Source organism: Numenius arquata, chromosome 21 (genome assembly GCF_964106895.1).
Source record: "Numenius arquata chromosome 21, bNumArq3.hap1.1, whole genome shotgun sequence".
Classification (NCBI taxonomy): Eukaryota; Metazoa; Chordata; class Aves; order Charadriiformes; family Scolopacidae; genus Numenius; species Numenius arquata.
Window position 1 is genome coordinate 4,420,843 of NC_133596.1, and position 115,875 is coordinate 4,536,717.

Genomic DNA, 115,875 nt, shown 5'->3' on the forward strand with positions numbered 1-115,875 from the left:
AGAGCAGGGCTCTGGGGTGAGCTCCTTGCCCAGGGCCAGTGGGACACTGGGTGGCCCAGGGTGGCACCGGGTGCCGGCTCCAGCTGCAGGGGTGGGATGGGAAAGACAGACCCGGTGATTCTTTGGAAATCTGGCTCCGGGTGAGAGGCAGCCGTGATGCTGAGTCAGCAGCTCCTGCCTCCCCCCAGCGCTCCGGTGCTGCGTGGAGCTGGCGTCCCTGTCCCGGTGCCACCCCGGGGCCACGGGCACGACGGGACCAGGCACCGCCAGCCAGCGCTTGAGAAACCAACGCTGAAGCAAGCCCAGGGTGCAACCGGGTGCCAGGCGGCTCCGGCGGGACGGCAACGTCGCAAGACAGAGAGGGGCCGTGTCCCTGCCCAAACCACACCGCCCTGGCACTGCCACCCCTGGCAGGAGCTTCCCCAGGGTTGGGGGTCCCCGTGTGCCACACAGAGCCCCTGACTCGGGGCGCTGGGGGTCCCTCCAGCCTGACCCTGCTCTTGGCCATTTGCTCTTAGCCCCATCTTGTCCCCAGCACTTTTAAGCAGCTTTTTCCTCCCTGACGCCAAGTGAGCCCATCCCTCTTCCGCTGGTGGGTGCTGTGGCTCTGGGGATCCAGCTGTGGCTTTGCCCATGCAGATGTGGCTTTGCCCATGCAGATGTGTGGCCCCACCCAGGTTGGTCCCAGCCTGGAGCCGTGCTGGCCGTCCCAGACGAGGTCTCATCGCCTCCTGGAAAATGACACAAACTCTTCCTATCTGTACTGGAAAGACCTGCTGGGCTGGGGAGAGCCAGACGCGGAGGGCGCGTGGCGGGCTGGCAGAAGGGGCAGGCAGTTGCCTGCACCCAGCACTTCTCTGCCTGCCCCCAGCCTCCCCGAGCCCCCCTGAGGGGACTGGTAAAGCCCAACCTGCAGCCATTGGAGGGATGGATCCAGGTGATGCGGGATGAGGCCATCTCCTGAGGTGTCCCCTAGGGAAACCAGCCCTGGAGGCTCTGTAGGGAGTTGTCTCCATCCCTGGCCAGGAGACCCCAAGATCAACCTGCCCTTGGGCTGAGCCCAAAGCCCCGTCCCTGCCGTTGTCCCCGTAGCCGGGTGGTGACACAGAATAGCTTCTAATTGAGAGATGCCGAGATGCCGGTGTGTTCCCAGCTCCCTCCCCGGCACCTGCTGTGTCAGCTGCTTTCCAAACCCAGCAATAAAACCTTTCTGGGGCAGGGAGGCAGCACAGTGACGCCTCCGCTGGCATCCCCCCCACCCAGCCGAGGTGGCATAGGTGGCCCTGTCCCCTCCCCTGTGCCTCGGGGACCACAGTGATGCCCACTTTGCACCAGTGAACACCAGGGCGTGGGAACTGAGTGGTGGGCACCAGCCTGGACCAGGAGGCAAGTGCCGGGTGATTAGCACAGCTCGTTTTCTCCTGCCGACGGGGCTGCAGAGGTGGACCGAGCCATCCCACCTGTGACGAGCAGCAAGAGGGAAGGGTCAAGGGAAGATGCTGCTCAGGTCCCCATCTCCTCCTGCCAACCCCATGGCCACCCCAGCTCCGATCCTGGTCCTGGTCCTGGTCCTGGTCCTGGCCAGGCCCTTTTACCCCGTGGAGCAACTTCCCTGTTGCTTTTTGGGCTTGTTTGTTTGCTGCATTTGCTGACTCGGCGCAGCCCCGCCGCCTGCCTGACTCATCCCGTAGCTCGGGGCACGGCATGACTCGGGGCATGGCATGGCATGGCATGGCCGCATCCTGCACGCTCACCTGCGCCGTGCCGGCCAATGCCAGGCTCTGCCACAGCCCACCTTGGCGATGTGGTGGAGCTCCCCACCATCTGCTGGATGCAGAAGCATTGGGGTGGGCAGGAAGAGGGACCAACAGTGCCCTCCATGTTCCACATGTGCCAGGAGGGATGACATGAGCACCCCGAGAATTGCAGCGAGCCCCAAAGCCACCTCCTGTGCTCATAGGACCCCTCCAAAATGTCCTGCAGGATCAGAGGGAGGTTTAGTGGGTTTAAGGGTCTGGCTTGTCCCTGAAGGGTGGTTTCTGCTCAGCTCTCCCATGGTCTCCTTGTCTCCATGCAGCTCCACCAGCCCCACCGCAGCAGCCGCAGGGGCCGAACCTGGCAGCGCAGGGTGTTACGGGACCGTGGCAGCCCACTCCCCAGCCCCCCGGCATGGATTCGCCGTTCCGGCATGCCAAGGCCAGGGGCTTCGTCTCCAGCGCAGAGCTGAGCATGAAGCAAGCGGTGCCGAGCACGCCGGGTCCCGAGGGCAGGTCCCGCTTCCAGAAGGTCTCACTGGTGTCGCGGCGGCTGGAGAACACGGGGAGCGCGCGGGGCCGGGAGGGGAGTCCCTCCCGCGTCTCCCTCCTGCTGCAGGCCTGGGAGAGGGAGATCGTGGAGAAGACGGCGGCCGCCCCCACCACCCTGCCACAGCGGGAACGCTCGTCCTCCACCAACCTCCTCAAGGACTTCACCGCCCACGGCCCCATCTTCTCGCAGGTGTATTCCCCCGCGCAGAAGCCCCGGCGGCAGGACGAGAGGGGGAAGGCGGGGGCCGGCGGGGGCGGTGGTGGCATCCCCCCGCCGGTGGGTGCCCCCTGCGAGGTGCCTGTGCACAGGGAGAGCTACGTGCACGGCACCCTCCTTCCTCCCCTACCCACCGAGCGCCCCACGGTGGGTCCCGGTGAGGGTCCCGGTGCCCCATGCGGGGCTGAGCCCGGCTGCGTCTCTGCCCTGCCCCGGGCCAGGCACGTCACCGTGCTGCGGACGGGCAGGGATGCAGCCGGTCCCGAGCCGGGGCTGGCAGAGGGAAAGGAAGCCCAAAATGGGATGCACGATGCCACCGGTGCCACGACGACCCCACCGCAGCAGGAGAGCCATGGGCAGGATGGCAGCGGCTTGGCTGGGGACACAACAGGCAGCGAGAGCTCGCCGGGCACCGAGGAGGCCACCGGGCTCCCGGATGAGGGATCCCCTGGGGAGAAATGCTTGCCTCAAGCCGAAGCCACGCCGGCAAATGCAACCCCAAGAGACAGCAACAGTCCTGGGGACCCACAAACCAGTATAACCAGCTCCCCGCAGTGTCCCTTGGAGGATGCTGGCGGCCAGGCTGATCCGGCTGGTGCGGGAGAGGGAAGCGCAGCAGACGGAGATGGCACCATTTCAGCCACGCCACCGAGGACAGAGAGCCCCCCGGGAGCTGGTGGCACCCCCAAAAACCCCTCCTTGGAGGTGAGCAATAGTCCAGAGCCTTCATCCGAAGGACCAGCATCTCCAAAGGCTGAGGTTGAGTTGGAGGGGGACGAGAAAACAGGGGACCCCCAAAGCACAGCTCAAGAGCCCAAGAGCAGCCCAGAGCCCCCCGCCGAGCGCCCAGCCCATGACCCACCAGCTGAGAGCCCCCCAGACATGACTGAGGAGGACCCTGAGCTGCTGGTGGACATGGAGATCTTTGTGGACACTCTACGCAACATGGAGCCCTCGGAGATGCGGAAGGCGCCCAAGGCCCCGCGCCAGCCCCGGCCGTCGTCACTGGGCCGTTGTGCCGCTCTGCCCCCCATCCATGAGGACCATGTGGCTCCCCGTGCCCCCGTCTCCTTGCCTGATGCCCTGCGTGAGCTCCTGGCACGGGGCCCGGTGGGGCGGCAGGAGGAGACCCTGGAGGAGGAGGTGGAGATCGAGAACCCCTACCTGAGCCCCGCTGAGCGGGCGGCGATGCGGTCCCACCAGAAGGTCCCTGGTGACGTTGTGGTCAGCGATGGCCGGGTGGAGGGGAGCTCACTTCTGGGGATGCCAGGGCAGGTGGGAGTGGAGGAAAAGTCCAAACTGGTGGCTGGGGGCTTGGCTGAGCGGAGTGTGCTCTTCCGAGGGAATGTCCTCAAGGGCATGGCGCTGCTCTCCCACTTCTTGGAGCATCGAGCGGCTGTGGCTGATGAGGGGAAGCCCTACTCACGCCTGGACAACAGCGTGCTCTACAGCCGCTTCGTCTCCCCCAGCACCGCCCTGCTCGAGCTGCCTGGCAGGGACAGGGGGGGCACAGGCTCACCCACCCCTGTGGACAACAATGGACTGGGCCCTGGTGACCACCCTGGCCCCGAGATGGCCATGCTGGAAGCCCCAAGTGCTGGCCGTGTTCCTCCTCTCACTGGAGAGCTGGAGAGCACCGTGACCCTGTACCCCACTGATGTCCTGGTGAGTGAATCCCGCAACGTGGCACCTGAGGAGATGTTCTGCCCCTCCCTGGGCATGTGGGGAGGTGGTGGGGTCTGAACCCTGGAGCATCTTTCCCAGCACATGGCTTGGGCTTCCCATCAGAGAGGCCATGGGGTGAAAGCCCCTGGTGTGATGGGAGGGTACTGGGATGGGTGATGGGAGGGTACTGGGATGGGTGACAGGAGGGTACCAGGGCGGGTGATGGAGGGTATTGGTGATGGAAGGGAACCAGGATGGGTGATGGGAGGGTGCCATCCTGGGTGACAGGAGGGCACCAGGGGGAGGTGACGGGAGGGTACCAGGTCAAGCGATGGGAGGGTGTCACCACAGATGATGGGAGGGTCCCGGGGCAGGGAGGTTGATCCTCAGCAGTGCAGGAATGCTCGAGGTGTGGCTGCTCGGGGCGGTGGGAGGGATTGGCAGACACCAGACGTGAGGCTGTGCCTGTGCGTTCCTTGGGCTGCGAGGAGATGGCTGGTGCGACCGATGTCGCTTTATGCTCCAAACACTCCTGTCCCCTTGGATGTTCGCAGCAGGAGGACAAGGAGGGCTTCGAGAAGATCAACACAAGACCTGGCAAGGTACAGGGAGCGTGGTGGGGCCGGGCTGGGCTGTCCGGGTCATGGTGCGGTGTGGTGGCACCTCTCAGATGTGTCACCCCCCTCCCAGATCATCCTCTTCTCCGAGGCCGGCTTCGCGGGCCAGAAACGGGAGATCTGGGGTGACGTCCCCGACGCCACGTCCTGGGAGCTCTCGCACACCATCTCCATCCGGGTCATCCGAGGCGGGTAGGGGACGACGGCGGGGTGAGGACACGCGGTGAGGATGCGGAGGGAGGGCTCGGCCGGGGCCACCGCGCTCCCCACGCCAGGAATGGCGGCCGGGTCCCAGCCTGGGGTTCAGGAGTGACCGTCCCACCGGTGCTAATTACTGTGGCTACGATCCAGCACCGCGGCGGTGGCAGGATGTCCCCACCCCAGCCTGGGGCTCCCGATGGCTGTGGGGCTGTGGGTATAAGCAGGATTTCCCACCCACCCCCCTCTCTTTTTTCCCACCCCCCTCCCAGGTGGGTGATGTACGAGAAGCCCCGGTTTCACGGGCGCAAGTGCGTGCTGGCCGAGGGGGACGTGGAGATCGACAACCCCTGGACGGCGTACGGGCAGAGCGAGCAGCCCCGCGGCAACCGGCCCTTCCGCATCGGCTCCTTCAAGAGGGTGGTGCGGGTGAGCGCAAGAAACAACACCCCCCACTCAAGCCTCCTGCTGCCCCCCCACGTCCCTCAGCACCCACCAAGTTGTGGGGGTGCCGGACCCCCATAACGCTGCTCTGCCCCACGCCAGGACTACCGCATCCCGGAGATCAGCCTGTTTGCGGAGGAGAACGGCGAAGGTGCCCGGCTGACGTTCACCGACTCGGCCGAGGACACCCGCACGCAGGGCCAGGCGCTCGCCGCCGCCTCCATCATCGTCCACTCGGGCTTGTGAGTGGGACCGTGGGGCCGGGTGGGCGCCGGGTGGGCTCCAGCACGGGCTGGAGCGGGGCGTGATGCTCTCCCCTTCTTCCCCAGGTGGCTGGTTTACTCCAAGCCTTTCTTCGACGATGACCCCTACGTTTTGGAGCCGGGCGGGTACCCCAATTTAAAGGCTTGGGGAGCGAAGGACCCATCCATCTGCTCCATGCACCCCATCAGGCTGGTGAGTGCTGGTTGCTGGAGCACGGTTACTGGGGTGCCGGGGCTGTATCCAGCCCTGGACACGGCAGGCGAGAGCATCTTCCGGTGGTTCCTGGTTCACATCAGTGAGAGCTGGGTGTGGAAATGTGCCGAGCGTGGCTCTGGAACGTGCTCCTGTGGGTTAGTAGTGAAGGAAAGGAATGAAACAAAGTCCAAAAGAGCTTGTTCTTGAATTCAAATGTCCCAAAAACCAGCCCAGGCTTTAAACGGGGGGAACTGGATGTCCCTGTGCCATCCCTCCTGCCACTGTAGCCTCACTGGGGCTCCTTCTCCTTCCAGGGCTGTCCTGTTGTGGAGAGACCTGGTGAGCCACAGGTGAGTGCCAGCACCCACAGAGGCCATGGGGCCAGGATGGCCGTGGGACCACGCTCACCCCACTATGTCCCCAGGTGCTGATCTACGAGGCTGCGGGTTTCCAGGGCCGCAGCTTTGCCATCAGCCGAGACATCTACGACCTGAAGCGACTGCCTGGGCCAGCATTGTCCACCGTGGGCTCCCTGCACGTCCTGGGTGGCTGGTGAGCAGCGTAGGGTGGGCAATCCCGGCTGGAGCAGGCTGGGAAGGCGATGGTGACCCCTGGGAAAAGGCTTGGAGGAGCTGCCCGAGGCTGTGGGATGGCTGTGGGCAGCTTGGGGGAGAGGGTGGCAGTGGCGTGGCGTGGCGTGGATGGTGTCCCCATGTCTCGGCACATGGAAATCATCTGGAGACCTCACTTCCCGTGTCTGCCTGTGCCACAGCTGGGTCGGCTACGAGAAAGAGGGCTTCCGTGGCCACCAGTACCTGCTGGAGGAAGGGGAGTACCAGGACTGGAAGCAGTGGGGCGGCTACAGCCAGGAGCTGGTGTCCTTACGGCTGATACGGACGGTGAGGGCAGGGGTGGTGACATCGCTTGGGGATGGACCCAGTGTCGGCAGGGAGAGCCAGCCCCCCCCAAGTCCCATGCTCATCCCCCAAAGGGAGCCTTCCCTGCCTGCGTCAGGCAGCTGGGCATGGCCTGAGATCCCCCAAACTCATCACATGCAGAGGTCTGGGTGCCCAGAGCTGCTCCCACCCTCCCTGGGGTCCCTGGGGCTGTGTGTGTGGAGAGCACCTGGCACGCAGCCCCCTTCCCCCAAACAGACCATGGGGCTCTGGGGGGGTTGTGTCCTTCTCCCCACAGGACTTCTCCGATCCGGCGCTGGTCCTCTTCGAGGCCATGGACTTCGAGGAGGGCCCGAGCGTGGAGCTGAGCGAGGCGCTCCCCGACACGCAGCTGGCCGGCTACGGCACCGTCACCCAGTCCATCCACGTGCTGAGCGGAGTGTGAGTGCGGGGACGGGGGAGAGAGTGGGGCCGGGGGGTGGATGGGGGGGTGCTGAGCCAGCACCCACGTTTTGCTGGCAGATGGGTGGCCTACGAGGGCACTAACTTCTCGGGCGAGCAGTACATCCTGGAGAAGGGGGTGTACCGCAACTGCGAAGACTGGGGTGCCACGGATTGCCGCATCGCCTCGGCGCAGCCCATCCTGCAGGTGAGAGCACCGGGCACCCCCTCACCCCCCCCCCTTCACCACGGGACCCACCGGTGCCACCACGCACGGGGTTGGTGGGGGCCGAGCTGGGGCACGACACCAACCAGCCCCGCTCTGTGATCTTCCAGGTCGGAGAACGCAACCTCCACTTCGTCTCCAAGGTCAGGGGTGGCAGATGGGGAGGGGAACGTGCCCCCCTGGGGGACGTGGTCCCTTGCGGGGTGGTGGTGATGCTTTGCCCCCCTCACCGAGCCCCTCCGCTCCCCCTCCCCAGATCCTGCTCTTCTCAGAGCCTGACTTCTTGGGGGACCACATCGCCTTCGAGGAGGACCAGGACGCCCTGCCCGGTGCCTTCATCCCACACTCCTGCAGAGTCCGCGGGGGCAGGTAGGGTGTCCCAAGGCCTTACTGCCTCTGGCTGGGGACAGGAATGGGGACAGGAATGGGGACAGGAACAGGGACGTCAACCTGGCCAGCAGCCCTGCAGGCGCCCGTGGGGGCTCACCGGGAGGGTGGGTAGGACAGGGATGCTGCAAGAGGGATGGATGCCCACCATGATGGTCAGCCTGGGCACGCTCCTCTCCTCCAGCTGGATCCTGTTCGACGGGCAGGACTTTGCAGGGGACCAGCACGTGCTCTCCGAGGGCGAGTACCCCACACTCAGCGCCATGGGCTGCCTCTCCTCCACCACCATCCGCTCCTTGAAGAAGGTCCCAGTGGTGAGTCCTGCCAGCACTGAGGCAGAAACTCCCCAGGAACCTCCTTTCCCCCCCTGCAGTGCTGTGTCTCCAGCTTTGGACCCCTCCTGCATCCTTGGGTGCTCACTCCTCCTGCTTGTCCCCCTCATGCCTCTTCCCCAATCCCACAGTTTTTCTCGGAGCCCTCCATCTTCCTGCACGGGCTGGAGTGTTTTGAGGGGAAGGAGATCGAGCTGAACAACGAAGTGCGGAGCCTGCAGGCAGAGGGTTTCAACAACCATGTGCTGTCGGTGCGCGTCAAAGGCGGGATGTAAGTGAGCCCCAGCCCTGCTCGCCCCCAGCCAGTGGGTGCTGTCTGCCTGCCTGGGGGTGACCGTGCTCTGCCCACCGTGTCCCATCCCATCCCCTCCTGTCCCATCCCACCTAAGCCTGTCCCGTCCCATCCCATCCCCTCCTGTCCCATCCCACCTAAGCCTGTCCCGTCCCATCCCATCCCACTGCATCCCATCCCATCCCCTCCTGTCCCATCCCACCTAAGCCTGTCCCGTCCCATCCCATCCCACCCCATCCCATCTAAGCCTGTCCCATCCCATCCCACTGCATCCCATCCCCACCGTGTCCCATCTAAGCCTGTCCCATCCCATCCCACCCAATCTCATCTAAGCCTGTCCCATCCCACCGCATCCCATCCTGTCCCATCCCGTCCCGTCCCATCCCATCCCATCCCATCCCATCCCATCCCATCCCATCTAAGCCTGTCCCATTCCATCCTACCGCATCCCATCCAATCTCATCTAAGCCTGTCCCATCCCACCGCATCCCATCCTGTCCCGTCCCATCCCATCCCATCCCATCCCATCTAAGCCTGTCCCATTCCATCCTACCGCATCCCATCCCATCCCATCTAAGCCTGTCCCACCCCATCCTGTTCCCTGCAGCTGGGTGCTGTGTGAACATGGTGACTTCCGCGGGCGCCAGTGGCTGCTGGACTGCACCGAAATCACCAACTGGCTGACGTACAGCGGGCTCCAGCATGTGGGGTCTCTCTACCCCATCCGCCAGGTGAGTGCTGGGATGGGAGGGAGGGGAATGAACGCCAAAACCCCCAAACCCCGAGGCAGGCAGCTCACATGGAGCTGAAGTCCAAACGGCCAGGAGGAGGATGTGGTGGCAGCTCCGTGTGAGCTGGGGGTGAGCGGGGCATGGCCTGGAGCAGCAGAACGTTCTGACAGCTCTGGCCCATGAAAGGCACCACCAGCCCGACACCGGCCCCCCAGGTCCATGTCCCCCACGCTGGGAGTGGCTGTTTTGGTGGCGAAATGCTCCCCATGGGCAGGGACCTTGGAACACACCCCAGCATCCCAGCGGGAAGAGCCGTGCCCGTGCCAGCTTTGAAAGACAGGCCAGGGCCACAGCCGTCACCCTAGGGAGAGGCAGGGATGTCCTGGGGGGACGGGGAGGACCCTCAGGCAGCCACCTCAAGGGACCGGTGTCCTCCGTTCCCAAAGCTACACACCGGGTGAGGTCCCTCCTCGGCCAGCCACAGCGTGTGGGGCTGGAGGTGCAGGCAGCAGGGCTTTTTGGTGAAAAAAAAAAAAAAAAAAGGTTTCTCTCTTTCCAGAGACGGATCTATTTCCGCATCAGGAGCAGGGAGCTGGAGCTCTACCTCTCCGTCCCCGACGACGTGGAGGACATGAAAGCGGGGCGGGTGGTGGTCTCCAGCTTGAGCGAGCAGAGCAGCTCCATCTGGTACTACGAGGACGGGCTGATCAAAAACCAGGTCAGGGCTTGCGTGTGACAGCCAGCGCCGGGGAGGGGACAGGGGAGCCCCCCACAAGACTCCTGCTGGGGTACTCCCCACCCCAAAGCGATCTTCTAGGGCTTGTGACAGCCTTTCCCAGCATCTGACCTCAGCCTTGTCCCCAAAAATCAGTTGATTCTCTCCTCCCAGAGTCTCCCCTGGAGACGTGAAGGCATCTGTCTTCTCCGAGGAGTTTCTGTCACTCAAATTGTCCCCACCTCTCACTGAGGAGTTTTCCTGCTCATCCCACGTCCCACCCCCAGAACCAGCCACCTTTACAGGGAAACCCCTCTGAGCTCCAAGCCTTTGCGCTGTGTGGAGGCGATGGAGAGGAGCTGGCTGACCCAGCCACTGCCGCTCCTCGCAGGTGGCCCCCAACATGAGCCTGCAGGTCATCGGGCCGGCCGGGAAGGGCGCGAAGGCCGTGCTGTGGTCCGAGACCCGGATGCCACGTCAGACCTGGAGCATCGATTCTCAGGGACGGATCCACAGCCAGATGTTTGAGGACATGATCCTTGATATAAAGGGTGAGGTTTCAGCGCTGGCATGGGGGCTGCTTTCCCAGGGACCCCCCAAAACAGGGTGCTTGGCCGTGAGATGGGGCACCCACCCCTTCGCTGTCATCAGGAGGGTCTGTCCTCCTGAAACCCTCCACTTGCTCCACAGGTGGCCGATCCTATGACCGGGACCACGCCATTGTTTGGGACATGGCTGAAGAAAGACCCACGCAGATCTGGGACATTCAGGTGCTATGAGGGGGTAGCGTGTGGCCCTTGTGCCCAGAGGTGCCAATGGGCAGGATGGGGACACCCTGCCAGTGTCCTCACACCGGGGCAAGAGGCCTCCTACCCCAAACACCCCTTGCTCCGGCTGCTGGCGTGAAGGATGCCCACCATCCCCTCCATCACGAGGGGGAACCACCCCACCTCCCTCCCGGGGAGCCCTGTACGTGGCTCATGAAGGACCCCACAGACACAACTCGACGCGGGACCCTCTGGAGAGTGGAGGACACCCCTCTCCACCAGCGCACCCCCCCCCCCCCTCCGAACTGTATTTATGTATGTGTGTAAGATATGGCCCTCCTCATCTGTGCCAGCTCTGCCTGTGTGGTTGGTGTCCTTGTCCTTGTATTGGTCACAGCCTGACAGCCCCCATGCTGGGGAGCTGCCCCCCACCCCAGCACCTTGCCCCCCTTGCTCCAGGATGGGAGCCCGGTGCCCTCTAGTGTCCATGGGCCACAAGAAGCACGGGGGCCTCTGGGCTTTGAGAAGGGAGGAGCGGGCCAAGCTGTGCCCCTCCAGCCCCGGAGCATCGGGAGCTGCCGGATCCCACCAGCTCCAGCTCCTGCTGAGGATTCCGGGGTTTTCCAACCATATCGGTGAGCTCTGCTCCAGCAGCAGTTCGTGTCCAGGCTGCAGAGCTGCGTGGCAGCTCAGGTCACTTGTCTTCGAGGTCCCGGGGACAGAGGTCTTCTCCCCGAGACAGAGGTTGTCTCCACCCGGGTGAGGGCAGGAGCTCCCCGGGGACGTGACTCAGAGCCAGAAGGGACACAGGGTGAGAAACGCAGACATGGAGAACCTCAAGCGCTTCTGTCCTCGCCGCTGGGGAGAGGAGACGGCTGCCGGCAAGGGCCCGGTTTGCTGAGCAGGTTGAGCCCAGTTTGGGGAAGAGTCACTGAACTCGGGCAGCAATCACTTCTCAACCCCACAGCAAAAAACCGGGCTGTTCTGGTGGCGACAGACACCCCCAGCGCCTCCCCAGGAGGTTTCCTCGGCAGACTCGGGTGCACCAAGGTTCTTACATCAGGTTATCTCCAGCTGGTTGGCGACTGCTCTTGGGTTTTCAGCAACAGCCATCATCAAACATCCACCTTTATGCGGAAACTTGTCCCCAGCTGCCCCAAGACCTGTTCGGGCAGGAGGACGTTTAACCACAGGAGCGAGGAGCGTGCTGCACGGGGACGCCCAGCTCCGATGTGGTCTCCTGCCAGGCCAGCGGGCAAGCAGGCTCTGGCTGGCCAGAGCCCAAACCCCTGCCTGCAGGCAGCGGTGACAGGCAGGGCTCCTCAGAGAGGGCACTGCCAGGCCTGCAGAGCCGGCAAGGAGAGGGATATTGAGTGTCAGGGTAATTGCTTATGAGAACAACGCTGATGGGAAGGCAGAGGAGACCACCACAGGGCCCAGGAGACACACAAGAGAGGACGCTACCGACCCTGTACGACGGCTGAACCACCTGGAAGCCGCGGAGGGACGTCAAAACACACAAGCTCAGCCCACCCGGGCAGGTAGAGAGGCTGCCGAGGGGACAAAAAGCCTCTCAACGCGACCTCAACACCCAACTCCCCCTCCACACCTTAACACCTCCGAGCCAGCGACAGACAGGAAGCGCCTCATCCCCTCACCGGCCTTTATATAACCTCCGCCAGGCGGGGATTGGCTAACAGCAAGGCGTTTGGCAGCAGCGGATTGGTGGAGAGCACAAGCTCCTGCGATGGGATTGGCCAGCACTCAGCGTGCTGCGGGGGGCGCTGTTGCCATGGGGCCCCGGTCCCGGCCCCCGAGGCCCGTCCCCGGGCCTACGCCCGGGGCCGGGCCTCGGGGGCCGGGCCCGGTGCCTCCGGTGCCCCGAAGAGGCTCCAGCCAGGCCGGGAAGGGGAAGAACCAAGGCTCAGCCCCTTTACCCAACGTGAGACGAACCAGAAGGCCTTCCACACCAGCGCTTTATTTCTCAGAGCCTCGCAGCAGGGCCCCGGCTCTCCTCAACCGACCCCCGGGGGGCCTGGCTCGGAGCCGGGGGCAAGGGAGGCCGGAGGGAGAGGGAAGCAGGCCAGGGGAGCGATGGTGTTATGCTGGTCCTCCATGCTGCGAGGGTCCAAGGAGGCGGCGAGGCAGAGGGACGCCGTGGGGGGTGTCAGCGGAGGCGCAGGAAGAAGGCCACGGCCAGCCCCAGGGCGAGGGGCAGGAGGGCCGGGCTGCTGATGGGGGGGCTCAGGCTGCTTTGCGGGGGCTGGCTTGAGCGTGTCGGGGTGGTGGTCGTCTCCCCGGCCTGGCCGAGGGGCTGGAAAAGGAAATAGGAGAGTCAGGGTGGAAGTACTTCCTCCTCCCCGCCCCCCCCCCCCCCCCCGCATTCCAAAAGCCCTCCCCCAGCTGTCCTGGGGCAGAAAGGAGCCAGGGCCACCCCACTGCCCCTTCCCCCAGGGGACGTGTGGCCTCCGCTCTCGCCCCCAGGTTCCCCTTCACGCCACATGCAGAAGTCCCCCCTGTTGGCTTCGGGGCTTTCCCCAGGTTCTCCCTCGCATCGTTGTTCGTTTCTAGTCAGCAGCTTTTAGAAACAGGGGGAAGCCCCGGCAGAAGGGGCGAGTTGGGCTTGTAGGCTGTCACTGGGTCCTCATCACCTCAAGAAGGAAATTTTGGGCTGGATGGTCCCGGAAATGCCAGCCTGGGACCCACCATGGCAATGGGAGTTGAGGGTCAGACCAGTTTACGGTTGGACTTGGTGATCTCAGAGGTCCTTTCCAACCATTGAGATTCTGTGATTCTGTGAAGTAGGAGCCAGGGGTTGGTCTCTGCCCCTCAGATGGTGGCAAGAAAGTGGCTGGGGACGTGGTGGCCCACGGGGCCTGCAGATGCAGGAGTGAAGGTGTGAAACACCCATACTGGAAGTCAGAGGGAGGAGGAGGGACCCCCATTCCCCCAGGGCTGTCGCAAGCAGGGACGTGTCAGGCGGTGTGTGAAATGTAACAGAGCTGGGGTGGTGATATCAGGGCAGTTTCCTTCCATCTATAAAAATCGGCACCTTCCAAATTAAGGTGTTTGCGTGAATCCCTTGTGCCCTGGCTGTGCAGGACCCACTCTGCTCCCTCTGGATTATTGGTCCTTTCCCAGGACTTCTGGTGTACAGGGCTGTACGTTACGCCTGTGAATGGGAACCGCAGCTGGGCTGCTGGAAAAGGGACGCCATTTCCATCTGTGAACCAGCCCCCACGCAGGTTCTCACCGCTCCCCAGGTCCTTCTGGAGCCGGGATGGGGCCCCAACGCCCAGCTCTGCCCCCTCACAGGCACACTTACGCTGTGAGGGCTTTTGACTGGTTTGCCTGGCCCCTGAAAAGTAAATGCACCCCACGGAGCCGGCAGCAGGTTGCAGCCGTGAGGAGTTTGTGAGCAAAACAACCACAGACAAATCTGTCTACAACGCTGTAGAAAAAAAAATAGCGTTCCCAGAGCTGCCTCGAAAAGCATCACCACCCTGAAAGCGCCGCCACCTTCTTCCCTCCTACACAACGGTCCCCACCCAGGAGAGAGACAACATCCACCAGCACAGAGCTGGAGCTGAGCCCCCGTGGAGCCTCCCAGGGGGAAGCAAAATCACCTCCAGCAGGGAGAAGCAAGAGGAAACGAGACAGCTGTGTGCCCACCCGGCGTCCCCATGGCCCTGCAGCCATCCTCGCCGTCCCTACAGCCACCCTCAGTGTCCCCACACCAAGCATGGGCTGGGACCAGCGTGCAAAGGAGAGGCTGCAGGACGTGGTGGAAAGCTACGCGTGAAGGTTACAGATCTGCACGATGCTCTTACTCAAAAAAAAAAAAGAAAAAGCTTTAAAAAAGCAACGTGGGGAAGTATTTAGACCTTACAGACCACAGTGCAAAGCTCCTGGTAAGACAGCCAGGGCTGAAGTCAAAAGAAAGTCAAAAGCTGAAGTTCAGCAGAAATTCTCCCACCAGTCAAACCCCACAGCCCCCCAGCTGCCGTCACACCCACGGGACACAGCTGGCCAGACCACCCCCCCGGCCTCCGCGGGGCCCCACGCCGTGGGGTTTCTCTTACCATGCAGAGGACAAGCAGGGCGAGCAGGAGGAGCAGGTGGGAGCGCTGGAGGGGCTGCATGGTCAGGGCTGGGCGCAGGATGTGCTGTGACACTTCCTCATCTGCTCGCAGCGATTGCAGTCGGAGGCTTTAAGCGCAGCGGGGGCCCGGTCTCACCAATCACACCTTCCTTCCCTGTGCCAGCCCCTGCGCCACCCCAAAGAAACGTTTGAACCTTGGGGCGATTTGGGGAAGTCATATCTGCTGCGGATGCTGCGAGGGAGAAGTTGCAAGATACGGGGATCTCCAAACAGACACAACCCCAAACAGCCCTTTCAGCCTCAATTTTCTCTCTCCGGCCTCGATCTACGTCTCCCAGCGTAAAAGCAGCTCCTGCTCCCTGGCATGGCCACACAGCCAGCCCCAAGTGGGATGTCCTGGCCACCATCTCTAGCAAAGGCAGCAAGCCCCTCGCCCTGCCTTTTCCTACATCACAAAATACCACCTGCAGCATGAAACCCCCCCCAAGCTGAGCTCTGCTTCTCCCTGTCCCGTGCCCCACGCCCATGAAGAACCAGTCGTGGTTACGGGTTGAAACCCACCCTCGTTCACTGAGAGGGTTTGTAAATCACGGCCAACGTTTCAACAAGGGTTCTGCATCATGCCGTGTAAGAAACCTCCTTCCCTGCAACTCAGGGCAGAAGCTGGGTCCAAGCTGTCCCTTGGAATTTCCGTTACACGCCTGGGATCGTCTGATCCAGGTAATGGATCAGGGAAACGCTTCCTTCTAGCCTCCAGACATCCATCTCCTCACAGCAGATCTCTGAGCACCCTCACCCACTCAACTGCAGCAGCAGGGGGAAAAAAAAGGGATCTTGTGATTTAAAGATAGTTTAAAATCAGTAAAGCTACCGAAATGTGCCGAGCACATACACCTGCTGTCTGGTTCTGTGTTGGTGAAGCACATCGCAGTGCAGTGAGCCCGCTGCCAGCCTCCGCCCAGAGCTGAAGGCTCCTCTGCAGCAAAGCTTCACCAAATTTAGTTAATTTTTTTCACTTCACCGAAGTGTCAAAATGAAAGTCTCTTGGGGCCAGCCAACATCCCATAAAAGGTGCTAAAAATGGGCCTGTTCTGCCTCTCTCCAACTGTTGAGGCCGAGCTCTCCAGAGAGCGGAGCAGCACGGGTGACGCGCAGGGAAAAGGTCCCTGGATGGCGGCAAGGGCTGGGTGGAGTTCAGAGCATCAGCGAGGCAAAACAAGCTTGCGGTAGTGCCCGGGTGAGGGAAAGCCTTGCTAGAAAACAGAGAAGAGGCAGGTGAGGAAATCTGGAGGAGCTGTGATGCCTCAGGCCAGGCTGTGGCACGGCCCGTATCCACCAGCTGAAGTTGTGGGTGTGCAGAGGGTGGCTGAGGAAAGGCAGCATCGTGTCGTGCTCCGGCTGGGTCCCAGCACTGGCAAACCTTTGAAGCACTCTGAAACGAGGGAAGGTCAAAAAAGCACCGTTTTACGGGCCAGTGTGCAGGGCAGAAGACAGGCAGGGAGCCCTTCGGCCTCGCTGGCGGCCCGGGCCTCCCTCCTCAAGCGGCCCTCGGGATTCGGGGAGGCCGGGAAGGCCCCGCCGCGGCCCGGGAGGCCGGATTGCCCTCAGGCGCAGGCCCGGGTGGCCCCGGGGCATCCCGCCGAGCCGCACTGGTGTCTGGAGGCACCCGAGGTGACAGCAGGGACGGCGACAGGTCCTGTGGGGCCCCTCGCAGGACTCCGGGCCCGGGCCCGACGACCGTGTGACCGCGCCATAGCTGGGGTCCCCGGGCGGCGGCGGAGCGGTGCATGCTGGGATCTGTAGTCCTCAGGCTGCCTCGCCCTCCACGTGACCGGGGCTGAGCCAATGGGCAGCAGCGCTGCGTCGCCGTGGCAACCGCGTGTAAACAAGATGGCGGCGGCGCGCTGAGCTGGGGGTGAGTGTGGCGCCAGCGAGGGGAACCCCCCGCCGTTTGGGACACACCCCTCCCCGAGGTTTGGGGAACACACACACACACACACCGCGAGGGACCCCCAACACACACTGTGTTTCCCCCCAGCACAGGCCGGGCTGCCCCCAGCGCTGCCACCCACGTCGGGCCCCCCCAGGGCCCACAAGCACAGGCCGTACCCGGTTACCGCAGTTATTTTGAGCCCCTTTTTGCCAACAGCTGATCGCTGCCGGCCTTCTGGGGACCCACGGGGCTGCAGATGAGGGTGACAGGCTCTGCAACAACACCAGCTGGAATTAAACTCCCCAAATGTCTTACCTGCCTCCTCCTGGCCAGCATCAGTCCCCAGCAGGAGCCAGGGATGTGGGTCAGTCAGGTCTCACACGGGTTCGTATCACGTTTGTGTTTCCTCCGTTTCAAGGGGAGAAGAGTTGCTTTCTGCAGCTGCAACAGCATCACAAGTGTGGGCTCTTTCACCCGCTCCTGCCCGCGGGGACCGCTGTGCCTCACTCAGCCTGGGTTTTGCCTCCCTCTGCTCTCAGGCAGCTCCCACACGTTACAGCTCAAGGATTTTAACTACAAGTTATGGGTGCATGAACACCCACTCTGCCAAGAAAACAAGGGTGTATGGCTTGGGAAGATGGGCTGTTGAGAAAGGTATACAGTTTGGCCTTTTTTGGACAGCCCTTTCAATTACATTTTTAAAAATTTGCCCATCAAGCAAACCCTCCCAAAGTTAATGAACCCATGCTTTATTTTTACATATTATCCCTTCTTATTTTTACTATATAAAAAAAGGGCAAAGCAGCCCAAGTTCATTGCATCCACTGGTAAGGCTTTTGTTTCCATCCTACATGTTTTGCAATTATTGTAGCTCTTTCCCTCCTACATGTGTCCACAATCAGATAAGTAACTAAAGGTTTCCACATCCTCAGCAAACCCTACAGCACATTAGAGCCTCATCTACTTTTACAGTTCCATTTTAGGTCACATCCTTCCTCCTAGATCTTAAAGCAAAAAAACTCCCTTTCCACTCCCAGTGAAGTTTGCTGCTTCTCTAGGGTTAAGAGTGTTGTGCTTTTTGTTAAAATAGCTAAATATTACCACTTTTTGCCTCACTGTGCAGCGCAGGATGCTCTGTACTAGTGCCATGGTCTCTTTCTACAAGCTCCATTTCGTGTTCACTCTTCCCAGCTGCTGAGATTGTACTTTCCCTTGGGTCCTGGCTCATAACGAGCGCCCACACACACTCATTAATTAGTTGGAGTGCTTGTGGGAGCAAATGGACTGGGCCACCCTGCTTTCTCCGGCTCTCTCTTTCCCCTCAGCACAACCCCAGTATTTCTTTACCTGCTTTTGGAGACGTTGTATCCAAAATGTTGACCTATTTTCTTTCTTTCATGCTCTTCGTGCCTCTTCTCAGAAGACAACAGCCTGTCTCCTAGGACAAAGAGTCCAGCGCAAGGCAGTCTCCTCTCCTGCTCAAGGGGGACAATACTGAAAAAGAACATGCAGGGTAAAGTCCCACAATGATTAGGGGATTCTGGGCCATCACAGTTTCTCAGTGACAGCCTGGTGGACTCTACCCCAGGCCAGGGTTAATTCCTGTGGTCCCCTTCTCGCATACACAGGCGTGCTGTCAGTCACATAGCCGTGTCCCCACCACTCAGGAGCCAAGGGATTCCTGCCTAGTACCCCAAAAAGGTACCCCCTTGTCCTACCTGGAAAGGAATTCTTGTGTGGGGTCCCCTGTGGCACAGATGAGCCTCCAATACCCATCGTCATTTTAGAGAGGTAACACATTGGTTTTGTGCTTTCAGGCGCAGCTCGCGCTGACGTGGACCCTATGTCCTCCATGATGCAAAAAATCACCCTGTTGGAACAAGAAATAGAGAAACAAGCACAAGAAATCCAGCTGAAGGTAAAAATACTGCCCCTTACTGAACCTGCTCTGTGCCCTGCTTTGATGGTTGAAGCCACAGGAGCATTAGCTCAGACCTAGTTTGGGCTAAAACAAGTTAGTCTGTAGCCTGCTCTGTCAGTTACACAAACAAGCCTTTGCAAAACAGCAGAGCAATTGTATCAGTCCTTGGGGTGACTTCTTGAAGATTCTCAGCACCCCTTCACACATATCACTAGCTGTTTGGCTTCAGCCCTTTCTTTTCCTTTTGCTTTCCAAAACAACCGCTGCTTATACAGCGGAATCATCCTGGGGCAGACCTCTTTGCATTCCTACAGCTTAGAATAAATACCTTTTCTTTTCTTTTTTTATTTTTTTTTTTTTTTAAAGAGGTGGCTGCAGAGGTGCTGATTTCATTTCCAGATCAGCCACCTACGGCAGGTCAGAGCATGAGCTGTGCCTGAGGGGGAAGCGTAGGGGCACGAGCCTGGATGGCTCCATACAGCTCTTGTGCAGATGGAGAAGGTGGAGATAGGTCACCGTGTCCCTCTCTCCTATTCTTGGAGCCATATATTTATATCCCACCCCTAATTTGAGTCTAATTAAGGTATTTGTGAGGTGGTACAGCCTTTCTGACCCTTATTTTGCCTGTCTCCGAGTAGAGTGAGAGTACGTGTCCCACTGACTCACCCAGCCAGGACTAATTATGCAAACTGTGCCTCAAGGTTCTGAAGGCCAAGGAACTAATTAAGATCATTATTTGTCCCGGTCCTGAAGGACAGGAGGATTGCTGAACTGGAAGAGAAGATGAAGACTCTTCAGAAAGGAGAAGGTAAAAATCGTTCTACCCTTGGCACCTTGCTCCTACCTGTGGGAGAGCTACAGAGCTCCCGGTACTGCAACAGAGACCTTGTCTCTGAACCATCCTTGCCTTCAAAGCCCAAGGGCCTCTTCGGTGAGCGGTGCCAGTTACACACACGTGGTAGCGTTTACCAAAGCGGAGTACTTTATATTTGCGTCTGTTATGCAGCTTTTCTGGTGCAACTCAAAATGTTATTTCCCGACCTATTTTCTATGCATTACTAAGTTTCCACGCGCACAGACCAACCACACAGACACCTGAGGATGGTCAGAAAAAAAAAAAAAAAAGAACATTAAAAAAAAATACTGCAGAGTTCAAACAGGCTGGAAAAACAGAGCTACTCACAGCTACGCAAAACAAAAAAATCTACTTGGAGTCCCGAACAGTATTATAGGTCCAGGCTCACTTGTCCTGTAAGGCAGCCTTACTCTAAATTGAACCCAGCTTCGAGTGAGTCACTGAAGGTCTTTCCCCCCCATTCAGTTTCTTGGAATCCAGCAGCTCTCCTGCTGAGCCCCGACACGTTTCCTACAACGGCTAAAGTACCTTGGTTAGCACAAAGCTGTGGTGAGTTCTCCATTTCCTGAGCACAGAGCAAGAACATGTCCGTCAAACCACAAACACATGTTTTGTACCTCCTCATGCATTGTTCTAGCCACTCAGCCTTGGTTTCTGGATCCAGCTTTAGTGGACACCTGCTCATTTTTTTAATGGGTCCCTTAAGACTGAGTAAGCCAAGCAATTCTCATTGTATAATTGCAAACAGCACTGCTCACATCAGCTTCTCGCAGCATAAAACTTCACCAGTATCATTCACAATTATCTGTTAGTCTATTGACACCTATATCAAACTGCTGCAGGTTGAATTGGCAGGGACCAGAATGCAGAGCTCATACTCAGCTCGTGTGTCGTACAGGCTAAGAGTTCACTCAACGGTACAGGCAGGGACTGCTGGGGCATCTGCGCTGTGTGACATGGGTTATCTATAGCTCTTCTTTAAGGGTGTACATAGAAACAAGAAGTCTTCCCTTTCAGATGCTCCTGACTTATCCACAGCAGAGGAACTGGAAATTAGGTGCCTTCAGCTGCAGACCCAGGTCTGGGAGATGGAGGTGAGACACTCGCCTTAAGCCATCTGCTCCTTTGGTTTGAGATCGTTGCGGTCTCAGGCTCCTCGGTCTTTTTCAAGCTGCCACTTTGATCGCTACAATTCTTCACCTCACCCCTCTGAAAAGAAAGAACAGGTTGGATGTGAGCTACAGGGCAGCAAGAGCTTTATTTTAATACGCAAACATTTGTGCCTCCTGTAAGCCTCTTCATTTTGATTTCTAGGATGGTAGAAATATTTTTTACAGCTACTACAGTCTTGGGAGATTACTAGGTCGCTACAGATACTTTCATTCTCCCTTTTGCCTACTAATAGTAGAGCTGCTACTACTGCCCTGCCAGTGAGTTTGTCTGTCTGCCAGGGCCCAAAAGCCTCAAGACAAACCTTCTCTTCCACCTCCCCTTCTGCTTCTCACAGTCGCAACTGACCACACTCAGGCTTCTGTTTCTAGTTTTCCAAAGCTCTGGTCTACAACGCTGACTTTTACTTTCCTCTTAAAGCGGTTTCTAAATGACTATGGTCTGATTTGGGTTGGAGAGAGACATGAACAGCTGGAAGATTTAGAATCGCTCAAGGATGAAGAAGAGCTGCCAGCAAACAGCCTCTGGAAGCCAGGTAAAGCACCAGCACTATGTGCCGAAGCAGCTATTCTAGCTCCTGCTGCATGATTTGACAAGGTATGATACTTCCCAGAGTATATAAGCATCCAAGACCCAGAATTTGGGCCTTCAGAATTTGTGATCCTCTGCTGAGGTCTTCACACCAGTCCATCTCAGGGACAGAGACATGGGAGCTAAGCCAGGCAGAATGTTGATATTTTATATACCTAAATTTTGTAAGCCCTGTTCTATGGGAAGAGGAGAGAACCCGATGGCTCAGCCATTTGGAAGGATACCCTCACAGCAGCTGCTTCCTGAAGAGTTCCCATGCTCTAAATGTTTGAAGCTTGGTTGCTCTAATAACATTGACGTAAAATGGGTGGAAAACGGAATCAGATGCTTTGTGTATATAGTAGCATGTAGTAACTTAGCCATATTGTCTGGCTCCATCAGAGAGTATTGTTTGCCTTTCCTCCCAACTACCACGTGAGCGGTTTAATTGAGACCTGATTGTGCTGTATGGGGTCCAAGCATATTTGGCAATGGCTTCTTAGGAAGTGGTAATAGAGGAAAAAAAAAAAGAATAATATTTGGACTGTACAGCTAATGCTGCTTCCTAACCACCATGCAAATATTAGCTAACTAATCTTTCCCTCCCTTAGATGCAGGAGGGTAGAAAACGAGGGAAGCAGTGGGAATTATTTACGTTATTTTCAGTTCACCCTTCACCAAAGCTGCTTTTTTCACCCTTTATCAAATCATAAAAAAGCAGAACAGAAAATACCAAAGCCTTTACCTTTACCTACATCTCTTCTTTCATTTCCTCTTCTGATTTCATTCTTCTCCCCTATCACAATTTACTGCTTCACCCTACCACCCTCCTCAAGCACCCAGATAAACATCCGCAGCAAGAGCGAGCAATCTGCCGGTGGCAAGCGGCTGGCTGTGTTTACCCTGGCACTTCAACAGCGAGTCTGCCCTGATCCATTTATCCAATCTAGTTAATCCAACTAGTTAAGTTCCTCAGCCCGTGCGTTTCACAGTGCCACGTTAAGGGATGACACTTTTTGAAATTACAACCAAGGACAAGATGCTGAGTGTGGTCTCGAAAGAAGCTGGCTGCATCTGTAGCTGCTCTGGGGCGATGGTAGCTTGCAGCAAGAGGACTGTTTCCCTGCTGCCCTGCCCTTGTGGTTTGCACACACCCATGTAAACCTGCCAGCATCGCACCACAACAGCCGTGTTGCACCATGCTTTGCAAAAGTGCGAAAAGCAAAGCATGGAGAGGCAGCATTTCAGCCCCAAAACATTAGGACTCATATGCACCTCAAACACATCCACACAGAGGTGAAAGCTGCGTAGCTGGCACCCCTTCCCCCCTGTAACTCTGACCCCTCTGCCGCAGGTGAAGCAGTCGTTTCCAAACAGCAGATTGATTTTGATTTGATCTTGGAAAACGTGAAGGATTTGAACGTGCTGGCTGGAGAAGGCATTTCTCAGATAGAGCACACGCCTGGGGGTGCTCGGCTGAGACAGCCAAAACCCCTCCCTCTTACACTCTATCAAAACGGGATCGTCATGTTCAACGGACCCTTTCGGCCCTACGAGGACCCGTCCACACAGGTATGGAAAGGTCTGTAGAGGAATTAGACTTCGAGCTCTCCCTCTGTCATTCACTAAGCCTCAGGAAAGGGCACGTGTAGGAATAGGGCTTGGGAGCTCGTCCCAGTCCTAAAAAAGAGCAGGCATCGAGACCTCCAGCTTCTCACCTGCAATTCCCATGGTGCCTTTAAAGACTAGTATGTCTTTGTCTAGTAATTTTTAAAGATGAAGATTCTGGGTCTTTTCACTGAATTTTTTAGAGTTGGAAGGGACCATAAAGATCATCTAGTCCAACTCCCCTGCCGAAGCAGCCGAAGTCTTTTTTTGCAGACTTTTCTGCACAGCAATAACAACACAAATAGGAACAGCCCAGAAAGAATATATCAGTCATGAGATAAATAGGAAGTCTGCGGTGTGACCATGAGCTCTCATTTTGTTTCAGCAATGCCTGCAGGATATTATGGACGGCTATTTCCCTTCGGAGTTGCAGATGCGCTACCCAGACGGCATCCCTTTGGAGGTAAGATGTCCAAACCCTTGTTCATCAGCTTTTTGGAAGAAATTGCTCTTTTGCCTCCCAAGAAAATAGTTCAGGTTTCTTTCCCCAATCTGCTGGGTGCTCCCCACAGCAAATTAAGTTTGAGGTTTCTGAATAGAGCATACGTGCAGCTTAATTCTATGCATGTTTATCTCGGGGAAGGGGTGGCTGGGAACACACCTGCTAGAGCCGTTACAGGAAGTAAACGAGCATTTCGACATTGGGACCGAACGGTTTCTCTGCCTCAGTGAATCTTGGCTGGGAACAAGACTTCTAAGAGCACAGCAAGCTTTGTAGAAGAGAAATAGTATGTGCAGCCTCTCAAGAGCTGTGTAACAAAAAGGAGACAAAAGTTCTTAAATAGTTCCTCCGGAAAAGCTTTTTTAAAAACAGATCGAACAAATATCTCTCAAGGAGGATGTCGGGAGAGTTTCTTTTGCCACAATTTAAGTGGTTTTGGCCACCTGAGGTTCTTTTGGGCCCCACTTTTTGATTTCTCAGAACTGGCAAAAAGCCAAGGCCACATTTTCAGGCAGAAAGCAGGCACAGAACCTCAGGGGACTCTAATCTAGGTCTTTGAGTGCATCCGAAACGTAAGCAGGCACAACCAGAGGGGTGCACCTGCCCACTGCCATGAAGAAAGCAGGGCACAACTGCATGGGCAGCCAGAGTGGGCTGGTAGGTGCAGTAGTTAGAAAGTCAGGTGGAAGAGGAAGGAATGCGCAAGGCTTTTGTGGCTGTGGTTCCCTGTAATTTGTTCACAGCTGGCCACATCTAGAAGGCACAGGACAGTACAGTAACCTGGGGTAAATACAAACACAGAGCACATCCACCTGAGAGATGGCCAGCCAGGTGTAAGAGGAACAGAAGTGGAACCCAGACAGAAAGACAGCCCCTATTTATACAGCTTTCCCCACTGCTGGGGGCCTCAGGGTAGCACTCTGCCTTTCTTGGTTTTTTAGAGCCATCCAACAGTCCCCGCTGCAGCTTCTTACTGCCAAATCCCTCTCCACCCCAAAATTGCTGCTTTCACATCACTTTCCACCTGGAGAGCGTTTTCAAGCGTGGAAGCAGACACAGAGGAAAGGTCAAGTCCAAGCACAGTTTGGGCAGCTGGAGCAGCTTCCAAAGAAGCAGCTCTCTTGGTTTCATTTGGTGTTTACAACACTTGGTTGTCATTGCTGTGGTTTATTGTGCTCTGACATGGTGAGAACAAGCTTGTACAACAGTCAGACTTGCTTATGGCAGTCGGCCTTAATTCAACAGGTCACTGACAGAAGGGACATGGTATTTCAGGAGAGAGACCTTCCAGGGAGTTTTCCAGGCCACGGCCAAGTGGTTGGCCATTCAAAATCAAGTGAGGTGCAGAAAACCACCGAGATCCCAGGTAAATCCTTACGCCTGCCTCAAAACTGCAGTTAACTCCCAAAGAGGAGAATCAAAACCTTACCGGGGTGATCCAGCGGGTAGGAGGGGAACCCTGCAGATCTGGGCTGGGGTAGCTTGCAAACAACCTTTGGTTCTCCTACAAGCTCGTTCCATAGCAGCCACAGATTCCTCATTTTGCTTCTAGACTCTAGCAGACTGTATAAGAAATACCTGTCAGGGTTGAAGAGTCAAATGCAGTCAGTCATACAGACAGAAAATAGTGGGTTTGTGCACGCATAACTGAATAACCCAAACATGTGCACTGCCCATCAGCAACATCTTCCTATTTACATAAAACTGAACCACTCGCTCATTCATCTCAAGGCCGTTCACAAAGAGAAGCTGTGCTAAACGTTTCCTTTATCCAAGTAGTAAAGAAAATAATTGCCCAGTGCCACCACAGAGAAAGGAATGGACACCCACAAATACACCCTCACATGATGAAAAATTTTCCAAGCCTGTAAAAACTGTCCTATTTTCAGTTATTCCTGTTCACAGCAGGGCTGACCAGGTTTCCCCCTGTTGTGTGTCCCAGCTGTGTGCTGAAGAGGCAGCGCAGTGGCTCACTGTTGATGTTGACAATCAAACATTTAGTGGGCCAGGAAGTGGGACAAGCTTCGACAGGGCAGACGGGAGCCAGTCTCAGCCTAACTAAGGGAGGTTAGAGCTCTCCCTGTTGGCTCTTGTGCTCTCTCACCAAATCAGCCTGTTCTGGGGGAAAATGGTTTGTCAGAAAGGCCACACATGGACACATCTCCTCTCTGCTCTGGCAGGTCACAAAGACTCCTCAGAGAAGGTTCTCAACAAGTTTTCTAAGTCCTCAAAACACAGAGGAGAAGTGATTGGTGCCCGAAGCTCAGCTAGAACAGCACAGCAGGTACGAGTGGACCCCCCCAAACGCCCACAGGGTGAGGCTGGCAGCGATTCCCCGGGCTCAGCACCCTGCACAGCACCAGCACCCCCTCCTTGGGCCTCTTGGCTCTGTGTAACCTCCTCCTCCCAGAGAGGCTCCACCAGAGCATACGTGGCACTTTGGCACCTGCTCCTGGGCTTTCCTGGCACTGGTGACACTCACCTGGTTTGGTTTCAGGGTGCTGGTGGGTTGCGGAGCAGCAAAGAGATCCTGGTGGAGACACCCAGGCTGTCTGCCCTGGAGAGGTATAGACCCCTTCATCCCTGCCCTGTCAGGCTCTCATCTTCCTCCTATTTCATCGCTGAGGGTTTATTTCAGGGGTTTGGTTGAGGAAGTAAATGGACTCACCCCTTTAATACCTTAGAAATAATTAGAAAAAAAGGCCAAGTTTGGTCTTTTGGGAAGACCACCAAGTTATTCATGGTAAGCCTGCTATCTTGTACATCTCTAATGAAAGCTTCTGTTGTTCAAAATACTGTGAACTGCTGTGAAATACTTTTCCCGACAGCAAGCCAAGGCCTAGGAGTTTGAAACCATCTAAAAAGCTGTTTGTGGTCATGTTAAATGGGAGAATTCCTCCAGGAGACTGATACCCAAGTGGGAGGTCACACTAACAACACTTTTCCACTCAGTCTTCTGGCAAGACAAGACGCAAATAGCTAATGAAAAAACCCCAAGCAGATTATTTTTAATCAAAAAAAGTAGGGCAAAGTACTTATCAGTCAGCCCTGATCTAAAATGAAAAAGCTAAAAAAGGTCAACCACCCTCTTTCCGAGGCACCTCTAAGCAGTGAAAGCAAAGCACCAGTTTGGTCCAAGGGTCAGTCTGCTCGCCCACAACCAGACTGGGCCTCCTTTATCTCAAGGACATACCCAAACGTGGAACACCTCTTTCCTGTCCAGATCACCCTGGCAGCCCAGAGGCTCTGCTGCTGGCAGAGCCCTCACTCCTCAGCTGACAAGGTTTTCTAACCTCCAGGGTGAAGACGGCTGAAGAGGCTGAAGCTTCTGCCCCCGCTGTCTGCACCCTCCGCATCAAATCTGAGAGCGGGGAGCAGACGTACATCGTAAAGATGCTGTTCACGGAGACCATAGGGGACCTGCGCCAGCACCTCACCCACGCCAGGTAGGCCTAGGACTTGCTCCCCTCCTCGCTGTGTAGATCCCCAGGGAGGGGTTCTCCGCTGTGGGTGAAGGTCCTGAAGCTCTGCTTCAGACAGATCATCCTGAACTGAGCAGACTGAGGGTTACAGTCCTAGCCCCAGGAGCTGCTGGGCACCTAGGAGCTGCTTTAGCTCCTCCCAACACCAGAGGTGCTCTCTGGGAAGCACTGCCAGGGTCACACTTAGCTCAGAGCATTTAATCCCCACCTTTCCCGAAAAGCTGACGCAGCAGCAGAGATAAGCCTCTTTTGTCCTCTCAAAATTGCCACCTGACCCAGGTCCATCACTGCTTTTGCCTCCTTCCAGATGCTCGGCAGCACTTGCCTATTGCCACCATTCCCAAGGCGTTGGTGCAGCCTGGAAGCTCGGATGATGGACAAACACAATGGTTTGCTCAGCCACCTCTACATCCCAGGACACTCAATGCTGCCCATGGGCTTTGGGGACAGTTTTGGGACAGTTGAGGCTCACCCCTCTTGCAGGCCATAGCTCTGGCCTCAGCCTGAGCCCACGATGAGCTCACTGGTGTTGGGATGCAAGAGCCTCCTTCCTCACTGCAGCTGTGCAATCTGGAAAGGCCGCTTTGTGCCTGGCTGGCTACAGTTTGGGCAGGAAGCTCTATTTTTTCTGCTTGGCCTGTGCTTGTGAAACAGTCTCTCCCTCTGCTCTTATCCAACCGCAGCTGGATCAGCCAGAGCATCTCCGCAAAACCTTGGGGGATCCCGTATGTAGAAAAGATTGTGCTGTTCTTTCCTAGGGGTGGAGACTCCGACTCGTATGAGATCATCAGTACCTTTCCCCAGAGGGTGTATGCAGACAACTCCAGGAGCCTGCAGGAATGTGGCCTGGTCCCCAGTGCCTCCTTGCTGCTGCGGAGAAGAGACCCCTCCCAACAAGAGGGGACAGGGCTGCAAACAGCTTAACAGCTCCCAGCAAGAGCTGCTCGCCCCAAGCTCTGCAAGAGGAAGGAGCTGCCTTGCAGCGTTAGCTGTGTCATAACCTCCACTGGCTGGGAAGAAAGGAGAGGGTTGTCTTTCCAGATTTAGTTTCATTGTGCCGTTACCTGGGATGGAGAGAAGAGCCGGGAGGCGGGGGTTTGGCCTCTCCCTGCGACAGCGGGTGCCAGGCCCAGCCCTGCTGCCTCACGGGTGGATGCTCTTCCCCAAGATAGGTGAGCTCTTAGACGGGGAGCATTTCTGTCAGCTCAAACCCAAAGTCTGGTTTCTCACCTCTGCTGGAGGTTATACTTTACACTGCTACCGGGGAGTTGCTCAGCTGGGCTCAGGGATTCTCTATAGCAGGACAGACAAACAGCCAGGGTCTGTTTGCTTTCCAAATACAGCTGCTCCCCAGAGATTTCAACTGCTCTTAGACCACAGGAGAAACAGGCTCAGTTATACGGTCCCTGGTGAAGCTAAACCAAAAGCCCTTGAGCCATTGCAATGCTGGGACTGAGCCAGACCCATCTCAGCCAGGAGATCCTGCTACTGGGTTTCCTGTACGTGAACAACTCCTTCCCTTGGACAGCCCCCAGCTCCAGCAGGGCCCAGGCTTGCAGCCACAATGAACGTGCCTGGAACAGCCCCGAGCTGCCTCCCTCCCTCGGCAGCCGGGAGCTGGATGCTGCAACAGGACACCATGTCATTGGAGAAGAGCATTATCCCTTCGCTGCTTCTCTGCTGAGCCCCGAGGACAGCATCTTCCTCCCTCCCCCAGGGGCTGGGGCTTTGCAGGCCCCTTTCCCCAGCACATTCTTCCTGTTTGAGCTGTGACAAGCTCCCACTTGACTCCCAGCTGACAACACTCCCACTTGTGCGAGGCAGCGCCTTCTGGCAGGTTCCCTTTTAGCAGAGACCCAGCCCTCATTAAAGTCTCCCAATAAAACCATTTATTTAAGTTGCAGTTTCCACTTCCATTAAGACTGCGAAGGCGCAGTCGCTGTGGAGAGGGGCAGGATGCCCAGAACACTCCCCAGGCTCCTCTGACTAGAGCTGGACCCTGCACAACTCAAATACAGGAAACACCACTCGTGCAAACCAGCCATTTCCATGGGCTCTCCCTGACCAGTAACTCAATCCCCACTGCTCTAAGTTAGTTTCCTCCTTTTTCCACCTATAGCAGGTACAGGAGTGTACAGGGGACCTTCCTATAGGGCAGCATTTTCCACTGCCCCTCTACATCCTGGACTACAACCAACCAGGTAGTTTTTGTGCCAGGGGTTTGTTTTTCTCTCCCATGTCTGGCTGAAGCTGTCCCTCCCCCAGGCTGTCGTCCTTACCACGCAGAGGAGAGGAATTCTTGAGAGGTACCTGTCACTACCACGCTGTAGAATATTCAGATAAGTCCTTTGAACCTTTGATTAGGCGGCAGCAATCTAAGGTGTTAAGATCTTTGTGTCAGGCTGCAGCAGCAAGTACAACTGACTCGGGTTCTCTGAGCTGGAAATGACTCAAAACCTTTAGGTAGGGTGACGTTTAACCTGTAGTCAAAATAAAACCAAATTTAAAAGAAGCCCACGAGTACTGACGTGAAAGGTACAGTAACATTTAATAGCATCTCGGAAGACAACACTGGTTATAAACAACTCGCTTTTTGGCAGGAAAACAAAATGCACTTGGTCCAGGTTGCAAAAAAAAAAAAAAAAAAAAGCCAACTCAAAGAGGAAAGGTAAGACAGCTGGAGCATCAGCTGTTCTGGAGCAGCCCTGAGCCGTTACCGCTCACAAGGGAGCCCTGGCACCGCAGCGGGGCCGAGGGCAGACGGAGGAGCAGCGCGGGTCCCACTTTTAGGCCCATCCATTTCCCCCCCAGGCAGCTGCTGAGTGACACCAGCCTTGGCCCCCGGCCTCCGCCGCGGTGAGCATTCAGACCCCAGCTTTGTGCAGTATTTTTGCATTAAATTAAAACAAACAAAAAATCAACTTAGTTGCCATAATCTCTGCGGTTGAGATGAAGAAAAAAAAAAAAAAAAGGAAAAAGGAAGTGAGGCAGCAGGATTTACAATTTTAACAGCAACTGGGAGAAGTGGGAAGTAACATGCAACCCTAAGCCCTTCCCTCCTGAAGCAGAAGCTCTCCCTGCAGAGGAGAGGGCTGATGGACGGCTGCACTTCGCACAGCCCCAGAGGCTTTGCTGTTTACAGAGGCACTGGAAGCTGCGGTGTGAGCCAGGCCCAGCTTTGTTGAAAGGCCATGCCCAGCGAGCGTCAGACTTTCTTTGGATCCCTCTGAAATGATTATCAGGATTAGGCAGGAGGGAATTGTAGGCAGCTGCAATGAGTAGTTTTGGTCATGGGTTTCCCTATGCTGGGAGACAGGTCACGGTGCCAGGAGAGCGCTGACAACCTGGAAGTGAAGGTGGTCGGAGATGAGGGTGCTCAGGAATGCAGGTAGAGTCCAGGACAGGAGGGGAGCCTGGGGCTCAGGCCAGCTTCAGGAACTCCTGCAGGGTGTTTTGCTCCACCGCTTCCACAAAGAGCTCGTAATCCTGCACGGAAAAGCCACATGGTCCCTCACAAGGCAAGAGTGAGCTGCATGCTCCTGCCGGTCAGGAAGCGCGGGGTCCCCTGACATGCAGCACAAACTGGTTCACAGCACGGGTGACAGTCACATGGAGGATGACGGGGACATGCAGGGACAGCCCCGCACAGCGGACACCCCTGCCCACAGTCACCCAGAGCCCCCCTGCTTGGGTCCCATTTTTCACAAGCCACCATGTTCCAAATGCCTGTTAACCCTGGCAGTGTCTTGTCTGTGCACCTCATAACGCCTTTTGAAAGGTGCCTTGACACCATTTGGTGGCAAAACCAAGGGAACAGGATTATTGCCCACCCCCCAGCCCCCATGGTGCTTATCCCCAGCGCAGAGCACAAGCCTTACCCCACAGTAGTGGTCTCCATTGACGATCTGGGGTGGGATGGCTTTGGGGTTGCCTGCCTTTGCCCTCATCTCCTCCCGGAGAGCGTTGTCCTGGGAGATATCCACCAGCTCGTACTTGATATTTTTCCCATCGAGGATTCTGGTTACTTCGCTCTGTTGGGATTTGATCTGGAATGCAGGCGGAAGAGGCAGGTTATCAGGAGCTGGAGGGGAGCCTGAAGGGTGGGCAGGCACCCCACCGTGCCAGCTATGCTAAGCTCATGGAGCAACTGCTCCTTACGGGCCACAGGCCAGACTCCACCTGGCCACCAGGCTCGGTCCTGCGTGGGGTTGGGGGGACACCAGAACAGCGGGATGGATTGAGGGGAAGAAGGGGATGGTGCAGCGTGAGCAAGGGAGGAGACACCTGGGATGGGTTGGGGGGGGGGGCTTCGCAGCTGCACGGAGAAGAGACGCCCACCCCAGGGAAGAGGGACCCCGAGGTGTCCCGCCGGAGCGCCCCTCCTCGCCGCCGCTCACCTCCCGGGATCCGGTCACCGAGGTGCTGTAGACCTTGAGGGTGCTCATGCTGCGATCGCGGCCGCTCCCAGCGCTCAGCCCGGCGGAGGGAAGCTCGGAGGGAGGGAGCGGGCGGCCCCGCCACCGCCCGGCATGTGACTGCGGGGACCAATGGGGCCGGCGGGCCCGGGCATGCGGCCTCGGCGGGGACCGGCCCCGGCTCCCCCCCCCGGCACCGAGCAGCTTCGCAGAAGTGGAGCAGAGCAGCTTTATTTTATACTCAAAATACTCAGTACAAACAAAGGGGTGAGACAAAGGCTGGTATAAATAGACTGCACGCAAGGCGACGGGGCGGGGGGGGGGGGGGACGGACACAGACACACAGCACCGGGCAGACATAAGGGGACCGGTGTGAGAATGAGGTCCCGCTTCCCCTGTCTGGGATGCTCTGGAAGGAAAGGCCCAAGGTTTCCCCTGCGTGGAGAGCAGCAGTCATGTATGGCAGACGGGATCACCATTTTAGCCAGACAGATCCGTTTTTGCAGGGGGATAACACGGGGGCATTACTCTCCCCCAACTGGGCAGCCCAGCTGCTGGGACAGGGTCAGGCAGAAGCATCAACCGAGATGGGGTTCCAGCCACCATCCCATTTCACAGCCAGCTCTGCAGGGGCAGAGGGCAAAGGCATCCCCCACACAGCGCCCGGGAACTAGATCTCGCACCCCAAAGAGAGCAGAGAAAGGGGATGGTGCCAAACAGCACCCCGTTAACCTGCGGGAGAGAGCAACCGTCACAGCTAGTGCTGCCCTGCACCCCAGCGCTTGGAGAGCCCCCAGGAGCAGCCAGGACAAAGGAGTTCAAGAAATAGCCTTGGCCCACATTTAGCTCAGTAACGTGGCGTCTGCAGCCTGGGAGCAGAAGCAGGCAGAAAATTAATACACCAAACACAGCAAGAACAGAGCAGGCCGCTGGCTGCCCCAAAGATGCCGCCGCGCTCTCTTCCCCAGGCCACGCAGGGGGCAGGCTGGGGACAGCAAACTGAACAATTTATTGCCACCACCACCCCCCTCGTGGTGGCCAAACACAAAGAACAGAACAGATTTGGTCTTAAGTTTTAACACAAAGGAATAACAAAAGCATTTCTCACAAACGCAGCCCCAACGTGAACCAAAAATGACCAAATGGACAGAAGTTTCATCAGTATTTCCCCTCCCTCCCCCCGTTACATAACTGACTTCTTATCCTGCTCTTAACTCAAGCTAAAAACCAAAAAAAGCTCCACCCTCAGCACCACAGAGTTGTCACAAGCAAGGACTCTGTACCAGGACAAGTTGCCACTAAGGTTAAGGAGGGTTTGTGACAAAGTGAACCGCATCCCAAGCCGATTTATTTAGAAATCCTGTTATTTAGCAGAGGAGCAGGGAGCTCCCAGAGAAAGAGGAGCAGGTCTACGACAAAGCCCGAGTGGTCTCTGCCTTGCAGGCATCAGGGAGAGCTCTCGGATCCATCCTGCTTTCTCCCTAGCGAGCAGAGAGCCAAGCAGCAACGTCTCCCCGCTGGCCTGCGGCGGGGATCCCCGGAGGCTCAGAACCTCTCTGCGGCTCTGGCAGAGGCTACAGACATTCAAGGCTCCCCAGGATTGTTTGGGATAACTTAAAAAGCTGCTACGAGAAACAGCAGTTCCTCACCCTGCCAGCAGATGCATTAGGCACGAAGCAGCGTGGGGACAGGAGGTTCCTCTAGCACATTAAGGCACTTCAGCGTCACGCCGCTTCCTCTGCAGTCTGAATCATACCCACACTCAGAATGCTATTTCGGGGGGGGGATAAAAGGCTTAAGGCTTCTGGGGTAACAGTGCCGGGAGGGGGGGGGATGTTTTCAGAGTCTAGTGTTGCTTTATTCCCCAATTCTGTTGGCGACTGAAAGAGTCTGGGTTGCATTTACCTGAGCAAAGCAGGTCCTGCTCCATGAATGGCTACACAAGCCTCCAAAGCCAGAGCTGTGCACACAGGACCCGAGGAGCCTGTAGCACCTTGATGTAATTAGCACTGGTATAACTGGCACACCTGCTCGCCTCTGAAGTCCACAGATTTCTCCTGAACACTCTGATAATCCTCTGGTCTTACTAGTCACACAGGATCTGCACAGAGAATTTATCAGAAAGACCAGGGCATACGTTTCCTTTTAGTGATGACTTTAACTGTCACATTTGCATGTTCAGCATTTGACATGCCTGGAAGGCAATTCAGAATTCATCTCCCAGCAGCAGAGACCACACCAGCTCCAGCAAACACAGCATAAACACATTCCACAAGATCAAAGCCCAACACCGAAGCCCTGAACGATTCCAGTTAGCCAGTCAGCAGCTAAACACTTCTGGCAACAAACCCCCCGATTTCTCAAAAGTTGGAAAAGTCACACATCTTGTACCCGAGCAAAGGGATAGTAAAGTGCTGAGTAGGTTTTGGGTTGTAGGAGCACGAGGCTCCCGAGATTTTCAAGTCTTCATTCCCTGTCTTACTTTGGGGAGTGTTCTTTACTGGGTGATGCAGTTATCTCCCATGTCCTGAGCGTATCTGTCAGATATAGCTGTCCTTAAGTCCTCCACCTCTTTGTGAAGCTGTTTCACCTCCACCAGTTTCTTTGCAAGTCCATCAGGGCTCAGCAAGTCATCCTTCTCCTTAGTAGAGTGCTGCACAACTGTGGAGGCAGAGAAGGGAGTTACGTCGCACGCAATTCTGACCGAGGATCACAGACATTTGCAAGCGAGCCAGAAAAACCAACACACATTTGCAAGAGAGGTACTACTTAATATTTAGTTATTACAGCATGCACCTTTAGAGCTAGCTGACCACAGAGAGAAGGTTCAGAACCCCAGAAATATGAGAACCTTCCATTCTACGCTATGTGTGAGTTAATTAACTCTGTCGCAGCGCAGGAACTGAAGGCTTCGCTCTGCCATCGCTCCGCATACTTACAGCGAATGCCCAGGAGCAGAGAGAGGTTGGGATCCTTGCCCTGAGCCCTGTGAGTGACAATGCTGTAGACAGACTGCAAATCCTGCAGACAACTGGCTAGCTCACTGTGTAACTCCTGGGCCAGGTGGGCTGTCTCAGCTGGCAGCGGCTGGGTTGTTAGCTCTGCCTGCCGGAGTCGCTCCTGAAGGGTCAGGTTCTTCTCAATGAGATCCTGGTTCTGCACCGAAAGCTGAACAAACAGAAGCAGAAGATTAGTGGTCACACTTAAAGCAAAATAACACAACTGTTTGATTGGAACACCGGGAGGAAACTCCTGCACCTCAGGAACACCAAGGGCAGGAGCAGCACATCAAGCCTTCCACACTCTCGCCAGATGAGTGAGTGTCAGTCCTACAGGGTGTGAGCATTTGGCTTTCCTGGCTCAGACAGGAATCAGAATGGTTCGAGTTGGAAGGGACCTTAAAGCCCATCCAGTCCTACCCCCTGCCCTGGGCAGGGACACCTCCCACCAGACCAGGTTGCTCCAAGCCCCCTCCAACCTGGCCTTGAACCCCTACAGGGATGGGGCAGCCCCAGCTTCTCTGGGCAACCTGGGCCAGGCTCTCACCACCCTCACAGCAAAGAATTTCTTCCTAGTATCTAGCTTAAATCTACTCTCTTTCAGTTTAAAACCATTACTCCTTGTCCTATCACTACATTCCCTGACAAAGAGTCCTTCCGCATTTTTTTTCTGTAGGCCCCTTTAGGGACTGGAAGGGAGTCTAAGGTCTCCCTGGAGCGTTCTCTTCTCCAGGCTGAACTGGGAAGCGCCCCGTGATGCTACACTGTCCCTGCTGAGGCATGATGCAACAAAATAAGCTTCCAGGAGGTTGTATACCAGCCGCTCACCCCAACACGGCCATCTCTTCCCTCAAGGGCTGCCATTGTGCTTGACTTCCTTTAGGCTTGAAAATAGGGCTCAGTCTCCTGCCCTTCAGCCAGGGCTGTAGTCTGAGTTTGGAGTCCAGCTCACCACCTTGCTGCCCCCAGCTGGCAAGCTCAGCATCCTCCACCACAACCCACAGCCTCAGCTGAAGTTCCCCAGGCAGAAACTGTCTTTTCTCCTGCTTTTGAACAGAGAAGAGCTCCTTTCAGATCAACTGACTAGCAGGAAGCAGGAGAGGTTGTGCTGCTGACTGCAAATTAAGGGCCTTGCTAAAACACAATCCATTGTTCATTCTGCGCTCGGGCACTCAAAATGCTCTGACCTCTTTCACAGCGGTCCGGAGCTGCTGCAGTGCATTTTCTCTTCTCATCGCCTCCTCTTTCAGAGCTTGGCTTGTCCCCTCTTCCTGAGCCACCTGTTCTTCCAGGTTCTGAAATGGACCACGGGAAAGCAGTAAGTCTAAGTCACTTCACAGCAGATTCTAAATTCCAGGTCTCCCTCTGCAGCCACTTCTCACCTTTACTTGCAAGGACAACTGCTCCATCTTCTTCTGCTGTTTGTCCACAATCTAGAATCAAAAGCAGAGGCATCAGAACTGGCCACTCGGACTCGGAAATACCACCAGGATTTCTCCTGTAGGACAGCATCCCCTCTCCTTCTCTCTCCTGTCCACTTACAGCTTTAAGCAGCACCTCTGTTAGTAGTGGACTTAGATTCCCTGAGGAAAGATACCTGATAAGATGCACCATTAGAATTATCAGCTAAAAACAGACTGGAGAAGTTGCATTCTTGTGGTTTTCCTCTCCCCTCTTCTGCATTCTGCAACTTCTCTCCAGCGTTACTGTAGGAGTGCACAGTTATCACACCAAGAACAGTTTTTAAAACCCCTCCATTTAGAATTCCAGGAACTGCTGCTTCAGTGCAACTGTCACTCCCTATGACTGCAAAAGTCCCTGATTTCATTTTAGCCTCTGGTGTGACTCAGTGGAAGGAAAAATGTGTGATTCCCAGTTGGGACAGTCTGTTACCTTCCTGAGGCGGTCGCATTCTTTCTTCAGAGTGTCATTTTCTATTTTCTGTCTCTCCCCATCCTGGCCAGGAGGTCCTCTCTCCGCATTCTTTACACACTGCTGCACCTTGTCCTGCAAGCTGAAATTAGCAGAACACCATGGGAAAGCCAGCTTTATTTAGGGTGTTCCCCCTTCACTAAACAATATGAGGAGGCAAATGATCTTCATATCAGATCTCAGTGTTGCCCTGTTTGCATCCCAGCTTGCAAACTGCAAGGGCTGTGAAGGAGGGAGTCCCTCTCCCTGGACACAGCCCTACCCACGATCTTGGCATATTTGCAGAGACACAACAATCACAGATTACATAGGTCCAATTTTGCAAGGGTTTACGGTTGAGAGTAATAAACTGAAGACACAAACAAACCCAGGTGATAAAACAGGCGTCCCCTTTCTTTCAGCCACCTGGTTCTGCTCCCACCCTCCACTGCTGGCACACAGAATTTGAACACGGCATTTTGGTGAGCACTCACATAATCATCACAAATCCATGGGAACCTGGTTCTGACAGGTGGGACAGTGGCTGTGCTGAATCATCACCGCTCTTGCGCAGCAACTTCAATGCTAAGATAAAGCTCATTCCAATCCTCCCAATTTTTACCTGCGCACAGTGGAAAGAAGCTCCAGCTCCTTGTGTTTTTGGGTTTCCAGCTGCAACTCTTGCTCCCTGAAAGCAGCCCGGACATCTCCAAGCTCTGTTTCCAGTGCCAGCACCGTTTCCTGCATAGCAGTACTCTTCAGTTCAGATTCCTTCAGCTGCAATAAAGACCATCACAAGACTCTAGAGACCTCCCAGGGGTTTCACCACACACACGTTTCAACTACATTTGCAAGGCAGATTTTTTTACTACCTATCCGGCAGTTCTCAGCTATAGCTCGGAACATTCCTCCAATCCTCCTTATCATCACAGATCAGAGGAAGTTTTACCTTCTGACTCTGTTTCTGGTGGTCCTCAAGGGTTGGTAGATCAGCCAGGTATCGTTCCAGGGTCTCAATTCTCTGTTGTCTCTCCCTGTTTTGTTCAGATTCCTTCTGGCATTTCTTTTTAAGGTTGTTAATGTGTTTGTCTCTTCCCTTTACCTGCAGGGACAGTTACATACAAGTTTAATTTATATAATTTCTTGTCCATTCTTCAGTGCTCTGTAAGCCCACTCATTTACCTTCTTGTACAGCACTCAACACCAGCATACAAGATCACCTTAACTCAGCAGCATTTCTGCTCACTTAGCAAAAGACAGGCTGCTTCTCTGGTTAAAACAGGAGGTACTGAAATACTTCTAACTGCAGGAGGAAGGGCTTTTGCTTATAAACCAAAGTACTCCACAAGGAAATCAGAAAATACCTGCAATAACACGCTGCCACAGAAAACTTTTATCTGTGCATTACACTGACTTTGGCTTCTCAAAGGAAAAACACCTTCCCATCTCTAGAGCAGTGGGATCATACCCTTTCTTCCTGTTTCTTTAACTCCTCTGCATGTTTCTGCATAGTTTCCTTCAGTGACTCCCGGATCAGCTTTGCATCCACCTCTGCAGCAGCCAGTTTTCTCTCCAATTCAATCTTTTCCTTACTGAGGGATTCAGTCTTCTCTGTGAACTGTGCTCGAAGAAAGGTGTTCTCCCGCTGCAGCTCCTGCAAACAGAGACAGCCCATGAATTTGGTTAGTTACAAACTGGCACTAAGCAGCTGTGCTGTGTTCTCAGCCCTCCTAATTCCCAAACATCATTCAGCCCATCTTATATACTGCAGTATTTGAAATAGCACTTGTCAGTGGTGTCAGGCCTTTGCATCACTAGCACAGCTTCTAAACAAACTGTCTCTTCAGGGCTTGAACTCTGAAGAGATCTCAGAGATGACAGGTAACTGGGACCCCATACGAAGGATAATTTTACTCTGCATAGCCCTCCTACTCAGGAAACACCTAATGACAAGTGGTAGGGCCATTGGATTCAATACATATTTCTTACTGTTCCACCCAATTACCTGCATTCGCAACATGTAGACATCTCCATAGGGTGCTGGACAACCAAGCAGGGCACTGTGAACCTGCAGTTCGCTTTCCCGGACCTTCTGCTCTAATTGGGATATGTGTTGTCTTTGTCTGAAAAAAAAAAAAACAAACACAAAACACACCAAACCCCACATAATACACTGTTCTCAAGCATAGAGAGCAATACAACATGAACAGTGCCACCACAACTCTAATGCTCTATACAGTGACAAGTAGAACAGAAAGACAACCCTGCAACTCAGAACTGATCTGCAGAGAAATAATCTGAAAGACAACATTTCTGCCTTTTACATTGGTATTAACTTTTGCTCCCTCCCCTCCCTTCAAAGGCTCCCCCCACCCAGCAATGATTATACATAAAACACACAAGCCTTCATGCTTTGGAGGATCTGTCTTGTCTGTGCAGATAATGAGTAAAATTAATAGACATCAGAGGACTCAAAATGAGCAAGCAGAAAAAGTATTTACAGTCCAAATGCTGAAGGTAGTTTTCGTTAGAACTAACTTTTTCAAAAAGTTTATGGACCACTAACATTAGGTACGAGAAACGTTTGCCTGCCCAAACTCACAAACAAATTTAAAATAAAGACCTCAAAGAGCTCCCAGAAAGTCCTCAAGCAAAAAGGCAGTAGTTTTGACATTCCAGATAATCACGATGTGAACAAAAATCTTTATCCCTTATAAAAGCCAGAAAACTGTAACCAAAATTGATTTATTTGAACCTTTCAGGATCACCATCCTAATTCCAAGAGGAAGGGGAGGTCATGAAAAAAAAATAGGCTGTTCTCAAAGGTCATTATATTATTGTTCTTTGCAACAAAAAAGCTCAATGGGGTAAAAGGGACTCTGAGATACGAGCTTTCCTTGCTCCTTTCAAAACCCTTCCCTTCCAAAAGGAAATGCACTGGAGTCCTTAAGCCATACGTTGGTATCAAACTCTCACCTGTCAATGAGGAGCTCTTTCTCCTTGAGTAGGTTTTCATTGGAGTTCAGGATATTGATCCACTGAGCTGGATCAGGTGTAGGCAGCGAAGGAGGATACATCGAGGGATGGTGGCAGGCGCCTCCATTTTGTAACTGAAAGAGGAGACAAAAAAAGGAAGGAGAGATTTGTGCTCCACAGAGGTAATTGCAACACTGCTAGGGCTATTTTGCACGCCGTGTGCTCATCTGCATGCCAGGACATAGCTATTTCGGTCTCCGTCGATGTCCAAGAACAAGTAACTTTGCCCAAGCACAACTGGAGATTAACAAATAATTTTAGATCACTGTGCTAGCTCACTGGAAACAATTTGTCTCCATTCGGGTACAGCTGGTGGGAAGTCATAAACAAACTGCTTCCATCTAATGAACTGCAGTTAGTTTTACGCATCTTTTTTAAAAAAAAGTCTGTTTCCTAACTCTAGGTACGGAATACAATTATTCCAGAAACTTAAGAACGTCTTGACATGCTTTTTCTTTGCAGTTTCTAGCAGACAGGACATTTCACCTCTTGATCTGAACTGTTGTGCAGTGCTGTAACATAATACAGGGCTGCTCCACATAAGTACCATGTCAAATGATACCTGTGACACCACATGTTGTAAAAACAGATCATTAAGAGACTTTTCAGTGTAAGACAGGGATAAGAACAGGACATTTACCCCCCTTGCTTCATAAGTCTGGGACAACAATTCATGAGCTAAGAGACAGGAAGGGTTTCAAACTCATCCATTCACACGAACAGCTCCCTACCTGCATTTGCTCTACTTGCAACCGCATTTTCTCCAGCTGTTGTTTCCAAGCACTGAGCTCACAGACCCTCTCGTGCGGATGTAGTGTGCAGGTTTCTTGCATCCACGCTCGAGATGGAGGAGTTACAGGTTTTGAAAAGCAACTGTTGGCCTGTAGTCCCGTTGGCATCAGCCTGCTACTGCTCGGCCATGTTCCATCCTGGGGCTCGCAAACTCCATTAGTCCCTGCCGCTTGTTTACTCTCTGGCAGCACCTTATAATGGTCCTTTCCTGCTTCAGCTGCCCCAGAATTTGGATTGAACTTCTGGAATCGGTGGAGAGGGTCAGTGCACAAGCTATCCAGAAAGAGGGACTGGTTAAGGGTCCGCTCAATGGCAGGAGTGTCAAACTTCCAAGCGTCTTCTGTTCTCATGTGATCAGAAACAGGATGCCAGGATTGCTCATAACCATTTTCCCCCGAAGTCCCGTAGAGACGCCTGGGTGGCACCTGGGAAGACTTCCCAGCATTAAAATCTCCAAGTCCCGCATGTTCAGAAGCGGATCCCGGCATAGCAGTTTTTGAAGTACCCTGGGAACAGCTCTGGTCTCCCGCAGCACACAGCTTGGAGGGCGAGGCACCCAACGTAGAAGGCATAACATGGGCTGTTGGGATGGTCACTTGGGTTTTAATGGGTTGGAATGAGGAACCGTTACTGGAATTGCAAAATTCTAGGGAAAGAAGAAGAGTGATGCTCTAATTACAATCCTGAAAATATTCTGACACGAACAGCCTCTCTCTTCTGCTGAACTTTCCAAAGCAACTTTAAAACCCAATTCTTTTCCCCCTGAACACATTCTCTTAAGCAGCAGCAGCAGGAATAAGGCACACCTATGTTCCCACTCACTATGTTTCAGAAGCCTGCTGACATTTTCCTACCACCATAAACCACAGAGAGAATCCAAGTTTATTCTAATCCCTTGTTTTAAACTACTCCAGTACAATCTTAAATCAATAAGGTTATCTTTCTATAAGTTTAGAAATCAAGTCCTTTAAATTGAATAAAAAGGCTGAAACTTACTCAGCTGAACACTGAGACCTTGATTCTGTTCTGCCCGTCCCACAGCTCAGCAACTCTGAACCATAACCAAAGCTAACAGGAGCATTCGCTAAGCCCATGATGAGCTTCAAATGTAGCAAAACAGCAGAGCAAGCAGTTGACCTTCGAACTCCTTCAGGACATTGCAGCAAAAGAGCTTTTTCTAGAGGCTAGAGTAATGGCTCTCACCTTATTGCCACAGGAAATGAGATAAAGTTCAGCGCACGCACCCCAACGTGAGCCCGTCCTGTCAGACGGGCACCAAACCTGGCTACATGGAAATACAGGGTTATTCTTAGCAACTCTCAGGTTTCAATACAGCAACAGCTCAAGAGCTGAGAAAGGCAAACAGCAAAGTGCCTGTTCCCACACCTCGTCCCGACACATTGTGTATCCCGGTAATTCCAGGTTTCTCCGAGACAAACAAGTTTGTTTTCTTCACGGGTTTGGCTGAAGGCCCATCCCCATATGGTGTTTCTTTAACCCAACATCAGGACTGCCAATGTCACCCTTCCACCTGTTTGTTACCTCAAAGCATTGTTACAAGAAGGAATAAAAGGTTACAATTTGAAATCGACCAAAACCAGATTCTGCAAAGACCATCAAACTGCAGGAAAACCATCACAATAAAGGCACAACACCCTCTCCTCAAAAAAATGAGCAGGAAGGGGAGAAAATCTCTTAGACATTACTTGGCTGTGTCTTGGAACTCCAGAGAACACCATGCTACCAAGCTGTCACAAGCATGTTCACCTTGGCAAACAGAAGAGACAGTACCATTTCCTTTTACAGCCCCTAAATTTATACCCCAGTATCGCTATCAGGAACTCGAGTTCCCTGACCAGCACGCCACGTGCGGATGCTGCAATCGGTTCCTTGAGTGTGCTAAGGGTTGTCACAACAACATTTCTGAATAACGTACTGACCTCAGAGTCAGCGTGTCTCAGCCAGCTGTCATTGCCACAATTCAGCCTCAGCTCTTACAAACAAGACTATAACATTACAAACATCCACAAGGGCAACTTCCGAGATTTCCACTATCTCCCCTGCCCTCAGTATGCAACTGGATGTTTTATTATCCTGAGAAGCCAGATGGGACATTAAACACGCACTCTAGTAATATTTCCAGCAATATTTCCACAAGCCAGAGTTTCTAAAAAGCCTTCACTTCCACTCACACATTATTAAGATCTATGGCTCATCCGAAAGGCTCAGGGCAGCTTGTGAAACACACGAATGCGTTATTTTTCTTTTAAAAGAACAACACAAACTTCCTCTCTGCTGAAAGAATCATCAGTGAATCAATAGTGGTTTATGTCACTTTCATGATGAAAACACAGGTGGAAAAGAATTGCTGGGACAAGCAATTTCACAGAACGCGCCTCAGCTGAGAGCAAGGCTGCAGCATTCTTCAGTGAGGAGCACACAGCTCTAACACTGAGGAGACTTACACACAAAGGCACACTCACTTGAAGTCTCTAGGGGCACCTAAAAATCATTTCTAAAAAAAAAAAAAATAATCATAAAAATCACACAACAGACTTGCTGATAAATCACTTGTTGTTGGTCAATATGAACCAGCAAATCAGCGAGGTGGCTCTTTCAGTCAGTTAAAAATGTTTACTACAGTCAGAAGACAACGAAACTAGCTTAGAGAAACAGCAAGTCCCTTAATCACTTGTATATATAACCTGCACTTGTATAGATATCTGTAACAGGCAGGTTATCTATGTACTAAGGCACCGGTTTAGAAATAGTCTCCAAACATCATTACAGATTCTGCTCTTCCCCAGGTTTTACATTCTAGGGTTCAGTAATATTGGGCTATTTAATGCTTCTCGGTCTTCTAAGAAAACTTAAAAAGTCTTTGGCTGTTACTGCACGATCCCATGCTGGCCATCACCTTCTGTGCTGTCTGAGCAGGAGGTCCCAATGCCCCCATCCCTGCTGTCAGCCACGCTTGAACAGCGACTGATGTGGCTCTGGAACTTTGCAGACAACATCGGTGTTTTCCAGTCAGTCTCCAAGAAATGACTCTTCTGACTGGTGCTGGGATCTGGAGAGAAGAAAACAGGGGTATTTATGTCTTAGCCAACACTGAAAAGCCTTTCAAAACACCTAAATAAGTCATATCTAAATACCCATGCTACCAAAACCCAAACTGATCCTTGCTTGACTCCCTGTATTGTTGCTAAAGAAATCTCTCTTGCAAAAGGAAATGGCAGCAAACACGGGGTCAAACAATATCAACAGGAGACTGAAAATCAATCTTGTCACGGAACTCAGAATGCAAAAGCAGCAAATTATATTCCCTTGATAAGTTTGGTAATATTACTCCCAGCTGATGCTCTCAAACTAAAAAGAAGAGCAGCACTGTTGGCACACAGCAATATTGGTAAAGATACATTTTTGCATTAACTATTAAAAATTCTTCCCAATTTATCAGTTATCACCTGAGAGAGGTTCATTATCTCTACCCTCGCATACCCATGCAATTGTTTTATTTTGGAGGAATAAAACACAGGTTTTTTTAATAAAAAGCTTTTGGTAACACACTTTTCTCAGGGCCATGTCTCCTCAGAGAAACTGAAACAGGATCCGACAACAGCAGGGCTTTAAAGAAAGGACTGTCCTTACCCGATGGATTGTTCTGCTGGAGCCTCAGGTCTGGATGTTTCTCAAGAGCAGCCATCTTATCTATCCAGTGAACTACAGGGCAATAAATGAACACATATAAATCATATTTGAAATCAGCATAAACCAAACCCCCTTCCCACTAACCGAGCAAAGGCTACATACAGATCAGCTACTTTTCATTCAGAGCAACACAGTATTTCATATTTAATTAGCATCCCAGCCTGAAGGTATCTCCGTTTCATCCCTGCAGCAACAGAGGCAATACTTAAAAACCCCTTGCAGTTATTATAGGTTTTCCTCATGCCTGAGAAATGAGGAGAGTTCCTGTTTGCAACATTCTCCAGGTATGAAGCAGTTCAGCAGCGCCTTTCAACTGGGGCATGTGTTATCCCCATCCTAGTTATTTATAGAGCATCAGTCACCATGGTACCCTACACGCTGGCTTTATGTCTATGGAGACTAAAAATTTCCCTTTAAAAGTCTTAACTCTAAACCAGTTCATTTCTGCCCTCTGTAGAGGTCACTGAGCAACTGCATGCAGAAATGCAGTCATTCAAAACTTAGGGTTGCTGTTCCATAAATGGCAATCATTATCAATCCAGAGCTTTAGTTTAATTTATCCGAGTACTTCAGGCAGTGAATTTCCTGCCTCTGATGATGTGAGTATGATTTACAGCTCTCAAGCTTTACCATGGAAATTCAAGGCCGCTCTCCTCTCCACCAGTCAAATACTAAAACCTCAATTACCAGCTCTTACAGATTTTTGCTTGACTGATTCAAAGAGCTCATGGAAACCATTAATTCTTAGAAAACATACATATAAATTTTACAACATAGGATAGACATTGGGAATACAATAGGATAGATAATGAATCAGAAGTAGCATTTTACTCAGCAAAGAAATAAAACATTTCTAGGTAAATCTAGTGCTTATTATGGTTAATTCAGGGATGTTTCAGAATCCCGAGTTTAAATCTCAGTCTCTAGCACTACAGACAGACAATTATAACCGGGAAATTCAAGGGTGCTCTCTTGAAATAAAATAGACAAAGCAACCAAAGCATTCCCACCTCACTGTGCACCACCCTCTCACAAACACCACTCCCCCAGAGAGCACCACACCATCAGATAAACCACCACCTTCCAGCAGCAGGCAGAGGGGGTGGGAAGGAACATGTGGAAAAATAAGGAAAAACGGAAGGAGAAAAAGGAAGGGGAGCAGTGGGTCACCAAGAGAGGGGGAGCAGTGCTTCACTCGATGGAGGGGGAGAGCTTGGCGGGTACACGGAGTGATGTGAAGCCTGGGTGCAGGGGGGGCAGCCCTTGGCTCCTCAGAAGGGGATGGGGACAAGAGTGATTTGGGCAGGGAGAGGGGAATGAGGTTGACCCCGGGCAGGGGGAACCGCCTGGAAGGCACAGGCTGATCCCGAGGGGCCGGTCTGTGAGGGGAAGGGGAGCCGGTCCCTGAGGGGAACGGTGTGTTTGGGGGGAGCCGGTCCCTGAGGGGAACAGAAGCGCCGGGGGCCAGTCTCTGAGGGGAAGGGGAACCGATCCTTGAGGGGAACGGTGTGTTTATGGGGAGCCGGTCCCTGAGAGGAAAAGGGGCGGCGGGGACCAGCCCCTGAGGGGAAGGAGAGGACCGTGGACCGGTCTCGAAGGGGTGGGGGGAGCCGCTCCCTGAGGGGAAGCGGGGCGCTGAGCAGCCCATGTGGGATGAGGAGGGATGGTTTCACCGAGGGGGGAAACACAGGAGGTGCCCGTGAGACCCAGCGGCGAGACGGCTCCCGAACGGGCCCGACCCCCCCGCCCTCACCTGGCTCCGTCGCGGCGCTCGCGCTACCCCGCGCGCCGCGACCGTTACCGCCGCGAGAGGGGAGTGGCGGAGAAAAAAAGTGGGCGGGGCGCCGCCCGCCCTTCCCTACCCCGCAGCCTATCGGGCGCGCCGGCCCCGCCCACGCCCTTCTCTCATTGGCTCACCGGGACGCTGAGTCCCCCGCCCCGCAGCTTCGGCGGCTTCTGGCAGAAGAAGATTGGTTGCAGCCGCCACCCGTAGGGTGGGGCTTGAAAGAACCGTACCGGGCTTTGCTCTGCGCATGCTCAGTGGCGGTTCCGGCCCCCGGTTCCGGCCCAGGCCGCGGCCCGGCTCTGGGTCGTATAGGGCAGCGGGGCCTGCCCTGCCCGCTCCCCAGTCGGCCCCAGCCCCACTGTTGCCCCCACATTCTCTCACGGCACAGGCACCACCGACCCCTCAGGGCCTCCCCAAGGCCAGCCCAGGCACCAGGCTGCGGGGCGAGGCCCAGCTCTCCGCCCGCTCGGCTGGAAAGGTCAGCGCCGCCCTGGGTGCTGACGGCAGAAAGGCCATGGTGCTGGGCCCATCGTTATGCCCGGCCACGTCGGGGCTCCACACGTGCGGTGTGGGGTCACCTTCCCTCCCCAGGCAGGGCCAGCCTCCGCCGGAGCAGCGGCACCACCAGCAGCGAGGCCTTATCGGCGATGGAGACCTTCTCCCTAGTGTGGGGTCTGGCACTGGCCCCCATGGGCTGGGTGCTGCTGCTGGCGGCCACGGCCACCTCATGGTGGCGGGAGCTGCCTGAGCGGCCCGGCTACCCCCGTGACCTCTTCTTCAGCGAAGGCCTCTGGGAGAGCTGTGTGGAAGCCCTCACCCAGCCGAGCCCAGCCTGTCGCGCCCTCCAGGAGGACACAGCCCATTTCTGGCCCATGTGGGTGCTGAGAGCGGCCACCGTGGGCTCACTGCTGCTGGGGGCCCTGGCATATGCCCTGGCCATGCTGGGGACACGGTGGTGGGACCCCCCACCACAGCCCAACCTGGTGGCCACTGCCGGGTTCCTGCTGATGCTGGCAGGTGCAACGTACCTGGGTGCTGCTTCCTACATGGCTTATCGGGTGCTGCAGGACTTGGCCAGCCCACAGATCCACCCGGCAGACCGCTTCCACCTGGGGACGTGTCTCTACCTGGGTTGGAGCGGCGGAGGGGCAGAGGTGCTGGCTGGCATCTGCCTGGCCGCCAGCTTCTGCAGGAAGAGGGGGTTCATCCCAAGGCCAGCTGCTGCCCCTTACGAGGTGGATTATTGAGGTGCTGGGACAGACTGGTCCCTGCCGTGAGCATCATGGGATCGTGCTGCTCACTGTGGGGTGACAGCGGCTCCTCAGCCTCCTGCCGTGGCCGTCCTGCACCCCTGTACATCCCTTGGACCACCACTGGTTGGAAGAGGTCGGTCCCTTTCCCACCTTTACCTCTTTTCACTCTTAATTTTTCACTCACTTGCCTGTTACTTGATTGTGCTTTAATCCTTATGCAGGTTTTAGCCTCTGCAGCTGCTGCTAAATAAAGAGCATCCTTGTACCCAGCTGTAGCACGTCTGTAAAGGACCGGGTGGCATAGGGAAGAGCAGGACCCCTCCGCCATTTCCAGGATGACCACATCTCCTTCCACATCCTGCCCCGCGCTCTCCCCTTGCCCCTTGTGAGCTGCACAAAGCCCCCAGAATACCCCAGTCCTTCCCAGGACGCCTTCCCTGCTTCATTGCCCTTCCTGCCCTCGCAGCGCCATCAGAGCCCAGCCCTGTCCCCCCATCCCATGGGTGGGTGCCATTGTCCCCGAGCTGGGCCGGGGAGAGGGGAAGGAGCGGGGCACAGAGGGATGCCACAACCCCTTGAGGATGGTGGCACGTGGCACGGGACATTTCAGCACCAAGAAGAAACATCAGCCTTCGTTGGCACAGTTTTATTTACAGCAGAAAAGGCTGGGCCGGTGTGTGTGGTGGGGGCACGTTCTTCCAGGAAAAGGCCCCCCGTTGCGAACACGCAGCCAAGGAAAAATGTCCTTGAAAAAAAGCAAGACTGTCACTACAACATCCCACCCTAGGGAGGGGGGATGTAGCAGAAGCCACTTCTCCTGCGGCAAGTCCACACTGCGGGGCTGAGCCTTCAAAAACATCATCAATCCCCTCGTGCAGCCCCCCAGCACGGGCAGAGCGCCCGCTTTGCTCCCGCAGCACCGTGACTTTTATCGGCAACAATTCATGCCAGAGAGGTCCTGGTGGAGTGTCAGGGTTCAGCCGCCTCTTCGGGGGGGCCGTGCTCCGCCCCGAGCCCCCTGTGGGGGTCCTGGCCCTCCTGCCGTGCCCACCACTCCTGCAGCTCCTGGTACAGCTCCTGGTGCTCCTCCTTCCAGCGCGTGAACTTCTCCGAGGTGAGCGCAGCGTCGCTCAGCAGCTGCTCCAGGGCCTGCAGCTCCTCCAGCTTCGCCTGCCGAGAGGAAGGGCGCGTTTTGGGGTGGCTGCCTGCCCCAGGGCAGGGGGCTTTATGGGGGAGCCAGGGGGGCTGTGGGTTCCCACCTTGAGGGTGCTCTGCAGGGCCCGCACCGCGTGCACCTTCTCGTTGATGTGGGGGTTCTTGTTGCGCCGGATGAAGGACTTGCGGCACTGCTCCTGCGTCAGGAACCGCTGCCGCCCGATGAGGGACACCCCCCCCTGCTTCAGGCACCGCATCAGGCACTCGAGATCCTCCCCGGTGGGCTCTTGGCGAGGAGAGGGGGCACTGTAGCAGGGGGGGGGCAGCCCCAAAACCCCATGGGGCTGCCCCCACACAAGACCCTGCCCGGAGAGCACCCCAAGGCACCATGTGGTTCTCACGCAAACACATCCCAACTTGAATTATCCCCCCCCGCCCCCAGCACACACACACCCACAAAAGGGTGGCCCTAACTTTGATTAAAGGGTGCACACAAGGTGACAGATGTCACCCCCCAGCACCTACCCACGGGCGAGCAGGGCCGGGGGCTACCCTGGGGGCTGCTGGACTCGCCGCTGGCCGCGAAGAGGTGGGCTTTCTCCGGGGCATTTTGCAGCCTCTTCTTTGGCTGGGGGAGAGATGGGATGGGAGGTGAGATGAGGATCTCCTGTCCCCTCCCCAGGATCTCCCCTGGGGTCACTCACCGAGTCGCATCCGTGCCTGGGGGACTCATCATCAGGGTCTTCGGCTTCTGTCTCGCTGTAGCAGTCTGGAGGCCACAGATGAGGATGGTGGCAGTGGGAAGCCCCAGGCTGGCCCCCCCACGCCCTCCCCAGGGCTGAGCATCCCCCCCGCCCTCCTCTCAGGGAGCATTTCTCACATATCCCCCAAATCACAAGCAAAGCTCCCAGGGGTCCCATGCAGGGGCTGCAGCGCCAGGCACGGCTGCCCCACCTGGACCCCCAGCTCCCCCAGGGTCCCCATCTCCTGCAGGGGAACCGACCCCATCTCCCACCCTGGGAAGGGGCCGTTACCTTCCTCCCTGTCTGGGACCGACTGGTGGGCTAGTGTGTACTTCGTTTTGGCTGTTACCAGGTGACTGACCCACCTGGGGAAGGAAAGGATGGTTGGACAGACGGAGGGTGATGGCCAGCCCGGTGTGGTGGGACCACAATGGGCTGTCACCCACCGGCGCGTTACTCACATGCTCAAATCAGCCAGCGTTTCTGCAGCGAAGACGAAGGGCTTGTACCTCTGATGGGAGAGCTGGAACACGCTGGAAGAGGACAAGCCCTTGCTGCTGGGGCCACCCAGCACCAGAGCCAGCCCCAAGCCCCCGTCCAGCCTCCCCCACACCACAGCCCCCCTGTCCCAACCCAGCACAGGGATCTGGGCTTTTCCCTGCCATCGGACATGCTCTGGTCCTCAGCCCCAGCCCAGATAACACCAGTAGCACAATGTATGTCTTGCTCAAAGCATGGGCTCCCATCGTTGTAAGATGTGAGGTCCTGCCAGCCCTGCAGGGACCCCACCAGCCCCGTGGGGACATTGCCATCACCGCAGGGACATGCAGGTAGCACCCAGCAGGGCTCATCGGCATGCACCCTTGGGACAGCATCGTCCCCTCCACCACCAGCTGGGAGGTCCGCAGTGAGAGAGACCCCACTCACTATTTCTTCTTCTGCTCCCTCGTGCTCTCCAGGTCATAGGTGGCCACGTTGATGAGACCTGCAGCCTTCTCATCCTGCGAGGGGGACACAGCCACGTTCACCGCCCGCCTCGGCTGCCCCAGGTGGGGATCGAGGACACCCAGCATCCCCACTCACGTTGGGGTGGTGGTACCAGTAGAGCGTGTGGCCCTTCAGCACAAACCAGCACCGCTTCCACTTCTGGGCCATGAAGCCCACGTGGTCTTTCTTCTTCAGGAGCCAGCCATCGCAGTCTACCCGGCCCAGGTCCCGGCACGAGACCCGCCGGCGGCTCAGCCTGGTCGCCACTCCTGCTGGCCACAGTGGTGGTGGTGGTGGGGTTAATAGCAGGGGGGAGAGCTCAGGAGAGAGCCCCCAGCCCCGTTCGCCCCAGCCGTGGCGACGGGTCCCACTCACCTTTTGGTCTGCGTCCCGTCTGGGGGCTGGCCTGGACGGGGAGACAGAGATGAGTTAGGGATCATGCAGGGGGAGTGAGGGCAGGGCAGCGCTAGCTGAGACCCCCAGCAGCATCCCCAGCCCCCTAGGGAGCCCCCCAACTCACACACCCCACAGCAGTGACCTCAGAGAGGAATCCCCCCCCCCCCTGCCCAGGGATGGGCGTTTTGCCTCCCAGCTCAGGCAGGACATGAAGTCCTGCATGTCCCCCATTGATGTCTCCCCAGGGACCCCCCCCCCAAGGCTCAGCGCTCCTCTCCCACCCACTCTCACCTCCTCGGGGAGCTGGCCGGGCTCTGCACCCCCAGCCTCTGTGGCAGGGGCTGCCGTGGGGCTGAGCTCTGACACGCAGGGTCCGGTGACAGCGGGGACACCCGGGGAGGGGGGGGTGCCCAGCGGGGTGTCACCCTCCCACGCTGCCTCCTCCTCTGGAGGACCTGCAAACAGTGAGCGGGGCTCCAGCCTCCCATCCTGAGGGAATAAACCATCCCGTCCCCGGACACCCCCTCCGCTCCCCTCCTACCGCAACCGGGCAGCCCCGGCAGCTGCCCCACGGCCGCCCCGGACAGCCCCGCGTCCCGCTCGTCCCTTCCGTCCTCTTCGTCGGTGACAGGGTCCGGTGCCGAGTCTGGCCCCGAGTCCAAGTCAGCAGCAGCGCTGTGGGGAGAAGGGATCCCTGAGCCAAAACACCCCCCGACCGCTGCGGGGGTCCCACTGTTGGGCTCCGTCCGGCCCCGCGCTCGCTCGGGGCACCCTCGGTTTTCCCTGCCGCTGGCTCCGTGCACGCCTTTCCATTCCGGGAGAGGAGAAGGGTCATGTCTAAATATAGTTTCAACCCCATTAAAACGTTACCAAGTGAATGAATTACAAACACAGCCGCTTTTTTTTTGTTGGTTTTTTTTTGGTTGGTTTTTTTTTTTTTTGTTTGGTTTTTTTTTCCTTTTCATTCCTTAAGACTACTGGCAGCTTTCCAGGCAACTCACAGGCAGCTGCCACGCTGCCGGCACCTCTCCCCGCAAAAGAGTTGGGAAGGGGCACCCAAACACCTCCAGGCTGGGGGTGTTGGGGGTCTCAGGGGACAGGGCTCACCTGGAGGTCAGGGACACGGGGCTGCCTGGGCACTCGCCGTTCCTGGTGCTGGGGGGATCCGCAATATCCAAAAGTCCTCCCAGGAGCTGGGGAGGGAGTGTCAGGACCAGCCCATATCCCACCATGGTCCCCCAGAACGTTAGGGACCAGTGTGGTGGGAGATGCCCAGCCCTGAGCATCCCTGCCTGCTTCCCAGCACAGCCCAGTGCGGCACGGGGGCTGTACTGGGAGCACTGGCATCACTCACCTGCTGCCTGGGAGAGGGGGGAGAGCCAGGCAGGTCGAGGGGGATCTTCTTCAGCACCAGTGTCACCCCACTCGTCTTCTCCAGCAGCTTCTTTGCCAGGTTGACGCGTGTCCAACCCACCTGCACAGCCCCCGGTGAGCCATGGCCCCAGCCCCACACCGCCCCACGGCTGCCCAGCCCCAGCCCCACGGCTCCCGCAGCCCCCACATCCTCCCCAGCTGCAGATCCCACTGATCTCCCCGGCCATGGTTCCTGTGTCCTGCACGATTCCCCAGCCACAGCTCCTACATCCCCCAAATCCTCCTCTGCAGTGGCCCCCGCTTTCCTCAAGCCCCCCTCCCCCCCCAGCTGTTGCATCCCCCAGGTCCTGTCCTGCTGCAGCTCCCACATCCCCCGAATCTCCCCCCGGCAGCAGCTCCTGTGTCCCCCAGACCTTTCCCAGCCACGGCTCCTGCATTCCGCAGGTCACAGCTCCTGTGGCCCCCCCAGATCCTCCCAGCTGCAGGTCCTGTGTCCCCCAGATCCTCCCATCCCTGCGGCCCCCACCACGTCAGGGCTCCCCCAGCCACAAATTCATTGCTGAAACTAGCCCCCAAGCCCCTGTCCCCCCGACTCACCACGACCTGCTCATTGACCTGCACGATCTCGTCTCCGGGCAGGATGCGGCCCCCGTGGGCAGCCAGGGCCTGGGGCAGAGGCAGGGTGGGAGCGGGGTGCCCGGCCCTGGGCGCCCCCCCCGCCCCCAACTAATCCACACTCAGTTCTCCCAGCTGGGGAGAACCCGGGGGGGTTAACCATTAACCGGGAGCCTGACCGTGCTGGGCACCAGCCGGAGTGGCTGGTGGGATCTGGGTGCAGAGGGGGGCTCCCACCACAGCCCAGGCTGTGCTCACTCATGAGACGAGTTGCACGGTCTCGGGCTGCAAGCAGCCCCCTCAAGCTCTGAGTCGGGAGGTTTGGGGGGGCAGATTAGAGCCCTAAGAGGCTCGCAGGATCCTGCCGGATGGGTTGTAGCTGGGATGGGAGGTATTCCCCACGGCAGGCGCTAAAAGGGGGTGACTGAGGGACAGAGTGGCACTTGGGGGGGATGGGACAGAGTGGGAGGGGCAGCCCCTCACTCACCTCCGAAGTGGTTGCAGACACGAAGTGCAGGCAGGAGCTGGTGGAGGTGATCTCGAGGCCCTAGGGGGGGCGAGAGGGAGGCATGAGGGGGTGCAGGGAGTACCAGGGGGTCCTGGGGCAGCTGGGGGCACTGGGGACTCACCAGCGGGGCAGTGGGGGGAGGCGATGGGGGTCTTCCCAGTGCGTCAGAGGGCAGTGCTGGAGTGTCAGGGGACATCGGGGGGCTCCCCCATGGGCTGTGGGGCTGCGTTGGGGTGTCAGGAGATGTTGGGGGGCTCCCCCACAGGCCAGAGGGCAATGCCAGAGTGTCAGGGAACAACGGGGGGCTGCCCTGTGGGCCGGGGGGCAGCACCAGCCCCACACGCTGCAGCACAGCCCTGCGGTCCAGCAGTGTGGGGGGGCTGCAGCCCACGATGCTCTCGCAGATGCCCACGATGTGCTGGCACTGTGGGTGGCAGGGGGGGGTGGGGTGGTTGAGGGGGGGCCCTGGCAGCACCGGGCCCCCTCATGCCCAACACCGCTTCCTCACCCAGCACTTACAATCTGCAGGATCCGGCTGTCCCTCTCAGCCGCGGGGCAGTCCTGGGGGGGGGCAAAATATGGGGTTGAGCAGGACCCCCACAGGGAACCACCCCCCGGTACCACATTCCCCATCACCCCTGCCCTCCCCCCTCCTCCACCAGGCAGAGTTTTGGGGGAACAGGAGAGTAGATGGCTGGTTTCTCTTCCCCAACCCCGACATCGTGCCCATCACCATGGCCTCTGGGCAACCTGGACCCCCCCCCACCGTGGTCACCCACCTCCTGCAGCGTCTCTGCCAGCTGGGTGCAGAGCAGGACGATGTCCCGGCTGGCCGAGAAGTCATTGAGGGTGGAGAAGAGGTACCTGGGGGGGGACACACAGAGAGCTCAGCCCCGGGCAAGGGGTGTCCCCAGCACCCATGGGTGCCCCCACCCACCCCGGACCTGTTGAGCCAGGAGAAGAGCCCCTTGGCAGCCCCGACCAGATCGACGACGCGGGCCAGGAGGGCGAGGGGGGGTGGCTGGGGGGCAGCCTCTGCCGGCGGCCCCCCCAGCACCAGGCCCTGGATGTCCTGCGCCAGCTCCTGCAGCCTCTCCGTCAGCGTCCGCAGGCTGGTGCTCACCAGTCCCGCGTCCTGGGGGGGGGACATGGGACATCGGGGGACAGAAGGGCAGCAGGGGTCTACAGAGTGCTTTCACATCCCCAGTTCACCCAGCCCAGGGTGCCCCCACATCCCCCTCCACACAATCCAGGGTGTCCCTGTGTGTCCCCCTCCACCTGGCCCAGGGTGTCCCCACGTCCCCCACCTCAACCCAGCCCAGGGTGGCCCCATGTCTCCCCTCCATTTAGCCCAGGATGCCCTCACATCCCTCCCCTCCACCCAGCCCAGGGTGCCCCTGTGTCCCCCCTCCAGCCAAAGGTTTCCCCATGTCTCCCCCCTCCACCCAGCCCAGGGTGTCCCCATGTCCCTCCCCTCCACCCAGCACAGGGTACCCCTACATGCCCCCCCTCCAGCCAGCCAAAGGTTTCCCCGTGTCCCCCCCACCCTCCACCCAGCTCAGGGTGTCCCCACATCCCCGGTTCTACCACGGCAGCCCTACAGCACCCATGGGTGCCAGCACTCACCAGGGCACGGAGCTGCTCCACGGCCTCCAGCAGCAGTTCCTGGTGCCCCAGGCGCCGCACGCCCAGTGCCTCCAGGGTCCCCACCGACAGCCCCAGCAGGTCGGGCCCCGCCAGCCCCCAGGTCTCGAAGGGGTACCCCTGCACCGCCGGGTCCAGCCCTGCCACAGCCCCTGCTCTAGCACCAGCCAGACACCACGGGGTGGGGGGTGACGGGGCAGCACCCCCACGCTGATGTCCCCACTGGTGACTCCTGGCTGCCAGGAGGGCCCTCTCCATGCAATGAGTTTGCTTGGTCTCAGCCCAGGTGGTAGGGATGGCCGGACCCCCCCACCTCACACACACCCGGCAAGATCCAGGGACTGAACCCCCCCGCCCTCCCCAGGGACAAGGAGTGAGGGACAGGAAAGGTTTGCCACCACCCCCCCCCCCCCAGCCACACCAACCCACCCGTGCGTCCTCAACCCAGGGACAGACCACCCCAGACCCACACCTCAGGGACAGCAGCAGGGTCCCCTCCCGGGGTGTGGAGGAGTTGGGGGGGCATGGGGGGGGGGTGGTGGTGGTGGTATCTCACCTCGGAGCCAGGCGGCCGCCTGCACGGGGCCCCAGGCACCCACGGGCTCCATGGCGGCCAGGCCGGAACCGGCGACGGGAGCGGCTGCTCACCTGCGCCAGGGACGGGCGGCCCCATTGGCGCACCCTTCTGCCGCTCACCGCGGCCTCCACCGCCCGCCCAGTACGGCCCAGTACAGCCCAGTACAATCCCACGACGCACCCCACTGAGTCACGGGCCGGACGGTGACACACGGCCACCGAAACACCCCCCCCCCCTCCCCCCAGGGAAACAGCACCCTCCCAGGGAGGTGTGTCCGTCGTCGTGCCCCCCCCCCAGCATCAGTTTCCCCCAGCTGTGAGATGAGGTGTCCCCCCCACCCCACAACCACAGCACGCAGTGAGGGCTGAGTCCCAACAGAACTCATGACACTAGTGGGTGTCCACCAGTTTCCCCCCAGTTGTGAGATGAGGTGTCCCCCCCCGCCCCACAACCATGGCACGCAGTGAGGGCTGAGTCCCAACAGAACTCATGACACTAGTGGGTGTGTGTTGTTCCCCCCCCCCCCGAAACCAGGTTGGGCCCCACAGACCCCTGGCGAGCCCCAGCTCAGCCCTCCCCCCCCCCCCCCCCCGATGGTGAATTGCAGGGGGCGGGGGTCACCACCCACCCCCCCAGGCACAATTCCCACCCTTTCCTTCCCAGGTGGGGAAACTGAGGCAGGGGGGGACCACACTTACAGGCCTGCGGAGGGGCTGCCCCGGCTGAACCTGGCTCTCGTTGACCACCCCCCACCAGATCTGCCCTGGGCTGGCGCTGGGCCCCCCCGCCAGCGCCTCGGCGCCCGTCTCCCCCCGCCCTGCCGTGTGCGCTTGGGGGAGCAGCGGGCGCTGATCGGGGCTGACAGCTGCTCGGCGCTCGCCGGGTACGTTGCCGCCCTTCCCGAGGGGGCCGCGGGGACGGCAGGCGGGCGACGGACGCAGATCCCTCCCGTGGTGGTCAGGGCGGGGGGGTCTCCTGAGGTTTGGGGGGGGACGGACCCCAGCCCCGCTGCTGGTGCTGCCCCACGGGGCCTGATCCTGCTGCTCCCCATCGCGCCATGATCATCCGCCCCCGACGCCTAACCCCGGGATACTTCCGACTGCTCCAGGTAAGGGGCGAGCGGGGTTGGGGGGGAGCTTGTGGGGACCCCCAGGACCCTGCACCAGGCCTGCTGGCCACGGGGGCCATGCCCAGCCGTATCCTGGCTCCAGGCTGACAACGAGGGTGCTGTTGGTGGAACCCCACAATCGCTACGTGGGGCACCCCAAAAGCACTCCGGGACCCCAAAGCTACCCCCATTCCCTTACATCCCAGGGCAGGTGTGATGGGGACCTTCAGGGCACAGCCTCAGGTCCCCTGTCCCCCGGGGGTTTGGGGTGTCACGGCACTCCATTCTCCTCTCCTCTCTCCCCCCACAGATGCAGCTGGCAGCGGGGCGGGGGGCTGAGCCGGGGGGGCGGCTGCTGACCCCCCTGGCCCTGCTGCTGGCGGCCGCCGGGCTCTGCCTCTCCATCTACAGCGCCCGGAGAATGGCCGGCCCCCCCAAGGCCCCCCCAGAACCTTGAGGAGGGGGCCGGTGGGGCCGCGGGGCCGGTCCCCAGGGGGGTGCCGGGGTCCCCCTCTGCCCGCTGGCCCCCGCCTGAGCGGAGCTGCCGGATGCGGATCCTTTCCGGCTGATCTGCGCCACGTCCAGCCCTTCCCTCCACGCCTGGGTGGTGTAAGGCTCCGGGGCCAGGGGACACGCACCTCTGTCCCTGCTTTCGGGAGCCGGTTCAATGACAGGGATAAAGAACGGAGAAGCCGCCTCCCGGCTCCAGAGCTGAGCCCCTGACCAAGCCGCCGCCAGACACCAGGACCCGGCCACAAGACGGCCAGAGGGTGAACGGACAGACAAACGGATGGTGGATCCCGGTGTCGCGTCCATCTCCATCCCCGCCCTGGCTAAGCGGAGGGGTCTGGGGGGCCCCTGAGCCCCTCTGGAAGCCATGCAGCCCCCCCCTCCATCCCCGCGGGGACCCTGCTGTGGCCGCAACCAGCCGGGTCCCACGGAAAGGAGGTCAGCGCCGAGCACCGTTAGGTAACGTGGCGGGGAGAGCTGGGACCAGACCAGCCTCTGCAACAATGGGGGAGAAGGGGAGGGAGGGGGGAACATGGGGCCACGGGGTCGGCGATATGTCCCCCAGGCAGGGACATCCCGCTGGGATGGGGTCTGCAACCTTCCCGGCCCCCTCGCACCCACCGAGCCGCAGAGCTGTCCCCAGCGAGATGCCAACAGCCAGATTTAGTGATTTAGTCTCCTCCATCTCCCCGGGGCTCGGGGTGGGGGGGGGGCACAAATCCGGGCCGGCTGCATGGAAATAAACCCTTTCCTGGAAATAAACCCTTTCCTGGAAATAAACCCTTTCCTGCCGAGCACAGCGTCGTTGTCGTGGTGCTGCCTTTCTGCTGCCCCGTCCCCGGCTCGGCTGGAGGGACAAACCTCAAGGCTGAGGGTTCTGCTGCCAGGGCTGCATCAGAGAGACCCCGCTCTGCGGGAACTCGCAGCGGAGGGCGGTGGCATTGTCACACAACGTCCCCCCCCTGCCTCCCGAGAGCTGGGAAGGCGGAGGGAAGGTGACCGGTAGGATCACAGCAGCATCAGGCTGGTGGCCATGACGGGGGGAGGCCGATCACGCCACACACGCAGCCCCAGCCCTCTGGGAAGATGAAATCACTTGCAGGCGCTGGGTTTTAAGGGACGGGAGGAGCCTAGAAGTGTCCCTGCCGGGGGGGGGACACGACACAAACAATCCCCCCTCAAGGACCAAACAGGCAGGTCCAGCACAACAACGAGCTGCTCGCTACGGACTCAAGTGCTTGATGAAGAGTTTGCTCAAGCACATACTCCCCCCCAAAAAGCAGCCCCGTGTCTGCTACCAGGAGGCTGGGATCCCCCTGCCAGGAGGGCAAAGCAGAGGGACCTTCAGCATCCTGCCAGGGCAGGAGCACCAGGACAGGGCCGTTCCTCCAGGCTGGCACTTATTTCCCTTTGTACGATCAGGAACAACACAACACCGAGAGGCTGTCTGTCACCCCAAGGGGTGGCTGCCAGCCTCCAGAGGGCCTGGGTCACGCTCACAGAGAACTCTCAACACCGCCAGCCTGTTGGTTGACATATTTTAATGGGTGACTCACCGGGGCGAACCTCTGGCCCACAGAAAGAGGCCTAAAACCGCTCTAAAAGCGAAGAGAGGAGCGTACAGTCATGCCAGTGCTGGGGATGAAGCAGCTTGCCCCTTCCCTGAAAATGAGGACACACAGCGAGGGCACCCGGGGTCTCGCTGTCTCCTTCTCCTCGTTAGTGCCGCGGCGAGGAAGGTCGTCGGGAGGAGCGGTGCTCGCTGGCAGGCTGCACCGGGGCGTGTTTTTCTCACAAAGCTGAGGACAAAGACATCCTTACGGAGCCATCCGGCTCCCGAGTCCACGCTCAGCTGGACGCCTCCATCTCGACGACTTCCTCCAGCGGCTGGGTCTGCACTTCTACCTTCTTGGGGGGGATGTAGGAGCCCATGCCGGCGGCGCGCTCCGCCTCCTCCTGTGTGTACGGTGCCTCCCGCAGCTGCTTCAGCCTGAGAGAAAGGCAGAGAGCGGGGCTGAAGCCTTCCACCCCGGCTCCTCGAAACAAGAGCGGCCCAGAACTGACCCCACTACCCGCCTCACCCCAAAGAAGTGGGGCTGGGGGGGGGCTGCAGCCTGCTCCAGGGCAGGACACGAGCCCACGGGGCAGCTCAGGACCCTGCTCAGGCACCCCCTTACCTCTTCTTGTGCACCTTGGACCTGAAGTGCTCCTTCATGCTGTTCAGGTCCACGAAGTAACGCCTGGGGGGGGATAAGAGGCTGGGGGTCAGGGGGCTCTGAGATGGCAGCAGGGCTGGGGAAAGCCCTACCAAGGGGCTAGGGTCCCCCCACACCCCTAGGCCAGTCCCCCACGGGACAGGGTCCCCGCTGAGACCAGAATAAGCTCCCCTCAAGGGCCTAGGTCCTTCCCGAAACCAGGACAAGATCTCCTCCCAGGCCTACAGCACCCCTTGCTGGGACCAGTCTCCCCCAGGAGCCAGGACCCCCCCCCTAGGACCAGGACAACTCCCTCCAAGGAGCCAGCACCCTCTCCAAGGAGCCAGGGACCACCTCCAGGACCAGGACAACCCCCTCCCGGGTTCCAGGGACCCCTTAGGACCAGGACAACCCCCCTTCCAGGGACCAAGCAACCCCCCAGCACTAGGGCAACCCCCTCCCAGGGGCCAGGGACCCCCCCCCCCCCCAGGATCAGGACAAACACCCCACGACCCCCAGGACCAGGGCAAGCCCCCAAGGGGTTAAAGCCCTCTCTCTCCAGCCCCCCCGCGACCAGGCTTCCCCGGGACCCCCCACCCCTGGTGCGAGACCCCCCCTCCCCGGCCCTGTCAGGTGTGTGTCGTGTCCCCCCCCCCCCCCCCACGCCCCGGCCCACGCACGCGCAGTGCAGGCAGTAGAACTGAGCGCAGCCCGGCAGGTCGGGGTCGGGCTCCTGCCGCAGGAGCCGCGCGGCCTTCTCGGGCTGCAGGTCCCCGTGGATCTCGTCCAGGTCGCGGCGGCGCCGCTTCGTCTTCAGCTGCCGGGCCAGAGAGTGCGCCCGGTGGGCGCCGGTGCGGCGGCCATTGCGGGGAGACATGGCGGACGCACGCCGGCACCGCGCGCGCCCACTGCGCAGGCGCGGGCGGCCGCAAGCCCCGCCCCTCCCCGCTACGACCCTCCCCGCTACGACCCGCCCCGCCCCGCCCCGCCCCGCTCACGAAGGGGAAGACTCCGCCTACAAACCGTGGCCGTCTCCGTTGGCCACGCCCATAATGCGAGAGGCCACGCCCACGCAGCGTTAGGCCACGCCCCCAGGCTCGGCCCCTTATCTCTGTCCCACGGCAATGGACGGGACCGGGGGGGCAACAGCGTCCCCAAGGGACCCCGCCACCCGGTGGCAGCCGTCCCCAGGCTGTCCCCGCAGTGTGGCACAGGGCCTGGCCTCGGGGCAGGGGGTGACGGTGGCCCACGCTGCCCCCGGTCACTGGTGTGATAAGCTGGGGAGGGCTCAGCGCACCGCATCCCGGCACTGATCGTGTTTCCTTCCCCCCCCCGCCTTCCCCCGGGTGATCAATTATACATGGGGACACATGGCGGGGGCAGCGCCGAGCCCCAGCGCCTGCTCCGCACTGTGGGCCTGGGGTGGCCTCAGCCCTGGGGGTCCCCTTGTGGGCGAGGGGCACGGAGGGGCTGGGGCAGGGGGGGCGGAGAGGGGGTTTTGTGGGTGACCAGAGCGGTTGCCCCCGCGCTGCCCCCAGCTCAGCCCGGGCTCAGGTTCTCCTTTGTGCATCAAAAGCAGCCCCTGAAACTTTAATGAAGCCACCGGATCACCAGGGTGGTGCGGGGGGGCCCAGCCCCACACCCCACCCACTCCCCGCAGCTCCCAGCTCCCGGCCCCACGGAGCCCCTCACCATGACCCAGGGCTTCTGGCGGGTCTACAAGGCCAAAGTGCTGCAGACCCTGGGGGGGGCACGGGCAGACGGGGTGCTGCAGGAGGAGGTAGGGTAGGGGGTCCCGGCATGCCTGGGTCCCCCCAAAGCGGGGTGACCAACCTCCCCGCCCTCCCCCTGCCTGCACCCCTGCCCTCACCTGGGGGCTTCGTTGCAGGGAGACCCCCCTGAGCTGATGGAGACGGCCGAGCCCCCCGCACTGATGGAGGAGGGACCCAGCCCCGTATCCCAGCTGGCGAGGAAGGTGAGGAGGAGGAGGCCAAGGGAAGTGGAGGGTCGGGGGGGCCTGCTGGGACCTGGAGGTCCCGGGGTGAACCTGGTGCCGTCTCCCCCGCAGGTGCAGGGGGTCGGTGCCCGGGGCTGGCGGACACTTTCATCCCTCTTTGCCCGCGAGGACGAGCACCAGCTGCTCAGCCCAGAGCCCTGCGCAGACCAGTAAGTTGCAGCTTGGTGGCGGGGCGGGGGGGGGACACCCCAAAGCCTGGATCTGACCAAGTCCCCCCATCCCATCACCCGCATTCCTCCTCCCTGCCTGCACCCACGGGGCTGGAAGGGAGACATGGGGGGCTCGCAGGGGGCCAGTCCCAGCAAGAAGTGTCCCTGTACCAGTGTCCCCAACCCTGCTCTCTCCCCAGCCCGCTGGCCGCCTCGCCGCCTGAGCCACCCCCCTCTGAGAAAGCACCCGGCTTTTGGGATCTCTTTGCTACCAAGTGGCAGCAGGCATCAGGGACGGACAAGGGGGTGTCACCCCCGGAGCCAGACGAGAGCCCCGGGGAGCCACCAGGTGACGATGGCAGCGACCTGCGGGAGCCAGAGGAAGGGGCCTTCCACTGGGGTTTCCTGGCCGGCAAACTGGCTGAAATTCGGAATAAAAGTGCCCCCAAGGGCAACTAGAGGAGCACCGGCCGGACTCTCCAGCAGTGTGGGCAGCCCCCTGCCCATGCCCACGGGCTCCGTGGGGGGTTTTGGCGACTTGTCTACACTAAAGACCCCAAGGTGTCCCTTTTCCCTGAGTCTTGCCTGCTGCTTTCTTCGCCCTCTGGCCCCCCAGCAGCCCCATCTCGTGGCTGCCATGGTGGGGAGCTGCCACCCCCAGCCCCTGCCCAGCCTGGGCTCTGCCCACACAAACCACACACGCTGCCAGGCTAGCAAAAAAAAATAACAGGTTTATTGAGTGCTGCTCTGGCCCCAGAAGCCCCCTTTCTGGGGAGGAGGGGGCTGTGGGGTGGAAACTGCCCGCAAAGGGCATCTGGTGCAGGATGTGAGCGGCCAAGGGGGTTGCAGCCCCGTCCCACCCCTCTGGGCTGGAGACAAGAGAGGATGGAGAAGATGGGTCACAGCCAGGGGGCAGCAGCCTGTTAGACCCTGGGGTCAGGGAGAGACTCACCCAGGGGAGCCCCTTCCCCACATGCCCCTTGGGTGCCCCCACCATGTTCATCTCCAGGTAGACCTGGTGGCTCTGGGGGTTGGTAGGGTAGACCTGGTAGCAGCGGCCCCTTGGCACCAGGACCATGGATGCCACCAGCCCATCAGCAAGGGCAAAGGGCCACGTCCAGCCAGCAGGACCCACACGGGCATCCTCATCCCCAGCTAGGCTGCCTCTGCTCAGACGGTGGACTCCTTGGCGGCCGCCCAGGCTCTCTGGCAGCCGTAGAGCCACTTGATGACGCGGGCATTGCGTTCCACCACCGAGACGGCAGACCCCAGCCGGGTGTCCGGCTCCTCCTCACCCAGCTCCGCATCCCCCTCGCTGCCCCCTGAGGCCTGCCCGGGCTCCGACTTGCAGGATCCAGGGAGCCGAGCGGAGGCATTGTCCCACCCCGCTGGCCCAAACCGCTCCTGCCCCAGCAGCTCCACCAGCGCCCGGTCCAGCCCGCAGTAGTTGAAGAACCGCTCCTGCTCTGAGAGCGGCAGGGAGACACGCAGAGCCAGCGCCTGCTTGCCGGGGGGCTGGGGGGTCTGTGCCACTGGGCCGCCAGGCAGAGGGAAGATGCCACCACTGCCACCACCACTGCTGGCACCTGGCGTCCTCACCTCCTCCTTCTCTGCTGGCACCCACAGCATGGGGGTCTCAGGGCTCTGGGGGGCTGGTGACCCCTCGCCCAGCCTCCTCGCTGGGGAGGAGCTGGGGGTCTTGTCTCTGAGGGGTCCCTGGAAGAGGCGTCGCACCAGCCCAGAGCCCTTGGTGTTCTCCTTGTCCCCTCCTGGGCAGTCCCGTTTCTGCCGGTAGATGATGAGCGAGTCGGGTCTCAGCAGGCGCCTGCTGCCGCTCCGGCGTGACACAGGGGACTGGGGGCACGGCAGCTTCCTGGGACCCTCCCGGCTCAGCTCTGAGCCCTGACACAACTCATTACACTGCTGGCGGGCCAGGAGCCGCCGGCCGCGGGGTGAGAGCCAGGGGGAGCAGCCCCTCAGTGCCGGCTCCTGCCGGCTGTTGATGACCTGCTGGGATTTGACGTATTTGGCCTTGTCGGCTTCCAACCGCTCCACGGCGCTGGGCACCCGGCCCCCACTGCCCCCCGGCGCCCGCGGGCACGCAGGGCCCCGGTTCAGCCAGGCCAGGGGGGAGCTGTGGCCAGGGGCCATGAGGCGCAGGTTGCTGGAGGCGCAGACAGCGAGAGGGGGGCTGCCCAGGGGCACCATCACCTTCCAGCCCCGAAATGGCACCCCTGGACTCTCTGTTCTCCCCTGGGTGGGTTCGGTGCTGCAGCCGGGGAGGGTCGCGAAGCTTCGCTCGGCTCCTGGATTTGGCCCTGGGAGGGGAGAGGAGAACCGGGATCAGCACCGAGGCTGCGGCATCAGCAGAAGGAGGATGGGGGCAAAGCGGGGCCGGGGGTCCCCTCGATCCCTCGGCCAAGCAGGCAGGCAGCAGGCAGTGAGCCCTGCCAACCCAGGCGGGAACAAGCCACGGGCAGGAAGAGAGAAGCGCCGAGCATCCGCCGGTTCAGCCGCATCCCAGGAGCGGCTTCCAACAGGAAAAAATACCGGAGCCAGCTGCCTTATCTTTCCGAGCGCAGGGTCGGCAGAACAAAGCCTGTGCACAGGAGAGCTGGCGAGCTGCCCCGGCCGGGCCTGTGTGTGATGGCAGCGGGGCAGGGGCTGGGGGATGTTTTGGGGTCTCCGTGCCGTGCTCCCCACAGCCATGTTAAGCTCAGCTGCCTGGGAGGGAATCATAGAACCATAGAATGGTTTGGGTTGGAAGGGACCTTAAAGACCACCCAGTGCCACCCCCTGTCCTGGGCAGGGACACCTCCCACCAGACCAGGTTGCTCCAAGCCCCCTCCAACCTGGCCTTGAATCCCTCCAGGGATGGGGCAGCCACAGCTTCTCTGGGCAACCTGGGCCAGGCTCTCAAGGTACTTCTCCTGCTCAAGAAGAACTGCTCGACACAGTTTGTCCGGTTCTGTGCTCCCAAGGGATGAGACCCCCAGCCTCCCCCGGTGTGGGGCAGAGCTTTGCAGTGGTTCAAAGGAAGGTGGCCCTGGCACGTGGTCCCATCATCCGCTGGCTTTGCCCTGGCAGAGCCAGCGTGCCCAGGATGTGACTGCCCATGCCAGTGCGCCTGCCTGCACGCTCCCCAGCCCAGCCCCGCTGCCAGGATCTGTGCCAAGGATGCTCTTGCTCACCTGAGCCCACACAGGGATGCAGGGATGGGATGCCGGGATGCAGGGATGGGATGCAGGGATGCTCCGGTCTCAGCTCCTGCCCCTCTGGCCGTCAGCAGCAAACTGAGCCCAGAGCCTCCAGGAGCCTCATATAGAGGGTGAGGAAGAGGAAGAGCCACCCTGTTAACCCCTGCTAGCCCAGCTCCATCAGCAGGAGCCTGCCCTTTGCCCACCCAAGCAGCATGACCCCCCTGCCCTAGCTGCAGCCTTCACACCCAGGGTCCTGCCAGCATTAACCCCCCCTTCTCCGGCAGCTCCAGCTCATCTCTGCCAGCTCTCCTCCTCCTCTTCCTCCTCCTCCTTCTACTTCTCATTCTCCTTCTCCTCCTTACAGGAGCCCAGCTGGCATTTTGGGATCCGCAGCAGAGATCTCTGCCTCCTCCCAGGCAGGACTGAGTCTCTCTGCCCCCCAGCACGTAGGGCATCAGGAACGGGGCAGGGAAATCATGTCTACTCTGTCAGCTTCTCCTTCTACACCCCCCCCCCAAGATCCTGGGTGCAGCCCAGGAGCAGGAGCCCCCCACAAACCCCTTCCCCAGGGTCCTGCCCCAGCCGGCGAGGGAGAAGGAGGGAGGAAGGGTCCTTCTGGCACCTTCTCCACTGGTGGCGAAAGGGTCAAAGTTCCTGCCTTCCTGCCAGGCCAGTTCCTGCCTTCTCTTCCCCCCGGGAAGGGCTGTAAATCGCAGGAAGCCACAAAGGGCTGGAGCTGGCCCAGAGGTTATTTTTATCGCTGCCCTCTCCCCTTCCTGAGGGCTGAGCACTCCCGTGGGGGCAGCCACCAGCCCCGCTCCATCCCCAGCATCTGCCCGGGGCGCTGTGAAGGTGGCACCTTTCTCCCTGAAGGACACGTTGCAGCCTAAGCTCAGCTCCCAGCTCCTTGGAGCAGGGTCAGAGAAAGCCCCCAGTGCTCCCTAGGGACCCGCCAGCTCCCTCCGTCCCTCTGGCAGCCAGTATGGATGGAGAGCTGGGGTACAGCCCAGCCCAGGCTGCCTATAGGAACACAGGGGACCAGGAGACTCCAGCGGGGACAAAGATGTGGCATTTGGCCCAGGACGCACAGGCCAGGGTGCTCTGTCCCTGGCTGAGAGGGGACCTGTCCCCGAGTGCTGCTGGCCCCCACCCCAGTTCCTTCCTACAGTGCTGCTGCTGGGGAGCCAGCGCCGGGAACCGGGGCCGGGTCGGCATCCAGCACCTCCGGGCGTACCGGTGCCGGGAAGGGGCCGGAGCCAGGACTCCTGGGCTGACAAAAACGGAGGCTGAGCAGGATGAGAGCGGCCAGGGCTTGTCCGAGCTCTGCCGGCACCGGAAAAAAATCCCAGTGAGAGCGAGGGAGGGACAAGCCAGCTATTCCATTCTAATAAATCTGGAGAGGAGCAGCACACCCAGCTGTGCTCCCAGCAGCGCTGAGGCTCTGTGCGCAGGATGCGGCCACAACGGATCAAACCCCACCGTCTCCAGAGGAAGCTGGGGAAAAGGATGGGGATGAGTGATGGAGAAACCCACAGCAGCCCTGGGATCTGCTTCTGGACTCCCACGCAGGAGCTGACAGGACCTTATTTTTAATTCCAGGCAATATGAATCACTGATTATTAGGACAGGTTTTATTTTCCAAGCTGGAATCCCGGCAGCCGTTCCAGTAAAGCCACAAGTGAGTAAGAGCAGCTTTGGATTCACCTTTCTCCGGCTGATGCGGGGTGTTCCCAGGGGATGCTCCTACCCCGAAGCGAGGCAGACGGAGCGGCTGTCCTCCTTTCCGGCTCCTCCTCGGAGCACCCGCCAGGCACTTACTGCTGAACTGTTGTGTTTGGACAAGCCAGATTCCCTTCGGGATAAAAAAAGGGATGGTGTGAGTAGCCCTTCCTGGCATCAACATCCCAGGCAGCTTCCGCTTCCCCTGGGGAGGCGATGGGGGATTTGTCACATCAACTTCTAGGAAGGGGTTTACCCAATTAATCAGCCTCTTGCGAATGCAGCAGGTGGCGTTTCTTAGTGACGTGGATGCTCAAAGTCCCTTGTTTTTATTTAAGGTGCTCTCTGCTCTTCCCTGGGGCTCTGCTTCCCTCCCCTCCCGACTCACACAGTGCCAGGCAAGCAAAGCAGCCCTGGGATAAAACCCAGCCGCAGCTGGGGCCAGGAATGGAAACTTCCAGCCCTCGCGGTGGGCGAGAAAAGTCTGAGAAAGTCCTCAAAGGTCACGAGTCCCAGAGCACAGATCCTCTTTCCAACACCATTTTTTCAGAGCATGTCTAGCTCCCGGTTAAACTGCTCCCCCGCCAGCCCTCCTCCCTCCCGGCTCACAGAAAGGGGGAGGGATATTAATTACACCCGCACCCCAGAACCCCCACATCAGGCTGGAGGAGCAGCACAGCCAGTGCAGGGCTCCGATGGCTCTTGGCGAGCAGGCAGAGGAGGCCCAGTTGCCATGCCCACACACGGCAGGAGGGCTGAAGCCAGCCACGTCCCATTGAGTCCTTTCCAGATGCATTTCTCCTTTAAAAATAAAAAAAAAATAAAAATATCACTTTAACTCCACCACGGCCAGATGCAGACAGGGCTGCAGCACCTGATAACGCAGCCATCTGTTTCTACTTGCTGGTTCGCTTTCACAACCCACAAAAAACTCTTTCTGGTCTGAGGTCCATGCAAATGCCACTGCCTGGAGAGGTGCCCACGGGAGCCGGGTGGCTGCCAGCCAGCGAGGGCCCAGGGTGCAGGCACCTTCCTTCGGGAGAGGGCAGGAGCAGAAGACTTGCTATACGAGTTTAAAAATACCGAGGGCTCAAACCGGCATGAATAAATCTGAAACCACCACCTAAGCTGGGGCAGCCACCCACAAGTTTGTGCAAGTAGGAGCTAGACAGCAGCTGGCCCCAGGAGAAGACATCGAGACTCTCGTGGATATTCATACCCCCCAAACGGGGGCTGCAAAAGTCACGGCGGGCGACGTCTGGCCTTGCCGACGGCTGCCCAGCGTCTGCAAAGCCACACAGGTCGGGACCACAGGGAGAGATGGAAGGAGCTGCTGGGACCGGGGGAAGCCTCCCCAGAGTCCAAGCTGAGCACCTGAGCTGAACCCACCACCCGCTGCGAGGGACCTGCAAAGGTTTTTCGCCTGCCTCTGTTTTCATCTCAAACCCCAGGGATTAAAGAGGCCTCCAAGCACCTGCAACGCTCTCGGTGGTTCTTCCTTCTTCCTCTTTAGGAAAACTCAAAGCAAGTCGGCTGTGTCCTCCAGCACGCTGTACCTGCTGGAGTGAGGGAGGGGAGCTGGGGACATGGGGCTGCCCCAAAACCAGTGGTCACAGCTCCAACCGTCACCTGCGGACTCAGCCCAGGCTGGTCCTGGCTGCTCCTTACGAACCGCAGCCCTTAGGCAACTGCTTTCGGCTTCGGGCACCCAAATAATCTGGAAATTCATCTGGGAACAAAGGGATTTAACAAGAACGTGGCCTGGGCCATGGCTCCTCTTGCAGGGACGCAGTGGTGGTGCCAGCTCATCCTTCAGGTCACTCCACTCCTCCGTGCTTTGCCTGCTCGGCTCGTAAGAGTGTGGGGTCTAAGACTCCCCAGAAACGCTCACGGAGCCTGTGAACAGAGATCAGCAGATATTTCCACCTCCCACCCCTCCCCGAACCGCGCAGGCATTCCGGAGGGGGGGTTTGTGGCAGCTCAGACACATCCCTCTTCCTTCATTGCCCTTAAGAATAGAAATTGCACTTTGCATAAAGAGCTGCCCGGCTCCTCGGACCCAAAAGGGAAACGAAAGCGCCAGTGCTCAGCAGTGCCCGTTAAATAGTCTGTGTTTAAAATACTAATTAGCTTCTCCGCGGGACAACTCCTTGCGTTCACACAAACCGCCGGTAAAGATAAAACCCACTTAACGATCGATACCCCACGGGAGGATTCGCGGGACACATCGGTGGAGCAAAGGGAAGGGCAGTGCAAAAAAGGCGGCCGTTTGTGCTGCCCTCGGTCCAAAGGCCACCGGAGCACGGAGGGAGGGAAGGAGGAAGGGGGGGGGATGTTGGAAAAGTTGTTTCTCTGAAGCGAGGGCACCCTTCCAAGGGGCGGGCAGGCGGCCCCCGACACTTTATCTCCACCACAAAGCAACGCCTGCCCTTACCCTGGGGTTTGCGCGGGGGCCGGGATTGGCCGGCACGAAGGAAAACTCCGTTTAAACCGAAGCAAAGCCCGAATACAAACACAGCCGGTTCCCCCAGCCCAGCCGGGATCCCCAGCCAAGCCCTGCCCGAGGAGAGGGGACGGGCAAAGCTGGAGCCCGAGGCCTCAGCGTTCCGCAAAACGAGGGAAATAGAGCAGGGGTTGGGCGATTCGAGCCTTAGTTACACCGAATTCCTGCACCAGGGCATTTCCTCGGGAGACTTCCCACCCCCTCGCCACAGACTAGGTATTTCTCAATTAGGTAGGCTTAGTTTTCTTCATTTTGCGGGGGAGGAACCATAGCCTGCGTCTATATTTAAAATCACCACTCTTACAACTAATCAAAGAGGTATGACTTTCTCTTTAATTAAGGCGCTTGGATCCTTAAAAAAATCTAAATTTCAATCCCTTTCTCTTTTGCCTTGATTTTACTGATTCAGCCACGCAGCTCCTGCTGGGTGGGGAACGTGCCCATCTCCGGCACCAGGACACGCAGGAATCCGCAGGCGACGACGCAAGGACACACCACACAGGATATAACGGGGCTCGGGTTTGTTGGGGGGGGGGGGGGTTGGTAAGAAATGACAAGACAAACCAATTTATGGCATTTTCCAGTTCACGCTATTCCCGCTCCCAGCCTGCACAGCCCTTTGTTCTGGAGCGCTGTTAATTAAAACATGCAAATGACTACTAGACTTCGCTATCATGTGTAAGTCAGGGTGTTTCCTCACCTTTATTGCTAAGGTTTCTCAGGGCATGCGAGACCACCGTTCCCCACAAACCTCCAGACCCTTTACAGCTGGTTGAGCCCCCCAGAGCCTGCACCCCCCTGCTCCCCTCTCCAGCCCCCAATAGGGCCAACAGCCCTCAGCCACGTCCGCAGGAAGGACACACTGGGCTGCCTTCATCCCTCTTCACAGCGGGGAGATGAGGGCTGGGGCTTTCTGGGGGAAATCTTACCCCAGCAGAGGCAGGAACCAGGGGGAAAAAGCTCAATTCACTGAGAGGAGCGGCTTTTCCAGCCTCAAAAATCCCGTAGTACCAGTAGAGGGTTGGCAGAGCCTGCCAGAGGTTTCCTACAGCCCAGGGTGGTGCTCGCTCTGCCTGTAGTAACAGCTTCAAGTATGTACTAGATGCAAGGCGGCCCTTTTTTATCCTTTAATCCCTTCTTTGAAAATTAAGTCCACCCAGAAGAGCACCGCTCTGATTTTTAAAGGGCTGGGAGAAGCCGCAGGGTCCACGCAGACACGGCTCACCTCGGCCGGTCCAAGGGACAGCTCTGTTGTCACACCCGGTGTGGCCTCCCTCTGTCGAGTCCCCCAGCAGCACGCGGTGGTCCACATCGGTGGAAGCCAGGCACCGCTGGTATCCACAGAAGATGAGCAGCACAGCTATTAGCCAGCCCAGGATTTTTACAAGTCCAGGATCACCTACGGTGTGACCGTGGTGAACTACTACAGCTTATTCCTGTCCCAGAAGAGCAAATAACCCCCCCTCAGGCAGCTCTGCTGACAGCTAGATGTCATCGCGCTGACGGAAAAGAAAGCATTTCTCTGTAGAAAGTTCAAACACTTCATCGAAATTCAGATTTTATTTCAAAAACATTCATGAACTTAATAAATTACACAATAATTTTCCTCGTTATAAATTCTCCATAAAATATATTTTACAGTTTTTAAAGAAAGATTTGAAAAAAAAAAAAAAAAATCTTTTCTGAGTGCTGCAAAGTATGTTGACTTTGTGTCACGCTGGTGAATAACTCTGTAGCTGCTACAACAATTTGATTTATCAAAGGTTTTAAAACAAAGACCTCAGACAAATTAAAAAAAAAATAAAAATCAAAGAGAACACGGATGTCAAGGACTACCATTCAGTGTCACCCACGGAAACACTCAGTGTCACCCAACAGCAAGGCTAAGCACCAAGAGAGGGATTTCAGGTACCCCCACCCTTTAAAGTGGCAAATCAGTGCAAAAGAAACACTTTGGGAGTCAAAAATAAAAATAAAATCCACCAAAAAAACCACCTTTCCTGTGCCATTCACTAGCACTTGTTTCTGCAGGGCAGGCAGCACATTCCGTGTTCATCCTCCCAAATACTTCAGAGGAGAATGGGATGATTTGCAAAGTGCCTTCAAGGTAAGTAGTATTATTCTGCAGTAGATTCAGACTCTGAGATAACGCAGTCGATTCTGATTTGTACGTAGGCAAGAGACGAGAGGAAGTTATAGCAAGGTATTTTGAAACGCTCCCAAGTTTAACGCGGAAAAATGACATACGCTCCTCAAACTTCACTCATGGAATGACCACGCTGAAACGCGGGCACAGGCAGCCAGAGGTTTGTTTTCCTCCTTTCAGTAACAAGCTGAGGCTTCAGTTGTACTGAACCGAGTTAAAATATGAGAACAGGCAGATCGCCACTTCGAGAACATTAAGAATACATAGATCTCTCCTCGTCATTACTCACAGGGTCCAAATATTCTTTATAGACTGAGCTCCCTGCAGGGAAGGAGCGACGCTGGGACATCCGGGCAGGCAGCAGGCCGTGTCCTGGGCACGATGCAGCCACCTCCATCCCTGCCAATTTATGCTGAAGCAAAGGCTGCTCTGCTCTAGTCAGGAACACTGTCTTCTGAAAGTCACTTCTACAGCGTCTTCTAAACAATAAACATTGTTTAGAGACATCAAAGTGTATTTGTCTGGAAATATCACCGTTTAGGCAACTTGCCTTAAACGATAAAGTAAAGTAAAATCACAAGAATTAAGGACTAAGCCCCTGTGGGTAACTGTCACCTGCTCTACACGGCACCAGGTAAGAACCAGCAGTTTGGCAGAATCAGAATCCTTTACTTTTGGAAGAACAAAAAAAAGTCATATTTTAGTTGTGCTGCTTATTCACACTCAGGCAGAATAAACACTGACCGATCAGAACTGCTTCCACAGCACTGAGAATAGCCAAGAAGCAAATTATAAAAGGAAATACTTTCGGCAGTTTTCAGGTAAGACCTGGGGGAAAAACCCACATTAAATTGATTTTACTAAGAAAACTGGCCTTTGTTGCAGCTTTAAAGGCAGTTTTTAAGACTCTACTTTTTCCAAAAGGTCAAACTGATGAGAAAGGTCACGGTCCTGCACCCGAAAGAACAAAGCGTTATACTATTACAAAGCAGCTTCTGTCTGCCCTGAGCATCAGGTGACCCCGGTGAAACCTCTCTTAAACATCAATCTGCTTCCGCGGAATAAGAGCTGGGGACAAGAAGCCTTTCGACAGCTTCAAAGCCTTCCAGCCTACCATCCCCGCTTTTAAATAAATACTATTTCTTTAAAAGGAGGAAACCAAATAAATAAAGGCAGGCCAAGGTTGCCACACAAATCGGAGAGACCTTTCACACACCATGAAAGTTTTCTCCTGTATTTGAGAAAAGGTGTGTTCTACAAGACAAACAGTCACCCCTTTATCTCCTCATCAGGTTAGAGTCAGTGCCAGAAAGGGAGAGACCATGACCGGTATTATTAGATTCAGTTACCAGAAAACCTGTGCAGCAACCCTATTTTGAAGAATTTTATAAATAACATTCTATGCTGCTGGATTCCCTCACCCACGCTTCCGTGAACTAAGCCCACAGTACCCTGCTCTTAGAAATCCTCAAGGAGCTACTGGATTGTAGATGCAAGGGTAGAGAGCGCGTTGTGAAACTGTAGATTAACTGATTAATAAAGTATTTGATTACTAGAGGAAAGTAAAATCGAATTATTAATGAACTAGCCAACATGCTAGCACCTGATTGCATACATTTGGAATTTGACTCCCTCGGTGACGAGCTCATTAAGTGCTAAGCTTGGTCACAACAGCACTTTGAAAACTGCTGATCCTCTTGCATTGCATTTATTTTTTTTTTTTTTTTTGTCTACAAAGTCAAGTCTCAGACCCTATCTTTGACATTAGATACCAAAAATAAATAACAAAGTTATCCAGGCCTGGAGAAGAAGGAATGCTTCTATCTTCTTCACCTAGTTTTGTAGCAGACCCCAATCACGCAGACCCATAGCAAACAATTTAAAAAAAAAAAAAGTGGCATACACTCCCAGTCACTCCTATACATAAATATATACACACAATTACTTTACAAAGCCTCAAGATCTGCACTACCAGCATGCAAATCTCTCTTTTTTTTTTTTTTCCATGAGACTTCCTAATACTGACATAGGAAACTGGAATGTACGGAATACTCCACGTCATAAGCGCTGGAAATCGAGTCTCGGCTCTTAAGACATCCCGCTGCCAGCGTACACAAACGAGCATCGTGGCATCGCCACACTTGCCCGTAACATCCTGGTATTTATACACATCAACGCAGCGTTAACGCAACGGCCAACTCAACTTTCGTATCATTTACGAAACTCCGGAGAGATTCCTCCGGAAGAAACTACACCCTGCAGGTTTGAGTTTAGGCTCGTTTCTTTTACTGCCATCAAATCGCACCCTCAGTGAGGTGAGAAGCAGCTCCAACGGGGAGACAAGGACCCGGCAGATCACGTGTCCCAGCTGCTGTCTTTAAAGGCTATGTTGACTAATCGCAGTTCTAGCTCAAAAGCATCGGGCCGGTCCTGCGGGTTGGCAGCCAGCATTTCCTTGATCAGCTGCTTCATTCGAGCGTTCATGGATTTTTTCTTGACAGGGATGAGCAGTTCCATTTTGGGGTTTTCCAGAAGGGCCTCTCCAACAGGCACGATGGCTGTCCCCTGCTTGACGTAACTCCCCAGAAGTTCTTTCTTTGTTTCCGTGTCTATGAATGTGATTCTTTCCAACATCGCCCAGATTATAATCCCCAAGGCAAAGATGTCTGCTTTGGCAGTGTAGTGTCCTTCCCAGACTTCGGGGGCCATATAGAAGTCAGTTCCACAGGCAGTTGATAGAAAACACTTATTGACATTAACTGGTTCCTCAGGATTCTGTCCCGAGGCTGAACATACTTTACTCAGCCCAAAATCGGCTACTTTCAGGGTAGGCTCCAAGTCACTAGCATCCATCCTGCTCCGAGAGATCAGAATATTGTCAGGTTTGAGATCCCGATGAATAATCTGATTTTTGTGCAGGAACGCCAGCGCGCTGCTGAGCTGGAGCATGAAACTGGTGTTGGTCTTGCGGTTGGGCTTTCGGGACAACAGATACTCATTCATGTCTCCTCCGTCACAGAAATCCATTACAAACCAGAGGTAATAAGCACTTCTGGGGTCAAAGACTATTTCTCCTTTTAATGAGGTCTCTACAAGCTGCAACAAGGAAAAGAAACGTCATAACTACCTGATGATCACAAGAATATCAAGATACGATGGAAAAAAATGCATGAAGTTTGGATCTTCCCCTCGACAATCCAGAGAACAAGATATTGCAAGTGGTGAAAATAAAACTTTATGTAAAATTTCTGATGTAAAAATAAAAAAATAAAAAAAAAAATCACAATGTATTCAACAGCCTCCTTATTTTTGTGGGTGAGAAGCATATCAAGTTCACGCTCCTGCCCAGAAGCTAGAGCTAGACCCAGATAACAGTATTTTGAAAGATAGTAAGTGGCCATTGCACTCCCATCTGTTTCAGCTGGACACCGTCCCACCCCAACAAAGCCCGTCCCACCCATTTCACTAACAACTTCCATGTACAAACGAAGTCCCAACAAGTAACTCCATACAGTGCCGGGGGGGTTGTATTCGTCCTCCGCTGATGAAGTGGTGCCACAATAGATTTTTAAAGCCTATTCTCCATTCCTCACGCATGAATGTATTCCAGCAAGTGTTAATACATGGATCCCTTAGCTCAGGAGAACGCTAATCTATGGGCACAGCTGCTGCACCAAACACCTCTCCCACCATCATGATCCACCAGCTATTTTCTACAATATAAGCAGTGGGTAGCTCAAGCAGCCAGGTCTAATAGCTGCTTTAGAGAAAACACAAAGTAAAACCAGCCATCGGTTCTGCTAATCCCATTTACACAAGTACACATCTGCCTCTTCAGCTCCTCTGAGGTGGCTCTTAGCGTGCTCCGGAAGGTAAGTCTCAAAATTAATTCTGTTAGGAGTAAACCACCTTGTGCGAAAGCAAATGTAGCTCCCACAGACTTTCAAAAATTAAGGTAGCTATTAATATTTAGAGAGGCATTTTAAAATGCTTTAAAAAAATGTGACCTACTCCATCCAACAGCAAAATTACTAGCAATTTATAGCTATCTAATTGTGAGCCCAACTAGTACTCAAACCAGACCAACTTAAAACAGTAAATCCATGTTAGAAGTAAGAAAACTACGTATTTAGGGTTTACAGCCAGCAACAGTGAGATTAAGGTATCGCAGGACAGCAGGGAGTCTCCTTTGCCAAGTGAGCACCACCACAGAGCTCGCCAGGAACTGTACTTACATCTCAGTGCAGAGCCTTCAGACAACAAAATCCACTGCCACATCTGTGACAGTGGCAAAGCCCCACCAGACCAGGCTAGTTTAGGTCTCTACCGACTTAGTTCAGCTGATACCAGGTTCAGCATCTGCCCCAAAGCCCTTCAGGAGACACTAACACCCCCCTCCCCAGCCAGGCTCTTCACACTGCACCAGTTCAGTTCCGTAACGCAATATAGTCTGGGCTGAGGAGAGGGCAAGCCAAGGGAGACCTGATTTTCTGTATTTTAGCATATATATGCATTTATAAAGTGATCCCGGTGTCCTCAGAGTCAGCTCAGCCCTGCCCTTTGCTCCCCTCTGCTCTCTGGAGCAGGGAAACAATTTGTAGTGCTTGTGCCTGACACGGGTGAGATCTGTATTGTTTACCAGTCACTACCATCAAAAACCCATGTCATCTGGAAGCTCTCCCCCACCTTTCAGTTCCACCCTGGGTTTCTTTAAGCTCCTCCCTCTACAGCTGTCCACAAGCTCGATGCAGTATCTCACAGATCCACTAAGGACTAGGAAGGTAAGGCAGTCATTTCTCCCACATGAGCTATTTTACCCTAATCCCTTCATGAAAGCAGGTCAGGACCAACTACCAAAGCTACAGCGAGTTTACAAAGGCAAGAATCCTCTTTCTCGGGCTCGCACAGCGCTGGGCACAACGGGATCCCGACAGCAGTGAAGGGTTGTCAGATGAATGTTCGGTAACAAAAGGTCCTATGTTAGACAAGCAAGAATGACAACAATAAAACCTGAAATGTTAAAAGCTGGCTAGGGATAACACAGCAAACACAGAGCAGGCTGCTGACTTTTTAAACCAGAGACACAAATTTCTGCCAGGGGATGATTTTATAGTTGGGGCAGCTTCTTGACAAGGGAATGAATCGGATTATCTTTCAAGGTCTTGCCAGAGCTACTTATTCTTCAAAAATATGCATCTTCAAACTGAAAGGCAACCTAAAGGACACTTTCGGTAGCCACTTAGGGGGAGTGATATTTATTCCCTTATTTATCATACCTTTACCTCTCTTTCAAGAGATTAAGAGTTATTTATTCAAAAAAGGAAATGGCTTACCACATGCTACAATTACTTATTATTTCTGAAAGAATTTTAAGTGCTGGCTTCCTAAATTAAGATGGTTACTTCCTCTTCCAAGGACATCCGAGATTAAGAAATTCTGCAGAGCTCTGTCCCAAGACATCAGCACATGTCTGCTCATTAACCCTGCAGCGGGGCTTCTACCAAGTAACACACCAGCCTGCGCCTCCCTTCTGCTTTACCCCTGCTGTTTCCTCAAATCATCAAAACAGACTCTCATTTAAAAAAAAGAAAAAAAACCAAAACCCTGGAGTCCTCTAGAGTGGCATGGCTTCAAATCACAAGATACAGGTGATTGTTCAATAGATATGCGCTTTTAAAGATATAAAATAATTTCTGGGTGTCAACAATGTGAACAATACCCTCTCCTAACGAAGCATACCTCAAAAAAAGTGATCTTAGCTACCCACCTCCTTCCCTCCCAGCTACACAGCCGTATTAATTACTTCCACCCCGTTACCTCAGCTTCATGTACCTGTAAATAAAGGGAGGAACTGGAGCCATGGGACATCTTCTGCACCATACCATCTTTCTGCAAGATGCACTCCTCCAGGTGAATGACGTTGGGATGCTGGCTCTTGATACTGCTAAGTGCCCAGAACTCACGCAGAGCTAGTTCCACGTTCTCTGGAGCATGGCACCGTATCTTTTTCACCGCGACCCGTGCAGAGGTCTTCCTGACGACTGCTTCGTACACCACACCATAACTGCCACGACCAACCTCTCGTATTAGATCGTACTTAGGCTGGCTACTCACCATCTTCAAGATCAAGGGTTCTGGGGAAGGGGGAAAAACCCACAGAACTAAAACTCATGAGCAAGAACTGGGCTGTATTTTCCCCCATAGGGCTTGGTGCGGCAATATTAGGCCTACCAATACCCTGCAATTAACAGGGCAGCGCCTCCGAGCGTTACACTGAATGCAACACTGCATTAGAGCAGTAGAATATTTCAGAAGCTATTCTGTAAACCTCTACCCGTTGCCACGGACTAGTTAAAAGTGAAATCACATCGTTTTGGTGGGACTACTAAGATTTCAAATACAGCCCAGTTTTCAAGGTGGCAACAATTCAAACCTAGACTTGTACTGTGCCGAGACAGGACTATCCCGTATGCTCCTGCTCCTTTCTCTCAGTGTCTTCCGTGAGCATCTGTGGGAATAATAGTATGGCATCATGCTCTCCATCCACATCTGGGATAGTGGAGAAGAGGTTCTAGTTGAAGCCTGTGGTTGGGCAGCACCAGATTTAATTAACACTGCCTTTTACAGAGGTGACTGCATAAGTAAATGTTTCTGTTATAATTTAACCATCAAATTCTTTTACTAAGACAAGAGGATGCTTCGATCGCTTCCAAATTATTTTTTTAGTGTTAGTATGATTTTTCACCCAGTCTCCTCTGAATGAGGAGTCTATAGTTCCAAAAAGTTAAAAAGGGTGACTGATTGCAGAAGCTTGTGCTCAGCGTCTAACTTTCACTGTTGCTCAACAGGGCAAGGACAAAAGTTAAGATATTGCTCTAGAAGTAAAACAAAAGACACACACACGCACACAGAAAGCCACCAAGCACCGCTACAGGTTTATGAACCTCCCTGCACACCTCCCTGCCAGATTACAAACCAAAACACACCAGCACCACCTCCACACAATCAAACCAAAATGGGACACTGACTACAGACAGGGGGGGGAAAAAAAGAAAGGCTAGCCAATTATCACTGGTCAAACAGAATGAAACACAAAAACAAAATAAAAAAAATAAATAAAAACCACAGCTAGTGTATCAGAACTAAAATAGTTTGTAAGATTGCCAGTGATAAATGTAAATTTCTTTGTCAGTAAACCAGGCAATAAGGACCACATTGAAACAGCCTGTTATTAGTAGGAAGCTTTCAAGTATTTCCACTGGTTTAGGTACTTTTTTTTTAAGAAAAAAAGGAAAAAAAAAAGAAAAAGAGAGAGAAAAAAGGTATCATCAGTCTCAGGGCAATACTACACAGGCATTTTAACCTTTCAGCAAAGTTCTGCGATGCACATTTACATGAATGTTTTGAACTGAAATGTGATGTGCCCAAGCAACGCGTTACTGTGAGATTCTGCTCACAAGATGCATCTGTAGTGGGACTATGAGGAATAAACTAAGATTAGGGCCTGAACGTGAAGATCTGACAGGCCAACAGCCCCTCCCACGCAGGGGAGAAGAGCAGGGTCTGTAATCTCTCCAGCGGCCAAGCAACTCCTGAGGAAAAGACTGCGTTACTCAAAACACTGTCACATCAGGTTCAAAACCAGCAGAAAACGTCATCATCGTGTGTGTGTCCCGTCCCCCCCCCCGTGCTGACAGCCAGCTGGGTGCTGTCACCAGAGAGGGTGTCATTCTGCTGAGCCTCAGGGCTGTTACCTGACTTCCTTCACCCCCAGAGTGGGCTGGTCTGGGAATGCCACCCAGGTTTACTGTCACCCAAGTTTACCGTCACCCAGGTTTATTGCCCAACCCGCTGAGCAGCGCTGCACGCTGGGGCGGCCCATGCCAAGAGGCCACGGGGACGGGCACAGGCCCAGCGGTGCAAAGCAAACAGGCCGGGCCTGCTCCCTCCTGCAAGCCCGGGGACCTGCAGCCTCACAGGGGAAGTCCTTTCCCTCCGCCTCGTTAGAGGCGATAATTACGGAATAAAATAAATTACTCCCCTCCTCTTCGCTCTGGCCCCCCACCAGGGGGGCCTGACAAGCGGCTGTCACACCGGGACCCCGCCTGCAGCGATAGTAGGCCTTGCTCCAGAGGGAAATGAGGCACCGAGGCCTGGAGCGGGGTCTCTCCCCGCCAGCTGCGGCCTGAGGGGGAGCGCGGCCGGCCGGGCCCTGCCCCCCTCAGCGGGTACCCAGCCCCCTTACACCTGAGGCGGAGGCTCCCACCCGTATAGGACACCCCCCCCGTTATGGTGCGGGACCCCCCCGCATTGTGACACACCCGGGCAACCGCCCAAACCCGCTCGCCGCAGGATCGGACCGGGCGCCGCGTTACCTCAGCGCCGCCGCCGCCGCGCTGCCTCCGCCCGGCCGCCATTATAGTGCTGCCCCTCCCCTCCCCTGCGCCGCCGCGGCCACGCCCCCGGCGTCAGCCACGCCCCGTTCCCCTCTCCCCCCCCCCCCCCCCCCCCGCGCGCCGCCGCTGAGCCCTCTGATTGGTCGGCGGCGAAGAGGGCGGAGCGGGGCGCGCGCGTCCCTCCGCGGGGGCGCGCGCGGTCGGTGCGGCGGGGGGGATGGCGGCGGTTCCGCGCCCCGGTGCATCTCGTTCTTCCTCCCCGGGGCTGTTCCCTGTGCCTGCATCCCCTTTTCTGTGCTCACCCGGCTGTGCGATCACGGCCCTCCTCCTTTTTTTTTTGGGGGTGTTTCGTGGGTTTTTTAAAAAGTCCTGAATTTATTGCTTGGCACTAGGAAAAAAAAAATAAATAAAAATAACTGGAGTCCCTCAAGCCCGTGGTTGTGCTCTGGCTTTGTGTGATGGCGGCACAAAGCTGTCCCCTCCCCTCCCTCTGTCCTACTCTCCGCCGTTGTCCCCCTTTCCTCTGCACGCTGCAGGGCTGGTGGGGCCCCCCTCTGCGCAGGAGCTGGAGGCATGGGGCTCCTGCCATGGTGCCCACTGTCCCCTTCACCCGTAGGGTCACCGCAGTCATTCTTGGGGAAGCCAGGGCCTGCTGCTGCTCAGAGCCCTGCGGAGGCCATTCAGGTATGCTCCCATCAGAGCAACACGCTCTCACACCTCTCCTCGGTTAATTGGAAGGAGCCCGGTGGTGATTAGCACCCCAAGGCCCTGCCTAAGCTGCCCCAAGCCAATTAGGGACCAACGAGCCCCTTGGGGGTTTGAAAGCTGATTAGGGCATTACAACCTGCCCGTTGAATTCCGTTCCCGCGAATCCCCTTAATCGAGTCCAGAAGCAATTATTTAATCAATGCCACCCCCCGGGCAGGGATGTGGGGATGGGTGCGCATCTGGGTGTCCCACTCCTGGCTCCGGTCGGTGGCTGACCCCCAGGTTGCCCTCCCAAGTGTCCTGCCAGCCCTGCTTCCCTGCAAGCACCTCCCTGGAAGAGCCCCAAGTGCCGAAACGGGGACAATTTTGCAAGATGTGCTTGGCCGGTCCCAGCGCAGTCACTTGGTCGACATGTGAGCCTGGCCGGAAGGAGCACCCAAAACAGCCGTGGGGCTGCCCTGCCCGGGGGGGGGGGGGGCTGGCTGCAGCAAAAATGGGGCCTGTGCACCCTGCACCCACGTACCCTTGTACCCCCGCACCCTCATGCCCATGTACTGATGGACACATGTAACCCTGCACCCCTTTACCTATCCACCCGTGTACCCCTGCACCCATGCTTCCCTGCACCCTTATACCCATGTACTTATGGACCCATGTACTCCTGGACCCATGCACCCCTCTGTCCATACATTTGTGTACCCCTGCACCCGTGCTTCTCTGCACCCTTATACCCATGTACTCATGGACCCCTGTACCCCTGTACTTGTGCACCCATGCACCGCGGCACCCATGTTACTCCTGCACTTGTGCACTCATATACCCCTGCACCCATGTACCCCTCTATTTCTGCACCCCTGTACCCATGTACCCCTGTACCCATGCATCCCTGTACCCTTATACCCATGTATTCATGGCCCCGTGTACCCCTGCACCCCTGTACCTATCCACCCGTACACCCTTGCACCCATATACCCCTGTACTTGTGCACCCATGCACCCCTGCACCCATGTACCCCTCTATTTGTGCACCCCTGTACCCATGTACCCCTGCATCCGTGTACCCCTGCATCCTTATACCCATGTACTCATGGACCCACGTACCCCTGTACTTGTGCACCCCTGCACCCCTCCATTTGTGCACCCCGGCACCTCTGTATGCAGGTACCCCTGTACTCTTATACCCATGTATTCACGGCCCTGTGTACCCCGGCACCCCTGCACCCATATACCCCTGTATTTGTGCACCCCTGTACCCCCGCACCCATATACCCCTGCACCCCTGCACCCATATACCCCTGTCTTTCTGCACCCATGTACCCCTGCACCCCTGCACCCGTGTACCCCTGCACCCATATACCCCTGTCTTTGTGCCCCGAGGCACCCCTGCACCCCATCGCCCATCCATCCCCTCCTGCCCGTGGTCGCTGTGGCCGCGGCATCAGCCACCACCCCACCCCACCCCACCCTGTCCCCCCGCCAGCGTGACCCACAGGCGACAGCGCTATAATTACCCCTCTCCTCGTGCCGCTGCCAGTATTTGCAGCTCCCGCTGTGGACGGGCGCTGGCATTTGGCACGGCACCCTGTTTATCACCACACCAGCTGGGCACCCTGTGCCGGGGCTGTTTTCCCTTGGGGGGTGTGGGTCCCCAGGGGCTTTTCACGGTCACTTCCCCCCCCCAGCCGTTTCTGGGTCAGGTTTTGCAACCGAGCGGAGGGGCTAGCAGGGTCATGGCTGTGCACGCCAGAACGGGGAGCAGCCCTCACCGCCCTCCCTGCGGCTGCCCCTGAAGCTGGGGGTACAGAAGAGCCCCCCAACCCCTGCCCGGGGAGGGAAAGGGGGGGACCCTGGTGCATGTACTAGGCCTGGGGGCTGCATCTCCCCGGTTCTCCAAGCACAGACTGGGGACCCACTGGAGAGGCGCATGTTTGCACCCCAGCAGTGGCCACATTTTGGGGGGTGCAAAGGGAGATGCTCTGTATAAGCCACCCCCCGCTGCCGCTGGCCCAGTTCCGCCCCATTCCTGGCACCATCACACTGTCTGAATCACCGCAGGGCTGGTTTTAGCCCCTCCATGCCCCCACCCCAATGGCATTGTGGGGTCCAGCCCCAGGATCTGGCCACGCTGCCTCCGGGGGCGGGGGGGTGTGTGTGTGTGCGTAGCCATTTGGCCCCAGGATGAAGGTCTGGCCCTGTTTACCCCCCAGCTCCGTTTTCGGCGTGCCTGCACCCACAGCACGGGCAGGCAGGGCCTCCCGGACAGCCTGTCCCCGTCTTGTTTACCGTTGCTGGTGGCATCCCGATGGCTCAGTCCCGTGTGACAGGACACCCGACCCCGCTCAGGATTTGGCTCCTCGTGACCAGGGAGCAACTTATAAATAGCGGGGCGAGGGGTGCTGCCGGCAGTTGAGAGCGGGTGAGAGGAGTGCGTCGTCGTTCCCATGGATTTCCAAGCCGGTATCCTGCAGGATGGCAGCCCCATGGAGAGCCTGGAGAAGCAGCTCATCTGCCCCATCTGCCTGGAGATGTTCAGCAAGCCGGTGGTGATCCTGCCCTGCCAGCACAACCTCTGCCGCAAGTGTGCCAACGACGTCTTCCAGGTGAGAGGGGGTCCCCATGCTCATTCCCCGCCCCTGCCCGGGCTGGAGGTCACCAGGATGCTCGTGGTGCTGTGGGGATGCTCATGAACCCCCCCTGATGTGCATCTCCCCCTCCCAGGCCGCCAACCCGTACTGGCAGAGCCGGGGCAGCGTGATTTCGGGGGGTCGGTTCCGGTGCCCGTCGTGTCGCCATGAGGTGCTGCTGGACCGTCATGGTGTCTATGGGCTTCAGAGGAACCTCCTGGTGGAGAACATCATCGACATCTACAAGCAGGAGTGCTCCAGGTGGGCACGGGCGGCTGTGGCCGGTTGCTTGTGCCTTGCCCCAGCGGGGACATGGGGACATGGGGATGTGGGGATGCCCACTTCTTGAGCTCCAGCATCATTGTTGAGACCTCAGGAGATTGCAGCTGGGCAAGAAATTGGGAGGCTTTTCTGCTGGTTTAACGGTCCCTGACCCATATCTTCCTCCCCTGACCCAAATGTTCCTCCCGGAACACAAAACTTCCTCCCTGAACCCAAATCCCCCCCAACCAGAGCAGTTTGGGTGGCTCAGGGGGACAACAGGTCCCCAGGGGGGTGGTGGCAGTGGGGTAGGTCCTACCCGCCCCGTGCTCTGCAGCTGGAGCGTTCGGTGGGAGATAAGAGGTGTGGGTGACAAATCCAGGCTCTGCCTGTGACAGCGGCACTGCTGGCTGATAAGGGGCAGGGGGACAGTTTGGTGGGGGGGGACACACCGCTGGGTAAAAGTGTTCAGCGGGGGGGGGGGGGGGGGACATGGAGGGGTCACAGGTTCTCGAGGCAGAGCGGTGGCCCCAGCCAAATTCCCCGAAGCGCTGTAAATATTGTTTGAGAGCCATGGGGACGGGGACGATGGCACGTGGCAGGTGTCTGCGGCTGCCGGGTGGGGGGGAGGAGGGGTTGGGGGGCCAACCCTGTCATTGCCTCAGTGGTTCAGCTTGTCCCCATGTCCCCCCTTGCTGCAGAGGGGATGATTCATGGGCAGCCCCTGGCTGGGACCCCTCAGGGGTTTCTGGGTGCCCCCACCCCGGTCACGCGTTGGGTGACAACAATAAATCCTGGCAGCCCAAGGCTAAAATTAGGAGGTTGTGCAGTGTCCCTGGAGTGCAGCCCCAGGGCCACCCACCCACCTGCCATGCCCAGTGCCAAACTGGTTTAAACTGGTGCTTACTGGGCTCAGATCTTACGGAGACACAGAGGTTCATGGCCCTCAAAGGAGCGACTGTGGGTTTATGCCAGGATCTGGCCTCTTTCCCAGGGACCTGATTTTGGGGTGTCTATACAGCATCAGCGGGGATGTCACCGCAGTGGGGATGATGCTGCAATGGGGACATCATCGCGGCAGGGACGTCACCGTGATGGGGATGTCACCCCGATGGGGCTGTCACCCTGATGGGGATGTCACCGCGGCCGTGCCGCTCTCTCCAGCAGGCCACTGAAGAAGGGGGAGCACCCTATGTGCAAGGAGCACGAGGACGAGCGGATCAACATCTACTGTGTCACCTGCGAGGTCCCCACCTGCTCCATGTGCAAGGTCTTCGGTGCCCACAAGGACTGCGAGGTCGCCCCCCTGCAAACCGTCTTCCAGGGCCAGAAGGTGCCAGAAGGAATGGGGGGGCCACGGGGGACACAGCCGGTCTCGGGGCGATGTGCTGAGCTGGGATGGCCACAAATAGCACAGGGACCCGCTCATGGGGTATTAATAGCCCCCGGGTGACTTCAGCCAGGAGACAGCCTATATTTAGAGTGTCTGTCACTCAGTGGGGACGTGGGGGGAGCGGAGCTGGGGCTGGGCAATGCCCAGCCTGTCCCCATGTTGGGATGGGATATGTCCCCATCCCCGTCCCCGCTGGGGTTCAAGCTGTTTCTTTCCATCCCCCCCTGCCCAGACCGAGCTGAACAACTGCATCTCCATGCTGGTGGCGGGGAACGACCGGATCCAGACCATCATCTCCCAGCTGGAGGACTCGTGCCGGAGCACCGAGGTGAGGAAAGGGGGCAAAGGAGACCACAAAAAACCCAAGGGGTGAAACCTCAGCCCGGGGGGCATTTGGGATGGCTAGGAGGGAGCTGGGAGGGATGCTGTTGGTGCTGGAGGGGGGGACACAAGTGGCATCCCTTGTCCCTCGTCCCCGCAGGAGAACAGCGAGGCGGCCAAGCGGGAGCTGTGCGCTCGCTTTGACACCCTGGCAGCGGTGCTGGAGGAGAAGAAGTCGGAGCTGCTGGAGCGCATCACCCACGAGCAGGGAGACAAGACGGGCTTCGTCCAGGGCCTCATCCGCCGGTACAAGGAGCAGCTGGAGAAGTCAAGTCGGCTGGTGGAGACGGCCATCCAAGCCATGGAGGAGACTGGAGGAGCTGCCTTCCTTATGGTGAGACCCCCCAAACCTCCCCCCCTTCCCTTCCGGTGCCCACGTGGGGTCCCACCAGCTCAGGGACATCCTGGCGGCTGCTGTGTGGCTTCACTCACTTCTCCTCTTCCTCCCTGCAGAACGCCAAGCAGCTCATTAAAACGTAAGTGCCCAAATTGCAGAAAATTCAGTGTTCCCCAGCCCCAGCCCTGCAGATGGCCATGGGGTGCCCAGGCGGTGAGTGTGGGGACACCCAAACCCCCCCACCCTGGCACCCCACGGTCCCCCAGCCCGGCGAGGGGACAGGAGGGGACATGGCTGTGCTCTCTCTGCCCAGGATCGTGGAGGCCTCCAAGGGTGGCAGGCTGGAGAAGATCGAGCATGGCTACGAGAACATGGACGCCTTCTCAGTGAGCCTGGACCATCTCACCGAGGCCATCCGCGCCTTGGACTTCGACCCTGGTAATTCAGCCCCTGACCGCCTGATGCCCCTTTATCAACTCCCACCGATCTGGTGGCCCCCACCGTCTTTCCTGGTGGCCCCACGGTGACATTTGGTTGCCTGTTTGCAGCTGAGGAAGATGAGGAGTACTTTGATGGGGAGGAAGAAGAGGCAGAGGAGGACGTGGAGCCCGAGAGGGCAGTGACGGGTAAGAGGGGCAACATGGCCAACCCCACCTCCCTGGGACCCTCAAGCACGCATGGGGGAGCTTTGGGGGCTTGGACACCCCCTTAACCCCTCCATCCTCTTCCCCTGGCAGCTCCCCAGTAGCCGCAGCGACGTTGCCGGCGCAGGAGAAACGCCGCGGGCGCAGGATGTCCGGCGACGGGACTCGGGACAGGAGTGGGGGGGGCCACACGCCGCAGGGGCCGGTGGCCTCGCGAGCCAGCGCCTGCTCCAGCACAGGACACTTTTCTATACGGGTGCAAACAGGACAATTCCCTCACGTTTTGTATCTTCCTTCTTTTGTATATCGTTGTCACTGATTTGAATTTTGTGTATTTTGTAAAGAAAACTGGTGTTTTGAGTGTTTTTGTTTTTTTTTTTTTTTTTTTTCCTTGCTAATGGTTTTCAGCTTGCCAGCCCCACGATGGGCACTGGGCATGTGGGTGGGTTTGCCGGGCCAGTGCCACCACCAGCGTCCTGGCTTGGTGGCCAGCGCGGCAGAGAGATGCCTCCTGGCCCAACACTTAATTTTTGGCCTCATTAGCAGCTCCGGCAGCGCTGGCACCCGGTTCCTGGCCGCCCGCCCAGGGATGTCACAGGTCGGCACCCAGCAGGATTTACCTCCCGGTGATGGGATGCCCGGGGCCAGTGCTTGCCCGGGCTTGGGGATGCAGTGGCCAGGGGAGAGGATGCTCCGGGCTGTGCCAGTCCCTGAAATAGGGACAGATTTGGCATCGAGCTGCCGGTTTGCTGCCAGCTGAGCTCATGCTGCTGCAAAAATATACCGTGAATGTTTTTCTCCTGCAAAAATATAAGCCCAGCTCCGTGCTTGGCCAAGGGGAAACTGAGGCAGCGCCCGCAGCGTTGCTCTGGACTGGGCTGTGATTGCAATTAGCCCCAGGGCAATTAGTATTTCTCCCCCGGGGCGGTGGGCAGGAGTCACTGCCTGGGGCCGGGGGGGGAGGTCTGGCCCCAGGCTTATCCATCCCAAGGCTGCTCCGTGGCTGGATCTAAACCACGGGGAGAAGGGGGGGGTTGGGCGAGGGGTCCCCAGGGTGGGTCCCCAGGGGAGGGGGGGTCACAGGGTGCCTTTAGGGGAGGACAGGGTGCTGCTCCGTCCTCCCCCCCACCTCGGGGGGGCTGCATCCGTGTCCTGGTGCGCGGTTCGTGGGGGTGCCCATGGTGGGTCCCAGAGATACCACCCCCACCCCCCCATCAGCAGCCCCCCCCGGGTGCCGGGTGAGGGGGGCAGGCGGCAGTGGGTGCTTTGCAGCCGGCCTGGCCTCCCCCCCCCCCCTTCGCCCCCCCTCCTTGGCCGGGCTTTGCACACGAGTCCCCAGAGCTTCACACGGGCTGAGGCCACCGGCTGCCACCAGCGCCGGCCACGCACCGGGGTCACCGGCATCGGCCGCGTCACCCACACCGGCCACCCACCGGGGTCACCAGCCCCGGCCCCCCCGCACCCGGAGGAGGATGGCACCCGGCGAGGAGAAACGGCACCTTCTGAGCGAGGGCACAGGCGGGTAGGGGGATGCCCGGGGTGGGGGGGTTGGGGACATGGTGTCCCCTCTTCCTCCCAGCTGGGGTCCCCTGGAGGTGTCTGGCCAGGAAAGGGGTTGGGGGGGGGAGCGTTCAGAATCTGACCTGCTCCCCAAAATCCTCCCAGGCCCCCCTCTATGGCCCCTTTCCCCGGCAGGTCCTACCTGGGGGCTGTGGCAAAGAACGGGCACAACTCGGTGCAGGAACAGGCGCCCGCCCTGGAGCTGGGGGTACAGCGCAGCCGGCATTGCCACACGCGGGGGGCTGATGGCCACCCTGGCCAGCAGCAGCGGGCGCGCAGGAAGCTCTACCTGGCCGCCAGCATCTGCCTCATCTTCATGGTGGGGGAAGCCGTGGGTGAGTGGTGGTGCAGGGTCCAGCAGGGATGGTCCCCACGGGGACACCCCAAGTGGCTGCCCACAGGGTGCCGGGCAGGGGTCCCCCGTTGCTTTTCAGTGGGTTGAGGTGCCCAGTGGAGCCCCCACTGTGGCACGGGGTGACCTGGTCTATGCCCGGCTTGGGGGGGACGCACCTCTGCCCCGATGCCACCCCGATGTCCCTGATGCCACCCCAGTGTCCCCAATGCCCCCTCTCCGCAGGCGGGTACCTGGCACACAGCCTGGCCATCCTGACGGACGCAGCCCACCTCCTGACGGACTTCGCCAGCATCATGATCAGCCTCTTTGCGCTCTGGGTGTCCTCACGCCCTCCCACCAAAACCATGAACTTTGGCTGGCACCGGGCAGGTAACGGGGTGACACCACCCCTGGGGTTGCCATCTGGCTCCCGGGGTCCCCAGGGAGGAGTCAGAGCATCCCGGGGTCACCTCCTCATGGGGACCGGATGCCCTGGGGAGCCCTGGGGGGGGCATGGGGAGCCATGGCAAAGCCCCAGCGCCATGTACACAGGCTGGGCAGAAACAATGAGCAACCACGGGGATGGGTGCTGGGTGCCCACCCCGAGCCCTGGTGCTGCCGGGGGGGGCTTGTGTGCTCAGGCTTGGTGCGGTGGTGGAGCGGCAATGTGGGGCTGGGGGGGGGGGGGGGGCTCTCCGCAGAGATCCTGGGGGCCCTGCTCTCCGTGCTCTCCATCTGGGTGGTGACGGGCGTCCTGGTCTACCTGGCGGCCCAGCGCCTGATCTCGGCCGACTACGACATCGAGGGTGGCGTCATGCTCATCACCTCCGCCTGTGCCGTGGCTGTCAACATCGTGTACGTACAGCCGGCTCTCACACCCCCCCCTGGGGTGTCCCCCACCCCGTGTGCCTGGTGGCCCTAGAGATGTCACTGCTGCCCTGCCCGCAGGATGGGGGTGGCCCTGCATCAGACGGGGCACGGGCACAGCCACGGGGCAGCCGGCGAGCAGCCCAACGCCAGCGTCCGCGCCGCCTTCGTCCATGTCGTGGGGGACCTGCTGCAGAGCGTCGGTGTCCTCATCGCATCCTACATCATCTTCTTTAAGGTCTGGGTGGTCACAGGGGCAAAGGGGATGCTGGGGACATGGGGACAGCAGCTTCAGCCAGCCCTGACCAGGTGCAGGGGTGAGACGGAGGGGATTGTGTCCCCTCTCTGCTGGTGCCGATGGAGATTTGGGGTGGGGTGGCAGCACCGGGGGGACCTCACCCTCTCCCACCCCCTCCAGCCCGAGTACAAATTCGTGGATCCCATCTGCACCTTCCTCTTCTCCGTGCTGGTGCTGGGGACGACGCTGACCATCCTCCGTGACGTCCTCCTTGTTCTCATGGAGGGTAGGGACCCACTGGGGATGTCCGGGCCATGGGGCCACCCATGGGTGCCGCCGTCCCCGTCCCTTCCAGCACCCGTGGCTCTCCCTCCCCAGGCACCCCCAAAGGGATGGACTTCAACGCCGTGCGGGAGACGCTGCTGGCGGTGGGGGGGGTGGAGGCCGTGCACAGCCTCCACATCTGGGCGCTGACGGCGGCGCAGCCCCTGCTCTCGGTGCACATCGCCATCAGTGAGTGTCACACCCCGGAAAAGCGATGGGCGGTGTGTGTGTGCATGCGTGCGCGCGCGTGTGTGTGTGTCAGATTCGGGGTTCACCCGCACCCCGACATCCCTTCCCTTGCTCCTTGCAGACGCGGGTGCCAGCGCGCAGGAGGTGCTGGAGGAGGCCAGCTCCCGGCTGCAGGGCACCTTCCGCTTCCACACCACCACCATCCAGGTGGAGAGCTACTCCGAGGAGATGCGGGACTGCCGGGAGTGCCAGCCCCCCCGTGACTGAGCATCCCTCCGGCAGCCCCCACGCATCCCGGGGGTGGGACTTTTCATACGTGGAAAATAAAGAGGAGCAAAGGGCTGGTGGCATGCGGAGGGGGGGGATGTTGGGTCTGGCGGCGCCGGGACGTTATCTCGGGTATCTGCTGGGAGTGAAGGCAGCAAGGACAGACCCACGGCCATGGCAAGCATGGCTGCTGGAGGCCAGTGACTGCCTTATTTGCCACTATTTCTATTCAGATAGGGGGAAAAGCAGCTGAAACGACCAGTTTCCCTTCTTCAAGAAGCGCTGGGAGGCAAGGAGGTGCTGGGGTGCCCAAGGGCTGCGGGGGGACCCATCCCAGCTGGGGGCAGGGAGGACAAGCTCGCCCTGCTCTCGCCTCTTATCGCTCCTCTGTTTGCCCTTGGGAAGCCAAAGGACTTGCCCTCCCCACAGGGCTGGGGGGGCTCTGTATGTGGCCGGGTGTTGCACGGGTTATTCCCAAGGGTGCCCGAGCGGCCACTGATGGCAGAGGCACCGGTGCACCAAAACCCCAGTGCTCCCCATCGGGCACAGCCCGCTCCCCACATCCTACAGCCGCCGGCCGGACTCTGCCTCTCCACCCACCTTTATTGCACTGGTAAAACCCAATAATGAGTAAAACTCAATAACGAGTAAAACCCCGTCAGCAGCGACCGCCTGCTCCAGGAGGGCCCCATGCACCGGGAACAGGGCACCCGGAGCCAGCCCTGACCCCGCTCCCCGGCAGCCTTCAGGGTTTCTCCAAGCGTGGGTATTTCTTGCGCAGGACGGAGACCTGGTCCTTGAAGAGGACGGGGTCGAGGCGCAGCTGGGAGGACACGAGGGGCATGTAGCCGAACCAGTCCGCCAACTGGTTGAGGCAGTCCTGCTGCTGGGAGAAATGCCGGCCACCGGCCACCCCCGCCGTGCCCTTCACCTTGGCGGGAGGGGAGTGCAAGGGTGAGGGTCTCAGCTCCCCAACGGGGGGGGTCCCCGCATCCCCATCCTTGCACCCTACCTGCTGGGGCACGGTCTCCTTGTGCTGCTTGCGCTGGGTGACCTTGATGGGTGGCAGCTTGGTGACAGCGGCCACGAGGACGTTCATGAGGATGTCCTCGCAGGCGGCCAGGCCATCCACCAGCTCCCGCAGCCCCGCCGGCAGGTACTCCGTGAAGAGGCTGTGATAATACCTGGGGAAGGAGCGAGGGGAAGGGCAGGATGTGGCCGAGCCCCTTGCCCCACCAGCCTCTCCCCGGCCAGGTACCTGTGGTAGAAGGCGGCAGCGGTGAGGACGATGGAGAGCTCGTTGGTCCACTTGGAGGTGTAGCCCCAGCGCCTCTGCTCGGGGTCCCAGAAGTGGCTCCGTGAGGGGAAGCCCACGATGCGCTCGGGGAAGCTGCGCCACACCACGAAGGCAAAGTCCACCTGGCACGGGATGGGGGACAGCGTCACCCAGCTGCGGGGACCTTCAGGAGGGGGCTCACCATCGCCCCTGGACATGTGTGACATGGGGACAGTGGGCACCGCTCCCTGCCAGCCCCGTGGTGACCACTGAGCATCCTTCCTGGCTCAGCATGGGCTTGCCCCAGCTCCATGGGGCTGGGGAGTGTGGCACCCATGGCCTCACCTCGCTGGTCGAGAGGCTGGTGTGCTCGTCCAGGCTCAGCACGGCGTCCGTCTGGATGGCCGCGTAGGGGAAGAAGCGGTCACTGAGCTACAGGAGGGGGAAAAAAATCAGGTTGGGATGTGCCATGGGGTGGATGCTCCAGCTCCCTGCCCACATCCCAGCCCCCTGCCCACGTCCCAGCCCCCTGCCCACATCCCAGCTCCCTGCCCACATCCCGGCTCCTCTCACCTTCCCCCTGCCCTGGATGATGGTCAGAGGCACGGTGGTCTGGGGCCATTTCCCACTGGGCGGCGGTGGCTTCTCGCAGCTCCACAGCACCAGGATCTGCAGGGGGGAAGACCGGCGTGTCTGGGGGTGTTTGGCCGGGCTGACCCATCAGGGTGCGTTGGTGGATGGGTGTTCACAGGGTGGCCAGGGCTGAGCCCTCCCCAACCCTGTAGCAGGACCTGCTTTAACTCAGCTCACCCCAAAACTATCTCATGGCGGTTTGGACCACAATAAAGCCACGGGTGGTCCCACCTCCACCCTGGCAGGCTGGGGAGACAGCTCTGCCCACCCAAGGGTGACTCCACCAGCCACCCCACCCCACTCCAACCCCATTCTCACCCTTCCCAGCCCACGGGACCCTGCCCCATTCCTCCCACTGCATCCCCAGTAGCCGCACTGAATGGTGGAGGGCTCAGCTACCCCCACCTGGGCGCAGTACTGGGATCCGGAGACGGCCTGGATGAGCCTGAGGATGGACTGGGAGAGGGAGCCGGCCGACAAGGTGGCCCGGATGAAAGCTGTGAACTTCTCCGAGGGGTTGGAGCCTGAAAAAGGAGGGAGAGAGAAGAGGTGTTGTGGCATGCATTGAGTTTACTGTGCTCAGCCGGGGCAGGAGGGGTCCTACCGTGTTGTAGGTAGTAGAAGGGAAAGTCCCCGAGGTGGGTGGAGAAGTCAGGCAGGGCCAGGAGCCCCCCAGGCAGCGTGTTCCAGAGGAAGCGGGAGCGGGAACGGTGTGGGAGCAGCCGGTCCTTGATGATCTGCCCGAGGTCAGGGAGATGCTCTCAGCACCCTGGTTGTGACACCAGGGTCTAGGGCAGGGGGGGGAGTTTGGGGTGGGGAGGGCTCACCTCCAGCGTGGTGTGCACGATCTTGTCGACGGAGGAGAAGTACGCGTCCCACAGGAACTGGGTCTGCTGCTGGAAAGCCAGCACCCGCTCCGGGTGGATGCAGCGGACGGCGGAGGGGATCTGCAGCAGCGGGGGTGGAGCTGTTTTCTCACCTCATGTCTCCCCCCACATCCCCGGCAGGGCTGCCTTGCTTCTGCCACCTCCACGCCATCCCGAGGGACACCCCATGGCCAAGGATGCTGTGCCACTGTCCCACCACAGCTCTGCCAACTCCTCTCCCTGGAGCAGCATCTGGACCAGGACCCCCAAGGGCTTTTGGTCTGAGGAGATGCTCAACATCCCCCTCCTCCCCAAGACGAATGATGCCCCAGGGCTGCAGCTGGGACCCCCACTCTGGGCTGGATGAGACCACCCTGCATCCACCCACGGGAGGGCTGCCGGGCTCAGCTGCAGAGGTTTCACCCCCAGGTTGGACCTGGGGCTCCACCACCACTGGCATCAACATTTGGGGGGGGTCCCTTGTGTGGGGCAGGATCCGGCCACGGTACCTGCAGCAGCAGTCGCTCATTGCCCACGACGGCGGCTTTGCCCCAGTCGATGGCTTCAGCGAAGGGCAGCTCCCAGCCGTCGCTCAGCAGCACCGGGATGCAGGCGGCCTGTGATGAGACCCCACACAGGCTGGGACAGAGCCCCCGGACCCTGGGGTGGGGGTCCCCTGTCCCCTCCCGAACCCAACCTGTACCTGCAGCGCCTCCAGGAAGCGAAAGGAGCCCAAGCGCCTGCCCCGGGGCACGATGCAGAAGGTGGAATTGTGCAGCAGCTCCTGGTAGTCGAACCTGGGATGGGAGATGTGGTGGGGGTCAGGCATGGTCGCCCCCAACCCGTGAGCATCCTGGGGGGTCTCACTGGCACATGGCAAGGCTGAGCATCCTTCCCGGGGGGCACGGGGCAAGCTCAGGGCAGTGTAAGGATTGATTTGGGCTGATTTGGGCCCTGAATAGCCCCAGCCCCACGGTGCCAGTGGAGCAGAGGTGCCCTGGGTGATGGAGGAATGTGCCTGGGCATCGCTTAAAGAGGGGAGGGGTCAGGATAGGACCCTTCAAAGGCATCACCCAGCTCCCTCCACCCGCCTGTAATGAAACCCCATGCAAAGCCAGCGCCCGAACCCCCGAGCCCGAAACTGCGGCGACTCCTCTGCCGTGCCCAGACTTGCCGGGCAGGATGGGCCCTGCCTGCCCTGGCAGCGTTTCGGCAGGGGCAGAGGGCCGGCTGCCCGCAGGGGTGCAGGCAGCGTGGTCCCGTCCTGCTCCCCCCCCCTCCCAGGCAGGGCTCGCACTGTGGGGCCATGAAAGCCCCTTCTGTGCGGCCGGTGGGGAGAGGCGCGTCCGCTGCCGGGTCCCTGCGACCGCGCCGGAAAATCCAATATTGACATTAGGTTGGGACAGACCCTGTCTGTTCCTGCCCATGGGAAGGGAGGGACGGGGCAGCCGAGTCCTGGATGGCCTGGGGGGGACACATGTGGTCCAGCCAGGGGGGAGGGCCATAAGGCCAAAGGGTTGCTTGAAATGTGCTGGTCCCCAGAGGGAAGGGCACATGGGGCTGGTGCCAACCTGGGGGTTGAGGACGTGTCCCCTCCATGGGTGCTGGAGCACCCTGGAGCATCCTGGCACCCTGGGATGTGGGAAACTGTCCCCAGTGCTAAGGCACAAAGTTTTACAACTGAGACCCGCCTCCAGAGGAACCATCCTGACATCTCCAATGGATGCTGAAAGCCCCATCAGGGCACCCTGCCCCGTTAACACCCCAGCTCCTGGGCGAGCATCCTGCCGGAGGGGTGAGGGTGGCTCAAACAGAGCCCAGACCCCCCCCATGACACCACAGCAGCGATGGCCACATCCCCGGGGCTGGACACAGCCGGCGCTCACCCTCGGGGCAACCCCACTGCCACCCGCTCCTGGGGGACCCCATCCCGGCTGTGACCCCCAGCACCTCCGTGGGGCTGTTCCCACTGGATGAATGGGCAGCGGGATGCATCCCGGGGGGCAGAGTGGCCGCGGGCAACCTCCCCTCGCGGGCAGCCGTCGTGGGGAGGCTGGCGCCGGCCGGGCTGCGGGGCCAAAACCTCCCGATGGAAATACTTTGCTCCTGACGCGCTGAGGTTTCCGGGTAATCACGCCGTCAGGGCTTCCTTGTTTTGTTAGGAGCCGGGACGGGCGCCCGCCGCGCTCCCTCCGCCTGGCCCCTCCGTGGCTCCGGCCGGGCACGGTGCCGCCGCTGGGACCCATCGGCTCCAGAAAGCCTTTCCCAACCCGCTTTGATTGCTTTAAACCCGGGGGCAGCCCGCAGCGGGGCCGGACCGCAGCGCCGCTACAAGCCACCCTTTATCTGGGCACAGAACTTGGTTTGTTTTAGGCAGCACCACCCCCCGCTCCGGCCCCCCCCCACGGGGTGTGAGGAGGGTGATGGAGCCCCCAGCAAGGCCTTCCTCCCACTCCCGGTCCTGCCCTCTGCTGCCCCGAGCAAACGGGGATGTCCCCAACGCACTGAGCACTTTGTCAATCGTAGTGTGTCCCCTCCCCGCTGGCCTGTCCCCGTCGTTGCTCTGCCACCATCCCAGGGTCTAGGGACATTTTCTGCTGGGGCAGGAGGTCACAAATCCCCGGGAAGAGCTGGCCAGGGGCGATGGAGATGCCAATGACTTTTTGCCCGGGTGTCCCATGGGGACAAGTGGGGGGGGTCACATGCGAGCACGCTGCCCTGCGCCACGTGTCCCCTGTCTATCTGCTGCCTAAAGCCACCCCGGGCGAGGTGTAAATCTCCCTGTACTTGCAAACAGCATTAGGGGATTACCTGGGCCGGGCAGGAGGGGGATTTCTCGTCCCACCACCCCTTGGCACAGCGCAGGGCTGACCTTGGGCCCCCCGTCCCACCAGTCTGCGTCATCTCTCTGTCCTGCGATGCCCTGTCCCCAAAAAAGCTCCAACACAGGGGCTGACCCTGCCGGGCTGGTGACACCCACGGGAGGGGGCCATGTGGTGGCCGAGCCACCCTGAAGCCCCGGCTAATCCCGGTGCCCCCAGCACCCCAGCTCCTCTTTTACCTCCTGGCACCTCCTAAGATGCTTTGAGGATGATGCCCAACGCAGCCTCTCCCCATCTGCTCTCCGGCCGGACGGCTGCAGGATGTCCCCAGGCAGCAGGATGGGGACCTGCCCATCACTGGTGGGACAGGGTCTGTGCTTACCAGCCCTGGAGCTGGTGACAGGTCCCAGGCAGCAGGACGGGGAGGCGAAGAGCTGGCATGTGTCCCCACAGCACAGAGCCCCCCAAACTCACAGAACTTTGTCCCCTCAATTTTTCCACCAAGATCCATCACACACTGCTGCCACCATCCCCGTTTGCGAGAGGGGACGCTGGGGGACCCCACCACCACCCCACACCTGGGTGAGCTCAGGGCCGCCCACAGTGGGATGCCCAAGGACGCGCCAGTTTTGCGGGATTTTTAGCAGAGCCAGCGAGGGGGGGATGTTTTGGGCTCATCTCCAGGAGAAACATTTACGTTAGGGGAGGGCAGGAGGGGGGAGAAGAAAAGCATCATTCATCAGCGTTAGGAAAAAGGGAAATCGTATTAGAGGCGGCCGCGGTGATTGCAGATAAGAGCAGCTCTCGCCAGATTACTCGAACTTTAATACAGAACAGGAAAGCCCTGAACAACCAGTGCCTCGCTCCCCGCTATGGAAATGAAACCCTCATCCATTTCAGGAGAGCCCAAAACTTTCCTCTCTCCCCACGTCTGGAGGTCCAGCCACCGCAGACGGGCACGGCTGCGCCCCGCCAGAGAGGCAGGAACATTTGTGGGGTGTCCCCTCCACCAGACCCCCCCCTTTCCCACCCCATCTCCCACTCACTTTTCATAGTCGACGTTATCCTTGTCGCAGCGCGTGTCCTTGTGCTTCTCCCAGTCCTTGCCGTGCTTGCAGGTGGTGAGGGAGACGATGTCCTTCCCATTGTGGATGTGGTGCAGCGCGTTCCTGGTGCCGGAGCCGATGCCGGTCAGGTAGCGCTTCCCCTTGAACACCAACAAGTATTTCTTTTTTGGGGGTATCGAGTCCTGGGACAACCACCCCCTCTCCCCGCCGCGCTGCGGGTGGTCCTTGGAGAAGAGAGGGATGGAGATGTCGAAGCCGGGCCTGAAGTTCTCGGTGTAGAAGCTGGCTTTGGCCAGGATGGCCTGGCCAATGTCAAAACCCAGGTCCTCGGTGTAGTTGGGCCAGGTGCCTGAATAGAGGTTGAAGATGAGGTGGTTACGGCCGCCATTCCAGAGCGGGAAACCACGGATTTTCTCATCGACGTTACGGACGTATTGACCCGAGAGATGGTCGCGGTCCAGCGTGTCGATGCTGAGGATGAAGAGACAGGCTTCCTCGGGGTTCGGGGTGTAGTAGCGAGAGCGCTCGATGGAGGTGAGGATTTTGCTGTAACTCTCCGAGAGGGGCTGGTCCCTCTCCCGGGGGTAGGTGAAGACTTTGAAGCTGTTCTTCTCGCACCTGGAGAAGTCGAAGCAGGTTTCCATCCGGCATCTGCTGTTCTTATAGACGCTCAGCCGCGCCGCCCGCCGCTCCCGGGGCGATGGCAGCGAGGGATCCCCATCGCTCTGGAGCTCCTCGGGGTCTGCAAAGCTTTTGAGAAGGGACCGATCCGTCCAGTGGGGCCAGTTCCTCCGGGCTTCGGCTTTCCTCCCGGAAAAGAAAGCAAAACGGCGCAGCTGGTCTCCTCCAAAGAAGAAAAGCAGGAGCCAAGAGGCAAGGAAAGTCAGGAAAATGTATTTCTTCCTGGTCTGCATAGGTTCACGCACGGCCTTGGCTCCTCATCGGGCTTGGATGGGCACCAGAGTCCGGTCAAAAGGCCGACGTCCCAAACCCCAAGTGGGCAGTGGGACGGCTCCCGGTCCCCAGGAATTATTGTCCCGTGTCCCTTGCAGTCCAGGGGAGCATGGATGAACCCCACCGTCCTCTTGCTGTCCCCTGCGACCAGGGCTGCGCTGGCTTTTCGGGGCCGTCCCTCTCTCTGGCTGAGGAGCAGAGGTGGGTGCAGCAGCGTCCCGCTCCCGTCCCTCCGGCACAGCGTTTACTTCGCCGGGCCCCCATGCCGCGACAATGACATTTCCATCGCCGCTTGGCCCAGCTTCAAATCCCTGGAGAAGGGGAGAGGTCGCGCCGTCGCCGTCCTGCCGCCACCAACCGTGTCACCGCCAGCAGCTCCCCGTGACAGGATCCCCCCTACCTCCCTTTTCCCAGACCCCTCCTGGGAATAAAACCTCCCACTCCCTTCAGAGCCCCCAACTCTCGCCAACCTGCTCCTTCCCCGTCCCCGAGCCCGGTCCCCCCGTTACCTTTGGGGACACGCAGCCCCGGGTGGGTTCCGGGTCGTCGTGCCCCGAAGTCTCGATACGGGGCTCCCCGCGGCTCCAGGCTGCATCCCCGGCCGGGGAAGGCGGCGGAGCAGCCGCCGTGCCGGGCTCTCCCCCCGCGCCGCTCCCGGTGCGCGGCCGCACGGAGGAGCCGCTGCGGGAAGCTCCGCGTAACCCCGGTCCCGGGGCGGGGTAGGGGGGGGTCTCCCCCTCCGCTTGCCTGCCCCGGGGGTGCCCCCGACCGTGTGCTCCTGGCCGGAGGCGGGGGGGTGCGAGTCTAGGGGTGTCCGTCCCCCCCCGCCTTGTCACCTTGTCCGTCTGTCCCCGTGTGTGTCCCCCCTCCCGGCTGCCTGCGCCCCCGGTGGCTGCCTTTCCTCCTGCCGCCGTGTCAGGCCGCCTGTCGTCGTGTCCCCCCCCGGGGCTAGCTGTCCTCTGTCCGTCTGTCCGTGTGTCCCCCCTTCCCGGGGCTGGCTGTCCCCTGTCCGTGTCCCCCCCCCCCACCCCCCCTCCCGGGCGGGCTGTCCTCCTGTCCCCTTGCCTGCCCGTCTCTTCCCCGGTCAGTGCCTGTCCCCGTGGTCCATCATCACCCCCCGTGATCCATCATCACCCCGGTCCGTCCCCGCCACCGGCTCCGGTCTCCCCCCCCGCTCCGTGCCCCCCCCCCCGCATCTGTTACACCGCGTCCTATTCCCACCGTCACAACATTCGCCCTTGGCCCCGCCCAGCCGGCCTCCCATTGGCCGTCAGCGCCCCCGTAGGCGTGGCCCGCGCCCGCCGCGGAACACGCCCCCCCCCTGCGGCGCCTTCCCATTGGCCGCGCCCTGCCGCCCGCAGAGCGCCCACGTGGGACGGGGGTTCCCCGCGCGCCGACGGTGGGGGCCTCGGGGGGCTCCGCGGGGTCCCTGCGCCGCCCGCCCGCCCGCCCGCCCGCGGTGGGACCCCGCGGGGGGGCCGTCCCGTGTCCCGCGTCCCCACTCGCGTCCCGGACCGGGGACCCCCAAGGTGAGCGGCCCATCCCGCTGGTCTCAGCCCTCGGGTGGGGCTGGCTTCAGCCCCCCCAGCGCCTCTGTGCTCCGGAGCCCCCTGGGAACCCCCAAAGGGATGGGGCAGTTATAGGGCGGCGATGGGGAGCAGGGACAGGAACACAGATGGGGCCACCTCCACCAGTGACGCCCCTGGGCTCCAATGTCACCCCCAGGCTCCAGCGACCCCCAGGCTCCAGTGACATCCCCAGGCTCCAGTGACACCCCCGGGTTCCAGTGACCCCTGGGCTCCAGTGACACCCCCGGGCTCCAGTGACACCCCCGGGTTCCAGTGACCCCTGGGCTCCAGCGACCCTTGGGCTCCCGTGACACCCCCAGGGTCCAGTGACCCCTGGGCTCCAGTGACCCCCAGGCTCCAGTGACATCGCCGGGTTCCAGTGACACCCCCAGGCTCCAGCGACCCCTGGGGTCCCAGCATGGGGTGGGGAGGACAAGCCCTTCTGCATCCTGGCAGCTCTTCCCAAAGTCAAACCCGGCTCCAAACCCATCCACGCACGCGGCACAGGGTCGGTGGTGGACTGTGGGGTTCACCTTCCCCCGGGGCAGAGATGGGTGTCCCAGCCTGGCCTGACCCCCCTCAAAATCACAAATTCACAGTTCACGGCTGTGAAACCTCTGGATGGGGTGGCTGGAATGGGAGCCGGGTGGGAGCGTGGGTCAAGTTAATCCCTTTAAAGAAAACCCTTGTAAATGCTGCGTGAGCCCAGTGTGGTGGTGGTGGGGGGTCATGCTCAGCAGCAAAGCCAGCCGGTCCCCAGCGCTCCCCCAGCGTCACCCGCATAACCAGGACCCAGCAGGACCCCCACACCCCTGTCCCGCAGGGCTCGATTGGAGGCGAGAGCGGGATTGCCCCAGGAAGCTGGACTCAAGCAGCACCCCCCATCTCCAACCCGTTCTCTCTGTGATGTGGGGGTGCTGGGGGGGAGGCTGAGCCCCGCCGTGGGGAGCCAGGCGTGGGCTGGAGCGGGCAGCATGGGCAGGTTGGGGCTCATCTCTCCCACCCTGCCCCGGCATCCCCGGCCGTGCCAGCCACCCTCCGCCCTGCCCCGCCGGCCAGGCAAGCTGGGACCTGATGCCATGTTGGATCCCATCCATGGGTGTAACAACCTGGCCGGCCTCAGCCTGCAGGTAGACCAGCCTCTGGGCAGGAGGGGTGCTCGGCAGGGGGCAGGGTGCCACCAGCCCCAGCTGGGCACCCCGGGGTGGCTGTGCCTGTGGGTTTGGGCTGGGGTCCCCTCTCCCTGCTCCAGGGTGGGACCTGGGGGACATACACACAGTGCCCATCCTGTGCCTCAGTTTCCCCGTGCACCCAGGGGACCACGCTGGGGAGCCCGGTGTGGGGTTACATGCACGGCAGCTTGGTAGGGGACTTTTTTTACCAAATCTTTGGGTATTTATTTGCCAGGGCCAGCCGAGGGGATGGCTCGGCCCCGCGGGGAGTTAATCCCCGGCCGCCGAGGGGATTACCGCGGACCTGGGGCCGCCTGAGCTGCAGAAAGCGGATTAACCAAAGGACAGGGAACATGGGGACGGGCAGCGGGAGCCCCAGGGCACCTCTGGGTGCTCTAAGGGACTGTCAGGGAGTGACACGTGGGGACAGTCCCCAGCCCCAGGGGAGGGCAGGAACCCAGCTGGGGTGCAGACAGGGAGAGGGCAGCCCCGAGGTTGGGGTGCTGCCGATGGCTGCGGCCCCCCACAGCACCCCACAGAGGCTGCAGTGGGGGGACTGGGGTGGTGTCCTGCACTGGTGGCACTGGGAGCTGTGATTTTCCACGGGGGACACTGGGAGCTGTGACTTCCCCACTGGTGGCTACTGGGAACTGTGATTCTGCACTGGTGGCACTGGGAGCTGTGATTTCCCCACTGATGGCACTGGGAGCTGTGATTTTCCACGGGGGACACTGGGAGCTGTGGTTGTGCATTGGGGGCTACTGGGAACTGTGATTTCCCCACTGGTGGCACTGGGAGCTGTGATTTTTCACGGGGGACACTGGGAGCTGTGGTTGTGCACTGGGGGCTACTGGGAACTGTAATTGTGTACTGGGGGCACCGGGGGCTGTGTCCTGTACTGGTGGCTACTGGGAGCTGTAGTCCACGTGCACGGGGGGCACTGGGAGCTGTAGTGCAGGGCGCACTGGTGCCTGCTGGGAGCTGTGACCCGGTGCGCTGGTGGGTGCGGGGTGGAGGGACAACACGACTGGGGAGGGGGAATAGGGGATACCGGGTGCTGAGGCGGGTGTGCTGGGAGTTGGGGGGCACAGAGGAAAACTGGGAGCTGGGGGAGCCCTGGGACCTTGGGATGGGGCACTGGGAGGTGCAGGAAGAGCTGGGGCGGGGGGCGGTGAGGGGGCACTGGGAGCTGCAGGGGTAAGGGCACTGGGAGACGCAGGGGGTAAGTGAGGACACTGGGAAGGGACTGGGAGGCTGGTGGGAGGCACTGGGAGCTGTGGCTGGAGCTGGGGGGCACTGGGAGCTGGGGGGAGTACTGGGAGCTGCGGTAGTAACTGGGGGCGCTGGGGGGAGCACTGGGGGCTGCGGGGAGGGCTCTGGGAGACGGGCACTGGGAAGCACTGGGTGGCACTGGGAGCTGTAGTGAAGGGCACTACAGGAGCATTGGGAGCTGTAGTTCATCTGGGGATACTGGGAGGTGTAGTCCGGGGACCCAGCGCATACTGGGAGGTGTAGTCCCAGCCCAGGGCTGTACTGGGAGTTGTGGTTCCCCAGCCCCGGGAGCTGCTGGGAGCTGTAGTTCTGCACTGGGGGGGGGGGCAGAGTTCCATCCCGTCCCCCCCGCCATTGGTGCTCAGGGCTATCAGCCATGTCAGCCCCACACTGACCCCTCGCTCGCACACCCCTTGGGCCACCCCAGCACTGCCGTGTCTGGCCACGCTGCCACCCCCCAGCCCTCAGCATCCCCAGGCGCAGGGTGGGGGACAGGGACAGTGATGGGGACAGGGATGGCTGCCCCATAGCAGGGTGGATATTGGAATTGGGAGCCTCCTTTCTCCTCTCGCTGTCAGTGCATTTACTGGTGGGTGCCGGGGGGGGATTCCTGGGGTCCGGGCAATGGGAGAAGGGTGCAGGAAGGAGGAGGGACCGAGTCGGGGTCCCCTGGGCAGGGGACAGACCCTGACCTCATGCTTTTATCTAGGTTTAGCCGTGTCAGCATGGGGGGGACACAGTCGCTGGCGCTGCCCCTGGGGAAGGGACCCCACCACGTGGGCTGTGCGGATGTCATGGTGGGCCACACGCGGCAGGTACGGGACGGGGACAGGGTCCCATGCACAGCAGGGGTGGCTGCTACCAGTTGGGTTTTGCAAGAGCTCAGCTCGCCAAGGACACGGCCACCGCCATGTGCTGTCCCCATCGCGTCCCCCCTTCCCTTCTCTCCCCCAGGGGCTCTTCCTCCGCCTCTTCTACCCCTGCCTGCCCCGGGCAGGGGCTGAGTGGCCGCTCTGGATCCCGCGCTACGAGTACTGCGGTGGCCTGGCCGACTTCGCCGGGCGCAGCCGGCGCTGGTGCGCGCCCCTGCTCAACGTCACCATCGGTAAGGGGACGGCCAGCACCCCGTCCCCCACCCCGGGTGCTCCCCCATCGCCTGGGGACCCGCTCCCTTAGCAGGGTTCCGTGACACCAAGCCCATTCCTGGAGCTGCAGGCAGGGATGGAGCCGAGCAGGGACACCCTGCAGCAGCAGCAGCACCCAGCTGCCCATGTCCTCCGTCCCCCCCCCCCCCGCCTTTTCCTGGGGGGTTTCTCCCCCCCGCAGGCTCCTGCAGGGTGCCGGTGAGCTGGAACGGACCTTTCAAGCCCTGCGGCAGCGGGTACCCACTGATCATCTTCTCCCACGGCCTGGGAGCCTTTCGGTAGGATGAGCCCCTGCTCAGGGACAGAACTGGGATGGGGATACGGGTGTCCTGGGACCCCCGTGTCCCCGCTCAGACCTGCCTTGTACCTATGGGGCAGCGCTGATCCCGCTCCCCCCACCCTGGCTCCCGTTCAGGACCCTCTACTCCTCGGTCTGCTCGGAGCTGGCATCCTGGGGCTTCACGGTGGCAGCACTGGAGCACAGGTGGGTGTCCCCAGTCCCTGCCAAATTTGGCAGCGGTGACGGGGCTCACAGGGCCCCGGGGAGCTGCCGGTGCCCCCGTGACGCGGCTGCCCACCCTTCCGCTGCTGCAGGGACCATTCTGCCTCCGCGACGTATTTCTGCCCGGCGGAGGCGGGGGGAGAGGAGTGGATCCCCTATCAACGGGTGCCCCAGGGGCAGAAGGAGTTTTATTTCCGAAACAAGCAGGTACCAGGGTGGGGGGGGGTTAAGGGTGGGCAGCCCAGGGGGCATGAAACCCCTCCTTGCAAGCCGAGTTGGCCCCCCCTTCCCTCGAATCTTCATCTCCTGCCCTTCCCAAACCCGCACTGTTGTGGTGCTGGCGCTGAGCTTTCTCCTTGCAAGCTGAGAAAAATCTGTTCAGCCTCTTTATCTCTGTTTCATGGGGGTCTCTCTGGCTCCAGCTGACCCTGGCAGGAGCCGGGCTGGGCTTTGCTGTGTCCCTGGATGCTTAATGTCACTCGCACCCCCGGGGAGAGACGGGCTTTCTGCCCAGCCCAGCGCCGCCGGCTGGCGAGGCTCCGGACCGGCTGCCGGGATTGTTCACGCTCTGATTTTTGTCTCTCCGGGATTACCCCGGACAGCTGCTTACTGGAGAGCAGGAAGGTTTCCCGCTGAGCCAAGTTCCCCCTTTGCTCGTTTCTGCTTCATTTGAAAGGACAACGTTGAGTCGAGAATCGTCGTAGAAAAGCTGTTTAGGAAACTTAGTGGTTGGAGGTGCTTGTGGCAGTCTTAAATCGCCTCCCAGCCTCTTATTTTTGTGTATGCTCTGTCTCCCAGCACATTGCACAAACAAGGGACACGGTTTTCCTATAAAGATGAACCCGTGAACGTAAATATTGAGGGTGAATGAGAAATATATTATAAATAGAGGGAATTGGTTGCCAGGTCAGCCTCAGTTGCGGCATCTTCTGTGTTAGTGGGAGCAGGGAGGAGCAGAGAGAGGTTTTCATCTGAGTTTTTTGTCACTTTTTGGGGTGGGATGGGAAGGTCTGTGCTGCCCGTGGGGGGCTCACACCGGTGGATGGCATCGGTGGGCTTGGCCGGGGGGCAGCTGGTGAGGAACTCGGGCTCTCCCTCCCCTGCACACCCCGCTCCTTCTCCCCCGGAGCAGAGGTCTTTTGCTCATCTCCAGCCGTCTGTGCTATCAGATTAACAGAATTCAAACCAAACCAAACAAGAAACCATTCCAATAAATTCCCTGCGTCCCCGCGGGAGCCGCTGAGGTGCAGCCTCTCACTGGCTTTTACGTTTGCCGTAATTCAGGGAAAGCCCCCTCCGGTCTGAGCGCTGCGGGTTTGGAGGGATGAGGGTGGGTGGAGGTCGGGGGGAGGATCTGACCCCAAACTTTTGGGGTGGAGGAGCTGGGTTAACCGGGGAAGGGGCAACTCTCGCTCCCAGGTTCATCAGAGAGCGGAGGAATGCGTGCGAGCGCTCCGGCTCTTCGAGGACATCAACAGCGGTAAATCTGTCCCGAACGTCCTTCACCAGGACTTCGATCTCTCCGAGCTGAAGGTACCCGGGTCTGTCTGTGCTGAAGGACCAGCCAGGGGGGTCATTTGGCTGTTGGGGTGGGGTGGGGGGTCCGGGTGCCCTTTGCTGACAGAATCAGTCCTTGTTGAGTGAGACTTTTCCTCCTGGGATAAGCAGGGTCCGTGCAGAGCCACAGCCTCCCATGTCTCAGCTTCTTGGTGCCTCTCTTCTCCTTTTTCTCCCCGGTACATGCCGGGGAAGCCAGGTCCCATGGTTTCCTGGTGGTGAAAACAGGGCGTCCCTTGCTTTGCTAATCTTCTTCCGTTGGCTTTTTTTTACCCTAATTAGGGACCTTCTGCAGCGAGGTTTGGGCACAGGCTCCTCAGCCTTCTCCTTGTTGCAGGACAGCATTGATCTGACCAAAGTCGCCGTCATGGGCCATTCCTTTGGTGGGGTGACAGCAGTGCTGGCCTTGGTGAAAGAGCCGAGCTTCAGGTAAGTGGCAGCAAGATGAGGAGCTGTGGGAAGCTCCAGGGACATGTGGCTCATCCCGGTGGGAAGGGAAGCCGTGGGGTGGGCGGCAGCGCCGGGCGTCCGTCCTGCTGCAGGTGCGCGGTGGCTCTCGACGCCTGGATGTTCCCCCTGGAGAACGCGCTCTACCCGGAGGTGCCCAAACCCGTGCTCTTCATCAACACCGAGAAGTTCCAGACGCCAGAAAGCGTTGCCAAAATGAAGAGGCTGAGCTCCAGAAACAGCCAGACGAAGATTATAACCATCCTGTGAGTCAGGGCCTGGGGGCACCCACCTGCCGGATACCCTCCTGGGAACACCTACGAGCTGTGTCCCAGCAGGAGGACCTCTCCCCAGCTCCCTCTGAAGCAGATCCCTTCCCTGTCCCAGGGGATCCGTGCACCAGAGCCAGACCGACTTCACCTTTCTCACTGGGAAGCTCCTCGGCCGCATCTTCAGCGCGAGGGGGACCCTTGACCCCTACAAGGGTTTGGACATCACCATCCGGGCGGCTCTGGCCTTTCTGCAAAGGCACCTCAGTACGGCACAGGGTGGGGGGCAGGTTGGCCGGGGGCTCAGGAGGGCAGGAGAGGTCCCCAGATTGCAGGGGGCTCCGGGGCGGCCGCTGCCTCCCTGGGCTTGGGTTTGGTGCTTCCCATCCCGTTGCACAAAGCAAAGGGGTCGGGTGGCTGCTCCTCCTTCACGCCTGGAGCCGGGCTGATAATTGCTGTAGTAACCCCGTCCCCATCTCTGCCCCGCGCAGACCTGGAAGAGGAGTTCCATCAGTGGGACAACCTCCTCGAAGGCATCGGAGACTCGGTTGTTCCAGAAGCCCCCTTCTGCCGCTCCAACCTGTAGCTGGTCACTGGTGGGAGCCGGGTACCAGGAAAGCAGCTGCTGCTTATCCAAAATGAGCCACGCGGGAGCCAACAAGGACAGGAGGACCCACGGGGAGAGCAGGACCTGGGGACCATGTTCATAGGACGTCTGGTGGCTCAGTGAGCGTGCCAGGAGAACCCACCGCTGCCTGCGGTGAGGGCTGTGGGTCTAAGGGAATAAAATCCCCGGGGACAAAGGCTGAGTTGGCTGTCACTTGTGCCCGAGGTGACACCCTTCTTGCACGCAAGGGGTAGGTGGGGGTTGATCCTTCACAGGGCTTGGCTGGATCTGCTCCAGCTGTGGCACATCTGGCAGGAGCAGGCGGGGGGGGGGGGGTCATTTGCCGTGGGCTGGGGGTCGTTCAACCACGGCCAAAAGGACCGGCGCAAAGAGATGCAGCATCAGGGCTCCAAGCACAAAAGCAATGGAAATCTTACCGTCGTCTCGGAAAGCTGGCCGGATGGCTGACTCCGCGCCTGAAATCTGGGGGGGAAAAAAAAAAAAAAAAAAAAAAAAAAAGAGGATGGTTTTAAACAAGGGGCTGGCTGGAAGCATCTCTGACCACCCCCAGCAGCGCAGGGATGTGAACCGGGGGCTGAGCTCAGCCCCGGGGACGGAAGGGAAACAGCCCAGCCTGGTTTTGCAGCGGGAGGAGCAGCGCTGCTGCAGGCGCACGGTGGGAATAGGGCACTTCGGAAGAACCTGCAGCACGTTCCTGGGTAACACCAGAGATGTTGGAGCAAGGGGTGCTTTTAAAGGGGGGGTTTGATCCTCAGCCAGCGGAGCGGCACGGATTTACCCCACCGGAGACCCTCCCCAGGGTCTCCCGCTGGCACTGCGGCCGGAGAGGCGACAGGCAGTGCTGGACACCAGCTGCGGGGGACGTCCGGGCTCCTGGCCACACCATCTGTTTTTGCATTGTCCCCGCCACCACTGGCACAGCATTCCTGCTGGGGGACAGGCAGGGGGGATGGCAGCGGCAGCCCCGGCTTTGCTTTGTCTCCTGCCGTCACGGGAGAAGCTGCTGACAACAGGCAGGATTTCCTGGGGTGCAGAGGCTGGAGGAGAGGGGGGGATTTGGGTGGCACGTGCTATTCTTCCTCCCCCAGTGACAGCAGGCGACATGGGCACCAGCAAAGCCCTTCTCCCAGGGGAAGGAAGGGGAATGGAAAGGCAGCATTTCACTCTTCTGGTGTCTTGAGTTGTTTGTGTCACCCTGATGGCCACGTCCTCACCTCGCTGGTGGCCCCTCTTAGTCGAGGGTGAGTCCTAGGGCTGAGGATGCTCCGGGGATGGCCCTGGGGGCAAGGTGCAGGGCTGTGCAGCGGCGGGGAGGACATCTCTCAATGTCTCCTCCGCTCTCCAGTGACACAAAGGACTGCTGTGAACAGGACCACAAGACGCCGGCGCTTTTGAGGCTTCCAGATTTTTTTATTTATTTTTTTTTAAATTTGTTTTACACCTAAAACACCGTTTCTAGCCCTAGGAGCAGGTTGGGGTGTGACAACCCGGGGAATGCTCTGCTGAGATGCTGAGGGGACATTCAAGGTCGACGGTGAGCTGCGGCGGGGGGGATGGGGACGGAGCCCGTCAGGTCCCGTTTTAACAGTGAGAGACAGTGACTGGTGCAGAAATCAAATCCCATTTTCCTCCCCGAATTAGCACGGCCAGGGATCTGCACTGGCAGCTCCCAGGGAGCAGCCCTGGGGGGGGAGGGATGAGGGGGGGGCACAGCTGAGGCAGGCTATAAATTCTGCAAGACTCTTATGTAAAGGCTTTCGGGAAGGGGGTGGCCAAAACCGACTGTGCTGGGAGGGTGGCTTTGACATTTGTTAACCCTTCGGTTCACAGAAAGCTGCTAATTCCCGCCCCCAGAGCTAGGGGAGCTGGGGAGGCGAGCAGATATCCTCCTGCCTGGCCCTGCAGCCCTTTGCTCCCCGCTCCGGAGCCAGCCTCTGTGCCTGGGACCCCATTCCCAATTGTCCTTGTACCTCTGGAGGAAAACCGCACCAGACAGAGGAGAAAATCCCCGGGGTCACTCGAGCAGAGCAGATAAGCTCTTTCCTTCGCTCCATCAGCCCCTCTCTGTGGGATGTGGTGGTGCAGGAGCCCTCTCCAAGCTTTTTTTTTTTTTTCCCTCCAGTTTTCCTACTTCACTGACTCAACGCGTCTGCTTTAAAATCCAGCCCGGAGCCATGTCCTCAACCAGGCTCCCCTCACGAGCAGCGTTTTCCTCCAGATCCCCATTACACACTCCAGCCTGGAGGCCAGAGGCAGCGTGCATGAAAGATGCAGCATAAATCCCCGGCGGAGCAGGCGAGGAAGGTGTTTTCCCCACATCCCAGCTGGCCTGGATTGCTCTGCTGGGTCGGAGGGGTCGAAAAGAGGAGGGCTGGGAGAGCTCTGCCAGAGCCATGGCCATGGGCAGGGACTGAGCATCCTTCCCTGCCACCCGCCTGGGCCAGCAACTGGAGGGGAGAGCCCTCCGGTCTTTGGGGTAGCCTGGGCTGCTCCAGGCTTTCTGGAAAACTGGAAGGTTTTCTGGCAAAAAGCAGGAGTTAAGGGTTAGCCCCGTTTGCCATCTGCCGCATGGGCCCACCAGCACCAGCTCCTGGGCGCTGTGTCCTTACAACGCAGAGGTGCGGGTTTGAACGTGAACGAGGCAGGTTTTATATCCCTGAATCCCCCGTGTTTTATCCACAGAAGGGATTTTCTTTCTCAGGAAGGTGGGAAGGAAACACCAACTCCGTTACCTCAGGGGGGTCGGCAGCGGGGGGCACCCACCTGGGGGTTGGCAGCCCAACCATCCCCTGCCCGGGAGGGCTGTGCCTTGGAAAGGGTTTGCTTCCAGCCGAGCATTTCCATGTGTCTGATCTGCTTTAAGATTCCAACCGGTGGCTTTAAAAATAAATAAATAAAAAAACCCCATTGCCCATTTATATTCCCCTCACAGCTGTGCCGGCAGCATGGCTGGGGTATGAATGGATGCATTCCTCTTACCCGCGGCTTATCTCCGCAGAGCAACCTCCGCTCGCCAACCGGCTCCGGCTTCAAAGCTTTCCGGGCTGAAATCCGACAAACTCAGCACAGAGCCCGGCTTGGACCCCCCACCTCGGATCTCCGAGCTGAGAATCTTCTCCTCATCCTTCCCCACCCCCAGCCCGTCCTGCCTGTGGCTCCTTCCCTCCTGGGAAGCCCCTCTTCCAGCCGGCAGATCCCTCCCCATCCCTGCACATGCAGGGAACTGGAGTTCCCAGCTCCATCCCTGCTGCAGCGTTTGCTGCTGCTTAGGTAAAAAAACACCCTTATTTACTCCATTGAAGCTTCCCTGTTGATTTAATTAATGTAAATTGAGACGTGTTAAAACCTCCTTGTAATTACCATAACACTTACTGTTGTGGGGTTGGCGTTTGGGTTTTTTTCCCCCCTTTTTCTTGTATTTTTAAGGAAAATAGTAAGGCCTGGATTTACAATAGCTTATAGAGGTCCAAGCTGAGCCCGGTGCGTGCCGTGAGAAGGGCACGAGCGCTGGCAGAGGAGCTGGGTGTCCGGCCGTGGGCTGCGATACCAGCCCCGAAGAGCAGCGCGGGATGCTGCCCCCGCTCCCAACCCAAACCCAGAGTTCCTTAGATTCCCTTTGCCTGGTGAGTATACGCTTGTTTTTATGTTGATTTTTTTTTTTTTTTTTCCTTTGGCAAGTGAAAAACTGTGCTCTGGGTGAAGTTCCGAAGAAAAATGGAGTTTCTTAATCTCCGAAGCGAATTGTTATCATCTAACGCGCCGGCTTCCAGGCTGCCTTGAGCTGGAATCCCCGGATGCTCGCAGTCACGAGAGATTGGGCTCAACTTTGCCGTCTTCCCAAGCACCAGTTCCTCCGGCGCTGGGTTACAAGGCAGGAGCGGGGCTCTGCCGGGCGGGCAGACCCTCGGGATCCGGCTCTGGGCACGTGTTTGTCGGCTTCGGGGTGCGATGCTGCAGGGCTGGGCTGCAGGCACGGCGTTTGCTGAGTTCCCTGGCCTTCAAAACGCAGTGCCGCGGGCCAAGAGGGCTCCTCTTCCCTCAGCCAGCAGCATCCAGGGTATTTTGAGGGCACAACTGTTTTTTTGACAGTTTTCACTCTGCAGCAGAAGCGCCGTTTCAGGCTGGAGCGGTCTCTCGCTGACCCTAGAGATTATTCCTGAATAAAAAGAGGAAAAAAAAAGGAGAAGGGAAACTGAGGTGCTGGAGGAGAGAAGGGGCTGCGTGAGGTCGCTCTACTTCCAGGCTTCTCCGAAAAAAACTCCGAAACAGCTTGGAGGGATCGGTTTTGGTCAATATCCAGATTTTTCCCGTTTTAGGAAGGACAGGCTGAGCTCAGGATGCTGGCTCCTGCTTTGCACCCCAGCGTGGCGGGGGGGGGAGAGGGGAGGGAGCGGGGAAAGCGGGGGGGGGGGGCTGCACGAGGCGGGGACCCCCGATGTCCCATCCTCCTTTTTAACCCCTTGGCTTACATCGTCACCCCTCCCCGGGTGAGACGGTGGCACCGGACCCCCCCCAACCCACCAGCTTCAGGATGCCTTCATCTCCTCACGCCGATAGCAGCTCTCTATGGACGTTCATCACACAAGGCCGGGATTGGGGAGAGTTTTGTGGGTGTTTTCTTTTTTTTTCTTTTTTTTCTTTTTTTTTTTTAATTAAAATGAAGCACTTCTGTTGGCAATCACACCGTGTGTCTCTCCGGGTATTGATTTTAGCGTACGGCAGCACGGTTTATTGCACGAGAGAGAGAGATGTGGTTTTCCTCCAGAAAGGCTGGCTTTGTTTGCCTCTTCTCACAGCTGCAGTGGATGTGTCTGGTCTTTTTTCTTTTAACATATATATCGATCTATTATGAACTCAAATTAGTTGGGGGGGGGGACGGAAAAAAGGGATCAAAGAGCAGGGAGCAAATGTTAAGTGGAGGTATTGTTTCCGTGCTGGTATCGCTGAGTGATTACAGGCAGGGAGTGAAGAACCAGTGGGAAGGAGCAGGAATTAACCCGTTTTGAAGCAGAATTGTCGGCAGAGACGAAGGAGGGGAACTGCTTATCGTCCTGGGAGGATCTAAAGCGCGAAAGCAGAGACCTGGACCTCCTCGCCGGACTGCAAGTCGAAAGGTGCCATAAAAAAAAACCAAAACCAACCCCATATTTGTTTCCTTGGCTCACAAATCCTGTGGGAAGAGGCATATTTTATTCTGCCCACGGCGTCTGACGATCTCATCCATAAACAGCCCCGATAGATATTGATTGCCAGGGAAAAATTAGCTGTGGCTGTTGGTCGGGATCTCCTGCGTTACCTGAGAGCGGGGCTGGAGGCGGGGGGGGGGGGACACACGACACGCTTCAAAATCCTGCTTTTTGATCGGAATTGGACCCTGCGCTCTCTGTCTGAAGCGAGCCAGGCTCTTGAGAATTGCAAACCCACCTGCTCCCCAGGCGGCAGATCTCTGCAAAAAACCCCCAAAACCCTAAAATCAGTAAAACCTGTTACCATTTGGCCACACGCCAGTGAAAGAGCTTTGACAGCGAGCGGCCCCGGAGCCCGGCGTTGAGCCTTATTCTCCAATTTGCTCTTGGTGGGAACAGGCTCGGTCTGGGGGCTGCTCCAAGCTCATTCGTATTGTTTATTTGACATGGGGGAAGTCATATTCCTTTAAGAGGATTTCCATCCCTGGACTCCTCCCATCGTGACACTTCCAAGCTACATTTTGTCTGGAAAGGGTGGGAGTATTTTTAACTATATCGCGCCAGGGAAGTATTAATAGCACAATAGACTGGCTGAGCTGCTGGGAGAGCTGAATCCATATTTTAAATTCAAGGAACTAATTACGAACTGGGGAGTAACTAGTGCTATACCCAGATTTTCTCCCCCCCCCCCCCCCCCCTTCATTTTCAAGGAGCCAAAGCAAATGTCTTTACTGGAATCTTCCATGGCTGTTGAATATTTGATGGCTTCCCTATGCATTGCTCTTCCATGTGGTTGTCAAAATCACGCTGCCTCTTTTGCTCTATCCCAGCTGAAATGGCTGACTCTGACACTTTGGGAATCTAATTAGCGCATCTCCTGTTGGCTCACATGCAGAAAAAAAACCCAACCCACCCCATAAACCTTTTCTTCGTGCTTTTCTCCCCACCGCTCGCTATCGCCGGGGGCTGCAGCCCTGTGCAGCACAGTTATTTTTGAACACTCGGCAGCGAGTTGTTTACGGGCTTCCTTGAATAGCAAAAGCTCTTGGTGCTCCATATGGGAAATGCAAATTTTTTGTAGACTCCGGTTGGGAGGAGAAAGGGAAAAGCAACGAGGATGCGGAGAAATGGGTCGAGCTATTGGGAGCTATGGGTGCAAGGAGAAAGGTGGGGGGGGAGAAAGCGATGCGAGGAGATCTCCAGGCCAGCGTTCACGATGTGTTTCTGGACGTAAGGGAGGTGGGAGGCAGCATCCATGTAAATCCATCCTTATATTCGGCAGGTAGAGCTTTCTCTGCCAGGAGAGCACAACTGCACATCAGTGTCTTGGGGGATCTGCTGGTGCCGTGAGGAAAACAACCAGCCCTGAAACTGTACCCGCTGTTGGGAGAGTCCGTGATGGCTCTCCTCGGTGTGAAGTCCCTGGTCTCTAATAATAGTTGGGCTTGTGTTGAAGCCTTCTCCTCCCGCTTCCCTCTCCCCAGCCATCTGTTTCCAAGAAACTTGTGGAATTCATGTCACCGAGCTCTTATCCATATTTATGGGAGGGGCAGAGACTGGCTCACAAAGCTGAAAGCAGGGAGAGAAGACCCGTTGGATATATAGAAGTAGTTTGATCATATAAAACCTCATTTTTGGGGGAAAAAAAGAATGCAAAACGTGCTGGGAGACCTACCAGCAGGCTGGGAAGGGAATTCTACTCTTCCTTTGCCCAGGCTGGATCTCTCTATTTAGGAGAAAGACCAGCTCTCGTTCAGCATCCTGGTCGCAGCCAGGACAAAGGTGCTCGTGTGTGGGTACCACAGCCGCGCCCGCGACTGTATCACCATAGGGTTCCTCACCATTTCAGTGTGTTGGAGAATTTTTTTGCAAAGACAGGAGAGTGTGCGGCCTTTGTCTTTTGTTCATTAGAAGCCTACATTATTTTCCTACTCTAAATAGAGTCCTCATCATCATAGTATTTGGACATCATGCAATACAGTCCTATGACTGCATTTGAAGAGGTGAGCATGGCATTTCAGGGTTATTCTGCCCCAATAATGAAGCAATTAATTTATATTTTCATCTCTCCTGCTGCAGGCGCAATCGTCGTCTGCACTGAGTGCTTTTACTTGTCTCATTTTATGGAGGAAAGCGAGTTTGAGTGAATTTCTCAACAAACAAACTAGCAATGGAAGCCAGGCGCCCTGTCTGATCTGAAAATAATTAAATCGTTTCCACCAGCACATCAGCAAGTGCAAATTTGTTCCGAAGGGAACATTTTCTTAATGGCATTTTTCAGCATAAACACAGCACCAGCCTAAACACCTCCAGTCAGCAAATATCAATTACCTTAAACATTTCTTGCCCGTGAGAAGAGCTCTCACTGTGAGAGAGACACTCCCTAAAAGTCTTGGTTTAGTCTTCAATTCCGTGGACTCCTCGACTGCGTTTAGATTAAAATGTAGTTTTATCTGGAGATCAGCGAGATCTTTGCAGCCCCTAATTTTCCTTGCGAGCCCTTTGTCGGGCAGCAGCACGTCAGCACGGCCGGCGCGGAGACGGGAAAGCTGCAGCCCGGAGAAAAATTTACCGAGGCTTGATACAGAGACTGAGAAACACGGGTAGAACGAAATCTTTTAGCCCTTCTCTCTCCCTCTGAATGCAAGTTTCTTTTAAATTACCGTCTCCCCTAGCAGGTTATTTATTAAATCGGTTAAACTGATTGACTCAGGTCAAATAGTATATTGGATTTCTAGTTTTAAAATGAACTGTTACCAGTCTCAGCAAATGCTTGCTCATATGACTTACCAAGGTGCTTTAAAACATTCCCTGCTTAACAAATAAGCTGTCAGGCCATCCACCATGGATGCTTAAGGGTGACAATTTAATACTCAGAAAGCACATTTTCTTATTGGAGATTAAATATTTTTGCAAGTTAAAAGAGCTGCCGTGGGCTGAGTTGTCACCTAATTATGTCAGTCTCTTTGTGGGGTATTTTGATAAGAACATCAGAGGAGACGCTTTAATCTTTATGCTAAATCTGATCACGTCACGTCCTAAATTCACACGTACAAGGAGTCCTCCTGACGAGACCTTGACTTACATGTTCCACTGAGAGTGTTGAACCACAGCCGAGGGGCCTCGTGTTGTGTCTGTGCTGAGAAAGAGCCCACTTGAGCTTGCCCTCTTTTTTTTTTTTTTTTTTTTTTGAAAAACCTGGAATTATGGCAAAAAAGCTCTTCTTGGCGATGAGGAATCCAGGAGACAAAAACTACTGCAGCCACACGCTGCTGGGCTCGAGGAAACAAGAGTCTGCTTAGAATTGCAGTAAATGTGTTGATAAACACAAATCAAATGCAAATTAAATAAAAGCTTTTCATATTCTCCATTCTCCTTGAGATCAGACAAAAATAAATGCCACATAAACAAATGAGTTTTATGAAATGTTCCAAAAATAAAACCGCTCTTGCAACGAGGCCAAAAATGAGATCGTCTCCGTGCCTTTCCAGCTGCTGTTCATTCTCTTTGTCTCGCAATAATACCCAAAGATTTTGGTTTAAATGGAAAGCAGTTGTAGCAGGTGTTGTAAAGGGGTTGCTGAAGGGTCTCAACCCAAGTGACACGGCATGGAAAATGTCAGAGCTGAGAACAGATCCCAAATCTTGATTCCCAGCTCAGTGCCTCTCGTCAATTAACCAAAATGTTTTCGGCTTTAAAACCCATCTGCAAAGGGAGGTAAGTTACATTCGGGTCTTTTTCTTTTTTTCTCTCTCTTTTTTTTCACCTGTGAGAAGCCCAGGAAATAAGATGGAAAGCTCCGAGAACAGCCCCGGCATGACTCGTGGTTTTATCTCAGCCCGCATCCCTTCTTCAAAAGCGGTAAATGACATTTCATCATCATCATCATCATCTCTCCAGGGGGTGAGGATGGACTAAAGGCAGTCACACAGGTACCAAAGAAAAAGCCCTGAGCCCGGGAAGCCTTGTTTCCTCTGGGAAATCCTGAGATTATCCCGGGATAAGCTCATTGATTTTACTAAAAAGCATTAATATTAAAGCATCCAACACGCTGTTGATCTACACGGATGATAATTAATAAATGATACAGTAAAACACAGGCTGGTGGCACGGTCTCTTGGCTGCTTTGTCTTCCAGCGACATTTGAGGCGATTTAATCCAAGCACTCAAGATGTTTCGTTTAAAAACACGTGTGTTGTATGTGGTATCTGTGCATATACCCCTGGGACTGAGCCAGGAACCCCGTGAATGTACCAGGCGTGACCCTAGAGGGCCAAGCAACCAAACTCTTTTTGAGTCTGAAATCCCTTCAATCCCACAAAAAAAAGGTTCTACCAAGCTGCTGGAAAATGGCTCTTCCCATGCCCGGCGAACCGCTCCGGCAGAAACCTCTCCCAATTCTAGCAGCTCGGCGGCTGGATGTGGTTTCCATGGAAATAGACGTCAGATCGGCAAAAAAAAAAAAACCAGGGCAAGTGTTTAAAATAATCTCTGTTTTGAAAGCTTTATGTGTTTCTGTCACAATATTAACCTTCCTCAAGGTAGGATTTTTTTTTTTTTTGGTGCAAAATCCTTGGTTTTAAGAGTGTGCACAAGGGTGGGTCCCCTCAGAAAAGTCCTTTTTTTTTTTTTTGGTATTTAGGGTACGGAGCCTGTCGTGCTGGGCTTGAGTTGTCGCAGAAGATATATGCTGTTCTCCATCCGGCCGCCTTGTATGCGTATTGACTCTTGGTGTAGCTCCGGTGACTGTAGGGTGGAAAATACCACGGGAATTGTACCGGCGTCATTCGTCCAGGGACGTGCGAAAATGCAGCCAGTTCATTTAAAGCACATTTGTGAGCGAACCTCTTCCCTACGCTTGGCAATAGCGTTATCTCGGGAAGGGAACTGCTCCCACTGCATCCCGTAGGACAAGGATGGATGGTCTTTACATGGCCGTCACGTACACATTATGGAATCTGCACGAATGATGGCTTTTCTGGACTTGTTGGTGTTACCCCAAAGGAGAACCCTCCATTGGGAACCAGAATCCTCCCCAAAGGAGGCCATGTGGCTGTCCCCCAAAATACACTGCCAAGGGGTTCGGGGTCAACGCGCAGTCAGACCCACAAATCCTCTTTGGGGTCGGGCTGTGACCCTGAGGTGACCAAAGGGACATGGTGGTCATCTTGATGATGACCAAGAGCCCTGAGGTTATCATGGCCCTGAGATAACTGGCTGGCCCTGAGGTGACCATGCCCTCAGGCAGGTGACCATGGCCCCAAGGTGACCATGGCCCCAAGGTGATCACAGCCCCAAGGTGATCACGGCCCCAAGGTAAGTGGCAGTGATGCTGAGGTGATTGTGGTCCTGAGGTGGCCATGGTCCTGAAGTAGGTGATCATGGCCCTGAGGTGACCATGGCCCCAAGACAAGTGGCCATGGCCTTGAGGTGACTAGTCCTGAGATGACCAAAGGAGCTGGGGTAGCTGGCTGTGGCCCTGAGGTGACTGTAGACCTGAGGTAGGTGACCATGACCCTGAGGTAGGTGACCATGACCCGGAGGTGACCATAGTCGTGAAGTAAGTGGCCATGGCCCTGAGGTGATTGAGGGTCCTGAGGCAGGTGACTGTAGCCCCGAGGTGACCACGGCCCTGAGGTACGTGGCCACAGCCATGAGGTGATGGTGGCCCTGAGGTGACCAAGGGCCCTGAGGCAGGTGACT

At 57.7% G+C, this 115,875-nt stretch overlaps 14 protein-coding genes across 17 annotated transcripts; 7 read left to right on the top strand and 7 right to left on the bottom strand.

Moving 5' to 3' along the window:
• The first annotated feature begins 2,169 nt into the window (after nt 1-2,169).
• CRYBG2 (crystallin beta-gamma domain containing 2) lies at nt 2,170-10,705 on the top strand. The gene is made up of 19 exons (XM_074162148.1): nt 2,170-4,188; nt 4,743-4,790; nt 4,879-4,997; nt 5,276-5,432; nt 5,550-5,689; nt 5,777-5,903; nt 6,221-6,256; nt 6,331-6,458; nt 6,679-6,805; nt 7,101-7,243; nt 7,325-7,451; nt 7,580-7,612; nt 7,726-7,838; nt 8,041-8,170; nt 8,320-8,459; nt 9,088-9,211; nt 9,771-9,929; nt 10,318-10,477; nt 10,617-10,705. Exons 1-19 carry the CDS (start codon nt 2,170-2,172, stop codon nt 10,703-10,705), a joined length of 4,119 nt encoding a protein of 1,372 aa, XP_074018249.1.
• Nucleotides 10,706-16,094: 5,389 nt separating this feature from the next.
• UBXN11 (UBX domain protein 11) lies at nt 16,095-28,732 on the top strand. Its single transcript, XM_074161840.1, has 13 exons — nt 16,095-16,488; nt 18,149-18,241; nt 18,546-18,646; nt 19,403-19,457; nt 20,523-20,599; nt 21,096-21,210; nt 22,600-22,817; nt 23,239-23,316; nt 24,601-24,721; nt 25,536-25,639; nt 25,853-25,920; nt 26,655-26,801; nt 27,596-28,732. Exons 1-13 carry the CDS (start codon nt 16,095-16,097, stop codon nt 27,759-27,761), a joined length of 1,737 nt encoding a protein of 578 aa, XP_074017941.1. The 3' UTR covers nt 27,762-28,732.
• A 630-nt stretch (nt 28,733-29,362) lies between these two features.
• Nucleotides 29,363-31,362, bottom strand: SH3BGRL3 (SH3 domain binding glutamate rich protein like 3). Its single transcript, XM_074162237.1, has 3 exons — nt 31,235-31,362; nt 30,716-30,883; nt 29,363-30,323 (listed from the first exon to the last, which is right to left on the bottom strand). Exons 1-3 carry the CDS (start codon nt 31,280-31,282, stop codon nt 30,258-30,260), a joined length of 282 nt encoding a protein of 93 aa, XP_074018338.1. The 5' UTR covers nt 31,283-31,362; the 3' UTR covers nt 29,363-30,257.
• Nucleotides 31,363-31,468: 106 nt separating this feature from the next.
• On the bottom strand, nt 31,469-45,510 carry CEP85 (centrosomal protein 85). Of its 2 annotated transcripts, XM_074162238.1 has the most exons (14): nt 45,455-45,510; nt 43,642-43,713; nt 42,908-43,060; nt 39,930-40,636; nt 39,139-39,272; nt 38,168-38,285; nt 37,631-37,816; nt 37,112-37,264; nt 36,785-36,939; nt 36,145-36,265; nt 35,634-35,684; nt 35,439-35,546; nt 34,192-34,420; nt 31,469-33,913 (listed from the first exon to the last, which is right to left on the bottom strand). In XM_074162238.1, exons 2-14 carry the CDS (start codon nt 43,694-43,696, stop codon nt 33,750-33,752), a joined length of 2,334 nt encoding a protein of 777 aa, XP_074018339.1. In that variant the 5' UTR covers nt 43,697-43,713; nt 45,455-45,510; the 3' UTR covers nt 31,469-33,749. The 2 variants fall into 2 exon arrangements, with proteins under 2 accessions (XP_074018339.1, XP_074018340.1); XM_074162239.1 differs by lacking the exons at nt 42,908-43,060; nt 43,642-43,713; nt 45,455-45,510 and adding an exon at nt 40,987-41,199.
• A 624-nt stretch (nt 45,511-46,134) lies between these two features.
• LOC141474120 (claudin-19-like) lies at nt 46,135-46,734 on the top strand. The gene has a single exon (XM_074161841.1). It carries the CDS (start codon nt 46,135-46,137, stop codon nt 46,732-46,734), a length of 600 nt encoding a protein of 199 aa, XP_074017942.1.
• Nucleotides 46,735-47,361: 627 nt separating this feature from the next.
• Nucleotides 47,362-54,770, bottom strand: CNKSR1 (connector enhancer of kinase suppressor of Ras 1). Its single transcript, XM_074161972.1, has 21 exons — nt 54,719-54,770; nt 54,145-54,302; nt 53,463-53,653; nt 53,298-53,382; nt 53,038-53,079; nt 52,640-52,942; nt 52,498-52,557; nt 51,993-52,061; nt 51,376-51,495; nt 51,129-51,214; nt 50,563-50,696; nt 50,313-50,476; nt 50,001-50,031; nt 49,722-49,894; nt 49,566-49,639; nt 49,100-49,171; nt 48,930-49,003; nt 48,600-48,664; nt 48,421-48,523; nt 48,000-48,181; nt 47,362-47,910 (listed from the first exon to the last, which is right to left on the bottom strand). The coding sequence occupies exons 1-21, from the start codon at nt 54,768-54,770 to the stop codon at nt 47,710-47,712; spliced, it is 2,439 nt and encodes an 812-aa protein (XP_074018073.1). The 3' UTR covers nt 47,362-47,709.
• A 3,108-nt stretch (nt 54,771-57,878) lies between these two features.
• ZNF593 (zinc finger protein 593) lies at nt 57,879-59,458 on the bottom strand. The gene is made up of 3 exons (XM_074162124.1): nt 59,233-59,458; nt 58,535-58,597; nt 57,879-58,347 (listed from the first exon to the last, which is right to left on the bottom strand). Exons 1-3 carry the CDS (start codon nt 59,427-59,429, stop codon nt 58,206-58,208), a joined length of 402 nt encoding a protein of 133 aa, XP_074018225.1. The 5' UTR covers nt 59,430-59,458; the 3' UTR covers nt 57,879-58,205.
• Nucleotides 59,459-60,245: 787 nt separating this feature from the next.
• Nucleotides 60,246-61,177, top strand: C21H1orf232 (chromosome 21 C1orf232 homolog). The gene is made up of 4 exons (XM_074162084.1): nt 60,246-60,332; nt 60,441-60,527; nt 60,621-60,718; nt 60,919-61,177. The coding sequence occupies exons 1-4, from the start codon at nt 60,246-60,248 to the stop codon at nt 61,175-61,177; spliced, it is 531 nt and encodes a 176-aa protein (XP_074018185.1).
• A 259-nt stretch (nt 61,178-61,436) lies between these two features.
• On the bottom strand, nt 61,437-62,926 carry FAM110D (family with sequence similarity 110 member D). The gene has a single exon (XM_074162083.1). It carries the CDS (start codon nt 62,924-62,926, stop codon nt 61,889-61,891), a length of 1,038 nt encoding a protein of 345 aa, XP_074018184.1. The 3' UTR covers nt 61,437-61,888.
• Nucleotides 62,927-72,291: 9,365 nt separating this feature from the next.
• Nucleotides 72,292-76,414, bottom strand: PDIK1L (PDLIM1 interacting kinase 1 like). Its single transcript, XM_074161980.1, has 2 exons — nt 76,119-76,414; nt 72,292-73,382 (listed from the first exon to the last, which is right to left on the bottom strand). The coding sequence occupies exons 1-2, from the start codon at nt 76,401-76,403 to the stop codon at nt 72,642-72,644; spliced, it is 1,026 nt and encodes a 341-aa protein (XP_074018081.1). The 5' UTR covers nt 76,404-76,414; the 3' UTR covers nt 72,292-72,641.
• Nucleotides 76,415-81,698: 5,284 nt separating this feature from the next.
• Nucleotides 81,699-85,394, top strand: TRIM63 (tripartite motif containing 63). Of its 2 annotated transcripts, none has more exons than XM_074162207.1 (9): nt 81,699-81,989; nt 82,108-82,274; nt 83,439-83,607; nt 83,900-83,995; nt 84,149-84,382; nt 84,502-84,524; nt 84,699-84,823; nt 84,934-85,011; nt 85,123-85,394. In XM_074162207.1, the coding sequence occupies exons 1-9, from the start codon at nt 81,831-81,833 to the stop codon at nt 85,131-85,133; spliced, it is 1,062 nt and encodes a 353-aa protein (XP_074018308.1). In that variant the 5' UTR covers nt 81,699-81,830; the 3' UTR covers nt 85,134-85,394. The 2 variants fall into 2 exon arrangements, with proteins under 2 accessions (XP_074018308.1, XP_074018310.1); XM_074162209.1 differs by having other exon boundaries at nt 81,794-81,989; nt 83,442-83,607; nt 85,123-85,393.
• Nucleotides 85,395-86,501: 1,107 nt separating this feature from the next.
• Nucleotides 86,502-88,808, top strand: SLC30A2 (solute carrier family 30 member 2). The gene is made up of 8 exons (XM_074162206.1): nt 86,502-86,551; nt 86,725-86,924; nt 87,167-87,313; nt 87,625-87,778; nt 87,872-88,028; nt 88,209-88,314; nt 88,407-88,541; nt 88,663-88,808. Exons 1-8 carry the CDS (start codon nt 86,502-86,504, stop codon nt 88,806-88,808), a joined length of 1,095 nt encoding a protein of 364 aa, XP_074018307.1.
• A 584-nt stretch (nt 88,809-89,392) lies between these two features.
• EXTL1 (exostosin like glycosyltransferase 1) lies at nt 89,393-96,512 on the bottom strand. Of its 2 annotated transcripts, XM_074161960.1 has the most exons (11): nt 95,452-96,512; nt 92,287-92,380; nt 92,093-92,200; nt 91,545-91,664; nt 91,322-91,454; nt 91,123-91,241; nt 90,658-90,753; nt 90,430-90,516; nt 90,067-90,227; nt 89,821-89,992; nt 89,393-89,739 (listed from the first exon to the last, which is right to left on the bottom strand). In XM_074161960.1, exons 1-11 carry the CDS (start codon nt 96,384-96,386, stop codon nt 89,554-89,556), a joined length of 2,211 nt encoding a protein of 736 aa, XP_074018061.1. In that variant the 5' UTR covers nt 96,387-96,512; the 3' UTR covers nt 89,393-89,553. The 2 variants fall into 2 exon arrangements, with proteins under 2 accessions (XP_074018061.1, XP_074018060.1); XM_074161959.1 differs by having other exon boundaries at nt 89,554-89,992.
• A 4,628-nt stretch (nt 96,513-101,140) lies between these two features.
• Nucleotides 101,141-105,457, top strand: PAFAH2 (platelet activating factor acetylhydrolase 2). Its single transcript, XM_074161966.1, has 10 exons — nt 101,141-101,253; nt 101,393-101,543; nt 101,765-101,861; nt 101,999-102,067; nt 102,178-102,292; nt 103,505-103,618; nt 103,980-104,071; nt 104,185-104,355; nt 104,477-104,625; nt 104,850-105,457. Exons 1-10 carry the CDS (start codon nt 101,164-101,166, stop codon nt 104,942-104,944), a joined length of 1,143 nt encoding a protein of 380 aa, XP_074018067.1. The 5' UTR covers nt 101,141-101,163; the 3' UTR covers nt 104,945-105,457.
• The last annotated feature ends 10,418 nt before the right edge of the window (nt 105,458-115,875 follow it).

Coding starts and splice junctions, on each gene's coding strand:
- CRYBG2 (XM_074162148.1), top strand. CDS start 2,170: ATGGATTCGCCGTTCCGGCATGCCAAGGCCAGGGGCTTCGTCTCCAGC. Junction 6,257..6,330: donor AGAGACCTGGTGAGCCACAG/GTGAGTGCCAGC, acceptor CTATGTCCCCAG/GTGCTGATCTACGAGGCTGC. Junction 7,613..7,725: donor ACCTCCACTTCGTCTCCAAG/GTCAGGGGTGGC, acceptor CCCCCTCCCCAG/ATCCTGCTCTTCTCAGAGCC.
- UBXN11 (XM_074161840.1), top strand. CDS start 16,095: ATGCCTCAGGCCAGGCTGTGGCACGGCCCGTATCCACCAGCTGAAGTT. Junction 20,600..21,095: donor CCCAGGTCTGGGAGATGGAG/GTGAGACACTCG, acceptor TTCCTCTTAAAG/CGGTTTCTAAATGACTATGG. Junction 25,640..25,852: donor CAGCTAGAACAGCACAGCAG/GTACGAGTGGAC, acceptor GTTTGGTTTCAG/GGTGCTGGTGGGTTGCGGAG.
- SH3BGRL3 (XM_074162237.1), bottom strand. CDS start 31,282: ATGAGCACCCTCAAGGTCTACAGCACCTCGGTGACCGGATCCCGGGAG. Junction 30,884..31,234: donor CGGTGACCGGATCCCGGGAG/GTGAGCGGCGGC, acceptor CCTGCATTCCAG/ATCAAATCCCAACAGAGCGA. Junction 30,324..30,715: donor ATGGAGACCACTACTGTGGG/GTAAGGCTTGTG, acceptor TTTTCCGTGCAG/GATTACGAGCTCTTTGTGGA.
- CEP85 (XM_074162238.1), bottom strand. CDS start 43,696: ATGGCTGCTCTTGAGAAACATCCAGACCTGAGGCTCCAGCAGAACAAT. Junction 39,273..39,929: donor TGCAAGTAGAGCAAATGCAG/GTAGGGAGCTGT, acceptor CTCCTCTTTCAG/TTACAAAATGGAGGCGCCTG. Junction 37,817..38,167: donor TCTACATGTTGCGAATGCAG/GTAATTGGGTGG, acceptor CTCTGTTTGCAG/GAGCTGCAGCGGGAGAACAC.
- LOC141474120 (XM_074161841.1), top strand. CDS start 46,135: ATGGAGACCTTCTCCCTAGTGTGGGGTCTGGCACTGGCCCCCATGGGC.
- CNKSR1 (XM_074161972.1), bottom strand. CDS start 54,770: ATGGAGCCCGTGGGTGCCTGGGGCCCCGTGCAGGCGGCCGCCTGGCTC. Junction 49,004..49,099: donor ACGCTGGCTGATTTGAGCAT/GTGAGTAACGCG, acceptor TTCCTTCCCCAG/GTGGGTCAGTCACCTGGTAA. Junction 48,665..48,929: donor GGTCCCAGACAGGGAGGAAG/GTAACGGCCCCT, acceptor TGTGGCCTCCAG/ACTGCTACAGCGAGACAGAA.
- ZNF593 (XM_074162124.1), bottom strand. CDS start 59,429: ATGTCTCCCCGCAATGGCCGCCGCACCGGCGCCCACCGGGCGCACTCT. Junction 58,598..59,232: donor TTCTACTGCCTGCACTGCGC/GTGCGTGGGCCG, acceptor ATCCCCCCCCAG/GCGTTACTTCGTGGACCTGA. Junction 58,348..58,534: donor TCCAAGGTGCACAAGAAGAG/GTAAGGGGGTGC, acceptor CCTTTCTCTCAG/GCTGAAGCAGCTGCGGGAGG.
- C21H1orf232 (XM_074162084.1), top strand. CDS start 60,246: ATGACCCAGGGCTTCTGGCGGGTCTACAAGGCCAAAGTGCTGCAGACC. Junction 60,333..60,440: donor ACGGGGTGCTGCAGGAGGAG/GTAGGGTAGGGG, acceptor GCTTCGTTGCAG/GGAGACCCCCCTGAGCTGAT. Junction 60,528..60,620: donor TATCCCAGCTGGCGAGGAAG/GTGAGGAGGAGG, acceptor TCTCCCCCGCAG/GTGCAGGGGGTCGGTGCCCG.
- FAM110D (XM_074162083.1), bottom strand. CDS start 62,926: ATGGTGCCCCTGGGCAGCCCCCCTCTCGCTGTCTGCGCCTCCAGCAAC.
- PDIK1L (XM_074161980.1), bottom strand. CDS start 76,403: ATGGTGAGTAGCCAGCCTAAGTACGATCTAATACGAGAGGTTGGTCGT. Junction 73,383..76,118: donor GTTCCTCCCTTTATTTACAG/GTACATGAAGCT, acceptor TCCTTGTTGCAG/CTTGTAGAGACCTCATTAAA.
- TRIM63 (XM_074162207.1), top strand. CDS start 81,831: ATGGATTTCCAAGCCGGTATCCTGCAGGATGGCAGCCCCATGGAGAGC. Junction 83,608..83,899: donor CCGTCTTCCAGGGCCAGAAG/GTGCCAGAAGGA, acceptor CCCCCTGCCCAG/ACCGAGCTGAACAACTGCAT. Junction 83,996..84,148: donor ACTCGTGCCGGAGCACCGAG/GTGAGGAAAGGG, acceptor TCGTCCCCGCAG/GAGAACAGCGAGGCGGCCAA.
- SLC30A2 (XM_074162206.1), top strand. CDS start 86,502: ATGGCACCCGGCGAGGAGAAACGGCACCTTCTGAGCGAGGGCACAGGC. Junction 86,552..86,724: donor CTGAGCGAGGGCACAGGCGG/GTAGGGGGATGC, acceptor TTTCCCCGGCAG/GTCCTACCTGGGGGCTGTGG. Junction 86,925..87,166: donor CATGGTGGGGGAAGCCGTGG/GTGAGTGGTGGT, acceptor CCCTCTCCGCAG/GCGGGTACCTGGCACACAGC.
- EXTL1 (XM_074161959.1), bottom strand. CDS start 96,386: ATGCAGACCAGGAAGAAATACATTTTCCTGACTTTCCTTGCCTCTTGG. Junction 91,665..92,092: donor ATGAGCGACTGCTGCTGCAG/GTACCGTGGCCG, acceptor CCGCTGCTGCAG/ATCCCCTCCGCCGTCCGCTG. Junction 91,455..91,544: donor TCGTGCACACCACGCTGGAG/GTGAGCCCTCCC, acceptor GACCTCGGGCAG/ATCATCAAGGACCGGCTGCT.
- PAFAH2 (XM_074161966.1), top strand. CDS start 101,164: ATGGGGGGGACACAGTCGCTGGCGCTGCCCCTGGGGAAGGGACCCCAC. Junction 101,862..101,998: donor CACGGCCTGGGAGCCTTTCG/GTAGGATGAGCC, acceptor GCTCCCGTTCAG/GACCCTCTACTCCTCGGTCT. Junction 104,072..104,184: donor GTGAAAGAGCCGAGCTTCAG/GTAAGTGGCAGC, acceptor GTCCTGCTGCAG/GTGCGCGGTGGCTCTCGACG.